Here is a 121,896-nt window from a genome sequence, read left to right as displayed (position 1 = left end):
ACTAGTGGTGTCCCACAAGGATCAGTTCTGGGACCTCTACTTTTTGTGATATTTATTAATTACTTAGATGGAAGGGGTGGAAGGGTGGGTTAGCAAGTTTGCAGATGACACAAAGATCAGTGGTGTTGTGGATAGTGTGGAGGGCTGTTGACAGGATGCAGAGCTGGGCAGATGGAGTTCAGTCTGGAGAAGTGTGAGGTGGAACACTTTGGAAGGACAAACTCCAAGGCAGAATACAAGGTAAATGGCAGGATTCTGGGCAGTGTAGAGGAGCAAAAGAATCTGGGGGTTCACATCCACAGATCACTGAAAGTTGCCACACAGGTGGATAGGGTAGTTAAGAAATCTTATGGGATGTTAGCTTTCATAAGTCGTGGGATCGAGTTTAAGAGCCGTGAAGTAATGACGCAGCTTTACAAAACTCTGGTTAGGCCACACTTAGAGTACTGTGTCCAGTTCTGGTCACCTCATTATAGGAAGGATGTGGAGGCATTGGAAAGGGTGCAGAGGAGATTTACCAGGATGCTGCCTGGATTAGAGAGTATGGGTTATGAGGAAAGACTAAAGGAGCTAGGGCTTTACTCATTGGAGAGGAGGAGGATGAGGGGAGACATGATAGAGGTATACAAAATATTGAGGAATAGATAGTGGACAGCCAGCACCTCTTTCCCAGGGCACCAATGCTCAATACAAGAGGGCGTGGTGCTTTAAGGTAATGGGTGGGAAGTTCAAGGGAGATGTCAGAGGGAGGTTTTTTCACCCAGAGTGTGGTTGGTGCATGGAATGCGCTGCCTGGGGTGGTGGTGCAGGCGGATACAAAGTTCAGGAATTTGTTAGATAAGCATATGGAGGAATTTAAGATAGAGGGATATGTGGGAGGAAGGGGTTAGATAGCCCTAGGTGTGGTCTGAAGGTCGGCACAACATGGTGGGCCAAAGGGCCTGTATTATGCTGTATTGTTCTATAGTTAATGTGGGGAAAAGTTATGTAGTTTACCCTATCCCCCATTTATTTTGTATACCTCAGTCAGGTCCCCTCTTCATCTCCTCTCCAGGAAACACTACCCAGTCTCTCCTCATAAATGAACTGCTCTATCCTGGCAACATCCTGGTGAATCTCCTCTGCACCCAATCCAGCACTGCCACATCATTCCTGTAGTGGTGACCGAAACTGTATGCAGTACTTCAGCTGGATTCTGACTGATGGGTTTTGTGGTGGGGAATTCCACTGGTTCACCACCCAGACTGAAGAAATGCCTTGCCATATATTCCACACCTCCCACCCCCAGCCAGGGGAAACATCAGCCCTAGATATGTTTATTCATCACATGTGCATTGAAACATGTGTCTTTTGTGTGGTGTGTTCTGGGGGCAACCCGCAAGTGTCACCACCATAGCATGCCCACAACTTCCTAATCTGTACGCCTTTGGTATGTGGGAGGAAACCCACACAGACACAGGGAGAACATACAAACTCCTTAGACAGAACCCAGAATTGATCCTGAGTCGCTGGTGCTGTAGTAGTGTTACGCTAACCACACCCATCAGAATTGTGTACCTTTCATTGACGTCTTCTCTCACCCTTCTAAAATAAGAATAAAGATTCAGCCTATTCAATCTTGACACAAAATAGTCTCATCATTTCTCAGGAGTCAATCTGGTTGCACTTCATTGCTCTCCTTTGTGGCTGGTATATCCATTCTTAGGTGAGGGACCAAACCTATTGTGGTCTAACTAAGGCCTTGTGTAATTGTAGTAAATTGGTGTTGAGGTGGAGAGTCAGCCATATCTTGTTGAATGGCAGAGAAGGATTGGTATTGTGTATTATTGTCACTTGTACCAAGGTACAGTGAAAAACATGTCTTGATTGAGGGACCTCCTGGCCTTCCTCCTGCTTCTATTCAACTTGTGTAGGGGCTTTCGAAATGTCATGCTAACCCAATGTGTCACAGCCAATTTACAACAGGGACTATGCATTTGAAGCAGTTATTTAGGAAACACAGCACTGAATGCAATAGCAAAGATAGTGTTCAATCTGTTTTAGTCATTACTGGAAAACAAGTGGAACAATGTTTAATTGGATCACAAGATTTGCAGACACACACAAACCATGGTTTAACAGACAAACCTCTGGTTATCAATACAGGAGAGTGCTGCTCAGTCAGCCCAGATTTTGAGCCCAAACGTAGACTGAATCCATAGCCTCCTGGAATTCAAATACAAGTGTGCCCCACTTGAGACACAACCAACACAAGTCTGAGACCCTCTCACTGCTCCCCTTCTGTGATCTCCGCTGCTCTCCAACCACATGCTTACTTCCTTCTTCAGCCCTTTGCCTCTTCTACCCATTGCCCCCTCCCCCACCCATCTACCTACCTTCCCCCTATCACCTGCCTGCATGTGCTCCTCCCCCTCCTCCCACCTTCTTATTCTGGCTTCTGCCCTCTTTTCAGTCCTGATGAAGGGTCTCAGCCCAAAAGGTTGACTGGTTATTTCCCTCCATGGATGCTGCCTGACCTGCTGAGTTCCTCCAGCACTTTTTATGTATTGCTCCAGATTCCAGCATCTCTGATCTAGACCAAGTTGCTTTTACAGCAGAGAAAACAGTGAGACTAATTAATGAGAAACAAAGGACTGCAGATGCTGAATCTAGATGAAAAACACTACGATGCTGGAGGACTGTCCTGAAGAAGGGTCCTGACCCAAAATGTTGACCACCTGCTTTTCTCCACAGATGCTGCCTGGCCTGCTGAGTTCCTCCAGCATCAGTGTTTTTCATTCACACTAATTAATGATTTGTTTCAGTGTAATTGGCAGGTGAAGGTGACAAGCATTGGGCAGCACTGTGCTTTAAAATGTTTTTCTCAGAATCAGAAGGGTATATCAGAAGGGCCAACTGATGCCAGGCTACGCCAGTCCCATTTGCCCACACTAACTCTGCATGCCTCCATCACCTCCTCTGGAAGCTCATTCCAAATATTCACTGCCCTGTTTGAAAAAAACTTAGACATCACATCTCCTTTACATTTCTCCACTCTGACCTTAAACCTGTGCTGTGTAGTTGTAGACTCCTCCCCTGGAAAAAGCCCACCTACCCTGTTTAATGGCCCTCAATGTTTAAAAACCTCTAAGATCACCTCATCCAGTGGGAATAAACCCAGCCAATCCAATTTCTCATTACAAGTAAAGGCCTCCAGATAACATGCTGGTGAATCTCTTCAGCACTGTCTAACGCCACCACATCCTTCTCGTACTGCGGTGACCAGAACTGTACACAATATCTCCTAAACCTTTTCTCTTCCCTACATTCAAGCAACTCAGCTTCTTAAATGGAAGTGGCTCTTAGCATAGTTGATTAGAAACTGATCACTTCCCACAGAAGCCCCCAGCAGCAACAATCTAACAGAGTGGCTTGTTGTACACCTATGAAGTTCACACTATTCAAACCGCAAGGAGAATGATCTGGCTCCAGATTAAGAGGAAGCTTGTTATGGCATATTTTGTGAAATATCAGACATGGGCACAATTAGAGATATGGGGGATGGGATCAGAGGGAGCAGTTAGAGGCCCATCACCATCAGTGCTTAATATATTTAACGGCAAACCTCTGGTCTGTAGAATTTAAAACTCTGTAGAGGGCAAAACTCAAGGTGAGTAGCAAAATAATAGAAGTGGCAGATAGGAATTTATGTTCCAGAATCTACCACTTAAGGAACTTTCAAAAGGGAACTGGATAAACACTTGTAAAGGTACAAGTAATAGGATTCTTGGGAAAGAGCAGAGCAGAGGGCATAATTGGAGATCTGATAGGCATGATGAATTGTCGTGTGCAGTACAATTCTCATCACCTTGGGAGAGAGTGTCTCCTGGTCACAACTATCCAATGGTTGCATTCACTAGAAGACATTCCTTGCAAGTCTGCACTAAAAGAGACATGAATTCAAACCTAGCTTCTCTCATACTTTCAGGAGTAATGTCCTGGCTCATGTTCTGTTTCAGGGACTGATTTTCCTATCCAAATATGGACACAAAATTCCCTTCCCCCCCCCCCCCCCCCCCAAACAAGAAAATTTCAATAGCAAGGGTGAGAAGCTTGAAAGACCTCCATTTCAAAGGACCTCAAACTTTAGGACATATTAAAATGTTTCGCTGGCAATGCTGGCCAACGATTCTGAAGTGATTACTACTCTGACATAGGATGTGTAGGCACATTAAGGTCCCACAAACATGACCAATAATAAAAGTAAAGCTCTTCGTCCTTGACTGATAAGAATATAAAGGTGATATACAAAGCATCAGGTTGACAGAGGCACAAGAGAATCTGGAGCAAAAAAAAATGGGGAAACTCAAGTCAGGCAGCATCTGTAGATGAAACGTAGAGATCTTCATGAACAAAGAGTAGAGGGAAGATAGCTAGTATAGAGGTGAGGGGTGGGGCAAGAGCTGGGAAAGCGATAGGTGGATGCAGGTGAGGAGGGGTTGACTGACAGATGGAGTCAAGGTGGGGGAGGGAAAGGTGGAGATAGCAAGAGGCTGGGAGGTGATGAGGGCTGCAGATTATGGAAAGGAAGGTGAAGAGTGGAACCAAATCAGGGATGGTGGGCAGCTGGGAACAGTGGGTTGGAGGGGATAGGGGACTGAGTGGGAGGAATGTGGATGATGGGGTGGAGTAGGGGAAAGAAATTGTTTGATAGGGGGCTGGGGGGGTTGGAAAGAGGGTATGTTAGAGGACATGGATAGATCAAGGGAGAAAGGGACAGGAGGAGAAGGTACCTGAAATTGGAGAATTCAAACTTCATGCAGATACGAGACTACAGATGCTGGAATCTGGGGCAACAGTCTCCCGGAGGAACTCAGTGGGTCAAACAGCATTGGGGGGGGGGGGGGGGGGGGGGGGGGGGGGGGGGGGGGTGGGGGGAGCAGAAGGAATTATCAACCCCGATCATCAATTCCTTTCTCCCCACAGATGCTGCTCAACTTGCTGAGTTTCTTCAGCAGACTTTGTTGCTCAATGTTCATGCTGTTAGGTTGTAGGCGAGAGTACTGTTCTAGTCTGTGTTTAGCCTCACCCTAGCAGTGGAGGAAGCCAAGGATAGACAGGTTGGTGTGGGAATGAGAAGGGGAATTAAAATAACTTGCAACTGGGAGTTTCAGGATAATAACTAATACTTTATTATTGTTTTTACCCTGTACTACCTCAATACACTGTGTAATGAATTGATCTGTACAAACAAAACAAGTTTTCCACTGTACCTTAGTACAAGTGACAATAATAAACCAATATTTCAGAGGAAAATGAGAAATTGGAAACATGTACAAAGATTACAAGAGTAGATAGCACCACAGAAAGGAGAACCAGAGTATTCCACAGGCATAGGAGGGTGTAAGGAGGGATGAGAGTGATCAGAGGTCAGATGACACAGTTTACAAGTGTGGGAAACAGTAACAATAGGAAGACATAGGCTGATGGAGCAGGCAGCAACTTGGCAGATGAGTTAATAGTGAAAAGTCATTTACTTTGGAAGGAAAATTCAAGAAAAAAAACTAAACAGTACAATTTTAGAGAACGTGTAGGAACAGTAACTTGGGTGTATAGGTGCATACATCTCTGCAAGTGAAAGGACACACAGATGCATTGAGTCCCAAGTTTCATTAATGCAAGGCAGATGTGTACCGATTAAACCACAAGCAGAGGTCAACACATTGTAGGAAAGGTGTGAAAGACCATGCAGATGCAGAGATGATGTACAAGAATAACTAAGGAAGAGGGATTTCATTTTCAAAAGATTAGGGAAAAATCTCCTTGAGATTTGATGGTGTACAAAATTAGATAAGGAAACATTTTTTTCTATTGCCATGAGAAGAGTTGGGGGCCAGACAATGATATAGAATGACTGGCTAAATAAATCCAGGGTGAAATGAATTTGTTTCAGTGAATGGAGCATACAATTATGCTCTTGTACTCGTTGAAAGACATCCTGTTTTAGAGAGACTATTTGAAAAGACCCTTATGCAATACCATATACACTGCACCCAAATTTGACTGATTTACATGTTCATTGATTTTGGATCAGGGCTAGATAGAGTAAATAGGAAGGACACTTATCCTTTAGTAAATGCGTCAAAGAGGACAAGTGATTACAGGAGAAATGAGCAAAGTAATTTTACAAATAAAACCACCCAGAGAATGACAAGGTCAAGAACTCACAGAATGTATGATAGAGGCAGAAACCCTAATCACATTTTAGTAGTACTTGGGTGTTCAATTTGAAAAGCCAATGATCTGCAGGACTGTGGAGCTGGGAAGTTATTCTTTTAAGTCGACCAGAGCAGACCATGGGTCAAATGGCTTCCTGTGTCATGAATTTCACGATTTGCACCCTAATCTATGCAGTGTTTAAGACACAAGTACTGAACATGGTTATAAGAACACCATAAAATATAGGAGCAAAATTAGGCCATTCAGCCCATTAAGTCTGCTCCACCATTTAGTCACAGATGATATTTTTCCCCAACCCTATTCTCCTGCCTTAAACTGAAGTCCTTTGATATTTAATACTAGTTTCCATATTATGCAAAAATACCGTAGTAAACTGCAATCAATTGCCTTGCATTTTCAGCCTATGATCGAGAAGGCTCTTTATTTTCAGCTCATTAATCTCAATCTACACTGTACTATATCCATGATGCAGAAACAGACTCGTACCCATCAGTGAACTATCCTGGTATTATAAAGCTCAAAGCATTCTTTAAGAACACAAGTTTGAAACAGTTTATTGTTTTGCTGGAATTACAGTCAGTGTAAATCACCAACATGACTTCATTTTGAGTAAGAGCCAGCATACTGCCATTTGTTAAGCCACTTGTCAATGTAAATGGGGATCAGTGAATCTGAATCATAAACCCAGTGATAAAACATACTCAGTCCAGCCCATGTCACCTCGAACAGGTCTACAGCAAAACTGTAACCCTGTGAACCTTACTGACAGTGAATTCTAGTAACGGATACATTCAGTCAAAGCAAGGGGGGGGAAGGGGGGAAGAAGAGGGAAAAAGGAAGGAGAGAAATTTACAATTTGCATTGTGCTATGACAGATTGCTATCGCACATGACATTCCCTTTGCTTCCAAAATGCATTTCAAGACAGAGTTCAACCAATGGTCACAATGAGATTGTAGCAGGGATTGTACTGGCTCCTTTCTTGCTCTGGGTCAGTGGTTAAACAGCACAACTGTTCAGTTATAAGTGGTGTCCATTCACAGAGCTAGTATTTTACAGGAGCTAAAACCACAAAAGAAATTTTCAATTGCTAATGCAACTTGCCAATCTATACAATCTAGCCTGAGATTCCCGGGGAGAAGGTCTTTGAGAAATACTCTTGGGGGTGGGGGCACACACCAAACCAAGGGGTGTATTGAAACAAGACTGAGAGGGCTTCACAAGATGAATGCCAAGGACATATCCCCTAGTGGAGAAATTTAGAACCAGGAACATTTTCCAGCTAACACGCAGAATAGTAAAGGTAGAGTACAGTATGCTCACCTTCATCGATTCAGGTGTTGAGTATAAAAGTTAGAAGTCCTGTTGTAGCTGTACAAAACCTCAAGTTTAAGAGGCATTTAGAAAGGCACTTGAAAATGCAGGGAATGGAGGGATATGGATCCTGTGCAGATGGAATTAGTTTAATTTGGTATCACAGTTGGCACAGACACGGTGGGCCAAAGGGCCTGTTCGTGTATTCTACTGCTCTGTTCTAAAGGGATCGCCCACCTAGAACAAAGATACAGTGGAATATCTGCTGAGGACAATGAATCTTTGGAATTCTGTATCCAAGCTGATTCAGGGATTTTTGGACTGTGGGTGTACACTATTCTGGAGAAACAGGCAACTGAGGCCAAGATCAGCTCAGTTGTTATCTGACAGGATGGCAGAAATTTATCTCACAAAAAATATTCCTGATGCCGAGTCAGAATCAGGTTATCACTGACATATGTCATGAAATGTGTTTTGTGGCAGCCGTACAGTGCAAGACAAAGACATAAAAATTACTATGTTACAAAAAATAAATAGTGCAAAAGAGGAAATAACGAGGTAGTGTTCATGGACCGTTCAGAAATCTGACGACGTAGGGGAAGAAGCTGTTCCTGAAACATTCAATGTTTTCAGGCTCCCATACCTCCTCCCTGATGGTAGTAACGAGAAGAGGGCATGTCCCTGTGGTGAGGGTCCTTAATGATGGATGCCACCTGAGTCACCACCTCTTGAAGATGTCCTCAATTGTGAGGAGGGTTGTGCCCATGGAGCTGGTTAAGTCTACAACCCTCTGCAGCCTCTTTTGATCCTGCACATTGGAGCTTCCATACCAGGCAGCGATGCAACCAGTCACAATGCTCTCCACTGTACATTTGTGGAAATGTGCAAGAGTCCTCAGTGGCATACCAAGTCTCCTCAAACTCCTAAGAAAGGAGAGCCGCTGGAGTGCCTTCTTTGCGATTGCATCAATGTGTTGGGCCCAAGATAGATCCCCTGAGATGCTGACACCCAGGAACTCGAAGCTGCTCACCCCTTCCACCGCTGTCTTGTATGAATTGACTACAAGAGTTTTCTTCAAGTGACTACACCCTATAGTAATACAAACCTGTGACACATGCTTCAAAAATGCAAGTGGCCTTTGCTCTGTTGGATTGCATGGCTATCATCACAAGCTGGCCAGTGTCAGAATTCCAATCTAATTTGAGAGTTACATGGCTTTGCAGCTAGAGTATTCTAGATTACTCCAGCTGCAAAGCCATGTAACTCTCAAATTATTATTCATTTCTAATTAGGAGCTCCATGCCATGAATAATAATTTGAGAAATTAAATTCAGCTTAAAAACAAACATGGACAAAAGCAGACAGCAGGGGTTGTTAAACAATTTGATAGACACAACAATGTAACAGGTTTACAATTTAGCAAGTGTCCCAGAGGGTGATGGGGGCCATCTGCAGCAAGGACCACCAAGGAACAGCAGGTCCAGCACATCGAGTTCCAGCAGCAGCTTCAGAGGGGAGCAACAAGTAACCCGCTGAAATAACTCAGCTGGTCAAGAAGCATGTCTGGGGGCAGGGGAAAAAAAGAATGGTCAATGATTTGGGTCAAAACCCTACATCAGACCCTTTTGTATCTGCAGCTTCAGAGGGGAACTGGGGAGGGCAATAACGCCGGTCACACCAGCGCCAACTGCAAGCATCCTTGGGCATTCGCATAGCAGTAGGGAGAGAGGTGAACACAGATTTAACCCTGACGGACGGTCCAGACCCAAAACCTCGCCCATCCCTCCGCCTCCACAGACGCTGCCTGACCCGCTGAGGTCCTCCAGCAGTTGCTAACGTTACCGGAACTGTCGGCTCCGGTTGTGCGCGGAGGGCGGCGGCTGTGGGAAGGGGAACCACGGGAACTGGAGACTGTTGCGGAGAGACAGCACGGGGCTCGAAGGGCCGAATGGCCTGCCGCGACCTGCGTTTCCGGGCGGGAACGGGCTCAGCGGCCCCTCCCCCGTCATCCGCCCGGAGCACGGGAAGATCCCACCGCCCAATGACGGTGCGAGGGTGACGGGCTGTGGCTGAGAGCGCGTCACCCCGCCGCGATCCCCAGGCCGCCCAACTTCCCTCAGCCTGCCGGCCGGGCCTACCCGCAGGTCGAAGTTCAGCCGAAGCCGCGATGTTTTGACTGGGTAGCGAGCTAACGAAGAGCCGGTGGGAATTCGAGGCCCGCGGCTCCTCCTCTGTGGTGAGAGAGCCCCATGAGGGGTTTCCACCACCAGCAGCAGCAGCAACCCACCCTACCACTATCCCCGAGCGCCTGGCTCGGACTGAGGCGCCCGGCGCGCCGCCGCGCTATTTATAGAACGCGGGCAGAAACGAGGCTGGAACGTCGGGAGAATGGATGATACCAACTGACAATCACTCAACCCGCCGCTGCAAGGGGTGGCGATGGAAGTATAGGAAATACATTCAGCCTTAATTCCGTCCACAACAACTACATATCCTCAGAGTCTAATTTTATATCAAATAAAATCGTTTGTTGGTGCTTTGTGAGGTGATTTGTGGTGGTTTTACTCACATCTGTGTCTCCGCCGCGCTGCGTCACCCCCTCCCCATGGGCGGTGGCGCGGCCGGGGGGCCTGGTGACGTCATTGAGGGGCGGAACTGGCTGGTTGAGTTTGGCCGAGGGTCGGATCGGGGTGTCGGCAGCGCCGCGCTCCCTCCGCCCCACAGCGTGCGGGGCTGCCCTTTGTCGGTGCAATCGGCGGCGCGGCGCGGAGAGCGGCGGGCCCCGGCCGCAGGCATGACATCCCAGATCGGCAGCCAAGTCTGTGCAGGTGAGGGGCGGGTGAGGGAGCGTGTGCTGGCCGGAGAGGCTTTGTAGCTGGTAATGGAGAGTGAGTGTGGGACTGGGCGCGTCCCGTCCCACCCGCCCCCTCTCCCCGCCCGGCTTCACTTTTAGCCTCTCGATAAACAAGGGCAGGATTTAATCCGAATCTGCACACAAAGACCGCGCTGGGAGCGGGGAGCTTGACTTTCAGACTCCAGGTTGACTTTTGAGTGGATCTGTGGGTCTATAAGTTGTATTGGGCACTCAGTGTATTCTTTCGCAACTCTGTGTGTGTGTGAGAGAGCGTGAGGCTGCTTGTCTCTGCCTCACTCCGTGTGCATTTTGTTGTAATTAATCTCCAGTTCTCTTACATCTCTTACAGAGCCAGCCCCCGGAGCAGCGGTGATGTCTGAGGTGAGTTTCCTGGGTTTTCTGCTCCACGGTTCCTTGCAGGAGACGTCGGGCAGGCGGTGTTTGTGTGCTCGGTTGGTGTGACATCGTGGGCTGCTGCCGCACTGGGAGGGAAGCCCCCTTGTTGTTGGGGAGGCAGCCTCGGAGGAATTGGTGCAGGGAGTTGTTTGCACCGGGTTTGTACCAGAGTACTGATGCATTTTTTTTGGGGGGGGGGTGTTGTGTGTGGTTGAAGTCTGGCAAATGTGTGACAAGTCGGCGGGTTTGTCCCACACTCCCCGTGGCCGCTCGGTATTCCCTCACCGTGTCCTGTTGCATGAGACAGGAGCCAGAGTGGGCGGTCTGAGCACTTTGGGTACAGGCACTGCCTCTGCCGTCGCCATCTTGCTGGTGGATGTCAAAAAAAAGTGAGTCTGGATTCAGACAAAAGGCTGCAAAGAGTGACTGAAGTGTGGCTGCGAGGCGGGGGCAGCGTGCACAGACCCTGAGCCGGGGGTGGAGGGAGACGGGGAGAGCTGGGCTCCCCCATCCCCCCATCCCCTCCCATCCCCCCACCCAGAGGCTCCAGGACCCCTCTCTCCAGCTCCCTCCTACATTCCGGCAGCGCGCAGCCCGCCTGCTCCCCATTGTGCTTCCTTTAGTTTTATTTTATTATTTTTGTCGTGCTCTGCTTCGGATTTCCTCACTGTTTTAAACGAGGCTGCATCCCCTCCCCAACATGTGCAGGAATGAGTCTCCCTCTCTCCTCCCCTCCCTCCCTCCCTCCCTCCCTCATGTGGGGCTGGGGTGGTTTACGGTGCCTCCACCGGGAACCTTGGGCTGGTCCCGGTGCGAAACCAGCTTAGGGTTGGCTCGCTGTCGGCCGGAGCGGGCTCCGTCGGATGTCTGGGCGGCAGGTTTTGCTACCCCGGGCCGCTCTGATGTTGCAAATCCTCCGGCGCCCTCTGAATGTTGCCTATCTGTGCTCTCGGCATAATTCGGTGTAAAAATATATATAAAGTTAATGATCTAAATAAACGGCTCCGGGGTGCTTGTGAACTAATGTCAGCAAATGCGAGACTTCAGCCGCTCCTGGATTGTGGAAACTTGCAGATTGCAATCGATGGTTGTGTTAACGTTGTCGTTTCCTCTTTGCGGGCGGTGTAACGTCGGGAGGGTGGGAGCGGGGAGCGGCTCCTCTGGCGACTCGGTGTGTGTTGATGGGCGGGGGTTGATCATCGCTATTTCTGCAGTCGATCGCTTGGGATCGGGCGCTGCCTCGGCTGGCTCTTCGCTGGGGTCCCAGCCGCCTGCCACCCCCCGCCACCACCTCTCTCGCCCCCCTGCCCCGACCGGGACTGGGTGCTCGGGTTCCCAGACACCGGCGGAGCTCCGGGGGGAGGAAGCCCCCGACGCTCGGTGCCTCACCATCGCTGGCGACGCCTGTGTCGCTGTGTGTGTGTGTGTCTGCCCCCGTCTCCCTCTCCGTGTGACACGCTCCCTCTTTTGTTTCCCCGCCTCCCTTGTGCTGGGTCTCCCGGGCTTCTCTCTTCTCCTCCTCTTTCCTCCCCCCCCCCCCAGTCTACGCCCCCCCACCCGTCTCTCTCTCTCTGATTGCTCTCCCCGCCCCCCCCCCACCCGTCTCTCTGAATTCTCTTCTCCACCCCCACCCCCCACCCCCGCCCGGTCTGTCTCCCTCTGATTTCTACCCCCCCCCCCCGCTCTTTCCTCTGATTTCCTCCCCCTCCCGTCTCTCTCCCCACCTCCCTCTCTCTCTCGCTCTCTCCTTCCCCCCTCCACCCCTATCTCTCCCTCTGCTCCCTCTCTCTCGCTCTCTCCTTCCCCCCTCCACCCCTATCTCTCCCTCTGTGTCTCTCCGTCCCGCCACACCTCCCCCTCCCTCGCGATGTCGGTTGTTGTACAGGATTCGCCTCTGTGCAATCAGCGGGTTACAGGGCTGTGAAAGCAGCGGCGACCGGTTGGACAGTTGGGACAGGCGCGGCACTTTGTTCACGGGGCGCTCTCAAACTCTGCCGGCAGCCTGGCCCCTCCTGTCCCCATGTTCGCTGTTGTGTCTGGGAGGGTGATGTGGGGATTCTGGGTGTTTCCCGGTGACCGGAGGTGGATGCGGGGCGTAGGATCGACACGGGGACGGCTGAGATGGGCCGGCGATGTGTGTTTTTAAGATGTTTATGTTGCGCATTTTTTTAACCTCCTGTTTCCATGGGTCCAGGATTTTGTTGACTTTGTCCTTGTATTCAAATCCGTCCATCACTCCTCCCTGTCTCGGTGACTCCACCCAGCACTGTTCAACCCTCTTGGCCAGTGAAGCTTTCATTGCTTCCATAATGCTGTACCCTGGGGTTATACAGCGACAGACCCATCCCCACCGGTGCCGTACCCTGGGGTTATACAGCGACAGACCCGTCCCCGCCGGTGCCGTACCCCGGGGTTATACAGCGACAGACCCGTCCCCGCCGGTGCCGGGCCCCGGTGTTATACAGCGACAGACCCGTCCCCGCCGGTACCGGGCCCCGGTGTTATACAGCGACAGACCCGTCCCCGCCGGTACCGGGCCCCGGGGTTATACAGCGACAGACCCGTCCCCGCCGGTACCGGGCCCCGGTGTTATACAGCGACAGACCCGTCCCCGCCGGTGCCGTGCCCCGGTGTTATACAGCGACAGACCCGTCCCCGCCGGTGCCGTGCCCCGGGGTTATACAGCGACAGACCCGTCCCCGCCGGTGCCGTGCCCCGGGGTTATACAGCGACAGACCCGTCCCCGCCGGTGCCGTGCCCCGGGGTTATACAGCGACAGACCCGTCCCCGCCGGTGCCGTGCCCCGGGGTTATACAGCGACAGACCCGTCCCCGCCGGTGCCGTGCCCCGGGGTTATACAGCGACAGACCCGTCCCCGCCGGTGCCGTGCCCCGGGGTTATACAGCGACAGATTGTCCCCACCAGTCCTGTACCACAGTGTTATACAACGACAGACTCGTCCCCATCAATACGAGGTACAGTACCATTGGGAACGGGTCTGTCGCTGTATAATACTGGGGTACAATAATGGTGGGGACGGGTCTGTCACTGTATAACACTGGGGTACAGTACCGGTGGGGACTGGTCTGTCACTGTATAACACTGGTACAGTTCCGGTGGGGACTGGTCTGGCACTATATAACACTGGGGTACAGTACCGACGAGGATGGGTCTGGCACTGTATACTGGGGTATAGTACCGGTGGGGATGGGTTTAGCACTGTTACACTGGGGTACGGTACCGGTGGGGACTGGTCTGTAACTGTATAACACTAGGATACAATAATGGTGGGGATGGGTCTGTCACTGTATAACACTGGGGTACAGTACCGGTGGGGACTGGTCTGTCTCTGTATAACACTGGTACAGTACCGGTGGGGACTGGTCTGGCACTGTATAACACTGGGGTACAGTACCGACGAGGATGGGTTTGGCACTGTTATACTGGGGTATAGTACCGGTGGGGATGGGTTTAGCACTGTTACACTGGGGTACGGTACCGGTGGGGACTGGTCTGTCACTGTATAACACTAGGATACAATAATGGTGGGGATGGGTCTGTCACTGTATAACACTGGGGTGCAGTACTGGTGGGGACGGGTCTGTCACTGTATAACACCAGGGTACAGTACCGGTGGGGACGGGTCTGGCGCTGTATAATACCGGAGTACAGTACCGGTGGGGACGGGTCTGGCGCTGTATAATACTGGAGTACAGTAGCAGTGGGGACGGTTCTGTCACTGTATAATATGGGTACAATGCCAGTGGGGACTGGTCTGTCACTATATAACATTGGAGTACAGTACTGGTGGGGACTGGTCTGTCACTGTATAACACGGGTGCAGTACTGGTGGGGACGGGTCTGTCACTGTATAACACGGGTGCAGTACTGGTGGGGACGGGTCTGTCACTGTATAACACGGGTGCAGTACTGGTGGGGACGGGTCTGTCACTGTATAACACCGGGATACGGTACTGGTGGGGCCGGGTCTGTCATTGTAACGCTGGCGGGTCAGAAGTGGTCATGGGCACTGGATTACTGAGGTGGGTGAATTAAGGGTGCTCCATTGTGTGTCTTGGAATAGTAAATTGTCTAAATTGAGTTGATAGTTTCTGCTTGGGATATTTTGGGGAAAGGTGCAATGTGATTGTCATCATGGATTAATAAATATTTGCAGTGCAGGACCATGCAGTTCATTGTGTGCAGGGTTGAGTCTCCCATTTTCGACTTGGCTGCAGCTTTGTAGGTTGCTGGTCAGCCTCTTGTTACTGAAGTCTCCAGCTTGGGCATGATCCTGGTAAATCTCTTCCCTCGTGCTATTGCACCCTTCCTGTAATGTGGTGACCAGAACTGTATGCAATTGCCAGCTCTGCTCTGACTAGTTTCTTTTTTATTGTCCAATAACACATACTTCGTCTGCCTTAGCCAGCCCTCGCTGTCTTGCTCTGTGCTCCTGTACATTACTTTCCTGTACATTTTTTGATACTGTGCATCCCCTCATCTGTAGAACATCATTACAGTAGCTTCAGTGGTGGGTGCAGTGGGATAACAAACTAGAATGTAGCCTGCAAATCCCAGCTTCAGGCCAGAGTCATTTGAACTTGCCCCAGTATATTTTCCATTTGTCTTGGATGACTGACATATCAATTTTCTAATAGTTAATTAAGGATGTTCAATGCCTTTAAAACACTAATAAATCACAACCAGCTGATGATCTGACCTTTCTCGATCTGTAGGGTTTAATTGTATATTGATGGCTAGCAACTTGTTGCAGTGGCTTGGCAATGGCGTCAAGTTTATCAGCAGCCTTTGAATCGTTGCTTCCATGCTCATACATCGAACAGCACAGGAACAGGCCCTTTGGCCCACCATGTTTGTGCTAACCATGATGCCAATCTAACTCATCCCACCTGACTAAAAATGCCTCTGTTCCCTGCCTGTTCCGGTGTCTAAATGACCCTTAAACAATGTTATCATTACCTGCTTCCATCACCTCCCCTGGCAACACGTCCCAGGCACCTAACACTCTGTGTTTTTAAATAAAGAACTTGCCTCACAGATCTCCTTTAAACTTTCATCTTACACCGATGCCCTCTAGTATTTGACATTTCCACCCTGGGAAGAAGACCCTGACTATCTAATCTATGCCTCTCATAATTGTTTTATGTACAGTTTACATCAGGTCAACCCTCAGCCTCCAATGCTTCAGAGAAAACAAGTTTGACCAACTTCTCTTTATAGCTAATATTCTTCAAACCAGGCAGCATCCTGGTAAATCTCCTCTGCATCCTTTCCAATGCTTCCACACCCTTCCTATAATGAGGCGACCAGAACTGGACACAGTACTCCAAGTGTGGTCTAACCAGAGTCTTGTAAAGCTGCGTCATTACCTCGCGGCTCTTAAACTCGATCCCACGACTTATGAAAGCTAACATCCCTATCCACCTGTGTGGCAACTTTCAGGGATCTGTGGATATAAACCCCCAGATCCCTCTGCTCCTCTACACTGCCCAGAATCCTGCCATTTACCTTGTACTCCGCCTTGGAGTTTGTCCTTCCAAAGTGTATCACCATGTTTGTGCTAACCATGATGCCAATTGAACTGGATTGAACGCCATCTGCCTCTTCTCAGCCCAGTAGTGTGAGGTGATCTAGGCACCACACCACAGTGTGCATCGACGTTTGAATTTGGACAGATTTACCAGGGCAGTACCTTGACTTCAGAAGAGAGAGCCCAAAACTGGGTATCTTTTAAGTAAAGTGTTCAAAATGACAAGGGTAGATAGGCCAAAAAATTAGTGACAAATGAGTCTATTGCAAATGGATCAAAAGGTTCTGGTAGGGGTATATGAGCAACTCCATAATTATTTGTGTCAGGCACATTCTCCTGTGGCAGGATTAGTTCAGGCATCAAGTACTGTTGACGTACAGGAAGCTATACAAACCCTGTTTCCTCATTTAAAGCTCTTAGCTGGTCCATAGCCATTAAGTCTGTATTATCTCTTGTTATATTACTCTTAATACTTTTTCCTAATGCAAATTTCTTAATTTCAGTTTTGACCTTTCCATTTGGCGTTGAGCCTTGATAGTTTTCATGGAGTGTTCCAAATGTTCAGTGTTCCCTTCATGTGTGTTTTCTGTTGCTGTTTTCCTCATCTCACCTGGGGCACGAAGGTGGATGAGATTGAGGTACAGTCCAGCGTGGTCTAATGGAAGAGCAATGGTTTTGAGGAGCTGAATGGCCTCCCCCAGAGCAATTCTACAGATGCCATTGGCCCTTGGCTCCCTTCCCCAGTGACCATACCTTAGAGCTGGTTGCTGAAATGTAAGGTAGTTGAGATCATCAGTAGCAGCAGGAATTAGCTGTGTGAAACCTTGTAATGCAGCACAATGTAATGTCGTGGCTGGTCATTGTCCACCATTCCACTCCCCTATTCTGTCCTTCAATCCACAAATCTATTGATCTCAGTCTTCAATATGCTCGGTTACAGTTCTCTGGGTGGAGTATTCCAAAGGTTCACAGCCTCCATCTCCATGCCTGATGGCTGACCCATTATTGCTGTCTTTAGATTCTTCTCACCAGTGAAATAACCCCTTGGCATCCACCCTGTCAATTCCTCTCATGGCAACTGCTCTGCCCAAGACGGCAAGAAACTGCAGAGAGCTGGGAACACAGCCCAGCATCGCGAAACCCACCCTCCCCTTCGTGACTCTGTCTGCACTTCCCACTGCCTCGGGAAAGCAGCCAACATAATCAAGGACCCCGCTCATCCCCTCCATTCTCTCTTCTTCCCCCACCTATTTCTATCGGGCAGAAGATACAAAAGCTTGAGAACAGGTACTACCAGGCTCAAGGACAGCTTCTATTCCGCTGTTACAAGACTCTTGAATGGACCTCTTGTATGATAAAGATGAATCCTTGATATCTCTATCTACCTCATTGTTGCCCTTGTGCCTTATTTATCCACCTGCTCTGTATGTTCTCTGTAACTGTAACTCTGTATTCCTTTTGTATTACCTTGATGTACTTGCGTACGATCTGTCTGGATGGCGCACAAACGAAAGCTTTCACTGTATCTCAGTACATGTGCCAATAATAAACCAATTACCCTCAATATGTAGGATAACATTGTAACCAAGACACCTCCCCCACAATGTCCAACAAGCAGGACTCTGGCGGTTTACAGGGCTGGAGAGGGTGAGGAAGGGTGGAAGGGTTTGGTGGTATGTTGGTTAGAGGGCTAAAATGGTGGGGATCATAACTTGGAGCTTTAGCAGGACTAGGTGATCACTGGGATCATCGATTATAAGTGGCTTTTTCAAGTCTCTGAAACATCGTTCTGTTTTATTTTTAGCCGCCAAAGAAGAGACAAAGAACAGTGGAGGATTTCAACCAGTTCTGTACATTTGTGTTGGCTTACGCTGGCTATATCCCGTATCCTAAGGAGGTAAGGTTCCTCTGCCTGTTTCAGCTTGGATCAACTGTAGCTTCTCCTGCTTTTTACCAATCTATTTCTCTGAGTTCTTAGACATTGGTGATTCCTCAATGAATCTTTAAAGGAAGCGGAGGATGAAAGGGAATAGTATGGCCAAGGGAAAGTCCTTAACATGAGCTCTTGGTAAATCTGAGACCGATATCAGGAAACTCTTCCATATTAAACTTTAATAGATCAGTGGTTTGGTCCCAGCTGCAGGATTGTGTTCCACTCTGGGGTCTGCATGTTATGGAGGATATTAAGACATTGGAGAGGGTGGCAGGTGGGATTCAGCAGAATGGTCCTGGGATTGAAGGACTTAGTTGGAGAGACTGAAGGAAAGGGTTGCTCTCACTAGAGCAGAGGCGGTTAAGAGTTCAAAATTGTGAGGGACTCTGACAAGTAACTCAGGAGAAAGTGTTCCGGTGACAGGAGGGTTGGAGCCAGAGGGTACGGATTGCAGGGAGCAGCAGAGGAGTTGCAGGAGAATTTCTTGTAGGCAGTGAATTATGATGTGAGAGGTGCTGCCTGAGAGAGTGAAAGCAGATTCAATGGAACTGGATTATTACTCCAAAAGGAAATTTGCAAAAGAATGGGGCAGATTGGAGAGCTCCTTCCAAGGGTCAACATAGGCCCGATGAGCTCATGGCCTCCCTGAAAAATTCAATGATTTATTTAAAAACAAAATGAGGAACACGGTTTGGATCTTGCCAAGCTGAAGGAGGCAAAACGTGGTTGGAACCATTTCAAGGGGCTAGATGCTTCAAAGAGGGGTCAGGGGTTTGGTTAGCTGGTGTCTGAGCGGGATGATCCTGGGTTTGTCCTTTCACATGGTCCAGTACAATGGGAGTATCGCCCTGTCATAGGTTTCACTTATCGGATATGATTTTACATCAGTGCTTCCACATGGGTTAAAGATGTATCTGGTTAAAAATACTACACCCCCTGTAAGCTGGCTAATGTTCTTCCTCCGGCCACCCTGCCTAAACCCGACTAACTTTTCATTCCCTCCATTGTACACAAATCACCCACCATGCATCTTTGCAACAAGTGCTTATACCATCCTCCAGGGAGCTCAAACACACAGGACAGGCCTGAATCCACACTGAACCCCAGCTGGGGAGTAGCCTTTTGTCAGGACCCTCCTGCAGACATCGACAGGGGTCAGGGCTGTGCTTGGCCAAGCACAACCCCCATTGTCCTGCTTGAGGTGTGGGCCTAAACTTGACCAGTGGTTGGAGAACATTCCAGTGCTTGAAGAACAGTTACTCACCTAATGCTTGTGCCTGAAGTCTTGTGAAAGAGTAAGGGTTTAAAATGTATTTACAGAGCAGAAAAAGGCTACTTGGTCCATCGTTGTGTCCTATACTTCATATATTTCAGCAGCTTCCTTCCCTCTTCATCTCCTGTTTCCTTCTCCCTCATGAATTATCTAACTTCCTCTTGCATGCATCTTCTGTTCTGCTCAACCAACATTACTTGTTGCTCTCGTTTTTTTTTCTTCTGCTGATTCCCTGTTGGTAACCACCTTGTATTTTTAACCCCTAAATGTCCACCATATTGAAGGTCTTCAGCATCCTGAAGATCTGCTCATTCACCAGCCCACCCTGCCCGCATCTTTCTTCCTTCTATGAAAAGGGGAATCCATTGTAGCCCTTTCAGTCCTTTCCTGATGGGGAGAACCTTAACGTTCTGGTGTAATAGCTGTAGACATGCAGCTTCTTCAGAGTGAGTTGGGCTAAGCCTGTGGGCCGTGGTTTGGGCACCTGTGGTGATGGTCTGAGCCAGCTGTGTGGGCCCAGTTCCAGAGTGCAGAAGAGAGAGAGAGAGCCACAGGCACCTTCCTGGTTGCTGACCTTGTGCTTGGTCTGTCTGCTTGCCCCTGCTGTGGGCAGATGCAATTAAGGCTGAGAATAGTCAGGCACATATGGTTATTCTGTTGATGATCGAGGATCATCACAGCCAACTGAGAACATCGATGATTCAGATTGCTGAGGACAAATCGCAGAAGTGATTGGGCTGGATTTTAGTCTTAACTATTGCATATCTGTCCAATGAGTGGCTGGGATTTTTGAGGTGGTGCATGATGGGAAATGCTGCAGTGTTGAAGGAGGACCCAATCTCTGAAGATCTGCTGATTAGCCTGGTGCAGCCTGACCAAGCAGTGACCACACTGCTCCGGTTGTACCCGTGAGGGCAGATACACATCAGTCCAGTAGAGGCATTGAGTTGTACAGCACATGAACAGGCCCTTCGGCCCATCGTCCATGCCGACCTTGAGGACCATCTACACTAATGCCATTTGCCCGCATTAGCAGCGTATAGCTAAAGGCCTTGCCCATTCACGTGTCGGTCTAAATACCTCTTAAATGTTGTGATTGTATCCGACTCCTCCTCCTCCTCTGGCAGAGTGTTCCTGGTATCAACCACTGTGTGTGTGTGTGTGTGTATACTGTACATATTAAAAAATGCCCCTCAGAGCTCCTTTAAAACTCCTTCCACTCACTGTAAGCCTGTGCCCTCTTGTTTTTGATGCCGGGGTGGGGGGGGTGGTTAAAAGACTTGACTGACTCTGCCTCGGATAACATCTACCTCTATCGGGCACCCCTGAGCCTCCTTTGCTTCGGGAAGAACAAGCCCAGACTGTCCAATATCTCCCCATAACTGAAGTTCTCCAATCCAGGCTACATTCTGGTGAACCTCCTCTGCACCCTCTCTGGCGTGTGTGTCTGGAATGAGTTCTGACGTTGGACTGAACTCAAAGAAGTATCTGAAGGGACTTGCAGATGGACGTCATATTGCTGTAAAAGGTTGGCATGTATGATTAGTCTGTGGCATGTAGTCCTTGATCTACTTATGTACCAGGGACATTTAAGAGACTCTTAGCCACATGAATGATAGTGAAATGGGGGCTATGTGGGAGGGAAGGGTCAGATAGATCTTAGAGCAGGATAAAGTGTCAGCGCAACGTTGTGGGCCGAAGGGCCTGTGCTGTGCTGTAATATTCTATGTTCTTCTACTTGTTATCTATACCGCATTAAGTACTCCGACCACACTCTGGCAAATAGCTAAAAATACATTTAAGTGAAAAGCTCCTTGTTTTTCTTTCCAGCTGCTTTCTCCCTGCCCTGCATCTTAACTTTCTTTCCTCCTCGTTCACAGCACGACCCCTGGGCACATGCAAGTCTGAGTCCTCGAAACAGCACGGGCAGCACGTTGGACAGTGACAGCTGGGAGTCCTCGAGATCCTCGGACTCCCACATCCTGCACTGTGGCAAGAAGATAAAATGCACGGGGACTAAAGAAGGGACGAAGCGGGGGAGGTCGGACAGCTTCTTACTGGAGCGGCCGAGTTTCGCTGGTTCCCTGTTCAACAGCCCCGAGAAGCTCAAGTCTGAGAAGATCAAGAAGAAGAAGGTCTCTGTGAAGAAAGTCGGCCTGGATGGGGCGAGGAGGAGGAAGAGTCCTGAAGGAGGGAAGAGAATCAGCTTGGAAACTGTCAGGAAGGTGATGGAAGTGTCCCGACCACCAGCCGAACTCCCCAGGCCTGTTGAGGTCTACCAGGCCATCGAGAAGGCACCACAGAGCGAAACAGAGTCCGATGAGGAAACACTCAAAATCGCTCTGGAAGCTGAGGAGATCTGCAAACCAATCCCAGTGCAGGAAGAGCTTGAGAAGGAGCCAGCAGATGCTGGAAGAAGCTTGGTGAGCGAGCCAGTGAAAGAGGCTCGGGGGGATCAGGAGAAAGACGACGAGCCAGATGGAAAGAGGGAGGTAGAAGATGGGAAGGAAGTGAAGGAAGAAGAGAAACCCAGCAAAGAGCTGGACACTGGAGCGGTGGATGGGACCACCGTCAGTTCGGGTAAGGACATCAACCGAGCTGGAACGTAAACATTTGCTGAATACAGCTGACCCCTGAGCTACACTCCTTGCACTCCTCTGAAGCTGTGTCATCTGCACGTGCGTCAAGACATGTGTTGGAAAGAAAAAAAAAAGTTTATTTATTTATTTATTTTCAGATAAAAATCCATAGAGCAAATTTTATTTCCAATCTCAAATTTTTGGCCAGTGATTTGTGAATTCTGTAAGGGCAAATTTCCGTTACCTGAACAGCCGTTACACGGGCTGGCCTGTATGAAGCAGGTGACTCGTTGCAGTGGACGAGAGTGGGATTTGGCATCACCAGAATCGTGGAAAGGAATGTTCTATTGACTTCATTCTGTTGAGTTTAGACAGCTGAAGTAGTAATCTGAATTATTCATGCAGTTTTAAGGAACTGATTGTGTGTTTAACACACTAAAGCACAGGATGAGGGATCTCTGTACCGTGCTTGGGTGTGTTGTTCAGAGAGATGTTCGGGGGCAGTATTAAAGTTCTGAAGTGAAGGATTTTGCAAACAAGCAATTGGCGTTTTTTTCTATGGCAGAAGAGTGGGAAACTAGTGGAGAGGTGAGAATGTGTTTTTGGTGTAGACCTGGATTTGAAAAGCTGGTGGAAGGAATATCAATGGCCATTTTCGAAGGGAATTGGGTTTGAAGGGGAAAGTTGCGGTATATTTGAAAAGAGCAGGCCCAGGACTTAGAGCTTGCTCAAAGAGTTGACCGGGCCTCTGCACTGTGTGAGAATTTGGTTTTGACAACTGGTTTTGAAAGCATTAACTTTAAAGGACTGGCTCTCAGCATCTTTTGGTGGGGTGTGGCTCTTGTTGGTCAGGGCAGTAATTATTTCCTGTTCCCAGTTGTCCTGAGATGGGTCCACCAGCCTGCCTCTACTGGCCATTGTTTACAGTTGAAAGCTGCATTGGCCCAATGAGAGGTCATTAAGTATCAGCTATTTCCTCCCAGCCCAGAGGACTGAGCAGACGGCTCAAACCAACACTTAATTGTGTTGCTGGGAGATGCCACAATGCCTCTCGACTGCCACAAGGGGGACTGGGAACTTTCGGGAGTTTAGGTTTATAGATCACCATGCAATCTGACATTCAGTGCATTTTCTGTTGCTGTAGGCGACCCTTCACATGCTCCCTGAAAGTGAAAAGCCGGTGAAGGGTATGTTTCTTCACCAACCAAGTTATTTTTGGACAAGTTCTCAAACTGTGTTCTGTTGTTAACCTCTTTCTCGGTTTGGAGACAGTAGTCCCAGTATGTCACCCATTTTTATTTATTTATTTTTTTAAAAAAAGCATGTGTGTGTCTGGCTAAGTGAATGCCATTGGGCCAGTGAACTGTGGGGACTCCCAACCTCTTGTGCTTTCTCAGTGAGGCACCTGGGCTATGATCTGGGGCAACAAATTTTTTCAACTTCTTTATTGTTTGAGGATGGGAGACTGGATTTGACCATAGAGAACCATAGAACAATACAGCACAATACAGGCCCTTCGGCCCACCATGTTGTGCCGCCCTTCAAACCACACCTAAGACTATCTAACCCCTTCCTCCCACATATCCCTCTATCTTAAATTCCTCCATATGCTTATCTAACAATCTCTTGAACTTGACCAACGTATCAGCCTCCACCACCAACCCAGGCAGTGCATTCCATGCACCAACCACTCTCTGGGTGAAAAATCTCCCTTGAATTTCCCACCCATTACCTTAAAGCCATGTCCTCTTGTATTGAGCATTGGTGCCCTGGGAAAGAGGCGCTGGCTGTCCACTCTATCTATTCCTCTTAATATCTTGTATACCTCTATCATGTCTCCCCTCATCCTCCTCCTGTCCAGTGAGAACAGCCCTAGCTCCTTTAGTCTCTCCTCATAATCCATACTCTCTAATTCAGGCAGCATCCTGGTAAATCTCCTCTGCACCCTTTCCAACGCCTCCACATCCTTCCTATAATGAGGTGACCAGAACTGGACACAGTACTCTGTGATCTGACCAGAGTTTTGTAAAGCTGCATCATTACTTTGTGGCTGTTAAACTCGATCCCACAATTTATGAAAGCTAACATCCCGTAAGCTTTCTTAACTACCCTATCTACCTGTGAGGTGACTTTCAGTGATCCGTGGATATGAACCCCAGATCCCTCTGCTCCTCTACACTGCCCAGTATCCTGCCATTTACCTTGTACTCTGCCTTGGAGTTTGTCCTTCCAAAGTGTACTACCTCATACTTCTCTGGATTGAACTCCATCTGCCACTTGTCAGCCCAGCTCTGTATCCTATCAATATCCCTCCTGTAAGCTTCGACAGCCCTCCACACTATCCACAACACCACCAATCTTTGTGTCATCTGCAAACTTGCTAACCCACCCTTCCATCCCCTCATCTAAGTCATTAATAAATATCACGAAAAGTAGAGGTCCCAGAACCGATCCCTGTGGGACACCACTAGTCACAGCCCTCCAATCCGAATTCACTCCCTCCACCACAACCCTCTGCTTTCTACAGGCAAGCCAATTCTGAATCCACACTGTCAAGCCTCCCTGGATCCCTTGGCATACCTTATAGAGAAGAGCTCCTGTGAAATAAAACAGTGATGAGAGTCCAAGTCAAGGTAACAATGTCAACTTGTCTTAAAGGACCTAATATCCTTTGGACCAAAATCCACAGTCCTGGACTTCTCTGGCACTTTGTCACTCAACTGCTACATCCAGCTTGTCTTTATCCAGCCCCTTTAACTTGGGGCAGGGGGAAATTGACATATTTTTGCAAGTAAAAATCACATGTAATGAAAGGTTTGAGGGAGGGAGTGAGGCCGACAGACAGAGCTGGAAGACTTGCTGCCCCATTAGGCTGGTTGACTTTTAACTGCTCTGTGAGGTGGTCTTGCAAATCATTTAATTCTGTCAAAAGTCTCCCAGGTTTCCAAGGATGCTACCCTAGGGTAGGGAATAGTCAACAATTGCCAACCTTGCCAGCCTCACCTGCTACCTGCTGATGAATGAAAGTGGCCAAGCAGAAAGGAGCAGGGCAGGAGGCTGGGTGAAGGATGTACCAGTTCTGCTCCGTTGGGGGAGTGCTGTCTGCTCAGTCCCTCCAGCTGAGTGAAGTCTCTGGTGGTCTTCTGTGGTTCCTCTTTGTGTGGCCACGGCGGTGAGGGAGCAGCAGCTATCTCAGGTGGTGTCAGGGGGTTGAAAGTGCCCACCTGGAACCATGTCCTCATTGGTAGACATCTGCTTAAGTAGTCATGGCAATGTGGGTTGGGAGAAATGAGGCACCTCGTTTAGGTGATCAAAATCTTTTTGCCAGGGTGGAAATGTCAAGTACTAGAGGGCATGCATTTAAGGTGAGAGGGGGAAAGTTCAAAGGAGATGTGCGGGGCAGGTTTTCTGTACACAGTGGTGGTGCCTGGAATGGGCTGCCGGGAGAGGGGATAGAAGCAGTTATGATAGCAGAGTTTGAGGCTGTTAGACAGACACATGAACGTGCAGGGAATGGAGGGATGTGGATCACGTGCAGGCAGAAGGGATTTAGTTTAATTTGGCAGCGTGTTCGGTACATTGTGAGCCGAAGGGCCTGCTGTAGTGTTCTACCTTATGATAACAGGCCTTTCTATTTGTACGTGAACTGGATAGTTCTGAAGGTCATCAGCCTGTGACATGGACTCCTTTTCTCTCCCTCAGCAGATGCTGCCTGATCTGCTAAGTGTTTTATTTCAGATCTCCAGTAGCTGTCGTGTTGTATCCTACTGTTCCCACTCATCTCCCTCTATTTACATTTGCTTCAGGCAGTTAACGAGCCCTCGCCGCCCTCTCTCAGCTGGCACCACGATCTGTTTGTCTCTCTCTCTCTCTCGGTCTTCAGCCTGTTACAAGCCTTCCCTCATTCTCTCTCACCTGCACCCCTTCCCTGCAACGCAGAATGTATGGGATAGTTGAATTCTGCCGCCTTGTGGTGGAAGGTCATTGGTCTGAGACGTTGACCCTGCTTCTCTCTCCACAGATGCTGCCCGACCCACTGACAATTTCCAGCAATTTTCTTCTAGTTTTGCTTTTGAAATCTGTCGATTTGCTCATTATCATTGAGTTTGGTTATATTCAGAGCTGCTGGGCACAGATTGAGAAGAGGGAGCATACAAACAGGCCAAACGACCCAGTCACACTGTGACGTGTCTGTGTTCCACTTGAGCTTTCCCATTTCCTTGTTTAAATCTATCAGCACGATGTCCTGTTCCTTTCTCCTTTGTCGAGCCTTTGCCTAACTGCATCTGTACCATTTGTCTCGACCAGTCTCTGAGAGTGAGCTCCAGTTCCCCGCTGCTCTTTGCTCTGAAGTGTCTTTTTCTGAATTCGCCTTTGGATTTCATGGCGACTACCTTATAGTTTGTTCTGCTCTTCAACATAGACACTGGCAAAGAGTGGCTCTGCTGCTTAGAGTCATAGAGCAATACAGTACGGATACAGGCCCTTTGGCCCAACCAGTCCATGCCAACCAAGGTGCCTGCCCAGCTAGTCCCAATTCCCTCGGTTCGGCCCATATCCCTCCAAGCCCCGCCCCTCCATGTACCTATCCAAGTGCTTCTTAAATGACACTGTTGTACCTGCCTCACCCACTCCCTCTGGCAGCTTGTTCCACACACTCTCCAGACTCCAAGTGAAAAACTTGCCCTTCGGGTTTCTTCTAAATCTTACCCCCCTCACCCTTTTGGACTCCCCTACCCTGGGGAAAAGACTGTTACCATCCACCTTATGTATGCGCCTCATAATTTTAAACACTTCTGTAAAGTTTCCCCTCATTCACTGACGTTCCAAGGAATGCAGACCTAGTCTGGCCAACCTCTCCCTATAACTCAGGCCTTCTAGTCCTGGCAACATCCTCGTAAATCTTTGATAAGATAAGATTTCTTTATTAGTCACATGTACCTCGAAACACAGTGAAATGCATCTTTTTGTGTAGAGTGTTCTGGGGGCAGCCCGCAAGTGTTGCCACTCTTCTGGCGCCAACATAGCATGCCCACAACTTCCTAACCCGTACGTCTTTGGAATGTGGGAGGAAACCAGAGCACCCGGAGGAAACCCACGCAGACACGGGCAGAACGTACAAACTCCTTACAGCAGCCGGATTTGAACCTGGTTCGCTGGCACTGTAAAGCGTTACGCTAACTGCTGCACTACCATGGCTGCCCTCTTGCTGCACTCTTTCAAGTTTAACCACATCTTTCCTATAACGGGGCGATCAAAACTGTACACAGTACTCCAAGTGCGGCCTCACCAACGACTTACAACTGTAAAATAGTGTCCCAACTCTTACCCTCAATGCCTTGACTGATGAAGGCTGGTGTGCTGAATGCCTTTTTCACCACCCTGTCTACCTGTGATGCCACTTTCAACAAACTCTGCACTTGTACTCCTAGGTCCCTCTGTTCCATTACACTCCCCAGGGCCCGACCATTCACTATACAAGTCCTACTCTGGTTTGACTTGCTCCTTTATAATTTACAACTGCAACCTCCCCCAAAAACTCTACATGATGAGCTGGTCAAGACAAAAGATACTTAATACACTCAGTAAATCAGACGGCATCTGTGGGGAGAGAAACCATTAATGTTTCAGGGGAGTGACCTTTCATCAGAACTAAGAAGAGCTGTAAAAGGAAATTAGCCGTTCAACCCCTTGAGATTGCCCCACCTTTCAACCATGCCACAGCTATTCCCAGCTGCAACAATATCACTTGAATCCATTAATGTCCTTAGAGCTGTCAGTCGCACCAAGCCTCCCCAGTCTTCCGGAACAGAGAATTCCAAACATTTGCCACCCTCTGAGTGAAGAAATTTATCCTCATTTCAGTCTTAAATGGCTTTTTTGTTATTTTGAGATTGTCACCTCTGGTAGACACCTCAGCCATGGCAAATTTCCTTCCTGTATCTATGAAGGCACCTCTTATTCTTCTAACTCTAGAGCAGGCTGTACTTGGTGTCTCTTCAGATGACAGACCCATTATCCCAGGAGCCAGCCTTCATTTCCCTCCCTCATTGTGCTCCTGCACCAATGTACCATTGGCGTTCCAACTGTCTGCTATATCTGCATTTAGTTTTCCGTGACTTCTGTGTAAAGATGCCCCTATCTCTTTGAGGAACAATATCTCCCAATCTTTCTAGATTTAGAAATACTCGGCATTTGTTTTTTCTACCAAAGTGAAGTTTTTGCTTGTTGTCCTCCATCCAGCATGTTGTCCACTCACTCCGATTGGTTGCAGCCTTTTTTTAACCTCTGTATGTTCTCATCACTACATCCACTCCCCCTCTGTGTCATCAGCAAAGTTGGAGTTGCAACAGTTAGATGATGGTGGGTGGAAGAGTGTTTGGGGACCAGGACAGGTTAAGGTACAGTTCACCATGACCCTGTGCTCGAGTGCTGAATGGCCTTTCCTTTACATGCCGAGTGCTGTTTGGGAAGAGGTGGCTAACTTTCCTCTACTTTACCTTGCAGGTCCTCCTGATGCAGCTCCAACAGAGAACCTCAAGATTGAAGGTAAGTTTGTGAGTGACCAGCTTGCCGTGTGTATGAGATTGAATGAGACACAGTCTATATCACTGCTCCTGTGAGTTTCCTCCCCCCACGCTGGGAATGTTGTCAGTTTTCCCATGGCCTTAAGGAGCTGAGTTAGCTGTCACTCCTAACAGTTTATCCTCTTCGCTTCCCTTCTCCCGATCTTGAGCTTCAGTCCTGTTCTGCGCGGGGAGCAGGAACACCACACTTCCTTGGTGTGCACCCTATGAGCACTGAAAGTACTATGGGGATGATGCTGGGTTGACTGTCAGGTAGAAGAGTGTGAGCCTAGTTTAAAGACTAACCGATGGGTTTGTTGAGCGAGGGTGAAGGACCAGACCCGGTTAAGGTACAGGTTGGCCATGATCCCATTGGATGGTGGAATGTGTTCAAGGCGCTAAATGGCCTCCTCTTTACATGAGACACATAGCCCAACTTCTCAGCCTCGAGCCCTGCTCGGTATTTGCTGGAGGAAGCAGGATGGTGGTGTCCTTGATCCAGATCTGTCTCGCTGTGTATCCATTATCCCTCATAATGCAACCAAATTTTCCAGCATGTGGCATGTTGTCCTCCACCTTCAGCGAACTCTGTGTTGTAACCTCCACTACCCTGTGCCCAATCTTGCAGGATCTCTTCCATTGTCATCCCTGGTGCTCAGTGACCTACACGGTCCCTTGATGGAGCAATGCCTCAGCTTAAACCTTCTTGTCCCTGTGTTCAAATCCCTTCATATCCCCACTCCTCTCTCTGTGTGACCTCCTCCAGCCCCACCATCAAAATCTCAGGTCCCCTCCAACCTGGCCTCCTGCTCATTAGGTTTCTGTTGGCCCACTGGTGGAGGCTGTGTTCAGGTGCCTGGGTTATAGGAGCCCCTCAGGAAACCGTTCAGCCACCTCCACAAGATCCTGCCAGGCACCTACATTGACTGAGCTGTTGGTCACCTGTCCTGACATGTCCGTGTGCCCTGGTAGTGCTCTTGTGGAAAGCCTTCAGACATTTCGCCACACATAGTGTTGTAGAAACTTCAAATGGTTTAATGTTTCCAACACTTTCATAGAAGGCTTAGTGTAGTGGGTCGTATCTCAAATAACGATGATTCAGAGTACAGGAAGGAGATAGGGAGCTTAGTGACATGGTGTCATGACAACAACCTTTCCCTTTGGCATTTCCCCTTTGACACTCACCAGATTTTATCTATTCACCACAGAAAGCGTCCTATCTGGATGCATCACGGCTTGGTATGGCAACTGCTCTGCCCGGGACCGCAAGAAACTGCAGAGATTTGTGGGCACAGCCCAGCACATCACAGAAACCAACCTCCCCTCCATGGACTCTGTCTACACTTCCCGCTGCCTCCGTAAAGCAGCAACACCTTATTCTGCATTCTGTTATTGTCTTACCTTATACTACCTGTGCAATGAATTGATCTGTATGGATGGTGCAAGACAAGTTTTTCACTGTACCCCGGTACGTGAGACAATAATAAACCAACTCCACAAGGCTGGATATGAAAATTGCATTATTTTATCCAAACCAGGAAGAGCTTAGTGGCAGAATTCTTAAAAACAAGTGCTGAGAGGGGCAAAGAATTACCTTATAGGAAAGATACTGATTGAAGAGAGGTGAGTTCTACGCTGCCAATGAATGTCTTAGCCCCTCTGGAAGGGTGCTGTACTGTAATTGATCAGCCGATATTTTTATGTTCCAGTCTATGGAGGGTCTGTATCCACAGCCTTCAGACTGCAGGGTCACCATGTCCCCTCTGAGGCATCTTCTGAGATAGCTGGATGTTTGTTGTGGGAGTATCCCTGTTCAGCTCCGAGAATGCCCTGCTGGTTCCCTGTGCTTTCCCTCCGGATACAGTCGCTTAGCATCTTCATGCTTATGGAGTGATGTACAAGTGTTGTAGGTCTCTTTGATGAGAGAGTTGATATATTAGTAGGAGTTTTCATGATCCGAGTACAGTCAGGACAAGAACTGCCCCTGTCCCTCTGGAGGCAGGTTTATACCTTCCCTCCACTTCGTGAATCTTCCACAGGTCCACACAATCTTCCGATCAGTGCTCCATTTCTAACCTTGCTCCCATTTTATTTCTGCCCATTCCATTTCCAATGTTTCCCGGCTGTTTGGAGCACAACCTTTGTGCTCAGGTATTGGGGTGGTTTGGGGCCGTGCAGATGTTTGACTTGAGGATGCTGATGAAGAGATTGGCCTGTGACTGAGAAGCTTTGAGCTACCCTCTCCTCTTCCTGATTTAACCTTCAGTGGATCATGTTTTTGTCAGCATTTGTCACCCTGAGAAGGTGGTGAGGGGGGCTCCCTTCTGAAACTGCTTGTGAGACCACCCGAGGTTTGTTAATGGCAGCAAGTTGGTGTGGGATTGGAGTCACGAGCCAGGCCCTGACTGTGGGAGGATGTCAAACCAACGACAGAGGTGTCCATGAGGCAGTAGGCAGTTCAAGTGGCAGTGGAATAGGAATTAATTGGTTTATTATTGTCACAGGTACAGAGATACAGTAAAGCTTTTGTGTGTGTGTCATCCAGACAGCTCATTCCAAACGCAAGTACATCGCGATAGTATAAAAGAAAAATAAAACAATGCAGAATATGTTGTTACAGAGAAAGTGTATCATGGGTTACATCACAGAAACCAGCCTCCCCTCTTCACTTCCCAATGCCCCAGTAAAGCAGCCAACATAAAGACCCCACCCACCCTGGACATTCTCTCTTCTCCCCCCTCCCATCGGGCAGAAGATACAAAAGCCTGAAAGCACGCACCAGCAGGTTCAAGGACACTACCCACTGTTACAAGACTATTGAATGGTCCCGACTCGACCTCTCAATCTACCTCGTTATGACTTGCACCTTACTGCCTACCTGAACTGCGCTCTCTCTGTAACTGTAACACTTTATTCTGCATTCTATTATTGTTTTCCCTTGTACTACCTCAATGCACTGATGTCATGAAATGATCTTTATGGCATACAAACCAAAGTTTTTCACTGTGCCTCGGTACATGTGACAATAATAAACCAATTTCCCAAAGCATAGTGCGGGTAGACAAAGCACAAGGGCCATGGTGAGGTAGACTGGGAGACGAAGAGTTCATCTTTAACGTATGAGCATGTGGACAGGTTTCCGTGAGAAGTTGAAGAGGACAGTGTGGCCTGTCATCTCCACGACCTTGGCGATGCTCTGCGTAAACAGAGGGAGGGGTTGAAAGTTGCATCAAAGCTGGGCTTGGGGCTGTGTTCTCATTGGGCAGCGAGCGACTCCTACATTCACTGTTCGTTTCCTTTCAGAAGACGATTCCTGGGATCTAATCACGTGTTTCTGTATGAAGCCTTTTGCGGGCAGGCCAATGATTGAGTGCAACGAGTGTGGAACTTGGATCCACCTCTCCTGCGCTAAAATCAGGAAATCAAACGTTCCCGAAGTCTTCATCTGCCAGAAGTGCAAAGACTCCAAGCAAGACATCAGGAGGTCAAACCGGGCTCGGACTGGGCCCAAGAAACGGTTCAGCGAATAGCTGGGCACAGGCCTGGCGATTGTGGCTGGCCTTGTGGACAATCAGGAACACTGGGAACTGAGAAACACTTTGGTTCTGGTCCCACATTGAAGAGATGCCTTTCTGATGAGGCACAAATGGTGCAGGATTCACCGTGCATTGAATGTGTATATAATCCAAGCCCAGGAACTGAGGCACACCATTCAGTCCAACTGTTCCGTCGTCCCTTGTTTCTTCGATGGGATTCTTATTAAAATCTGGGGCTTGGAGGATGGACCAAGGCGGCGATATCTTCTGCGCTGCCCTATTTGACTCTGATCTGTGGTTTCACTGACTATGAAGCAGGACTTCTATGTAAAGAGATGCCATAGATTATTTGTTACTGTAAGTGTGGTCTCTGCCCATTGTCAATGGAAGAGTTCGGGGGTGATCGTGGTTTGGGGAGGGGCTGACGGTGAGGGGCAGGGGTACTTTGTAGTGCAGAGGACTCTTCTTGAGTTGGCTTGGAGGGAGAGCGGGTGGCATCTGAGCATCCTTGTCAGAGCAGTGTTGATTTGCACATTGCCTGTCAAGATGGAAAAAAACACAATACAGACCTCTCCTGAGCCCCAGTTATAGCCCACCAAAGATCAAAGGGCACGTGAGTCACCCTGGGTCCCGAGCTTGGCGAGGCTGAGGTTTCCATGACTGAGTCCTGCACACATTTAACTTTGGAAGCTGGGCTGTGTTCCACAAGCCCCACTTGGTTTCTCCCCACGCCCTGCCGTTGTTATACAAAGAAGTGCAATTAAAGCTTGAGATATGTTGCCCGTCAGACAATGGGGACGAGAAGTTAGTGATGGCCGTGTTTCTGGGCCATGGTTCGTGTCACTTGCTGAGTCTTTAATCCAACACGTGTAATTGGCCTGTGGAGGGTAGTCAGGGGTGCCCTCACCTTGGGGAATTTCCCACACTCTGTCCCTCTGATGTTACCTGGGGCCCGTGAGCAAGGTGTCGGAGGGTGTAACACTAAGTGGCCTGCAGTGATGCAGGGGCAGGTCACCACCAGGAATCCGCAGCCTGGTTGTGGGAGCAGGAGTGGCTGGCGAATTCTGAGCTCGGTTGCGTGGCCGGGATACTTCCAGCCGTGCACTGCCTTAATTGAATCTTTGGCCACGCAATAACACACACAGCCAGTTTCCTGCTTTGCTCCCCCCCCTTGACCTTCTCCCTGCCCCCGTCACTGAAGGCACTGACTGGCACTGTATTCCCAGATAACCACGTTGACACAAGGCAGGGCAGGGGGAGTTGGCTGTTTGTCAGTACGGCCATTTCTGGAGGCACATTTAACAATACAGACCGGGAGAAGTTGCTACAGCCCAGAGGGTGGGGTCTGATCCAACACTCGAGGCACAACCCTCTCACTTCCTGGCATCTTGGAAGGGTTTTAACGTCACTGAGCAGGAATTTCAGGTACAGAAACGTGCTGGGAGTGCTTCGTGATCCACAGAGCCTTCTATCCCCCGCTGCTTTGTTTAGCTGAAGCTGTATTGTTCTCCAGTATCAGGTTAGTGGAGTTTTATAGCACAAGCCTACTGTTGGAATTTCACTCGCTTGAGTTAAACCGATCTGGTTTTAGTTCTAAGTGCACTTTCCACTCCAACCTGATGGGAGCTTCTGATATTTTTGGGGGGAAAATCGGACATGACGTTACTTTTCCTCGGGCAGAGTTTTAAACACCGATGGATGTTTCTTTCCTATTTTGAGGAACTTGTGTTTTCAGGAGAGGTGTTGGTGGATGGACTGCCCCTGGTGGCGTAGCAAGTTGCTGCTCTGCACTGAGGTCATGGGGGTTGGTCTCCAACACCCCTCCAGCCCACGTCACCAGACAGTGCACTCATGGTGGCTTTAGCCCAGGAAAAAGTTGTGTTCCGCCTCTGCAGTTGAATAGCCAGCCGATGATACCTGGGAGAAGAGTAGAGGAGTGAGCCCAGTGACTGCAGCCCCTCAGTGGGAGCCAGAATCACCCAGGAGGAGGCAGTGGTGGGGGGAGGAGTGGAGGGGCTGATGGTGATGGAGTAGGACGTGGTCATCTCTGCAGGTACCTGCCCTTGTAAAGTAGCCCAGAGAGTTTTTAAACTGCAAGTAATGTTACATCTGGGTCTTGTAATTTAGTCCAGTGTTAAACTTTGCCATTTAACGGTCCATTTGTAAATAGCTTTGAAATTCTTCTGTAAATAATGTTCTGAAAAGGAACAGAAGGTATTATGGGGTAGAAGTGAAGTTTTGGGATTGTGGTTTGAATTGCACTAAACCTTTAACCACAAGATCCATGGAGGGATAGTGCTCAGCGTGGGTTGTCCTGTACAAATGTAAGATACGTGAAGCCTCCAGTTGTAAAGTGCAGGCTGTTTAAGATGTTCCCATTTTATTCTGTAAGGCCTGCTTCTGTGGAAAGGATTTGTATTGCTGTAAGGTTTGGATGAAGGAGGAGACTCGAGAGATGGAAAGGGGGAGAAAATTCATTTTTAAAGTCTCTTGCTGACCCTTCCCCCACATTCATCTTACCCCTCCTTTCCTCTTTACCCCTTCCCCTCCCTTCCCCCATATCACCATGGTTACTGGTTTTTCTACTCTTGGGAGGCAAAATAAATCTACATGGAATATACCTGCTGGTGTTTGGTGTTAATGTGTAGGTGGGTACATGATTTACAGGTGGGAGTTGGGACCATCCGGTGTGGCAGAGAAGGTGGGTGCGGGAGCTGTGGTCAGCCTGGAGCTGTCTGTCTGAGGCATGAATGGGGGGTGTGGAATCCAGGAGAGTTCTTTAGTCTGAGTAAGCCACTTTACACTGTCCGTCACCTGACCAACGGGGCAGACTTTGGATCTTACGTACCGACTGCCTCGGATCCCGTTACATCTCCCACTCTGGTTGTGTTGGCCTTGTTTTCCCCCCCTCATTGTGTGGCTGATTCGCTGACTCTCTGAATCTGACAACTCGGGGGGGGGGGGGGGGGTGGCGGGGAGGGGGTTGCAGTGCAGGAAGGGAGGCCATTCAGCCCCTTGAGCCATTCTGCTGTTCAGTGAAATAATGGCTGACCTGTGTCACCTGTCGAGGGTTACTAGAGGGTCAGTAGGGTGCTGCGCCCATGGCTGGCCACAGTCCCGTGGGATAGGGAAGAGCGAGCTCTCGGACTCTCTGTAGAGTTCGGATTGGGTGCTCACTGGCAGGTTGGCAGTGTGGTCTCACTCACCGTTTGGTGAAGGACAGCTGAGAGAGTGGGAGTGACCGCTTTCCTGTGGGCCAGTCCTGCTCATCCCACAGTTTTCATTATCTTCAGGATCTCCCACAGTCCTTCAAAGATGGGAATTGATGACCTGTGGATAAGCCTGTTATACCAGCTTGTTAACTGCACCGTAATGATCGACTGGGACCAGGGACCACTCCAGTCAGACTGTGACAGATATCAGAAGTTGGTGCTTCTCATGCTGTTCCCTCCTAGAGGCAAGAGAAGCAGTTTTGTTGAGTAGGCTTTTACAAAGGGAGCCCTTGCTGCCAGTAACGCATTGACGTTAGTGGGCTCCACTTAAATCTCATTCACACAGCCATAGGCTTGTGTTGGCAGTTCTGAGAGGGCTGCCCGCCCCCTCAGGTGGACTAAAAGACGCTGTGGGGCTGTTTTGTATCATGGGCATTAGCAGATAAATATTTGATCTAATCACTTTGCTAGTTGTGTGCACATAGGGTGCTGAGTTTCTGACAAGACAATGGTTCAGAAACTGCTTCACTGGGACACTGAGATGGGGAAAAGTTGAAGTATTCTCTGTAGGGACAAGGCTGTGGGACAAGTGTTGTTGAATTCTGCTCCAACCACCTTGGGTGTAATACAAAGGACTGCAGAGGCTGGAATCTTGATGAAAAACACGGTGATGCTGGAGGAACTCAGCAGGCCAGGCAGCATCCGTGGAGAAAAGCAGGCGGTCAATGTTTTGGGATGCCCCTCCCCCCCCCCACACCTGCCTCTCACTGTCTCTTACCTGCATTTACCTATCACCACCCTGTGCCCACCCCGCCTCCACCCTTCTGTCCACCTATCACTGCTCTGCTTTTCCCTCCTATATATTGGGCTTCCCCTTTTCCTATCTTCAGTCCTGAAGAAGGGTCCTGACCCGAAACGTTGACCACCTACTTTTCTCCACGGATGCTGCCTGGCCTGCTGAGTTCCTCCAGCATCACCCTGTTTTTCACCTTGGGTGTAATGTCCCATTCCACCACATGAGGGCAGTTCTAAGCTTCGGTCTGCAACTGGCCAGCTCCTGGCACCGTGCAGAAGACACACAGAACGAGAAGCTTTCTCCCTCAAAATAACGCAAGACACTTCCTTTGGCTACTCTTTACTGATGCAGAGAATATTCTGTTGCTGCAGGGAGTTTGGAACTTGTACTGAGAACGTAGCTGTGCAGGGCTGATTAAGGAAGGTATCTTTGGGTAGTGCGGAACACAAAGCAAGGTCCACAGACACAACAAATGAAGCTGTATGGGTAGAACTTAGAGATGAGAAAGGAGCATTCACTTTGGGATTATTCTAAAAGTCTCCCGATAGTGGGATTTGGAAGAACAAATATATTGACAAATAGAAGTAGGATGTGAACCAATACGATTGTAGTGGTCACTTTCCCAATAGTTATGAGGAGTGTCTCAGTGTCAGGGACTTAGAAGGGGTGGAATTTGTTAATTATGTTCGGGAAGGGTTTTTAAGGCAGGAAGTGGGGAGTCTCACTGGGGAGGGAGCTGTACTTGACCTTGTATTAGGGAACAAGGGTGGGTAAGTGGTGGCAGTGTCTGCAGAGGACCTTTGGGAACAGTGACCACAGCTTTAAGGTAGTCAGGGTAAAAGGTTAAGGTTGGACCTGGATTGGAGGTCTTGTACTGGGGAAGGGCTGACCGATTGTATAAGACAGGACGTGGTGAAGGTTGATTGGGAGCAGCTGCTAGAGGGAGAAACACCATGTGGGACGTGTTCAGAAGTGAAACAGGAAGGGTTCAGAGTCGGTGTGTCCCTGCAAGGGTGAGAGGCAAAGATGGTAAGATTGGGAACCGTGGTTAACAAAGGAAATTGTTATCGAGTGAGTCCTTTGAGGTTTATGGAGGATATTGGTGCGATCTTAATGCTGACCCTGGCCAACAGAATCAAAAAAGAATTTCAAAACCTTTTATAAATGGGGAGCAGATGGAAAGAGTCGGTCCCCCAGGGGCCAAACGGGAAGTGTGTGTGTGGTGTCCTGAATGAATAATTTGCATCAATATTCACCAGGGAGGGTGGGGAGTTAGGGGAGGTGCATGCTGACTGTCTGAATCCTGTGTATCAGGGAAGAGAAAGTGTTTGAAGATTGACACACATCAAGGTGGACAAGTCCCCAGACCTGCTGAAATCTAGCACCTTGGTCAGCAGGGATGTCAGGCTGAATGGCCTGTTTCTGTACTGTGAGAGTCTCATTGTTCAGGCATGAGGGCCTGAGTCGCCTTTACGTAGAGTTGGACAGCACAGCCACTCAGCCTAGCAGGTCCATGGGAGCTGGTCTGCAGCTGATAACTTGGTGCTTCAAATGTTCAGCTCGGTGCATCCTTTACATTGTGAGAGGATCTCCCTTAGGCAGAGTTCCAGATTCTAACCACCTCCATCCCCACCACCGAGTGAAAAAGTATTCCTCAAATCCCTGCCTTTTGCCCTAGACCTGTCACTAGTTTTAGACACCTCTGCTAAGGAAAAGTTTCTTGCTATCTAACCTATCAATGCCTCTCATAGCTTTGTGCACCTCTGTCAGGTACCCCACCCTCCCCTCAACCATCCAGTCCAAAGAAAACAAGCCCACCCTACCTGGTCCCTCACTCTGGATAAACTCCATCCCAGGTGGATTCCTTCCTGCCTTCATAGGTCAGGACATAGAATTTCAGAGTTGGGACTTTACAAAACACTGGTTAGACTGCATTTGGAGGACTGTCTGCAGTTCTGGTCACCACACGACAGGAAGGACGTGACTGCACTGGAGAGAATGCAGAGGAGGTTCACCAGGATGTGGCCTGGATTGGAGGGCTGTAGTTATGGGGAGAGATTGGATAGGCTTGGCTCATTTTCCCTGAAGGAGGCTGAGGGATGTCCTATTAGTGGCACAGAGTAGATAGTGCTCTACCCATGGTAGAGGTATCAAATGCAAGAGGGCATTGGTTTAAGGTGAAAGGAAGGAGTTTTAAAGGCCATCTGAGAGCAAGTTTTTTTTTACAAGGAATTAGATACAATTACCATGTTTAAGAGCCATTTTGGTGTACACGTCTCGGCAAGGCATAAACGACATGGTTCTGGGAGCAATAGGTGGAACTGTATTTTGGGGGAGGGGGTGCAATGATGAGCAGGTGGAACTGGGGGGGGGGGGGAGGAGGGGTTAGGGAAGGTGAATCAAGGGAGAAGAAACCCAGGTGGATACGTATGTGGGTGATGGGCAGATGGAACCAGGTGGGGGGAGTGTTGCCCAGGTAATGAGCTTGAGGGGGGTTGGCATGGAAAAGGGGGACAAAGGAAGACAACAAGAGTGGCTTAGCTGAAGTTGGAAAATTCAGTGTTCATACTATTGAGTTGTAGGCTACCCTGTGGAATACAAGGGGCTGTTCTAGATTGTGTTTGGCCTCACCCTGGCGGTGGGGAAGGCCGAGGACAGACAGGTTGGTGCGGGAAGGGGAGTTGAAATGATATACAACCAGAAGCTCGGGATGGCCAGTGTGGGCATGAGCACAGGTGCTCTGCAAAACGGTCACCTAGTCTACACATGGTCTCACCAATCCCAGGGCAGGAACAGGATGCACGTGCTTCTCTGCAAACCTTAGACTAATTAGATCCAACCTCCAGCAACACTGGTCTGGATCCGAACCCTGGCTGCTGTGTGAACAACATCACTTTGTACGGGAGCAGAGGTTTTTCAGTGGACAACACAAACTGCAAGATTGTTATACTCAGGCCATGTGGATTTATTGGAGGCAAAATCATAATACAGAAACACAAAATCACAGCAAGGCAGTTAGAGTTCTTCCCTCCAATTAAAGAGTAGTTCAGTGACAGAGTGCCAGCTGGTTTAATGCGATAGGTGACCCAAGCTCCCCTCTAGTTAACAGCGTGGGGCAGGGATCTGTTCCTTGGGTACATGAATAGTAGGGCAGTCCACATTGACAAAAATCAATTTAATGTTCAGGCAATGAAGACACAGACCACTTCCTGCACCTCCGTTAGTTGGACATAGAAATGTAACTTTCCTTTCACTTTTCACACCCGACCTCTTAAAATGGAGGTGGTTTCACCTGCGGGTCATTCTGTTCACCAAGGCAAGGCTGCAGTAACAATCTCACAGGGGTACACCACGCACTATTCCTTGCTGGCTTCCATTTGACACAAGCCCGCTGCTATTGTAATTACTGCTCTAATATACCAGGTCCTGCAGGAGAAACTGTGACTGCAGTTCAGGGAAGTACGCCTCTTTCAATCTTATTGGGCAAGTTTACAGCACAGGATACTTAAAATGAAACATAAGAAACTGGAATTACTCAGCAGGACAGGCAGCATTTGTGGAGAGAGAAACAGTAAACATTTCAGATTAATGAAGCTCTTGCCAGTTAAAAAGGTCACCTTTACCTCTGGAAATAATTTTTTTTTAAAAGAACTGTCTCAAAAGTCTGAATGTCAGGAAGATGAAATATGTTGCGACACCAGAAGTTTCCCCGGAATTATTCCTCTCTCGCCAAGACTGGGTTTTCTTGCCGTATTTCTGGCAAGACAGCTCTGGTGTAGAAATCTTCCAGCTTCTCCACAGTTTCCTTCCAGAATTTTCCATCAAACTCCACAGGGACCACAGCAACATCACGGTCAGTGTAGACCACCAGGTCGGCCTTGCTGATGCCTATGACTGCCATCTGGCACTGGATCTGGGTGAAGTAGGGGTGATTCCTCTTCAGTTTGTCCCTGCTCTCCAAGCAGAAGTCCCTGTCTTCACAAGCCTTGGTGATGGTGTGGTTCCGGTGTTTGTACGGGCATTTCACCTCCAGTAGGCCCACGACATTCTTCGTTGCCTTGTCAACCACCACCCCGTCGGGACTCGCTGCCAGCCAGTTCTTTGCCGGGTCAATGAACAGGCCACAGGGCTGGACTTCAACTTCTCGCTGCCTGCCCTCCGACTTCAGCTTCTCATACTTCTTGACAGCAACTGGTTCGTGGTCAATGCCCCATTTCATGGCAGAGGTCATCACGTTGGAGCCCTGGCCCAGGATGGGCTTCAGATAGGACTGTGGGATCTCGTTGCTCTTCCCATTCACAAACTTGCAGTGGGAGATCTTGTGGGCGACGGAGGCTGTGATCCGGTTAGTGCGCCACCTAAACCATTCCTGGTTCTCCCTTTGCCCACGGGTCTCCCTTTCGATTTGCGCTGCCCTCTGCTTGTTGATCTTCTGCAGGCTGGGGCTGCTCCCCTGGCCAGGCTGCTTCACCGAAGCTTTGCCCACTGCCCTGGAATCGGCGCTGGCCCCTCCAGTGGGTGACAGGGCAGTCTTGCTCTGGCTCCTTGCTCCTCTGCTGGTTGAGCCAGTAGATTTCTGTGTTCCAGGGGCTCTGGGGCTAGTGCGGGGGTTCGGAGAACTTCCTGCACTCGATGGTTTAGGGGTGCTGCCGCGCCCAGGTCGTGCTCCCACTGTTTGGGTCCTGGATCCCGAGATCCTGGGGCTGGCTGCTTCATTGACTGGAGGCAGTGCTCCCTGCCGAGGCTCAGGTTGGTTCGGGTCACCTCCCGGCTTCCTCCGGTTGCTGGAAGGTTTCGCTGCCATTTGGAAAACTATCCAAAGCTCTGTCAGCAGAAAGATCAATTAAACCAGCGATCTGCACTGGAGGGGTCAGCGAGAGGAGGTAGTGTAGGCACTGGAGGGGTCAGCGAGAGGAGGCAGTGTAGGCGCAGGAGGGGTCGGCAAGGAGGAGGCAGTGTAGGCGCAGGAGGGGTCGGCAAGGAGGAGGCAGTGTAGGCGCAGGAGGGGTCGGCAAGGAGGAGGCAGTGTAGGCGCAGGAGGGGTCGGCAAGGAGGAGGCAGTGTAGGCACCGGAGGGGTCGGCGAGAGGAGGCAGTGTAGGCGCCGGAGGGGTCGGCGGGAGGAGGCAGTGTAAGCACCGGAGGGGTCGGCGAGAGGAGGCAGTGTAAGCACCGGAGGGGTCGGCGAGAGGAGGCAGTGTAAACCCCCTCCCCCCCCCCCCCCCCCCCCCCCTAAAACCAGCAAGGACAGGTACAGAAATACAGCAACTGTCCAGTCAAGGGGAACAGGGAGCACGAGATACAATGTCCCAACACCAGCTCAGCTCCAAGTGCCTGGTTTCATCAGAGCCTCGGAAGGTTCTAAGTCACCTCTGTCCACATCAGTTCCATAATTCCTCACAACACAGAAGGCCATTCAGCCCATTGTCTACACCGGCTCACAGCACAATCCCAATTCCCAACTAAATTTTCCTGTAACCCAAACTCTCCACGGCTCACCCAGGTTTACCCCTCACCTACACATGGGGACAACTTGCAGTGGCCAGTTGCCCACAACCTGCACGTCTTTGGGATGTGGAGGAAATGGTACATGGAGGAGACCCACGTGGTCAGAGGGAGACATGCAAACACACTGACAGCACCAGAGGTTAGAATCAAACCTGGTCTCTGGAACTGTGGGGGCAGCAGCTCTGCCAGCTGACATGGTAAATGACCAGTCCCAAACAGCTGAGACCCACTTCAGCAGCAAGCAGCAGACTACACAACTCCTTCTCCAGTCTGGCTGCTGCTCTGTTTAGGCCCTTACTGAGACCAGCTCATGGTCTTTGTACTGTGCCTGTCAATGAAGGACCCAGAGCTACCATCTAGTGATGTGATGGCTTTTTACTGGAAGTTAAAGCGGTGGTTTGAGATAGGTTGAAGGTGAGAGGGGAAAGGTTTAAAACAGAACTGAGGGGCAACTTCTTCACACAAGAGGGTGGTCGGTATATGGAACGAGCTGCCAGAGGAAGTGGCTGAGGCAGGTACATTACAATATTTCAAAGATACTTGGGCAGGTACATGGGTACGAAAGGTTTAGAGGGATATGGGCCAAACACAGGCAAATGGGACTAGCTTAGAAGGGTATGTTGGTTGGCAGAGACCAGTTGGTCTGAAGGGCCTGTTTCTGTGCTGTGTGACTCTACAGCTGGACTAGTTACAAACAAGAAATGCTGAAAATACTCAACAGATTAGGCATCACCTGTGGAGAGAAAGAATTAATATAAAGTACATCGACCTTAAACATTCATTTAGGCTCTAAGGTAACTGTGAGGAGTTGAATTTTGGAAAGTTAAATCCAGCAGGAATTTTCACAGGGAGTGTTGTAGAACGAAGGACTTGGAGTACAAGTACATGGTTCTCTGAAAGTGGGTCACAGGTAGACAGGACGGTGAAGAAGGCATTTGGCACGCTGACCTTCATCAGTCAGGCACTGAGTATAAATGGGAGTCAAGTGCAGTTGTACAGGACACTGGTGAGGCCGCACTTGGAGTATGGTGTTCAGTTTTGGTTGCCTCTGCTGTAGGAAAGATGTTATTGAACTGGAAGAGTGCAGAAAGATTTACAATGATGTTGCCAACATTTGAGGGATTGAGTTGCAGGGAGAGGTTGGACAGGCTAGGGCTTTATTCCTTAGAGTGTAGGAGACAGAGGTGATCGGGTAGAGGTGTATAAAATCATGAGGGGCATAGCTAGGGTGAATGCACACAAGTCTTTTCCCCAGGGCTGGGGAATCAAGAACTGTAGGTCATAGGTTTAAGGTGAGGGGGAAAGATTTAAGAGGAACCTGAGGGACAACCTTGTTTCCCCCCCACATAGGGTTAGTGTATATGGAACGAGCTGCCAGGTGAAGTGGTTGAGGCAGGTACAAAACAACTTTTAAAAGACAGTTGGACAGGTACATGGATGGGAAGGTTTAGAAGCTGATGGGCCAAACGCTGGCAAATGGGACATCTTGGTCAGCATGAACCAGTTGGGCTGAAGGGCCTGTATCCCTGCTATTAGCTGCTGCCTGACCTATTGAAAATTTTCCAGCATTTGATCATTTTATTTCAGAGTTCCCACACCCACAGCTGTTTTGCCTTCATTTCTGGACATGGTCCAGTATGACACAAGTCCAGAACACACTGAGAATTAGGTGGAAATCAAAAAGCTGGTGTCAGTAAAAATGAATGTGGAACTGTTAGGTTGTGTGTGATTCATTGTCCAATCTGCTTGCAGTAGCCTCTCAGACAACATATTCCACATCACTGCTGCTTACGATGATACTGCAATGAGTCAGAGTTGTACAGAACAGAAACCTGCCCTTACTGACTACACAAATCCGTTTGCCTGCATTAGGACTATGCCTCCCAGCAGCTCTCTCCAACTTCACCCTCCCCTCGCCACACCATTATCCACCTGCCTCTGTCTCCCAACTCCACCCCTCCCCTACCGAGCCTTCCTCCATCCTTCACCCCTCCTCACCACTCCCCTTCCCCTCTCTATGCCGGCCATCTCCCCTCAGTCCTGATTCAGGGTTTCGACCCAAAATGCTGACAATGCCTCCCCCCACCCCACCCCACCCCACAGATGCTGCTCGACCTGCTGAGTTCCTCCAGCAGATTGTCTGTTGCTCCAGATGCCAGCATCTGGCCATCTCTGCTGTCTCCTTCCATGCCCTGCCTCTGCCTGTGTAAAAGCATCTTAAACGTAGTGATGGTATCTGACTGCACCACCTCCTCTGGCAGCGAGTTCCAGATATCAACCACTCGGTGTGAAAAAAACTTTCCCCTCAGATCCCCTTTCACCCAAACTCTTTCCTCTCACCTTGTGCCCTCTTGTTTTTGATACCTCTAACCCCCACCCCCCACCACCTCTGGTTCCTCTGCCAACTGCTTTCACACCATGGTTCTGGTCACCAACCCTCCTGTGCCTGGAGGCACCTCCTGACACACTCTACCAAAACCCTTCCAAGATTCTGAGACCCCATCAAATATTTCCCTAACTTTCTCTGCTCTTAGGGGAACAATTCCAGTTTCTCCTGTCTGCCCGTTAACTGAAGTCTCTAATCCCTGGAATCATTTTACTGAATGTCTGTGCTCTCTCCAGGATGCAGACCTGTAGTGTGGGGCTCAGAGTTGGACACAACACTCCTGGATTGGGCCTAGCCAATGTTTCAGACAGTCTCAGGAGGTGCTTGTTTCTGTATTCAATAATGTCTGTATATAAATACTGGGATCCCATGTTTTTTTTTAAAAAGCCTTCAACTTGTCTTGCCAACCTCAAACCTACACAGCCAAGACTCTCTGTTCCTCTGCCCTCTCCTACAATTATGGCACTTAACCCCTCTACAGTGTCGAGAGCCAGTACAGACATGATAGGCAGAATGGCCTATGCTGCAACCACTCTATGATCATGTGACTGCAAGCCTCGGGCTGTAACTTCACAATCAATTTACCCTTCGTTCTCCACAGGCAGAATGTGCTGGAGGTGGGTGCTTGGTTGCTTGGTTCACTTCCCACCACACAACTGCAAATTTAAATTGGTTCATTACTGTCACTTGTACCGAGGTTCAGGGGAAAACCTTGTTTTGCCTGCCGTCCATACAGATCGTTTCCATTACATCAGTGCATTGAGGTAGCACAGGAAAAAACCATAACAGAATGCAGAATAAAGTTTTACAGTGACAGAGGAAGTGCAGTGCAGGCAGACAATAACGAGATAGATTGAGAGGTGAAGAGTACCATGTACTAGAGAGGGATTGGAACCACTGATCTGCCTGTGCACCCCACTACCCCAACCCCAGGGTGAAGAGCCAGTGCATGCCCCTGTTAGGATTTTGCGAGGATGGTGCACTGTGTGGGCCAATTCCCCACCAATAGTGGGATTGACCTGATTCAGTGTGCCAGAACTTGCACGATGGGCTGAATAGCCTTTGCCCTGTGTGACTGTATCAGCTGCCCTATCTTGTGGGGCCTGTAACACACCAGAGAGGGGCGAACCATGACAGGCATGGATCAGTGATAGCAGTGGTCTCTGGGGCAGTGAGGAATGGGTGCAGCACTGAGCGAGGGGTTTGGGAGTCCGGCAGGTTTATAAATAGGTCGGTGTAGGGTCACATGGTGCTGCTCTAATTCATTGCTGAGCTTTGTTTAAAGTCTCTTCCTGACTAAGCAGATGGAGGCAAAGCTACTTCCTAAATTAATGGGTTGTGCAAAACATGTGATTCTTTTGAAGCCCTTCTGTTTACAGTCAGCGATCACCTCGCCCCTGCCGTAACTCATCCCAGGAGCCGATTCCTCTCCCACCGATCCCCACCCCAGTGTTCACAGAGAGGGGACCGAGTCTTTTCCCTCCAGTGTCCAACTCCACTTCCTCCTGGTCCCCTACCAATCCCAGCTACACCACCCTCACAAGTTCCAGAATCGCCTCCCCCATCCCAACTTCTGGGAAACTTCCAGTTGGGGCAGGAGCTGACCCAGTGGTACAATGGGGGGGGGGGGGGAGACGATGGGGGTGGGGATGTGGGGAGGAGGGGGGGGAGGTGTGGGGGTTTGAGGAGAGGGAGTGGGGAAGGTGTGTGGGTTGAGGGGAGGGGGAAGGAGTGTGGGGCAGGGGAGAGGAGAAAGCAAGGACCTGTTGTGGGCAGGGGGAGAGGGGAGGGGGAGGGAGGTAGGGGGAGGGAGGTAGGTGGTGGGGGAGGGGGGGAGGGGGTGGGAGGAGGTGGGGTGCGGAGGGGGAGGGTGGGCGGGGAGAGAGACCCCTCCCCGAAGGGAGGACCTGTTGAGGACGGGGGGGAGGGGGATCTGCGGTAGCAGGATGTCCGCCTCAGCCCCGGCTGAAGCCGGGGACGGATCCCCCGGTGTAACCCGCGGACCCCGGGATCCTGCTCCTCACCTGTGACCCAGCAGCGGGACCGCTCGCACCCCTCAGTCCGGTGCCTCCTCGCCACCAGCTGCGAACCGACCCACTGCCACCCTCTGCACACAGGCTCCTCCTCGCTCCTGATGCAATCACGGGAGCAGGACTTAAAAGGGCAATGCAAGAGGCAGCGTGGACCCCACTCCACACCTTCGAGCCGTCAGTACCCACAAGCAGGCACCTGTGGGGAGAGTGTCTGAAATAAAAGCAAGAAGTGCAGTGGGCAGGGGGCGGGGGACATCAGAACAGGTCGAGCCTGCCTCTATCTGTGCCTCAAATTATGTTAATTTAAATTTATCTTAACTGATGTCTGTCATGTTTACACTACTGTGCTGCTGCTGCAAAGAGCTAATTTTCATGGCATTTATACCCTGGGTATTGATTTTTTAATTCCAAAATAAACTTTATTTATGAATTAAAAAACAAACTATATACAACAATAAAACAGTGCAAATCTTTACATTCGTGTTCGGATCAATCATTAGTGTTACCTTTTTATATAAAATAACACAGCACCCATGCCACACAGTGTGGCTCCCTGGGGTGCTACCCCAGTTCCGTATTTACAATATTTAAGGGGCTTTCTCGTCTGACCCCCCCCCCCTCCTGTGGCAGAAGAACCCTAAACTGTAGTCCTTCCCCACTGAGCCCTTGCGTTGGCTGCACCCAGCTTCAGTGCATCCCTCAGCACGTACTCCTGCAGCCTGGAATGTGCCAGCCGGCAGCATTCCCCTACGGACATCTCACAGTGCTGGGAGACCAGCAAGTTTTGGGCAGACCAAAGGGCGTCTTTCACCAGGTATTGATGCCGATAACAATAGATGTGAATACTCCTCGCTGGATGAAAATCTCTGTGCAGAAACCTCCAACTGCCTCCCAGCTTCACCACCTTTAGGAGAAGGTTCCACTGCTCTGCTCGGCACACCCCTACATGGCCCTGGCTCCAGAGGAGACTCGGGAGGTTGCAGATGCTGGAATATGAAGTAAAAACACACTGCTGGAGGAACTCAGCAGGTCAGGCAGCATCTGGGGTGGTCGGGGTTTCAGCTGAGACCCTGCCTCAGGACCTCTTGGTCTGGTCTCCCCTTGTTAATTCCTCCCTCTCTATTCCTGCAATTTGTTTTTGAACAATTTAAGTTCATCATTCTGCTCAATGTCCTACAGCAAATTCAGGCTAAACAGGTTGGGTGTCTATTCCTTGGAAGGCGATCTTATTGAAAACATTAAAATGCTAAGAGGGCATGACAGAGTAGATGTTGAGATGTTTTCACTGGTGGGAGAATCTCGAATAAAAGGACATACTTAGGGTAGATAGTCACAATCCTTTCCCACAGGGGAGGGGAGTCCAAAACTAGAGGGCACAGGTTTAAGGTGAGAGGGGAGAGATTTAAAGGGGACCTGAGGAACAAGCTCTTCAGAGGGTGGTCAGCATATGGAACGAGTTGCCGGAGGAGGTGGTTGAGGAGGGGACAAGTACAACATTTGAAAGTCAAATCACGTAGATGCCACGGCCAAGAAAGCTCACCAGCGCCTCTACTTCCTCAGGAGGCTAAAGAAATTCGGTTTGTCCCCTTCGACAGTCACCAACTTTTATCGATGCACCATAGAAAGCATCCTATCTGGATGTATCACAGCTTGGTACGGCAACTGCTCTGCCCAGGACTGCAAGAAGCTGCAGAGAGCTGTGGACCCAGCCCAGTGCATCACGGACACTAGTCTCCCCTCCTTGGACTCAGTCTTTACCTCTCGCTGTCTTGGCAAAGCAGCCAGCATAATCAAAGACCCCACCCACCCGGGACATTCTCTCTTCTCTCCTCTTCCATACAGGATACAGGAGCCTGAGGGCACATACCACCAGATTTAAGGACACCTTCAATCCCACTGTGATAAGACTATTGAATGGTTCCCTTATATGATCTACCTTGTTGTGACCTTGCACCTTATTGCACTGCACTTTCTCTGTAGCTGTGACACTTTACTCTGTACTGTTATTATTTTTACCTGTACTACGTCAACGTACTCTGTACTAACCCAATGTAACTGCACTGTGTAATGAATTGACCTGTACGATCGGTATGCAAGACAAGTTTTTCACTGGATCTCGGTACAAGTGATGATAATAAACCAATACCAAAAAACACTTGGACAGGTACATGGATAGGAAAAGTTTAGAGGGATATGGTCCAAATGCAAACACATGGGACTGGTTTAGATGGGCGTCTTGGTCAGCATGGACCAGTTGGGCCGAAGGGCCTGTTTCTGTGCTGTATAACTCTATGACTTTCAAGATAAGGACCCAGCCATTTGAAACTAAGGTACATAAAATTCTCCTCTTGCACAGAAAGGCAAATCTCTGGAATTCTGTGCGCCAGGGAGCTGTGGAGGCTGGATCGTTGAGGGTGTCTGGCATGGAGACAGAGCTGAGACCTGGGGCAGATCATCCATGGTCCTACTGAATAGTAGGGTAGCCTTGAGGGACCAAGTGGCCTACTCTTACCCTGATTTTCTTGTCTTCTTTTGGATGATGTCCAGGAATGAAAGCAAAACAGCTGCTGGTGTGGGAACTCTGAAATAAAAAGACTAAGTGCTGGAGATTTTCAGCAGGTCAGACAGCACTTAATTGAGTCATACAGCATGGAAACAGGCCCTTCGGCCCAACTGGTCCATGCCGACCAAGATTCCCATCTAAACTTTTCCCATTTGCCCACATATGGCTCATATCCCTCTAAGCCTTTCCCATCCATGTACCTTTTAACACCTCAAATGTATAAACCAACAGTAAACCATAGAACAATACAACCATACAGCACAAAACAGGCCCTTCGGCCCACCATTTTGTGCCGTCCATCAAACCACCCTCACACTATCTAACCCTTTCCTCCTGCATATCCCTCTATCTCACATTCCTCCATGTGCCTATCCAACAAACTCTTGAACCTGTCCAATGTATCTGCCTCCACCACCACCCCAGGCAGTGCATTCCATGCACCAACCACTCTCTGGGTGAAAAACCTCCCTCTGACATCTTCCCTGAACCTCCCACCCATAACCTTAAAGCCATGCCTTCTCGCCTTGAGCATTGGTGCCCTGGGAAGGAGGCACTGACTGTCTACTATCTATTCCTCTCAATATTTTATATACCTCTATCACGTCTCCTCTCATCCTCCTCCTTTCCAGTGAATAAAGCCCTAGCACCTTAAGCCTCTCCTCATATTCCATATGCTCTAATCCAGGCAGCATCCTGGTAAATCTCCTCTGCACCCTTTCCAACGCCTCCACATCCTTCCTATAATGCAGCGACCAAAACTGAACACAGTACACTAAGTGTGGCCTAACTAGAGTTTTGTAAAGCTGCATCATCACTTCGCGGCTCTTAAACTCAATCCCACGATTTATGAAAGCTAACATGCCAGAGGCCTTCTTAACTGCTCTATCCACCTGTGAGGCAACTTTCAGTGAACTGTGAATATGAACCCCCAGATCCCTCTGCTCCTCTACACTGCCAAGTACCTTGTACTCTGCCCTAGAGTTTGTCCTTCCAAAGTGTACCACCTCACACTTCTCCGGATTGAACTCCATCTGCCACTTGTCAGCCCAGCTCTGCATCCTATCAATATCCCTCTGTAAGCTCCGACAGCCCTCCACACTATCCACAACACCGCCGATCTTAGTGTCATCCGCAAACTTACTAACCCAGCCCACCCCCTCATCTAAGTCATCTATAAGTATCACAAAAAGTAGAGGTCCCGGAACCGATCCCTGCGGGACACCACTAGTCACTGCCCTCCAATCCGAGGGCACTCCTTCCACCACAACCCTCTGCTTTCTACAAAATACTTGGGGATGTCTTAGAAGGATTTAAAAGATGCTTTGCCAATGCATGTTTTTTTCTGTTTAATTGGTGGTGTTGGCCTCAGCGACGTTGTGCTTTGTGGGGAAGAAGAGGGTGAGACAGCAGGGAGATCCGGCCAGACTCTCCCCTTCCTTCTGCCAACAGCCCAGGTGGCAAAGTGAGAAAGTCAGGCAAGAGCAGGACTGGTCTCACTTGTGACACCCCTGCACCTTGCAGCCTTCTGGCACTCACTTCTCCTGATCACAGCAATCAAGCAGGGCTGCCACCTGTGTTCAAGTGTGAGCCTACAAAAACTGGTCGAAACATCCATTCCACCCGTATTTATAAATCAGCTCTGCCCACTCAGCTCAAGAGGACTCAGATACTTGTGATGTCAGAAGGTAAGATGTGTTTAAAACATTTACAACCGCAAATCTTCCTGACCTGGTGTGATGTCTCTCTGCACTTGGAATTATATGATCCTAAAGAACAGACATTTGTGATGTATCATGCAAATTCAAATTACTGGCAATAAAAATCTGTAGTAATTTAACCTTGTTTAAATTACTTTTGGATTGATTTCATTCATAACTGTGTAGACCGGTTCATTGTGACCTTATGCTGCCTTCCTGGGCTCACCGCAGAGTCTGGGACAGAGCACAAGTGTCCTGAGCTCTGGCCCCTCAGCTGGAGTCAGTGGGATGGGGCCGTTCATTTTAATGGGGCTGCTGACCTTGAGTGAAAAGGTAAATATAGGTACGTTTGTTTGTTTTTTTTATAGTTTTAAACTATTTTTGTTAATTATGCATTTTTTCTCCAGTTATTTAAATCTATTTGAATGATTTTTAAATACTTAAAGGCCGTTTAAGATTAAAAATCTTCGAACATGCCACCAGGGAGGCCTTGGATCCGCCGTCAGAGACTGGGTTGTCATGTGGTCTGCAGGGTTTTACAGGCAGCCTCATACCCCATGTGTAGACATTCTCTGGCCAGTCAGATAATGTGCTCGTGATCAGAAGCTGCTGACATTATCGGCCACGCGGAATCACCCTGCGCCTTGTGGCCCCGTCCTCCACCAGATACTGGGGTCTCCATATGTTCCCACACAAGGGGTTTCTGAACAAGCTCAGGCCTTATTATTCACCATGGTGAGGTTTTGACCCCACTCACCTCGTTGCATCCCCCAGGAACCAGGCTATCCGTGGATCCATCCTTATCGTCCTCCCTTTCTCTAACTTACCAGCCTTTTTAATGTTACTACTGACCCTCAAAGTTTAACTCCTTAACTAAGAACAGCAAGCACATGTCACTGCTACCCTATGCATAAATGAACCCTCGGTTAACGAAGTTAGGTTGGGCAATACAATATAAAAGTTGCAGCATGATGTTGCAACTGTACAAAGCACTGGTTGGCCACACCTGGAGCACTGGGTGCAGTTCTGGTCACCACACTACAGGAAAGATGTGGTTGCGCTGGAGAGAGTGCAGGGGGAGTCACCGGATGTTGTCTGGGTTGGAGGACATTATTTATGGGGAGAGATTGGACAGGCTGGGACTGTTTCCCCTGGAGAGAGAGCGGCTGAGGGGTGACGTGACAGAAGTGCACAAGATTGAGAGAGGCAGAGATGGGGTAGATAGTCAGAGCCTTTTTCCCAGGGTAAGGCTATGAAACACGAAGGTACAGGTCTAAAGTGAGAGTAAACGGAATCTGAGGGGAAAATCTTTGCATAGAGGGTGGTTAATAGAAACATAGAAAGAAACATAGAAAACCTACAGCACAATTCAGGCCCTTCGGCCCACAAAGCTGTGCCGAACACGTCCCTACCCTAGAAATTACTAGGCTTACCCATAGCCCTCTATTTTTCTCAGCTCCATGTACCTATCCAACAGTCTTTTAAAAGACCCTATCGTATCCGCCTCCACCACCGTTGCCAGCAGCCCATTCCACACACTCACCACTCTCTGAGTAAAAAACTTACCCCTGACATCTCCTCTGTACCTACTCCCCAGCACCTTAAAACTACGTCCTCTTGTGGCCACCATTTCAGCCCTAGGGAAAAGCCTATCCACCCGAACAATGCCTCTCATCACCTTATACACCTCTATCAGGTCCCCCCTCATCCTCCGTCGCTCCAAGGAGAAAAGGCCGAGTTCCCTCAACCTACTTTCATAAGGCAGGCTCCGCATTCCAGGCAGCATCCTTGTAAATCTCCTCTGCACCCTTTCTATGGCTTCCACATCCTTCCTGTAGTGAGGCGGCCAGAACTGAACATAGTCTGACCAGGGACCTATATAGCTGCAACAATACCTCTCGGCTCCTAAATTGAATTCCACAATTGATAAAGGACAATACACCGTATGCCTTCTTAACCACAAAGTCAACCTGCGCAGCTGCTTTGAGCGTCCTATGGACTCGGACCCCAAGATCCTTCTGATCCTCCACACTGCCAAGAGTCCTACCATTAATACTATATTCTGCCATCATATTTGACCTACCAAAATGAAGCACTTCACACTTATCTGTGTTGAACTGCATCTGCCACTTCTCAGCCCAACTCTGCATCCTATCTATGTCCCACTGTAACCTCTGACAGCCCTCTATACTATCCACAACACATCCAACCTTTGTGTCATCCGCAAACTTACTAACCCATCCCTCCACTTCCTCATCCAGGTCGTTTATAAAATCTCTGGAAGATATCAGAGGAGGTGGTGAAATCAGATGCAATCATTATGTTTAAGAGTCATTTAGACCAGCACTTTAATAGGCAAGGCATTCGGTGCTAATGCGGGCGTGGGATTAGTGTAGATGGCAAAAGGTCAGCATGGGCGTTGTGGGCCAGTTTCTGTGTTGTACAACTCCATGAGTCTACACCTCTCTCTATTGCCTGGATATTTTCCCAGGGATTAGGCCCAGTACCACCCTTCTCTCAGACTGTCAACGTCCTGGCTCAAAAATCTCTCCTGGAGACACAACCATTCTGTGCTTTTCACGAGACTTGTCAGACCCAAAGCACAGAACACACACAGGCCATCTGATGTAGTGCAGAAGTTCCACCTAAACAGTGAAGTCCTGGGGAAGTCCTGGTGAAGCCATGCCCAACATTGCCCAGGGAATAACAGCTGATGCCCGGTGATATCCCGAGTAAGCAGTTAACTGAAGTTCTCATTTGGCTTCATGTTGGGCAGACTCCACAAACGCTTCATCACCTCTGCACCTGGCCTGCTGATGGGAACTATCTCTTCCCACGTGCAAAGTGCAAGGGCTGTCCCGGTGAAGGATGTGGCAAAGTTCAGTTGGCATAACTGTAGACACTGACATCAAAATTAAAACAGCTCCTGGTGCTGTTAAATGCATTGCCAAACTCAGCATTCAGTGGGACATTGTCCGTTATTTATAAAATGTCACAACATCAATAACTCGGGGACAGGGGAACCAGTGTGTTGTACAGAATTGGCAGAGGTCCCATCTGCCCTCTCAGGGAGACATAAGAGGTCCCCTGATCTTTACTTCAAAGAAGATCTCCCCCTGCCCCGTGGCAGTGTTTACACCACAGCCGACATCACTGAAAACAGTGATCTAGGAGCTTGCTGTGCCTAAGCTTGCGGGCCACATTTCCCATATTATAACTGAAGAAGTTCGGACAGTGTGGTAAAGCATTTCTGGAGATCCTGAGGCTTTCGAAGGTGCTTTGGGATGCAGCATCATGGCTATTTATGAGAGGTGCAGAGTTTACAGAGCTTATGGCGTAAAGCCAGTTCTGGGCCCACAGCTGCTACAGTGACAGGAGATGCCCAGAGTTTCCATTCGGTGTGACTGACAGCAGAGGAGAACACACAGCAGTCACACTCGCAGCACTTGCCCAGACACAGCAGCCTCCATTCTTGTACCCCGCCCAATCCATTCCAGTCAACAAGCTATTCCACTGTGGGGGGCATGTGTTCAGCCAATGTCCTGTTTCCACAGTTCCAATTGGAACTGTACCCCCATCCTGCCCTCCCTGACCCCAGGACTTCCAAGGTAAGAGGCAGACCAACAGAAGGACTGTTGGATCAGAGCAAGAGCTGGGCCAAACTTGCCGATGTGACACTTTGGTGGTTTATAATGAACGGAGGGTGGGGTTGGAGGGAGGCTGAGTCAGGCTGCATTGTGAAGGTTCTGCTCCTGGCTATTTGTAACAGGCATGTTGTAACTTGGGAATGGGTGTGTTAGCCAGATAACCACAGCAACATATGTGATGTAGGATCAAAAGTATTCAGGGCAGAAAGCAGAAGGAAAATAACTTTGAAACTTCATAGTCTCTCTCCCACAGTGTGACCCTCCCTCAGTACTGCCCTCCACAGTGTGACCCTCCCTCAGTACTGCCCTCCACAGTGTGACCCTCCCTCAGTACTGCCCTCCACAGTGTGACCCTCCCTCAGTACCGCCCCTTTATTTTAATAATAAACGTTTATTCACTAAAAGCACTACAAAAGACAACCAGTGTCAATACACCACATCTAATACAGAAAAGAAGAAACTACGCAACGACAGAGCTACAGTAGAGAATGCAAACTAATACTAATGAAACACACACGCAACACTACACCCGCTCACGCGACACGCAACACTTTAAATAAGGATTGCATTTGTACCGTCCACGACACACGCGATCCCCTGAGGGGCCCACCGAGCGTGGAACTCAGCTAGGGTACCCGCGGAAACTGTGTGCTCCCTCTCTAAACACACCCACCGCGCACGTAAGCTCGGAAGATGGGCAGGCAGGCAGACCTGCTGGTACCCTCGCCGCCGCCGCGTCCTGTGGATGGCCAGCTTGGCCAGGCCCAGCAGGAGACCCACTAGGAGATCCACCGCATGCCCCTCCCCACGCCGCACTGGGTGCCCGTAAACCAAGAGTGTCGGGCTGAAGTGCAATCAGAACTTAAGCAGCAGCCCCCACAGATACTCAAAGAGGGGCTCAGTACTGCCCCTCACACAGTGTGACCCTCCCTCAGTACTGCCCCGCCCACAGTGTGACCCTCCACTGTAGACACCAGACACGGCAGATGCTGGAATCTGGAAAAACAAACAATCTGCTAGAAGAACTCAATGGGTCGAGCAGCGTCTGCGGAGAGAAATGGACAGTCGACATTTCAGTTTGAGACCTGTCCAGATGAAAGGTCTTGTCCCGAAGTGTCAGCTGTCCATTTCCTTTCACAGATGCTGCCTGACCTGCTGAGTTCCTCCAGCAGCTCGTTCGTTCCTCCCTCAGTACTGCCCTCTCCTACCGAATAAAAGTCATTACAGTGCCTGTAACAAGTATTGTATTTTAGAAGTTGTGTAACTAGAGATGCAAGACTTGTTAAAGCTCATCGTACTTACTGAAGAAATATAGTTAATGGACAAAGTTATTGTCTGGTGTGTTTTGTTGTGTTCCTGCATTGAATTAGCAATAGCAAACTGAATCCAAAACAAGTTTGGTGATAGGATTCAAAGGTTAGTGGTGGTGGGGCGTTTTTCTCTCTGGAAGCCTGTGGCAATTGGTGCACCTCAAGGATTGGCACTGGGTCCTTGTCATGTACATAAATGACTTGGATGAGAATGTTGTGCATAGAGAGTCTGTTTAATAAGTCTGCAAACAACATGAAAGTTGGTGCAGACGTAGATAGCAAAGAATGTTGCTTAAAGATACAGCGGGACGTAGATTAGCTGCAAAGTTGGGCCGAGCGGTGGCAGGTGGAATTTAATCCCGATACATGTGAGGTACTGCACTTTGGGAAGTCAAGTTCTGGTAGGACATCTGGCGTAAATGTAATTAAGAGCATCAATGTACAAAGAGACCTTGGGGAGTAAGTCCATAGCTCCCTGAAAGTGGTGACACAGGCGGATAGAGTAGTGAAGAAGGCATTTGATACGCTTGCCTTCACAGGCCAAGACATTATTAGAGTCGGGATGTCAAGTTGCAGTTGGTCAGACTGCACTTGGACTATCATGTTCAGTTCTGGTCACCACGCTACAGGAAGGTTGTGGTAGCAATGGAGAGAGTGCTGAAGAGACTCACTGGGACATTGCTTGGAATGGAGGGCTGTAGATATAAGGAGGGATTGGAGAAGTTTGGTTTATTCTCACTGGAATAAAGGAGGTTGATGGTGACCTTATAGAGGTGTAGCAGCCAGAGAGGTGTCCAGTATCCCAACAGGCTCTAAGTGGAGGGGGTTGTTGGGGGGTGGGGGGGGGAGACAATGCACGTGGTGAGTGAGTGAATGAATGAAAAGCTGCTTCTGTGAAATGTGTATTGGAAGATGTTTGAATTAATCCTGTGCTCCAGAGGAAATAGATGTCACTGACTGAAAAATATGCAGGATCTCTTATGTTTTAAGAGACAATGTCACTTTAAGAAGCTGTGTAAATGTATAACCACCTTTTCTTTTCTTTTTTTCACAGCAAAAATTAATTTTTTACTCTATATTTTCAGTTATTTGTGAAGGTTCTGAAGAAAGAAAAATGCAGGCATGGATTTTATCTAAACCATGTTTTAAGTTTGGAATTGATATGAGAGAGAGAAAGCGAGAGAGACCCAGGTTCCACACTGGTCACCTGGAATCCAGGTTCTGGTATCCGAGATGTGAGGGTCTGTATTACGGATATGAGACCCCCCTATTTGTGAGAAATTGGCATTGGGGAAACTGGTGATTCATGGAAACCTAAATTGGACATTTGAAATAGGTATTTTGGGAAATGGGAACAACTGAGAGCAATAGTGAATGCTGCTCTTGCTAACAAGAATGTTTTTTTTCCCAAAAGATTAAATGATTTTGCTCAAGACTTTTTGACGCACTGATTTTGAGTTTTAGCGTTCTTTTGAAAAACTTGATATTGATGAAATCACAGTGTTTGTCTTGTAAAATGCTTGAGTTCAGTTTAAATCATTGACTGGACCAAATTGCAGTTCAATATTTTACTTGCAGAGAAACAAAGGACTGCAGATACTGGAATCCAGATAAAACACACGATGATGCTGGAGGAACTCAGCAGGCCAGGCAGCATCCGTGGAGAAAAGCAGGCGGTCAACGTTTCTGGTCAGGACCCTTCTTCAGGACTGAAGATAGGAAAAGGGGAAGCCCAATATATAGGAGGGAAGAGCAGAGCAGTGATAGGTGGACAAAAGAGGGGAGGTGGGGTGGGCACAGGGAGGTGATAGGTAGATGCAGGTAAGAGATCGTGATGGGCAGGTGCGGGGGAGGAGGGGAGAGCAGATCCACTGGGAGATGGGTCAAAGGTCAGGAGAGAAAGGGGGAAAAAGGGTAGAAAAAAGAGAGAGGCTAGGACAGGGAAGAAGAGAAGAAGCATTGGGGGGGGGGCAGGTGGGGGGGGGGGGGGGTTACCTAAAGTGGGAGAATTCAATGTTCATGCCATTAGGCTGCAAGGTTTCAAGATGCAAAATGAGGTGCTGTTCCTCCAGTTTGCACCTGGAATTCTCCTGGCAGTGGAGGAGGCCTCCACGGAAATACATTTTCCAAATGCTCAGCACTGACAATAGGAAGTTCTTAAGTTCAAAGCACATTGTCAGACGTCTCCTCCTGGGAATGTTTGGGATAATGAATTGGCTCAATTGGTTGCTGGAGCAGTTAACCCCGGGCGCAACAGTTAACTGAATCAGTGCATGCCATTATGGTTAATTAAACTAACATTACAGATCTTGTTCAGGCACAATGACAGGACAAAGATTTAAAGCTTTTGCAACAAGGTACTACTTCAGACACCTATTGCTGGTGGGTTAATAAATCACATATTCAGGGTTGTCTCGTTTTAAAGAGTCAGTACATTGTGCTGGCTCAAGATTGTAATCTGACGATGTACCAGTGTCACAAAGTCCAGGGCATTCGAGCCACATACAAAAAGTTTATAAGCTTGAGCTGACAGCACCATTATGTACAGAACAGGTTCATTTGTGCTCAGGATAACCCCACACAGTGGACAAATGAAGGAAAGCTGTGGTACACACGATCTGATGGTATTGGACCCCTCCTGCCTTGTCAAGGAGAATGGGGATAAGTATATTCTAATTGTTGTGGATATCTTCACTAAGTGGGTTGAGGCTTTCCCCACAAGAACTAACACACCTGAAGTCACAGCACAAATTTTTACTTTTTGGGGTTTACCCTGTCCTATTGTCTCTGACCATGGCGCCATTTTATAGGCAAAGTTATGAAACACACTGGCACTTTAATTGATATCAACCAGAAATTTCTTGTTGCTTATCGTCCTGAAGGCACGTCCCACCAGGCTCAGGGACAGCTTCTATCCTGCTGTTATAAGACTATTGAACGTTTCCCTAGTACGATAAGATGTACCTCGTTATGACCTTGCACCTTATTGTCTCTGCCTGGACTGCACTTTCTCTAAACAATTTATTCTGCACTCTGTTATTGTTTTCCCTTGTACTGCCTCAATGCACTGATGTGATGAAATGATCTGTACCTTGGTACATGTAACAATAATAACCCAATTCCAATTCCAATCCCCCAGTCTAGCAGTATTGTTGAATGTAAGAAGATCTCTTTATCATTCACATGTAGATCAAAACACACAGTGAAATACATCTTTTGCGTAGAGTGTTCTGGGGGCAGCCCACAAAGTGTCGCCACGTTTCCGGCGCCAACATAGCATGCCCACAACTTCCTAACCCGCACGTCTTTGGAATGTGGGAGGAAACCGGAGCACCCGGAGGAAACCCACGCAGACACGGAGAGCACGTACAAACTCCTTACAGACAGCGGCCGGAATTAAACCCAGGTCATTGATGGCGTAATAGCGTTACGCTAACCGCTACACTACTGTGTGTTTTTAAATGTTTAAAAAAATTGCTAGGTAAGACAGTTCAACAGCACAATTCTAGTTGGGCAGCTATGTTGCCTTTTGTATCAATGATTATTTGCAATACCGTCTCCACTTCTCTGGGATATACAAAGTCAAAGTTGAGTTTGTTGTCATCTGCAGAAGTCCATGTGTGCACAGGTGCAGTGAAAAACTTATCTGCAGCAGCATCACAGGCACAGAGCATCAGATAAGCAGCATTCACAAGAAAAACATAGATTAAACATAAATTATACCCCACACAAACTCATGACTGGGTGCATCATGAAAGGCCTTGAGACTCTTCCAGGTTTTGACAACAAGAGAGGTTCAGTCACTGATGGAACAGCAGTTCAAATTTTATTGGAGAATATCTCAGCAGCACATAAATTGGCTGCTATCCAAATGGAGGTGAAAACAGACAGACAAGGTTTACTTTGATGGAAAGGTTAGACCAGTGGAGTATGATATTGGACCAGACCCGGGCTCTTTCGTCTCCCTGGATATGGGGAACCACACACTATTGTTGATGAACGTAGCCCTTCTGTGCACAAACTTATGTTAGACACCAGAAGGACTGGCTGGTGTCATGTTAACCAGCTAAAAGGTTTCAGCTGTCAACATATTCGTTATCAGTAGCTTGTCCTTCTTCATGCCCTGACAGAGCCTGTGCTTCATTCAGAGCCAGAGTGGGGAAGTTGTGGGCACAGATGTAGATGCTGGCAATATTACAGGGCAGCTGACCGACTGTCCTGTGTTCCCTCAACTTCATAACATAGAACACAGAACAGTACAGCACAGGACGGGCCCTTCAGCCCACAATGTTGTGTCGAACTATATGAGCACCTCCTCCATGATCAATCCAAACTTTCCCTCCTGCACAGCCCACAACCCTCCACTTTTCTTACATCCATGTGCCTATCTAACAGCCTTTTAAATGTCCCTACTGTACCAGCCTCTACCACCACCCCCAGCAGTGTGTTCCAGGCACCCACCACTCTGTGTGTAAGGAACCACCTCTGACATCTCCCGTAAACATTCCTCCTCTGACCTTAAACTGATGTCCTCTGGTATTGGCTATTGCCGCCCTGGGAAAAGCTGCTGGCTGTCCACTCTGTCTATGCCCCTCATAATCTTGTACACCTTGATCAAGTCACCTCACATCCTGTGTCGCTCCAAAGAGAAAAGCCCTAGCTCGCTCATCCTTTCCTCATAAGACATGTTCTCTAATCCAGGCAACTTCCTGGTAAATCTCTGCATCCTGTCTAAAGCTTCCACATCCTTTCTATAATGAGGCAACCAGAATTGAACCCAATGCTCCAAGTGTGGTCTAACCAGAGTATTACAGAGCTGCAACATTAACTTGCAGTTCTTGAACTCAATACCCTGACTAATGAAGGCCAACACACCATACGCATTCTTCACAACCCTATTGACCTGCGTGGCAACCTTGAGCGATCTATGGACTTGGATCCAAGATCCCTCTGTTCCTCCACACTGCTAAGAGTCCTGCCGTTAACCTTGTATTCTGCCTTCAAATTCAATCTCCCGAAGTGTATCACTTCACACTTATCCAGGTTGAACTCCATCTGCCACTTCTCAGCCCGGCTCTGCATCCTGTCTATATCCCATTGTAACCTATAGCAACCTTCTACACTATCCACAACACCACCAACCTTTGTATCATCAGCAAACTTACTAACCCACCCTTCCACATCCTCATCCAAGTCATTTATAAAAATCACAAAGAGCAGGGGGCCCCAGAACAGATCTCTGTGGAACACCACTGGTCACTGACCTCCAGGCAGAATATTCTCCATCTACCACCACCCTCTGTCTTCTGTGAACAAGCCAATTCTGAATCCACACAGCCAAGTGTCCATGGATCCCATGCCTCATGACTTTCTGGATGAACCTACCATGGGGAACCTTGTCAATCATTTTACTAAAGTCCATATACACCACATCCACCACGCTACCTTCATCTATTTGTTTTGTCACCTCTTCAAAAAACTCAGTTAGGCTCATGAGGCATGACCTGCCCCTCACAAAGCCATGCTGACTATTCCTGATAAGACTACGCTTCTCCAAATGCTTGTAAATCCTGTCCCTAAGGATCCTCTCCAATAGCTTGCCCACTACTGATGTAAGACTCACTGGTCTATAATTCCCAGGATTATCCCTATTACCTTTCGTGTACAAGGGAACAACATTTGCCATCCTCCAATCCTCTGGTACCACCCCCTGTGGCCAAGGAGGATGAAAATATCATCATCAATGTCCCAGCAATCTCTACCCTTGCCTCCAGTAGTATCTGTGGTATATCCCATCTGGCCCTGGGGACTTATCTATCCTAATGTTTTTCAGAAGCTCCAACACTGCCACTTTCTTAACCTCAACATGCTTCAGCACATTAGCCTGTTCTACATTGACCTCACATTCGTCAAAGTCCCCCTCCCTAGTGAACACTGAAGCAAAGTATTCATTAAGGACCTCCCGTCCCTCCTCCGCCTCCAGGCACATTATCCCTCAACAAGTATATCGTTTTGGATATTGCTGTGGGGGAGCGACCGACCAGGGGATTAGTGTAGGTAGACATCATGGTCAGCATGGACGAGCTGGGCTGAAGGGCCAATGTAGAGGTGAAATAAGTCAAGGAGCAGGGAGAAGCTTTATTGCACAGTACTGATTAATCAGGAGAAGAGCCCGGTAAGTCTCTGAGACTGAGGGATGAGACTAGAACCAGGGGACATAGCCTCAAGATTTGAGGGAATAGATTTAGGACGGAGATGAGGAGAAACTGCTTTTCCCAGAGACTAGTGAATCTGTGGAATTCTCTGCCCAGGGAAGCAGTAGAGGCCACCTCATTAAATATATTTAAGACACAGTTAGATAGATTTTGGCATAGTCGGGGAATGAAGGGTTCTGGGGAAAAGGCAGGGAGGTGGATCTGAGTCCATGGCCAGATCAGCCATGATCTTATTGAATGGTGGAGCAGGCTCAATGGGCCGGATGGCCTCGTCCTGCTCCTATTTTGCCCAAGCACAGCAGTTTCCCCCATTTATAGACTTTTAATGTATATACAGGATCAAACAAAATAGATATCTTGAGATGTAAACAGATATCTTCAATTGTTTCCCCATGTCTTTGCGCCAGAGGTGTTAATTTAATCAACGTCTCTGCTCTTCTTCCATGATTATATTGGTTGGTCTAGCCGTCGTCTCATCCTGCCTTTGGTGTCACAAGGTCAGTTTTAATCAGGTTAATTTTACAATACTTCATCAAATATTCCGCAATGGTTTTCAGAGTCATTTCAGATTTAATTAACAGAGGTTCTTGCAAGCCTCCCTTCCTGCAGTTGTACCCAAGGACAAAGGGTGGCAAGGTAGCGTAGCGGTTAGCGCGACACTATTACAGCGCCAGCGATCGGGGTTCGATTCCCATCACTGTCTGTAAGGAGTTTGCACGTTCTCCCCGTGTCTGCGCGGTTTTCCTCCGGGTGCTCCGGTTTCCTCCCACATTGCAAAGACGGACGGGTAGGTTAATATGGGTTTAAAATGGGCGGCGCGGACTCGTTGGGCCGGAAGGGCCTGTTACCACGCTGTAAATAAAATTAAAAAAAAATTTAAATAGAAATCGCTTCTGCTTCCACCCTTGGATCAAACTATTAGTCTTGCTAATTCCTGCTTCCCTTCATTCCCTTCTCCAGCTCGTTTCTGAGCTGTGCAACTCCGACAAGGAGATTCTGGAGCAGAAAGCAAGCTGTTGCAGGTACTCAGTGAGTCAGGCAGCCTCTGTGAAGGGAAGTGGAAGGGTCTCGACCAAAGTGATGACTGTGCATTTTCCCCCCACAGATGCTGCCCGACCCACTGCCAGCAGATTCCGGCCTCCGGGAGACCCCTGCCGACCGGCTGTGGTACAGCAGCGGGATTCCGGCCTCCGGGAGACCCCTGCCGACCGGCTGTGGTACAGCAGCGGGATTCCGGCCTCCGGGAGACCCCTGCCGACCGGCTGTGGTATTACAGATTCCAGCCTATGGCTCCCTCTTCTGACCAGCCGCGGTATAACAGCAGGATGCCGTCCTCTGGCCCCACCTGGTGGCCAGCTTTGAAATGACGGCAGGATGCCGGTCTCTGGAGCCCCCTGCTGACAGTCCCCGGTATAATCACTGAACTGACTGAAACACAGAATCAGAATCCGGTTTATTATCACTGTCTGACGTGATGTGAAATTTGTTGTTTTGCACCAGCTGCAAAGACATGAATAAAACTATAAATTAAAAAATAAATAAATAATGCAAGAAAAGGAACAATGAGGTAGTGTTCATGGTTTCAGGGACAGTTCAGAAATCTGATGGCGGAGGGGAAGAAGCTGTTGCTGAATCGTTGAGTGTGGGTCTTCAGGCTCCTGTACCTCCTCCCTGGTGTTAGTCATGAGAAGAGGACATGTCCTGGATGGTGAAGGTCCTCAGTGACGGATGCTGCCTTCTCGAGTTTTCCCAAACCGGAAACCCTGGATGAACCAGGAGATTCGCAGTCTGCTGAGGGCTAGAGCTGTGGCTGTGGAAGGTGATTAATGTTGTTTGGGAAGGGTAGCAAGGACAAGCTGGGGAACTACAGTTTGGTCAGCCTGACATCAATGGTGGGGAAGTTACTGGAGGGAATTCTAGTGGCAGGATCTACCAGCATTTGGAGAGACAATGTCTGATTGGAAGGAGTCAGCATGGTTTTGTGTGTGGGAGGTCATGTTTGATGAATCTTTTAGGGTTCTTTGAAGAGGTAACCAAAAAGGTAGATGAGGGTACGGCAGTGGATGTTGTCTCTATGGACTTTAGCAAGACCTTTGACAAGGTCGCACATGGCAGTCTGGTCTGGAAGGTTAGGTCCCATGGAATCCAGGGAGGGCTAGTTGGGTGGATTCAAAATTGGCTCGGAGGTAGGAAGCAGAGGGTGGTGGTAGAAGGTTGTTTCTCGGGATGGAGGCCAGTGACTAGTGGTGTTCTGCAGGGTCGGTGTCAGGACCCTTGTTATTCGTTATTTATATAAATGCACAAGGCTCGATCAGTAAGTTTGTGGATGACACAAAATTAGCCCATGTTGTTGATAGTGAAGAAGGCTATTGTAGATCACAGGGATATGGATCAGTTCAGGAAGTGGGCTGAGGAGTGGCAAATGGATTTCAATACAGGTAAGTGTGAGGTGATGCATTTTTTGGAAAGTCAAACCAGTGTAGGACTTGTACTGTAAATGGTAGCGCACTGGGGAGTGTAATGCAACAGAGGGACCCAGGGGTACAAGTGCATAGTTCATTGAAAGCGGTGTCACAGGTAGACAGGTTGGTGAAAAAGGTGTTTGGCGCGCTGGCCTTCATCGGTTAGGGTACTGAATATAGGAGTTGGGACATTAAGTTGCAGTTGTATAAGTCATTGGTGAGGCCGCACTTGGAGCACTGTGTACAGTTGGTCGCCCTGTTATAGGAAAGACGTGGTTAAACTGGAAAGAGTGCAGAAAAGATTTTCGAGGATGTTGCCAGGACTCAAGGGCCTGAGTTACAGGGAGAGGTTGGCCAGGCTGGGTCTTTATTCCTTGGAATGTAGGAGAATGAGGGGCGACATTATAGAAGTGTTTAAAATTATGAAAGGCATAGATAAGGTGGATGGTAACAGACTTTTCCCCAGGGTAGGAGAGTCCAAAACTAGGGGGCATAGCTTTAGGGTGAAAGGGGAAAGATTTAAAAGGGATGAGGGACGTTTTCATGCAGAGGGTGGTGAGTGTATGGAACGAGCTGCCAGAGGGAGTGGGTGAGGCAGGTACAACAGCATCATTTAAGAAGCACTTGGATCGGTACATGGAGGGGCGGGGCTTGGAGGGATATGGGCCGAATGTAGGAAATTGCGACTAGCTGGGTGGTCACCATGGTCGGCACGGACTGGTTGGGCTGAAGGCCTGTATCCATGCTGTATTGCTCTGTGACTCTATGACAGCAGTGAATTCCTAAGGTTCACCACTCTGTGCCTGAAAAAAATGTATCCTTATATCTGTCCTAAACGGCCAAGCTCTTATTTTGAGAGCATGACCCCTGGCCATGTTCCTTCCTTAGCCAGTGGAAACATCCCCCTTGCATCAACATTGTTAAGTTTTCTCACTATAGTCTATCTTTCATCAAGGTCTCTTATTCTTCTAAATACCGGAGAATATTCTCAATCATATGCTCTTATCAGTCATGAGAAAGTTACTGGAGGGCATTCTGAGAGACAGGATCGATCTGCATTTGGAAAGGCAAGGACTGATTTGGGAGAGTCAGCGTGGCTTTGTGTGTGGGGAATTGTGTCTCACGAATTCAGTTGTGTTTCTTGAAGAGGTGACCAAACAGATTGGTGAGTACAGGCTGGCAGACATTGTCTACATAGACTTTAGCAAGACTTTTGACAAGGTCCTGCATTGTAGGCTGATCTGGAAGGTTAGATCACGTGGAGTCTAAGGTGAGCAAGCCAAAATTGGCTTGGGGTAGGAGTCAGAGCGAGGTAGGGAGGGAAGCAGGGAGGGAGGGAGGGAGGGAGGGTTGTTTTTCAGACAGGAGGTCTGTGCCCAGTGGAGGACTGTAGGGATCAGTGCTGGGTGCACTTCTGTTTGTCATCTGTATTAACAGTTTGGATGAGAACGCAGGTGGCATAGACAGTACGCTTGAAGATGACACCAACATTGGTGGTGTGGTGGACAGTGAAGAAGGTTGTCTAAGATTACAATGAGATCTCAATCAACTGGGAAAGGGGGAAAGGAACGGCAGGTGAAATGTAACTTGGACAAGTGTGAGGTGTTGCATTTTGGAAAGTTAAACCAGGGCAGAACTTACACCGTAAATGGTAAGGCCCTGGTGAGTGTTGTAGAACAGAGAGACCCGGGGTATAAGTACATGGTTCCCTGAAAGTGGTGACACAGGTAGACAGGGTGGTGAAGAAGGTATTTGGCACACTGGCCTTCCTCAGTTCGAATACTGAGTACAAGAGTTAGGACGTCATTTTACAGCTGTATAGAATTGCAATTGGAAGTAGTTTATTATTGTCACTTGTACTGAGGTACAGAGAAAACTTGTCTTACATACCGTTCATACATCAATTCATTACACAGAGCATTGAGATAGTACAAGGTAAAACAATACAGAATGCAGAATAAAGTGTCACAGCTTCAGAGAGAGTGCAGTGCAGGCAGACAATAAGGTGCAAGGTCAGAATGAGGTAAATTGTGACGTCAAGAGTCCATCTTATCATACTAGGGAACTGTTCAATATTCTTAGTGGGATAGAAGCTGTCCTTGAGCCCGGGTGGTGTGTGCTTTCAGGCTTTTGTATCTTCTGCCTGATGTGAGGGGGGAGAAGAGAGAATGTCCGGGGTGGGTGGGGTCTTTGATTATGTCGGCTGCTTTACCGAGGCAGCGAGAAGTGTAGACAAGAGTCCATGGAGGGGAGGCTGGTTTCTGTGATGTGCTCGGCCGTGTCCACAACTTTCTGCAGTTTCTTGCAGTCCTGGGCGGAGCAGTTGACAGACCAAGCATCCATATTGGATGCTTTCTATGGTATATCAATAAAAATAGGTGAGGGTCGATGGGGACATGCCAAATTTCTTTAGCCTCCTGAGGAAGTAGAGGTGCTGGTGAGCTTCCTTGGCAGTGGTGGCTATGTGGTTGGACCAGGCCAGGTTATTGGTGATGTTCACTCTGAGGAACTTGAACCTTTCAACCCTCTCGACCTCAGCACTGTTGATGCAGACAGGAGAATGTACACCACCCCCTTTCCTGAAGTCAAAGTCAATGACCAGCTCTTTCGTTTTGCTGACATTGAGGGAAAGGCTGTTATTATGACACCTTGTACTACCTCAATGCACTGCGTAATGAATTGATCTGTATGGATGGTATGCAAGACAAGTTTTTCACTGTACCTCAGTACATGTGACAATAATAAACCAATTTCAATTCCAATTTTTTTTCCCAGGGTCATGGAATCTAATCCCAGAGGACACTGGTTTAAGGTGAGAGGGGAAAGATTTAAAGCAAACCTGAGGTGCAAACTTTTCACAGGGTGGTGGGTATATGGAACGAGCTGCTAGACCAAATGGTAAAGACACTTAGACAGACACAGATAGGAGAAGTTTAGAGGGATATGCACCAAATGTAATCATATGAGACAAACTCAGATTAACCATTTGGTCAGCATGGACGTTGGGCTGAAGGGCCTACTTCCATGCCGTCTAACTCTATGACTCTGTAATTCGAGGACAACCTCTGTAATTTCCAGAAAGAGCCTTTGCCATCCCTTGAGCATAAGTTTTCTGGGCTTGAAGTGTTGCTTCAGATTCCTGAAGCCCATGATCTATGGGACAGTCAAATGGCAGGATTCAGGATGTTCTAAAATAAATGTTCTTTATAACTCTAGTGTTGTCTCATTTAATAGACATGCCATCCTAGGAACCAGTCCTGTAAATTGGCCCCATATCTAAAGAAGGATGTGCTGGCATTGGAGAGGGTCCAGAGGAGGTTTACGAGAATGATCCCAGGGACGAAAGGGTTAATGCATGAGGAACATTTGATGGCTCTGGGCCTGTACTCGCTGGAGTTTAGAAAGATCTCATTGAAGCCCACCGGATATTGAAAGGCCTGGATAGAGTGGACCTGGAGAGGATGTTTCCAGTAGTAGGAGAGTCTATGACCATAGGGCACTGCCTCAGAATAAAAGGGTGTCCCTTTAGAACTGAGATGAGGAGGAGTTTCTTTAGCCAGAGGGTGGTGAATCTGTGGAATTCATTGCCACAGACGGCTGTGGAGGCCAAGTCATTGGGTGTATTTAAAACAGAGATTGACAGGTTCTTGACTAGTGAGGGTGTCAAAGGTTACGGGGAGAAGGCAGGAGAATGGGATTGAGAGGGGAAAATTAATCAGCTATGATTGAATGGCAGAGCAGACTCGATGGGCTGAATGGCGTAACTCCGCTCCTATGTCTCATGAATCATCACTGCAGTCTCACTATGGCAATTATATCCTTCATCAGGTCTGGAGTCCAAAACTGTACACAACTTTCCACTGTGATGCATTAGTTGAACAACACTATTCTTGTACCCAAAGGCCTTTGCAATAAAGGACAGCACATCATTTGCCTTCCTAATTGCATGCTACACCTGCATGTTGAAGGCTACCTGTCTCGATAAACATTGACATTTTTGAAACTTACATGATTTAAAATAAAATCCACATTTCTGCTTTTCCCTAACCTCAGAACGATGAAGAAACTTGGAAGTCCTCAGTGCCTTCCCCAGTGCTCATTATCCATGTTGATTGCTCACACGGCATGGATTCCCATGCTGTGAGTGTTACACATTTCCAAGGAGGTTTTGAAATGAAACATCTTTCAAATGTTTCTGTGCCTCCTGATAATCTTTTGCCTTGGTGGAGTTTGGAACCACAAGAGGAGATAGAAGTGGGAAGGGTGGGGTTGAGGGACCGTCAGGTTAGAGGCTGTAGCGGGGCTGTGGAGTTTGGTGTGTCTGATATCGATGTCAGGAGCTCCTGCTGAACTTGGTTGTATGACAGGTACAACAGATGCTTGACAATACAGCCCTCATGACCTCTTTTCAAGGCTGTGGTATTATCGCAGGCTAGCCACTGCCTAAACAGTTCCATGGACATTGGTTCAATCCTGACCTCTTGCACTGTCTATGTGGAGTTTGCTCATTCTCCCAATGATGCGCTGGTTGATAGGTTAATTGGCAACTGTAAGTCGCCCCTTGTATATAGTCGAGTGGTAGGATCAGCAGGAGAGTTGATGGGAATGTGGGGAACCGAGGATGTGGGTGAAATTAGTGGGGAATGGGATGGTTCTGTGATCTGCCATAAATTCAGTGGGCTAAAATGGCCGCCTTCTATGCCACAAGGATATATGGTATTTTGGGCATCCGGTCACCCAGCTGACAGGGTGTGGCGTCTTCTTTTCAAAAATATACTTTGTACGTTATAATATAAAGGAAATACAATTTGCACATGTCTTCCTCTATGTTCATTGTCAGTGAAATCAATACATTGCCATTCATACTTGCCCTCAATGTCAACAAAACTAAAGAGCTGGTCATTGACTTCAGGAAAGGGGGCGGTGTACATACACCTGTCTACATCAATGGTGCTGAGGTCGAGAGGGTTGAGAGCTTCAAGTTCCTAAGAATGAACATCACCAACAACCTGTCCTGGTCAAATGACATAGATGCCATGGCCAAGAAAGCTCACCAGCGCCTCTACTTCCTCAGGAGGCGAAAGAAATTTGGTTTGTCCCCTTTGACTCTCACTAACTTTTACTGATGCACCACAGAAAGCATCCTATCTGGATGTATCATGGCTTGGTACGGCAACTGCTGTGCCCAGGATCGCAAAAAGCTGCAGAGAGTTGTGGACACAGCCCAGCGCATTACGGACACCAGCCTCCCCTCCTTGGACTCTGTCTTTACCTCTCGTTGTCTTGGTGAAGCAGCCGGCATAATCAAAGACCCCACCCACCCAGGACATTCTCTCTTCTCTCTTCCATCGGGTAGCAGAAACAGGGGCCTGAGGGCATGTACCACCAGACTTAAGGACAGCTTCTACCCCACTGTGATAAGACTATTGAACGGTTCCCTTATACAAAGAGATGGACTACGACCTCATGATCTACCTTGTTGTGACCTTGCACCTTATTGCACTGCACTTTCTCTGTAGCTGTGACACTTTACTCTGTACTGTTACTGTTTTTACCTGTACTACATCAATGCCCTCTGTACTAACTCAATATAACTGCACTATGTAATGAAATGATCGGTTTGTAAGACAAGCTTTTTACTGTACCTCAGTTCAAGTGACAATAATAAACCAATACCAATACCATGAATCCTCCTGAGACAATATACCCATGTGTAACATAGGACGCAGCCCCTCAGTGTCCAATGACAGCAGGAGTCTAGACTGTAGTCCTCCCTCACAGAATCTTTGCAGTGGCTGCACCAAGATTCAGTGCATCCCTCAGACCTACCCCTGCACTATTGAATGTGCAGTCGGCAACATTCACTTGTGGACATCTCCTGGCACTAGAAGTCCAAAGGTTTGATCTTCCAGCAGTAGATGATGTTTGAGCTGGTATGAACAACATAGAACACAGAACAGTACAGCACAGGAACAGACCCTTCAGCCCACCATGTCTGCACTGACTGTGATACCAACCCAAACTCATCCATCTGCCTGAATGTGGTGTGTATCTCTCTGTTCCTTGTCTCCTTATGTGTTGTCTGAATGCATCTTAAACATTGCTATTGTATCTGCTTCCACCACCTCTCCCGGCAGTGGGTTCCAAGCACCTACTCCTTCCTGTTGATAAAAAACCTTGCCTCACAAATCTCCTTTAAAAGCTCCCCCTCACACTGGAAATCTCAGCCCTCTGGCATTTGAGAAAGAATCTGACTATCCACCCCTTCCATGCCTTTCATAGTTTCACACACTTCTATCAAGTTGCCCTCTCAGCTTCCGACTCTCCAGTGAAGACAATCCAAATTTCTCCAACCTTATAGCTAATCCAGACAACATCCTGGTGAACCTGTTCTGCACCCTCTGCAAAGCATCCCTAGGAACTCCCTGCAGATCACAGAGTCCTCTGCTACATAGCTGGTCGTGGCAAATCTCAACAAAGATCCTTGCATCCATTTCCAGATCTTAGTAAATGCAGACTCCACGGAGAAGTGTATGATTGCCTCAGCCACACTGCAGCCATATCAAGGAAGAACATGGACAAGTTGGGCTGAAGGGCCTGTTTTTGTGCTATCTAATTCTATGGTTCTTTGACTCTTTGATGGGGAAGGTCCTTTCTCACTGTCAGCCGAGTAAGATCTTTCTGCTTGTTTGTTCTGGTGATGAGGCATTTTGCAAGTGACTTTGACGGTCTTCCCTTTATCGTCTGCCTGCACTGTGCTTTCTCTGTAACTGTGACACGTTATTCTGCATTCTGTTATTGTTTTCCCTCGTACTACCTCAATGTACTGATGTGATGAAATGACCTGTATGGATGGCATGCAAGAAGAAAGGTTTTCACTGCACCTCGGTACCTGTGACAATAATAAACCATAAATAATAATTTCCCAATTTCCCAATCTACTCAAGAAACCACTCCACAGGATCCATCACGTTCTTCTCCAACAGAACCTGCAGGACGTTCTGTGCTGACCAATGCCTGATGAACTTGTGGTCAAAGATATTTTTCTGCAGCGAATTTTCTACATAGGACAGGTAGTGTGGCAAGGTCCAACTGATTGGAATATTGCACCTTCTGGCCATCTGGCTGCTCTAATTACAACAAGAATCAAGTTGCCCTGCAGCTTAAACCCCGTGACTGTTGCTATTCATGTCATACAACTTCTCACTGTGTTTTTGGAATATTTTTGACCTAACCTTTCTTAAAAAAATAGAATTTCCTTGATGTAACAATGGCATATCTGGATCAGGCTGCTTGATGTAAAATCTGCCAATTTATCTTGCGGCTTTCAGTCACTGATTGTGTATCCTGCAGTGTGCTGAATTTCAACCCGTCAACCTCTCTCAGCTTTGGAGGAAAACTATGGCAAAGAAGAACTTACAGCAATAAACTATCAAAGAGGAAATAATGGAGGACTCAGGTGAATCATATCAGGAAGGTCCCCTGGATGGCTGACAGCACCATGGTGAAGCTAGTAGAGTTGGTAGTGCTAGTTAAGGTCGTGAACCTGGTCATGTTATTCTTTGATATCACTCAGAGCGGTGCTGGACCACTCCTGAGATCAAGTACTGTTGGTGTGAACCTTGTGACTTGTTCCTGTGTAGACAAAGAAGGAGGGGACATTTGGTCCTGTTGCGTTTTTAATTACAATCCAGAAATTCCAAAATCATTTAACAGAATCCCAGGTTTCAAACCCCAGGATTTATTCTAAACCAAAATTGAGCTGTCAAATTTATCAGAGGAGTCTGAAATCATGTTCCACCACTCGTCCTGCACACATCTGGATAATTCGTCTGGTAACTGACACCTTCCTCCCCCACCCTCTGGATCACTGGGACATTAACCGAATCCCTTCCTCCCTCACCCTCTGGACTACTGATACAGTATTGGAGGAACTGCTGCACTGTATTTGAGGAGATCTGGAGGAATCCAGGACAAATGACAGTAATGTTTTCCCAAATGAGATTGTGAAAGTTCAGGGCGAAAATTAATGAAAGCTTGTGCTAAAATTGTGATCACACTGCTGGGAAGGGGGTTTCTAATTTGTAAATAAATTCTTAATGGCACCTGAAACTCAAGCATGATTTCCCGAGGTGGCAGTGCCTAATATATTGTCTAATTGAAGCAAAACTCTCCTCACGGTATTTTTTTTAAATTTTAAATTTCCTCATGCTATTAAAGTAATGATTATAGATTGTTGCAGCTGATGGCTTTATAGCAGGCACCAGTGGAAGGTAGTTCATGTGTAATGAATGATTCCAACGGAGTATCTGGTTATATCTCAGGCCTGGATGCAGCTTAAGGGTTGAGACTGGGAGCATCAAGAGAACAAGAGCCTCTTAATGATGAACAAGTAAGAAATGAGTTGGGATTTGGGAAACATCCAAAGACATTAGAGTCACAAGAGGCTGATTACTCCATTATTTTTCGTGATAAGAAAAACCAATTACTGTATATTTTTTAATTAATATGTGATCTCAGTGCATATTACTGCTTTGTCAATGAAGGCCATGTTTGAACCATTGTTTAGTGAGACCACTTGTAAAGTGTCGCTGATGTTGTTTATTTGTGGTGAGGAAGATTTGCTTTTCTTCAGCACCTTCCAATATCTCAGAATGTCCTGGATTACCAGAGCTGCGATGAAATGCAATCATTGTTGTAACTAAGTAAATGCTGCAGCAGAACTGTCTGCAGCAGGCTCCAAAAAACTGTATTTTAGTGACATTGTTTGAGTAATAAGTACTGGTGAGAATTCTGGGCACATGTCCCCTGCTCTGGTTCCGATCGTGTTACGGGCAGGCACGGTAGTGTAGAGGTTAGCGTAACACTATTACAGTACCAGCGACCTGGGTTCAATTCCAGCCGCTGTCTGTGAGGAGTTTGTACGTTCTCCCCGTGACTGCGTGGGTTTCCTCCGGGTGCTCCGGTGTCCTCCCACATTCCAAAGACGTAGGGGTTAGGAAGTTGTGGGCATGCTATGTTGGCACTGGAAGCGTGGCGACACTTGTGGGCTGCCCCCAGAACACTCTACAGAAAGATGCATTTCACTGTGTGTTTCGATGTACATGTGACTAATGAAGATATCTTATCTTATCTTATGTCCAGCTGAGAGGGTGGACTGGACTGCAGTGCAGTGCAACACTCCTCTGACAGACACTGGGTGGTCACCTGGGTTTAAAAGAGCGACTGAATGCAGGGCTCTGTGATCGGAGGTGTGAGTGCTACCACAAAGCAAGTCTGTACAGAGGTTGGAGAAGGTCAGGTATCTGGGCACCCAGAGAGCTGCTGTATGAAGGAAAGGTTCAGATCTGTGGTGCACAGTGCCCAGTGCAGGAGTGGTCTGTGCAGGTGGGACAGGGGCTGTATAGATGAAATGGAAGGGAATAGTTCAGGTTCTTAGGATACTGGAGTCAGTTCTGGGTAGAACTGACTGGCATGTTTGAAACACCTGAGGCCAGTATATCCACTGGAGATGATGTTAACCTCCCCTTTGTTTCTCCCCACCTGTCAGTACTGCAAGAGTGTTGAAACCATTAGTTTCAGACAAGAAGCACATTAAGAGTTTCTGCTTCAATTTGCTGGCGAATTTGGGAATGATGCCTCTGGAAAACTTGGTGAACTTTCAGAGTGATTAATCATTTATTTCCAAATTGCAGCAGTTTTTTCTCTTTTCTACTGGTTGAGACAGATTCCTATCCCAGTTTTTTGTTGTTTGTTGTTTGTATGTGGGCTGAAGGTATCACTGCAAGGTCAGCATTTATTGCCCATCCTTAATTCCCCGTCAAAAGTGGCAGTGATTCACGTTCTTGAACTGCTGCGGTGTTTGTGATGAAGGTGCTCCCACGATGCTGTTCAAGTTCCAGAATTTTAGACAGCATCGTGTGCAGTTTTGGTCACCCTGATATCGGAACGATGTCATTAAACTGGAGAGAGTACAGAAAAGATCCACAAGGATGTTGCCAGGACTTGAGGGACTGAGTTATAGGGAGAGGTTGGACTCTATTCCTTAGGGCACAGGAGACTGAGAGGTGATCTTATAGAGGTGTACAAAGTCATGAAGGGTATGGATAGGGTTAATGCACTCAGTCTTTTCCCCAGGGTTGGGGAATCAAGAACTAGAAGGCACAGGTTTAAGGTGAGAGGGGAAAAAATTTAATAGGAACTTGAGGGGAAATTTTTTATACAGAGGGTGGCATCTATATGGAATGAGCTGTCAGAGGAAGTGGTTGAGGCAGGTACAATAACAACTTTTAAAAGACAGTTGGACAGGTACATGGATGGGAAAGGTTTAGAAGGTTATGAGCCAAATGCTGGCAAATGGGACTGGCTTGGATGGAGCATCTTGGTCAGCATGGACCAGTTGGGCTGAAGGGCCTGTTTCCCCGCTGTGTGACTCTGTGATCTATTACAATTAAAGAATAAGAATATTTTTGAACATGGGAATAGCATGTAAGTTGACTTGGTGGGGAATCTGTAAGAAGCAGCATCTCCAGTTACCTGGGTTTCATGGTGATGGAGGTGTGGGTTTAAGTGGTGCCGTCAGGTTGTGCTTGGAATGCACTCACCAGCGATTTTACCCATTGCTGGTCCAGTGCAGCAGGGGTTAAGTGAGTGAATGTTTGTGGTGGGGAAGGAGAATGATCAATAGGCTGCATTATCCTGGATGGTGTTGAATCCTTGAGATTGCGTTCATCTGTTAAAATGTAGAGCATTCAATTACACTCGAAGAACTCTCTTACAGACAGTGGAAAGATTTTCGGATGTTGGCTGATGAGTCATTTACCACAAGATACCCAGCCTCTTATTCTCTCTTGTGCTGACAGTATTTATGTGGCTGTTCCACTTAGCTCTCCAGTCAATAGTCACTCAAGGGTGTTGATGTGGATGGCTCAGTAAAAGTGATATTATTGAACATCAAGTGGAAATGGTTATTGTTCTCCTGTTAGCGCTGGTTTCACAGACATTGCTTGTCTCTCACACACCCACCCCCTTTTTCATCATCATCATAAATGTGAAAGTGCAAGGTGAGGATTAGATAACAAGCAAAATGCTCAGGGATAAGGAGAAAAGGAAAGGTATGTATGTAGTGAATAGTGTTCAAATGGACAAAATTGCAAAAATTTAAATTGTTTGGTATGTGATGTAATGATACATTGAAAATATATTTTCAGCTTTACAATCACTACAAACTCTAGATTTTGTGACAGTTTGGAAATGACCAGGTCCTGATCACCCTGAGAAGTCTAAAGACTGGGGTGCTGAGTTTAGTCTTTGGAACATACTGATGAATCTATTCTGTACTCTCTCTAACACCTTCATGTCCTTTGTGAAATGTAGTGTCCAGAGCTGAACAAAATATTCCAGCTGGGGTTGAATTAGTGTGATGAACAACATAATTACTTGCCTTTTGTATCCCTTCTCTGGTCCCCATTCACTATATTAATGGCTCTACTCTTGAATGTTCTGCCCCATTCAAAGACTTGGCACGAACACCCCACGTCTCCTTATTCTTGCATCCTTTTAAAACTGCCCAATTTTAGCTTGCATTGTCCCTCCTCATTTTCCTCCCACAGCATATCACAACATTTGTTCTGCTTGAATTTTAGCTGTCATGTGACATCAGTCTGCCCACGTCCCCCTGAGTTTGTTCACTATTCATCCAACACTTCTAAGTTGCCTGTAAAATCTGCAAGTGTCGACATTGTGACTTTTCTGTTCCTCCCCACCACCCCAAACTCTAGATGATGAATGCTGAAAAATATTCCTGTACTCAACCCTGGAGAACACAACCATACACCTCCATTCTGCTACACCATCAACCCTTTCCAGTACCTCACTGAAAAACCTCAATTACATCAAACATGATTTACCTATGAACCTTTCCTAGCTCTCATCATCAGTCCACGAGTAGGTACTTTTCAACCTTCTAAGACTCAATTGTTTTGAAAATCATCCACACCAAACATGTTAAATTGACTGTCCTGTAACTGCCGGTTTTATCCTTCAATGCCTTTTGTAACAGGCTGTACAATTGATAATCATCTCACCCTCTGAGGCCACCTCTGTAAAGGAGAATTGGGAGTTTGAGGACTGTGCCGTGCTTCCTTCCATCAGCAGCCTGAGAGGTGCTGCATCCCAGCTGGGTGGCTTGCACCTATTCACTGCCAGCTTTCTATTATATCTTTTCCCAATTTTATCTCATCCTGTATCCTAGCAACTTCCTTACTTATTATTGCTTTGGTGAAATTCTTGCCTTGTAAACAACAAAGTACTCATTTGGTGCCTCAATTATCCTTCTGGGTTCACCAATGGATCACCATTTAGTCCATAATTTCTTCCACTGACAATTCTTTAATTAGAAGGAGCACCATCAGGAAGTCTATCTGCTCATCTGCACAGCATCACTCACAATTCAGTTCACCTGTTGCTGAAACCTTCATTCATGCTTTTGTTCCTTTAAGCTTGACTATTGTAGTGTAGTCCTGGCAGGCCTACCTTGTTCTACTCTTCAAAACCTCTGGTCATCCAAAGATCTGCTATCCACATACTAACCTTCACCATGGTTATCAATGCTCCAATGTTCCTTCACCATGTTCCATTCATCCATCACTTCCATGTTTGTTGACCCTCACTGGTTCCGTATTAAGCAAAGCTTTAATTTAAAACAATTTATCCTTGTTCTGAAATCCTTTCACAGTCTCACCTCTTCATTATCTAGACCTACAGTCTGCTAGATATGCACCTTTGAACAATTGCCATGCCATTGTCGGTGATGCTTTCATCAAGACCCTAAACTGCCGAATACCCACATCAAAACTCTTTGCATCTCCACTCCCTGTCTTCCTAATGAAGACAGGGCTCACTTAAAAAAAATAGTTAACACTCCCTTGGAACATGTCTTGGGTCATCGATGCTGTGTTAAAAGACACTTTCTAAATGGAAATAGCAGTTGCTAATCATATGCTTACAGAAAACCTTTGCATTCCTTGTTATGTTTTTGAATCTAAATGATATATATTTCCTTAAGAAATAAAAACTTAATGAGAGAGATGGTGTATTCGAGTAAAGGCTTTACCAAAGTGATTGTCAATCTGCAGAATGGGAAGTTTACAGAATTCATCAAAGATTGCTTGATATTTAGTAAAATGCAAGTATAATATTGGAATAACTAGGATGAGACATAAAAAAGATTTCTGTATCTTCTATAACGTAAGTATATTTTGATTGATTAGGGGCAGAGAGGGGGAGAGTGTAACAAAGAATCACTGGGCTATGACCAGTTGCAGTATGTGGCAGCTGATAGAAACCATTGCGACCCGTGGCAACAACATCTGCAGTAACTATCCACAGCTCCAGCACCTTCGGCTCAAAGGTGATGAGTAGGAATCTGAGAGTTGGTCACTGTAATGCTCTGGGACAGTGTAAGTTACCTGTGTAAGCAGGCAGTCACAGATTAAGTTGTATAGAATTGGTCAGTCCAGAGGGACAGGAGGATGTGAATACAAATGAGACAGTTATGGGATCAAGCACATAGTAATGCAGGAGCATCAGCTCTTACACTTGTCCAGCAAGTATGAAGATTTTTTTGGTCGAGAGCAGAGGGTGGATGGGCAAAATGACCATAGCACCAGGGGTATAGAGGGCCATTGAAGTCGATTGAGTGAAGGGGATATACTGATGACGGGGACAGTATAGTTAGAATGATGAAATTTTTTCTCTGCTGCTGTGAGTGTGAGTCCTGAAGGGTGTGTTGCCTGCCTAGTGCCAAGGTTAAGGACATATCCTCGGGACTGAGAGGAACATGGATTAGCAGGGAAAGATTCATTTGTCGTGGTTCACGTGGAAACCAGAATCAATCAGTCGGGAAAATCTAAGACCATATCCTCAATTAGAGGCAGAGCAGGGAACACTGATAAAAAGGACAAGTCTGAATGCATTGGGACATGCACAACGTGGGAGGAGAATTAATGCCACAAGTAGAAATAAATGACTGACGTGGTTGCAAAATGACCAAAGTTGAGAGTTATATATTCCAAGATACTCAAGTTTCAAAAGAGATAGGAAAACTGGGAGAGGAGGTGAGACAGCCATGGGATAATGGTAGAAGAGAGAAAATCAGCCTGGGTACAGTGAAGAAAGAGCAAGGGGTAGACAATATTGGTGGGAGCTTCAAACAGGCCACCCCACAGTCATGGTAATGCAGGGCACAGCAACATCAGGAAAGAAGATGTGTCTGTAACATAATCATGGGAAATGTTAATCTGGATTAAGAACAGCTACTTTCCTTCAACCATTCAGTTCTTGAACCAACTGCCACAACCTTGATTACTATGGTTTAGCAACAATGTGACTGATTTGATAACTTTGCACTAAAATGTACCTTGTATTTTTGTTCTAATTGTGTTTTTTCTTGAAAAAATTGTGTTTATATTTTTCTTGTGAATGCTGCTTATCTGATGCTCTGTGCCTGTGATGCTGCTGCAGGTAAGTTTTTCATTGCACCTGTGCACACATGGACCTGTGCAGATGACAATAAACTCGACATTGACTTTGACATTTGACTTTGACTTTGGCTGTTTATTGAACAGGTAAACCAAATGAGCAGTAGTGGTCTGGAGGACAAATTCAGAGAATGTATGAAATTTGCTTTTCTGAATCAGTACGTGGAGGAACTAACAAGAGAACAGACTACTTTAGATGCAGAATTGTGTGATGAAAAAGAGGTTAATTGATGACCTGGTGGTTAAGAGGCCTTTTGGGGAATGGAGATCATAGTATGTTAGAGTTTTGTATTAAAATTGCAACTAATTTCGTTCAATAATATTTCCTGTTCTGTTCTATTGCTCAAAGCCAAAGATATATTGGAAAGACTGTGGGCATCAGACTGCATACTACATTGGGGATGTAACAGGGCACCCAAAGGAAGACACCATGGAATGAGCAGGTAACTTGCAGCGAATCTGGTGTCTTCAGGTTTGCATGGGTTGTTTACTTGTCCGAATGAAGACAGGTGAAAATTTTTAAAGAATGATGAATCCAACATTCTTATGCCTTTTGAACAAAAATAATTTACTGGAATTGCTGGAGTAGAACTAATACTTCATGTGATTACTTCACAAACATGTATGGAATGGGGTACAAGAAGCACAGGCAAAGAGGGACTGTGGAGCTTTCTGTTTCTTGCGGTTGAGGGGCCAGGTTTAAGGTGGAGGGAGTTGCCATGGTCTCTGGGATCTATTGGGACATATAAGGGCTAAAGATACAAGGCCAGTAGTCCTTCCCATGGTGTCCTTGCTTCCATGGGTCACGCAGTGTCCTGGACATTCTGTTTATTGGTTCTGCACTCTCTGCTCGGGCAACAGGCCAAAGCAGCTCGTGTATGCCTGCTGCAAGAACTGGTTGTTTCACCTGGCGTTGCTGGTTTGTGACATGTATTATAGCCCTCAGGACACAAGGACAGTAGTTCTGGATTACCTTTATCTTCTACACCTGATAAGCCATTTTAATGATCTATGTACATGTGGTCAGCCCGAGTTTCTTCGGAACTCCATTGTTCCCAGTGGACCAAAGTTCAAATATATCCCAGTCTTCAGGTCTGCCACTGATTTTTTCTGCTCGAATGTATTCCTCTCCTTGTTAGCCATGGTTGGTTCCTCCCCTCCTTTGATTTTTTTTTCTCCTGTCACGAACAAGCAACAAAAGAAACACACTGAGCATGATTCAGTGTAAAAACTATTTTATTAATCACTACTTATGATAATACGTAAAATAAAAGTAAAAATGTTAGTATGTTAGAATTCAAAAATGTTAAACCTCGAACGTTAACCCCAAAACTAAACTAGTCGTGTGTGTGTGTGTGACAAAGTCCAAAACTCCCAGTTCCGGAATGGTTCTTAAAGTTCAGTTCCGCAAGCCATAAGGTGAAACATGAGCAAGGGCTTCTTCAACAACCACCGTTGTCTGAAGATAAGATGTAGATGTAGAAAAACATAGAGAGAGTACATACGAAATCCAAATGTTCCACGATGGAACCCAAACGACACTTCAGTGTTTACTCGGTAGTGACTTCCTCACCCCGAAAGCATCCAAACCGTGGTCGTCCACACACAAATACCTGTTTCCTTCTACAGGTCAGCAACAAAGTGAACTCCACTGGATTACTTCCAACTTCCATACACGGATTTCAGTGGCAAACACAGTTATTGTTTCTCATCCATCGATAGAGAAAACAAGCAGGCTGGTGTCTCTCTCCCTTCTCTCTCTCTCTCCTTCTTCTAACTTCTTCAAGAACGTCATTACGTCCTTTATCTTCTATTGACGTAAGCACGCCCCACACACACATACACACACACTCTCTATCTTAAAGGGACTTTCACTGAGTCCGTAACACCTCCCACCTAAAAAAAAATTTTTCCCAAGAAAAATTTACCCGCGCATACAGTTAGTAATGTTAATAATTATCATGCTACACAACTACAGACTATCAGATTAGTACAGATACATGTTTCCCATTTAACATCGAGAAAGACAGTCAGCAATCACATTATCTTTGCCTTTAATGTGAGTTATCATGAGATCAAACTCTTGCAAAATTAAACTCCAGTTTAACAGCCTTCTGTTCTTGTTTTTGACTCGGCTCAGAAACACTAATGGGTTATGATCTGTATACACAGTCAATGGTTTCTGAGCGGTGCAAACATATACACTGAAATGTTGCAAGGCTAAAACAAGCGACAGTAATTCTTTCTCTATGGTGGAATAATTCTTTTGATGCTCATTAAATTTCTTTGAAAAGTAAGCTACAGGATGGTCAATATCATCAAGGTCACCCTTCTGCAACAACACAGCTCCTTCAGCTTCATCACTGGCATCCACTGCTAATGAAAATGGCTTTTCAAAGTCAGGTGTTTTGAGCACAGGATGGTAGCATAAAATGGCTTTCAGCTTCTCAAATGCTTCTTGACAAGAATCTGTCCAAACAAACTTTACTCCCTTCTTCAGAAGATTAGTTAGGGGAAGAGCAATATCAGCAAAATTTTTACAAAATTTTCGGTAATATCCAACAATTCACAAAAATCTTCTAACAGTCCTCCTACCTGTGGGAATAGGGAACTCAGATTTTGCTTGAACTTTTGCCTGAACAGGAGCTTGCTTGCCTTGACCTACAACATAACCAAGATACGTCACAGTGGCATGGCCAAATTCACTTTTAGCCAAGTTAACTGTAAGGTTAGCCTTGGAAAGTCTTTCAAACAACCTTTCTAACGCAGAGATGTGATCCTCCCATGTATCATTCCCAGTCACTAAGTCGTCAATGTAGGCATCTGTATGTTTTAACCCATGAATCACTGAATTAATCATTCTTTGAAATGTTGCCGGAGCATTTTTCATTCCAAATGGCAAAACATTGTATTCATACAATCCAGAAGGGGTTACAAAGGCTGAAATCTCCCGTCCTCTATCTGTTAATGGAACACACCAGTACCCTTTTAACAGGTCAATCTTTGTAAGAAATTTTGCCTTTCCCACTCGATCTATGCAATCATCCACCCTCGGAATAGGGTAAGCATCTGACTTTGTTACAGCATTCACTTTCCTGTAATCTGTGCAAAATCTAACAGTTCCATCAGGTTTAGGTACAATAACACAGGGCGAACTCCAATTTGAAGTTGAATGTCTAATAATATCATTTTCCAACATGTATTTTATTTCCTGATCAACAAGTTTACTTCTTTCCACATTCATTCGATATGGGTGTTGTTTGATTGGTTTTGCATCCCCAACATCAACATCATGGGTAATTATCGATGTTCTGTTTGGAACATCTGGGAACAGATTTTTAAATTTTAAAATTAATTCTCTCATCTGTTGTTTTTGTGAAACTTGTAAATGGTCCAACTTTGTTTCAAGGTTCTCCAGGATATTTTGGTTTTTTAGTTTCGATGGAACAATATTTGGTCTAAATTGGCCTTCCTCAACATCAACATCAGGCATTCTAGAAACAACCTTTACATCATCCACCAAGGCCACAACTGAATCCCTCTCATACTGTTTTAGCATGTTTGCATGACAGAGTTGTGTTTTCTTGCGTCTATCTGGTGTTTTGATTATATACGTTAAATCAGTCACTCGAGATTCAATAACATACGGTCCAGAAAAACGAGATTGCAAGGGATTATTTTGGCTAGGGAAAAATACCAACACCTTTTGCCCCACTGCGAATGTCCTAGGCCGAGCACGTCTATCAAAATATGTCTTCATTCTTATCTGGCTGGTTTTCAAATTCTCTCTCGCTAGCTGGCAGACTCTCTCCAACCGAGTTTTAAATTTTTGGACATAGTCCAACAGACTCAAGTGCACCTCCTCATTAACCGATTGCTCTCTTAACAACTCCAAAGATCCTCTCACCCTATGTCCAAATACAAGCTCAAATGGACTAAATCCTATTGACTCCTGAATTGATTCTCTAACGGCAAACAAAAGTAAATGGATACCTTCGTCCCAATCCTTGGTGTTTTCAAAGCAATAAGTCTTCAGCATATTTTTGAGAGTAGAATGAAATCTCTCCAGAGCTCCTTGAGATTCTGGGTGATATGCAGATGATACAATCTGCTTTGCTCCCAGCTCATAGACTATTTGTTGAAAAATTTTTGACATAAAATTACTACCTTGATCAGATTGGATTTCTTTTGGCAAACCAAACAAGGTAAAAAATTTTACAAGAGCCTTTGACACCGTCTTGGCCTTAATATTTCTAAGGGGTATTGCCTCTGGAAATCTAGAAGTGGCACACATGATGGTTAACAAATACTGATTTCCAGTCTTAGACTTTGGTAATGGACCAACACAGTCCACAATCACCTTCGAAAAGGGTTCACCAAAAGCAGGAATTGGTTTCAACGGAGCCACAGGGGGTTTTTGATTTGGTTTACCTACCATCTGACATGTGTGGCAGGTTCGACAAAACATCACCACATCTTTTCTCAAACCAGGCCAATAGAATTGTTTCAAGATCTTCCCTACAGTTTTATTCACACCAAAATGACCACCCAAAGGCATACTATGGGCCAGGTTTAAAATCTCATCCCTATAAACTTTTGGAACAACAACCTGATGAATAACTTCCCATTCCTCAGTAACAGGAACATGAGGAGGTCTCCATTTCCTCATTAACACTCCATTTTTGACATAGTATCGAGTTGGCACTTTTTCAATCTCCTCACATGAGAGTGCTTTTTCTTTCAATTCTGTCAACTCAGGGTCCTTTGTCTGTTCCACCATAAAATCCTTCCTCGACAAAGACAAATCTTTAAATTCAGGCTCCCTACAAGGATGTTGATCCTCCAGTGAAGACAGAAAAGTCTCAGATAAGGCATCATAATTTTCTTCCTGTTTAGGACTGTCACAAGGAACCACATCAGACTGCACCGGACTGTCTGTCTTGGCTAATTCTTTAGCTCTAGCTCGAGTCACCGCACATGATGGGTAAACATCTGGATCATTCTCAGACTCATCAATCCTTGGTTTGGTTGTTAACCGTACCACAGGATCACTTTCTCCATCTGCAAGGTCATTTCCCAATAACAAAGAAACTCCTTCCACTGGCAAACTAGGTCTTATCCCTATCTCGACTGGTCCTTCTACGAACTTTGACTTTAAAATCACCCTGTGAAAAGGGACAGACATGGTCTCACCTGTAACGCCTCGTACTAGATTTACCTCACCAGTGTCACTTTCTTCACCAAAATTTAAAACACTGTCTAGCAAGAGAGATTGACTAGCCCCAGTATCTCTAAGAATTTTCACTGGCACCTGGGGTGACTCATCATTCAGTGAAACAAAACCCTCTGATACATACGAACGGAATTCTTTTCTCACCTCCTCCAACTTTTCCGCTTTTACCTCTTGTAATGACTGATCTTTAACAACGTCTCCTAAACCTTTTTGATTTTTAATTGCCTGAAAGCAAGCATTGGGCACAGCTTCCTTCCTTTTCTTCAAAAGGGCACAATTAGATATCACATGGCCAGGTTTCCTACAGTAATAACAAGTACGCTCAACAGGTTTCTCCAGCCCTGGCTTCTTTTCATCTTTTCCTTTTTGATTACCTCCCAATTTAATCTCCGGTTTACCTGGATTGTCTTTGTAACTCTTTTGAAAGGTTTTAGGTTGTCCCCATTTGGATTTATGGGTTAAAGCATAATCATCTGCCAACCTAGCAGTTTCTTGTAAAGTTTCCACTGCCTTTTCATTTAAATATGTTGTTAATTCAGCTGGAACACATCTTTTAAAGTCTTCCACTAGTATCAATTCTTTAAATTTATCAAAATCCCCATCTACATTTTTAGCCAGGCACCATCGTTCAAAACACATTCTCTTTCCATTGGCAAATTCCATATAAGTCTGATCTGCAGATTTCCTCAAGTCTCTGAATTTTTGTCTATAAGCCTCAGGGACCAATTCATAGGCCTTCAAAATAGCTTGTTTTACCTTGGTATAATCAGCTGCATCCTCAGCAGACAAAGCAGAATAAGCTTTTTGAGCTTTACCTTTAATCACACTCTGTACCATAAGAGCCCATCCTTTCCTTGGCCAGTTTGAACTCACAGCAACCTTCTCAAAATGTTGGAAATACTGATCAACCTGATCTTCCTCAAACGGAGGGACTAATCGAACCTCCCTGCTGGCTGAAAAACCATCTTCAGAATCAGATTCCAAACTCCTATACTTCATTTGTAACTCATGCTGCCTCTGTTTCTCCTTCTCCTCACTATCCAGCTCCATCCTCTTCAATTCCATCTGCTTCATTGCTAGATCAGCCTCTATCTTCATCTGAGTTATCTTTTGTTCGGCCTCTAATTTCTTTTGCTCTCGTTTGGCCTCTAATTTCTTTTGTTCTCGTTCAGCCTCTATCTTTAACTGGGTTTGTTCTCGTTCGGCCTCTATCTTTAACTGGGTCTGTTCTCGTTCAGCCTCTAATCTCTAATTTCTTTTGCTCTCGTTCAGCTTCTAATTTATTTTGCTCTCGTTCAGCCTCTATCTTTGCCAGCTGCACCTGTGCCTCAGAAATTGCTATTTCACTGCCAGGAAACTGTTTTAACACTTCCTTCTCGAACACCTTCTTTTCCACATAATGGCCAGCTATCAGTCTCTGAATATCTGCCTTTCTCATAGACTGCTTTACTTCTGTAAGGTTTAGCCTTGTAGCAATCTTTATCAGATCATCCTTTTTCGCCATCTCCAATCCCTGTAGGGTGACTCCAAAAATGCCTTAATATCCATTGTTGCTGGTTTCCACACACACAAGCCAATTAAAAAAGAATTTATCAGACCTCCCTCAAAAATCTTTGGATTGAATCCCGAACAAATCTCGTCAATCTGGGGAACGATCCCAGACGACACTCGTTAATGTTTGGATTGGATCCCGGACGAATCTCGTTAACCTTGGGAACTATCCCGGATGAATCCCCCAATTTTGTCACGAACCAGCAACAAAAGAAACACACTGAGCATGATTCAGTGTTAAAAACTATTTTATTAATCACTACTTATGATAATACGTAAAATAAAAGTAAAAATGTTAGTATGTTAGAATTCAAAAATGTTAAACCTCGAACGTTAACCTCAAAACTAAACTTGTCGTGTGTGTGTGTGACAAAGTCCAAAACTCCCAGTTCCGGAATGGTTCTTAAGGTTCAGTTCCGCAAGCCATAAGGTGAAACATGAGCAAGGGCTTCTTCAACAACCACCGTTGTCTGAAGATAAGATGTAGATGTAGAAAAACATAGAGAGAGTACATACGAAATCCAAATGTTCCACGATGGAACCCAAACGACACTTCAGTGTTTACTCGGTAGTGACTTCCTCACCCCGAAAAGCATCCGAACCGTGGTCGTCCACACACAAATACCTGTTTCCTTCTACAGGTCAGCAACAAAGTGAACTCCACCGGATTACTTCCAACTTCCATACATGGATTTCAGTGGCAAACACAGTTATTGTTTCTCATCCATCAATAGAGAAAACAAGCAGGCTGGTGTCTCTCTCTCTTCTCTCTCTCTCTCCTTCTTCTAACCTTCAACAACGTCATTATGTCCTTTATCTTCTATTGACGTAAGCACGCCCCACACACACATACACACACACTCTCTATCTTAAAGGGACTTTCACTGAGTCCATAACACTCCTCACAGGGAAATACTTTTGCTGTGAATCATGAATTATCCCATTAAGTGTCTTCCACTGCTTGTCTGCTGTCTTACCAGTGATTCTACTTTGCCCAGTTCACTTTTGCCAACTTTCTCTTCATTCCTCTGTCATCTCCTTATTTAAGTATAGTAGTTGTTTCAGGCCTTTGTTTTCATTCTCAGACTGAAATTGACCTCTACTTCCTGGGAATATTTTAATCTGAGGTCATTTATTAAACTTTTTTTTATACTTCCAGATGCAAAGTAATCTGTTTCAATCTGGTTCTATAATATATTGCTCTAGGAAACTATCCTGAATGCACTCTATCATTTTATTTTTGTGGCTACCATTTCCAATTTGATGATCCCAATCTACATGATAACTAAATGCACATGATCAGAGCACAGCTTCTTTCCTGCTGCTCTCTTGGGGCCCATAAACTACTCTTACCACTGTCCTCTTTTCCTTGAATTTTTTAACCTCCTCCCAGGTTGAAGTTTGACCTCCAGTGCTACCTACAACATGTTTACTCATTTTCCCTGTGTCTGCACTGGTTTCCCCAAGTGCTTCAGTTTTTTCCTACCTCCCAAAAATGTGTTGGTTGGTTAATTGACTACTGTAAATGACTGCCGAGTATAAATCGGTGGTAAGAAAATCAGGGGGAAGTTAATGGAGATGCAAGAGATAATATGTTACAGACAACATAGGTGGGATTGATGGGATTGCTCTGAGAACTGGCATATACTTTACTGGGCCACATGATCTCCTTCGATGTCATAATGAAATATGAATATGGAATGCACTCTACATCTTCTTTGCCTGGATCATCTCTCTCAGTTGCACTTATTTCATCTCTTATTAGCCAAACTACTCCACCACACGCTGCTTCCTGCCCATCTTCCCTGAATACAAATATCCCTGAACATTGTTGTCAGCTTTGATCTCCTTGTAACTATGTTCCAGTAATGGGTAGCAGATCAAACCCATTTATCTCTATTTTTCTGTTAGTTCACTGATTTTGTTTGGGATACTGCTTGTACTTAGGTATCACGCTCTTAATCTTGTCTTTTCGCCAACTTTCCTTACATTAACTCCATTTGTTCAGTGTTTTGTTGCTCTATTGGTTTCTCACCCTTCTTTCCCCTGCCTTCTTCTTCTGTTTTCTACTTTTCTGTTTTTAATTTCTATCATTCTTGCCCTGTTTAAATTTCTGCCAATGCATCCAATATATATCTGGGAGAAGTTGGAATTGAGAATACAATTTCCAAACTTGTGGATGACATCAATTTGGGATCATTGGCAATGGGGAATGGGGAAGACAGTCATTACTCAGAGGAATGCCACAAATCATATGACAATAAACTTGTACAGTGGACAAATGATTGGTACACGAGATTCAACACAAATAAAATCAAGATTATACATTTTGGTAGGAAGAAAAGGAAAGTCACCCATTACTTGGCAGCTACAACTATAGGTAGAGGAGAAGAACAGGGGTCTCAGAGACAAATATGAATAGAGGCTACACCATAGGTTATATAGTCATAAAAAATCAAAAGCAAGTAATGATTAGTTTCTGGAGAGATAGAATTGAAAACCAGGGAATTTATGTTATTCTTGAATCAAAACTTGCTTATACTGCACTCGTGCTCTGCTGCGTAGAGTTCTTGTTGCCATTTTAGGAAAAAACGGAAGGGAGGCAAAGGAGAGGATGTAGAAAAGATTTACAAGGGATTTAGCAGAAATGCCCAGGATTATCAGGATAGAAGGAACAGACAGATTTCATTTGCTTTGAGAAAAGCTGGTGCTTAATTCCACAGTTACGTCCTGTGTGATCAGTATCATTTCATGTTCACTCAGTAAAAATAAGGGTCCATCTTAAGTTCATTGAAAGAATAAGAAAGAGATCAATGCGTGTTTAATCAGTTACAAGTATTATAAATGAAATAAGAAACATATGGAAAAATAAAGGTACAAAAAACTTTGCTTTGGTATTTGCTGCAATAAGATGTGATTAAGCTAGAGATAGTGCAGAAAAGATTTACAAGGATGTTGCCTGGACTGTAGAGACAGGATAGGCCAGGCCTGTTTTCCCTGGAGCAAAGGAGGCTGACAAGTAACATGACAGAAGTATATAACATCATGAGAGGTACAGATAGGATAGATAGCCAGACTCGGTTTCCCCTGCTAGAGGTGTCTAAAACTAGAGGGTATAGGTGAGAGGGAGGAGGTTTAAAGGGGATCTGAGGGGCAATTTTTTCACACACCGAGTAGTTGGTATCTAGAATGAGCTCCCAGAACGAGTGGCGGAGGCAAGAACAGTAACAACATTCAAGAGGCATCTGGACGGGTACTTGAATGAACAGGGCGTAGATGGATATTGAACTATAAATAGGCATGATGGTCGGCATGGGCACGGTGGGCCGAAGGGCCCGTTTCTATGCTTTACAACTCGATGATTCTAATTTTAGAGTCATGATCCACGAAATGACCAGGACAACAAATGTTGTCCTACAATGGGGAAATTACAATTATAATACCCCACGTTCCTTCTAAAAAAGAAACTGCTTTAAAATCCAGTGAAGAGCATTATCCCAGGATGGGTCAGATCACCTACTGCTGTGCTGTGTCAATGTATCATTCTATAATCTCTCTGCTCGACCCATCAGCTGTTTCTTTGTGTTCTCTTCCGGTTTGATTAAAATAATGTAACATTTTGGAACAAAGATGCAGCTCAACAGCCCGAAGCTCGATGCTAAGATAGCAAAGGTTTCCACGGCGACCGTGTACTTCCCGGGAGTGCTTACATAAACTGGAATAAATGTTAACCAGACTGCAAAAAAAAATGAGCATGCTGAATGTTATAAATTTAGCCTCATTGAACTTGTCCGGTAACCCTCGGCCCAAGAAGGCGAAAAGCAAACACATGCACGCAAGGAGCCCAGCGTAACCGAACCCACAGCAGAAAGCGACCGTGGAACCTACAGCACATTCAAGAATAATCTTTGCACTCTGATACTTGGTGTTTTTCGCCGGGAATGGAGGGGAAGTTACCAACCGGGTCACACATACAATAACTTGAATCGGTATAGAGAGACAGACAATTGATCTTTGTTGTGTCAGTTCAAACCATTTCATCACATTGCTGGGTGGCAACGTAGCTTTGAAGGCCATCAGGACTACCAAGGATTTGCTCACGATGCAGGAACTGCACAGAACGAAGCTAATCCCGAAGACAGTGTGACGCATCGCACATAACCATGCCGACGGCTGTCCCGTAAACGCAATGGAACACAGGAAGCAGAGCATCAATGACATCAACATGACCTATCGGACATTTGATACATACTGTAGAATCTGCGGAAAGAAAACATGAGTTGGTCAGTAAGGCTGGTGCTTCCTGTTCGCCCTGACCGTGCATGCTGTCCGAAGTGGATCAGTGCTATTTACCTGTTTGATTGCTGATCTCTGTCAGAACATGGTAAGCAATCAAAGCAGCAGATTGGCTGCCCTTGTGGAGCCCCCTTTTTCGTCCCCTTAGCGCAGGGTTGACTGCAGACAGATTCTGGAACCTGTGGAGACAGAACATCCTTCACTGATTCAGACCATAGAATGAACAATCTCTTGAGACATCAGATTGTTTTTGCGAGATTTATTTCAAATCAAGAACCAGAGGGAATGGGTTTAAACTGAGAAGGGAAAGATTTAATAGGAGCCTGAGGGGCAAATTTTCCCACAGAAGTGGTACGGAGCTGGAAAGAGCTGCCAGAGGAAGTGGTTGAGGCAGGTACAATAACAGCATTTAAAAGACACTCGGGCAGGTACATGGGTAGGGAAGATTTCGAGGGATATGGGTCAAATGCGGCAAATGGGGCTAGCTTGGATGGCATCTTGGTCCGCATGGGCGAGATTGGCCGAAGGGGCCTGTTTCCGTGCTGTATAAATTTACGACTCTGTTGATTACATAGAACATAGAACAAAAAGCACAGAACAAGGCCCTTCGGTCCACAATGTGGGTGCCGACATTTGCTACTCCCTCTTACCTACAGAATGCCCTCTATTTTCCTCTCATTCATGTGCTCGTCTAAATCCCTCTGAAAAGCCTCCACCACCCTATCAGCAACGCATACCAGGCATCCACGACTCTCTGAGTAAAATGTACCCCTCCCATCTATTCTGAACCTATCTCCTCTCACCTTGTGCATGCCCTCTAGTATTGGATCACTCAATAATGGGAAAAAAGATATTGCTTGTCCACCCTAGCTATGCCCATTAATTTATACACTTCCAAAAGATCACCCCTCCGCCTCCGTCGCTCCAGAGAATAGAGCCTAAGTTTGTCCAGCCTCTCCTGATAGCACATGCCCTCTAATCCAGGCAGCATCCTAGTAAAACTCCTCTGCACCCTCTCTAAAGTCTGGACATCCTTCCTATAGTGAGGTGACCAGAATTGCATGTAATACTCTAAATTCAGCCTAACCAAAGTTCTATAGAGATGCATCATAACTTCTTGGCTCCCGCACTCAATACTTCGATTAATAAATGCAAGCATTCCATAAGCCTTCTTAACCACCCTGTCTACCTGTGTAGCCACTTTCAATGAGTCATGGACGCACCCCAAGATCTCTCCGATTGTTTCAAGTGCTTTTTTTGCAGCTAACGATCACTGTAGTTTGCCTTTTGCACTGTAGTGATGAAATCTCTGTCCAAGCCCTGGTACATTGCTGGTTTGTATTTTCACATGTGTCCCGCGGTTGCAGTGTAACTTGTGATTCTTTATTCCCGCCGGTGAGATGTGAATAAATGGCTTGCTTTGTTGTAAATAGACATAAACTTGTGAAAAGAATTAAAAACTACAACCCACTATAAAATTATGTGCTTCTATCATTATTAAAATTGTTCCTTACACTGTGTTGAGATTCATGCCAAACAATTCCATCTTCATCCAAGACAAATTCATTGCCTGAAGGCAGGGCAGAGTCGTAATATCCAACTTTAACAAACTCTACTGAACCGTCAACGCGCCTTTGCCAGTTTATCAGGTCATAGGAAGCGACGGGATCTCCATTTTCATGAAAGCTTATTTGCTCTCCGAACTGATTGGTGAACTGCCCCCCCCCCCCAAGGTAGAGCAAAAGCTGCAAACACAACAATATTCATTTAGTTAAAGTCCTTATCTATACCTGACATACATTATTCTGACTTTTGTGGGACTGTTTATGCTCCTTTTGCCTGCCGGGGGGAAGCGGCTCGTTCCTCACCTGCCAAGGTAGAATGTTTGACTTTTGGCCACATGTTTTGTTGACAAAAGGTTCTTGTCCGTTTTTACACGATTGTGAATTGTGAAGAATGTGTGCTACAGAGTACACCGCTTTGTACACATTGTAGGAGATTGTTAACTATGACACATCAGTATAGGTGCTCTCAGCCGTGTCCAAACTCTCTGACCCGGTGCATGGCTTGTATGGAGACGATGACGTGTTTGCTTTCAGGGTCTGATTTGGAGTTGTTGGGCTGCAGCTAAAAACATCCTGCCACAGTTCTTCCACAAACGGTGCTGAGGACGGATGAAGTTTGACCAGAAACTCTCTCAGACCAGGAATATCCTCTTTCCTGATTCCGAACCCAGTTGTTCCAGAAAATATTTCCCGGGTTTCCTCTGTCCACAATCGGGCTGATGTTATCCATCCTTCGCTTGCTATGAGTTGAATATCAGTAATGTTCTGCAGCCACATTTCTTTTAGCAAAGACATGGTATCGCTTTCAAATGTAAAAGCAGTTACCACTTTAGCAGAGGACTTTTGCATCGTCGCTGTCACTTGAATCAATTTAAATCTGGTGCTTGCAGGAGAGATAAATTCAATGAAGGCGATACATGTGTCATATTTAGAAACTTCTTCGATAAACGACAATATCGCGAATCGACCATATTCACTGTCTTCAGCTACATTCCCAACCCAAAGCCACTGGAAGCGCTGTACAAGTCTGCCCAAGGCTTTGATCTGAGAGGCGTCACTAGGAACAGTCCTGTACAATGTTGGGAACTCGCTCTTATCACTTAGGCAGGTGCAGGAAGAAGAATAGTTAACCTGGAAGTTAATGCACATTGTACACAACAGATCGAGCACGTATTTGAGATTCCTTGACTAATAACACACGTCTGATTGAGGGGTAAAGATTGTCCGATTGAGCATAATCCCTCACTATTCTGTTGGAAGGCAAAATGTGTATCGAATGGGGATTCAAGACCTGCGCCTCCGTAAGCCGGCATTCATCACTAAGGACCCTCACCACCCGGGACGTGCCCTCTTCTCGTTACTACCATCGGGGAGGGGGTACAGGAGCCTGAAGACCCCGCACTCGACGATTCAGGAACAGCTTCTTCCCCTCCGCCATCAGATTTCTGAACGGTCCATGAAGCCATGAACACTACCTCGTTATTCTCTTTTTTTTCCCCACTATTTATTTATTTTGTAATTTATGGTGATGTTAACGTCTTTGCACTGTACTGCTGCCGCAAAACAACACATTTCATGACATATAAGTCAATGATAATAAATATGATTCTGATTCTAGATTGCGAGAAAGTGCTATATTCTCAAAAAGAAGTTATGTTATTGTGTTTGAATTTGTGATTAAATTATTTGTGAACTTTAATGCAGCGGGGGAATTGAATGGGTGGCGTGGGAGGATGCTGGACGAGGTCATTCTGGATAGTTTTCGAAAGGGTGAAACTAATGGACCCGGAATCTCACACTTCACACTCAAGTTCTCAGAGGAGTACTTCACATTCATTTCGTTATAAATCCAACATTTAAGATACAACAACATTTTTAGATAACACCTTTAATATTGTAAAACATCTGAATGTTTTTCACTGGGTGTCAGAGTCGGACTGAATGTGACAACCAGTCGTATTAGAGATATCATGACAGACGGAGGTAGGTTTAAGGCGAGTCACAATCAGGAAAGACTGGGAGAGGAATGGAGAGGTTTAAGACAGAATCTACAATGCGAAAATTCGTGCGGTTAAAATCATGCTTACTTGGGGTCCATAACTGGAAAAGAACGGAGATCTCGGAGTCCTGTGGATCCGGAGGAAGAAATATTGGGGAGGGATGAGAGCCAGCGTCAGTGAGCAGCACAGTGATGTTAGATTAGAGCATCCAGTGTGAGTCAGGACATTGTCAGCTGTGGAAGAATGACAGAAATGCTAGGAAAACCCACCAGGTCAGGCATCGTTGGTGGAAAGAGAAATAGTGAAGGTTTCGGATCCGGGATTCCTCATCTTAACTCTTTCTGCCTGCTCCCTGAGATTTTCAAGCATTTTCAGTGTTAAATGACAAAGATGAACTCTTGATCTCCCAATCTACCACGCCATGGCCCTTGTACTTTATTCATCTGCCTGCCCTGCACTTTCTCTGTAACGGTAACACTGTATTCTGCATTCCCTTTTCCTTTTCTACCACCTCGATGTACTGATGCAGAATGTTCTGTCTGCATGATATCCAAACAGAAGGTTTTTTCACTATGTCTCGGTATATGTGACAACAATAAACCAATTACCTTTTTTTCAGATTTCCAACATCTGCATTTTTATTTATTTTCGAGTATTGAATGGCATGGCCTATTGAAGGGCTCGAGTTGGTAAAGTGTAGAGATAACAAAGAATGGATGGAAGTTTCAGCAGCAGTTGAGGTGACATAGTGGGCTTTTAGGGCTTTTTACCGAGAACAATTGAGGCGGCCAGAGAGATGGTGTGAACTTAAGGCTAGAAACTCATCTCGGGATCAGATAGAACGCCAAATTTGCATAGACTGATTAAGCAAAAGAGTTTCTATGGAATGGAATGGTGGTCAGATAAACGGGAGTGATGTGCATCAAAGGCAATGGATTCAGACTTCCCAAGTTGCAGAAGTTCGACATGTTTGCTGTTGTACGTCGGACAAACTGATGATTTAGTAATACGAAAGGTGCAGAGAAAGGCCACCATGAAGTTAACCCGGGCATCATCAGTGCATTTGCGGAAACGGATGCTGTATATTTGTATAATGTGAGGAGGCGCAGCATTAAGATGAGGGCGAGGAGGGGACACGGGGGGGGGGGGGGGGGGGGGGGGGGGAGGGGTGGGTGGGAGGAGAGGTTGGCAGTAAATAATGGCATTGGAACTATTTGCCGCTGATCTCTGGTTGTGACCGGATAACTGAATTGCACCAGGCCAGTGCTGCCGTATCATATGGCGACAGCAGAGAGGCGTTGGACGTAGATGCGTGATCCATCTGGTGAACGACAGACTATCTGAGAGAAACAAGAAGACAATGTATATATTTATCGCAGCCACTTCAGGTGTCAGTAATGACCAGCCATAAGCAAATGTGATGTTATATAGATATTAAGACTTATTTATTAGTCACATGTACATCGAAGCCCACAGTGAAATGCATCTTTTTGCGTTTCTGAGAATGTGCTGGATAAATCTACCTGAAACAATGAAACGGATATTAGCTAACTGATCATGTTACCCTGTTCTGTTATATTCTGTTCTTTCTGGCATCGGAAGTTGTAGCTTGTGGTTAAGTGTTAGGAAAATGACCCACGGCAGTAAAAAAGTTACCAAATAATTCTACAATCAGCAATGCAGACAACTACGACTTTCCTTCATTGAACTTTTCCTACTTCTGCCTCTTGTGGTGACATTCAATAAACGTCAGTTAATTGATGAATCCTACCAGGCCAATATGGAAAGGAGCCAAGATGCGGGAAAAGGCGATCGATTCTGAAGATGCTGCGTCTCCCACAACGATGGACACCGATGGGAGTGCCGCGCACGTGTAGCTGGACTCAGGCCCATCACCCTTGTTCAGTAACTTGAGGACTCCCTTGAGAATGTGCATGGCAGCTATCAAAGATCTTATAGCTGAGAGTTACATTGGGAAGCAGCTCGGGATTCCTGTTGATTTCATCTATTGCAAAGATCAGCGTTTGTGCCCAACGGAGCTCCCTTTAAGTAAACGTATAGGAGTTGTGACATCATGTTATCGAAGCACAGAACATTGACTAGACCGCACTTCTACAGCAGTGTGCACAGTTCTGGTCGCCACACTACAGGAAGGATGTGGTAGTAATGGAAAGTGTGCAGAAGAGATTCAATGGGATGCTGCTTGGGATGGAGCGTAGTAGTTATAGTGTGAGATTGGATGAGCTGGATTTATTCTCACAAGACATAAGAGTCTAAGGGGTGACCTTACAGAACTTTATAAAATTATGAAGGGCATAGATAGGGTAGATAGTCTTCTTCTCAGGACAGGGGAGTCCAGTACTAGATGGAACAGGTTTGAGGTGAGAGGGTAGAAATGTAAAGGAGATCTGAGGGGCGAGCTTTTCATAGAAGATGGTGAATATTTGGACAGAGCTGCCAGAGGAGATCATAGAGGCAGATGCAGTGAGGCATTTGGCATTGGGAAGATGCAGAAGGATACAGGCCTAATGCGGGCAAATTGGATTAGTGCAGATAGACATTTCGGTCAGCATGGACAAGATGGGCCGAAAGGGCCAGTTTCTGTGCTGTAAGTTTCTACAGTTCTATGACTCTTTGAAGTGAATATCAACATTAATGTTGAAGGATGCTATCAGAATGAAAAACGTTTCGACGGCTCTTTTCTGGGACGTAGTCACTGTAGTTTAATAAGCTGTTTCCAACGAAACTGCGACAAACACGTGTTAATAGAAAGTCCAAGCTCACTCAACCTATCCTCATAAGACATGTTCTCCAATCCAGGCAACATCCTGGTAAATCTCCTCTGCACCCTCTCTAAAGCTTCCACATCCTTCCTCTTATGAGGCGACCAAACTGAACACAATACTCTAAGCATAGTCTGACCATAGTTCTATAGAGCTGCAACATCACCTCGCGGCTCTTGAGCTCCATACCCCGACTAATGAAGGCCAAAACTCCATACGCCTTCTTAACAATCCTATAGACCTGCGCAACCTATAGTATAAGTTAACTGTCTGAGCTGGAGCTCCCAGCGTGATTCAACTTCTGTGATGCTGTTAATAATTTTTCTAACATTTTGCAACAATTGTAATCTAGTACTCGCCTTCAGCTGTTAGCCTCGCTCTCTATTGTAATAGGCGCTGCTTTAAATATAAAACACATATTTTACCATATTCAGGGAAACAATCCTATCGTGTGTGTGGTAGGTCAGGTGAACTGATAAATATACTTACTGAAGGCAGCGAACTAGTTGAGGTTTGAAGCGAAACGTGTTATACACCGGAGCAGTTCTAAAATGTAATGGGAATAAACCTCCCAAGATGACATCTCCGGGTTGCGAAACACCAGGATTAAACTTTTCTCGCAGTTTGCACGCAGGTTGAGTTTCCGAAGCCATCCCTTTGATTGCGAAAAGGAATAATAGTCTCCAAATAGAAAGGGACTGCATTATAAAGCTCAAAACACTTTTCGAAGGCCACTGAAAAATATAATACAGGCCTTCGGCTAGGTGTCTATTTATATATTCACTGGTAAATATGCACTGCCGGTGTGCTTTAATAACTGACAGATAAAATCATCCCATTGGAATAACATAAAGTGACTTCCGCCTTCTTGGTACGCAGGTGTGCAGTGAAATGGTAATCAGTACGTTTTGTGGATTCTGAGGCAACGCTGTCTGTAAAGAGTTTGAACATTGATGCTTCTTCTCCTTCCCTTTCCTGGCCTATCTCTTTTTTTTCTATCTATTTTTCCTTTCTCTCCTTACGATTGACCCATCCCCCGGTGAATCTGCTCTCCCCTCCTCCCACGCACCTGCCTGTCACTATCTCTTACCTGTATCTACCTATCACACCTTGTGCCCACTCCGCCTCCCCTCTTTTGTCCACCTATCACTGCTCTGTTTTTCCCTCCGAAATATTGGGCTTCCCCTTTTCCTATCTTCAGTCCTGAAGAAGGGTCCTGACCAGAAACGTTGACCGCCTGCTGTTCTCCACGGATGCTGCCTGGCCTGCTGAGTTCCTCCAGCATCATCGTGTTTTCCATTTAGATGGCAGCACCTGCAGTCCTTTGTTTCTCTAGTTAAACAACCATGACGTTGGTGTTACTAATTAGATTATGGAAGATTGACATTAACATCAAATATCACACAGGAGTGAGATACTCAGATGAATACACACGTAACCTAATACATCGACCTATAAGCATAAAGATGGGACAACTGCAACCCCCAATGTCACGTTGGAACTTCAGAACTATGGGTTGAGAGGATACTTAATGAGGAGCGTTGGAGTGAAGCTGAGCATTGTTCACTAACATTTACAGTAGTAATCTTTTCTAAATACATAAAGCTTTTAGAAGGTTTAGAAGAGCAGGTACTGAAAGAATCTCCTCAAACAAGATAAGTTGGAACGAGGGATAGGTCTTCCGATATTTAACGTTTACATTAAGACAATTGTCTTCATTCAGCGGCTTGTCAACCTCTTCGCCATAGAGCGCTTCAATAGTTATTGAAGCCTAAGACCATCTGCTTCTGATGCAGTGGAAGAAGAGGAAGGCTATGAGAAGTGTGAGAGCTGAAAAAGAAATCGTGATTCTTTTACAAGTCGAAGGAAATACGTGGCTGAGCGGGGACCTATTCCTACTTCTTATGTTACCACTAAGATAAAAGTTACAAATCAACCAGCTCGTTTTCAACCCTCAGAAGTATAGGGAGGAGATGGTGTATTTAGTACACGAGCAACACATTTGTACTGCTATAGCTACAAATAAAATTGAAGCTCCAAGGTTAGACCGTGAACAAGATGTGGCACACAACGTTCTGCGAGATTGGATACAAACGAGGTCCTAGTCACTTCCAGTTAACAGCTGAAAACAGAGTACACAATTCAAAGATTAATTTTGTTACTGGTGTCTTTCTTTCCTTCAATTGCAGCACCGCAATGGTCTTCTGGTGCTTTGGATTATTTCATCCATGCAAATCCCACGTTCTGGCTCCGTGTGGGATTTTGTTTTCATGCTTCACTTGGAATGTCAGTGATTGTTCGAGGTGATGCGGCCTTTCGCACTTGGAACGTTAACCCTCTGCTGGCCCCGGATCTATAGTTTGGCTGTATCTCAATACGTTAATTAATTAATCACTCAAAGCTTGTCGCAGACAGATCAGAGAGTTGATAATGTCATCAATATTTGCATCCTCGTGTACTTGAAAAACAAAGCAATTGACTGAAAAAATAACATTTGGAATTATTTTGCATTTTGATTTATTTCAAAGCCGATATAAACTGGAATATCCTTCAAATCTAAATGAGTCTAGCAATCTACTGTAATATTTAACATGTCAGTTTATAAGTATTGGGAGAACAACAAACAGGTATATCCTTTTCACAAAAACAGGACAAATGCGATCTGGCTACAGGTGTTTCTCAATCATCAGCAAGATGAGAGAGGGAGTCGTCGACAATCAAATGCTACTTACTCTTTGGTGTGGGAAAACTGCGGTGCGACACCCCAGAGTTTTTCTATCATCTGTGAAGCATGTCAGGAATGATATGGAATAATATCGACTTGCCTGCATTGATTCAGCTTCAACAGAAGCTCGACACTATCCACAAGGATACTTCCTCAGGAGGCTAAAGAAATTTGGTTTATCCCCTTTGACTCTCACGAACTTTTACAGATGCACCATAGAAAGCATCCTATCAGGATGTACCACGGCTTGGTGCGGCAACTGCTCTGCCCAGGACCGCAAGCAACTGCAGAGAGTTGTGGACACAGCTCAGCGCATTACGGACACCAGCCTCCCCTCCTTGGACTCTGTCTTTACCTCTCGTTGTCTTTTGGTGAAGGAGCCAGCATAATAAAAGACCCCACCCACCCGGGACATTCTCTCTTCTCTCCTCTTCCATCGGGTAGCAGATACAGGAGCCTGAGGGCACGTACCACCAGACTTAAGGACAGCTTCTACCCCATAGTGATAAGACTATTGAACAGCTCCCTTATACAATGATATGGACTATGACATGATCCACCTTATTGCACTGCACTTTCTCTGTAGCTGTGACACTTTACTCTCTGCTGTTATTGTTTTTACCTGTACTACATCAATGCACTCTGTATTAATTCAATGTAACTGCACTGTGTAATGAATTGACCTGTACGATCGGTTTGTAAGACAAGCTTCTCACTGTACCTCTGTACAAGTGACAATAATAAACCAATACCAATACCAAGGAAGCGATCCATTTGATGATGCCCTATGACCCATCCTTTACATCCATTCCCCGCCACCAGTGGATTCAATGTATGCTATCTATTACCTGTTCTTCAGTTACTCACCTGTTTCGGGAACATCTTCCAAACCGGCAACCTTAACGTCCAAGACAAACAAGGACTTGAGGCGCACCACCAACTGAACACTTCCTTCAAGTTGCTTATTATTTTCACCTTGAATTTCAGCACCATTCCTTCATTGTCGCTGGGTCTGAATCCCGGATCTCCCTACCCAAAAGTAATTTGGAAGTACCTTCATCAGAAACACAGCAGTGGTTCAAGAGGGTAACTCACCATCACTAGCGTCTGGGGGCAATGAGAAAAGGGCAACAAATGCTGACCTTACCAGCGAGCTCAGACCTGGAAACCGAATTAAAAATAAATAAAACGCAGCTACCTTGGTGAATCACAGAGATTGCAAAGACTGTGAGTCACAAGGCATGGAGAGATTTCAACTCCACATTGAGAATATTAATATCGAGGCGTGGTTAACCCAAATAACAAGTGTATCGCGAACACACGGGTGCTGAATCTGCACAGGACGTCCAAATCTCCAACCCTCGATAGACAATGAGTTTCTCAAAGTCTCCCATGGTCAAGGTTTTCAAAATGTCAATTTTGTATTCCCTGGGTGACACAATTCTTGGAATCGATACATACTTTTAAAGTTTTCACATACTTTGCCGAACAGTGATTAAAAATTGTGCATAATTTTAACAATATATTGCAATTAAGAGTCATGTGATGCTGTTCGGGTTATCCCCTGCTTTACTTAGGAATTGCGAAGCGCTGTTCACAATGGTGCACTTCAGAGACCCCGACATTTTTCTTACGACTAAATAGCCCTTTATTTTTCCGTAATTTCCAGTGTCTTTACGACCCCTGGAGCAATATTGAGAATTTTAACACTTCCAAGTGTAATTGACATACAACCTTTTTCCATAGGAGCAAACAAAATGGAGCGGCGAGCGGCTACTCCCTGCATAATGCACACATTCCACATATTATTCTCGGATAGAATTATTTTTTTTTCGAGTGGCCATCCCTTATCAGCAGCAAGCACGACGCTTCACGGAAAGATGTAAAACATCACTTGGAGAACTTCTTGGAGACTGATGAGCCTTAACCCGATCTGTCACTTTGGAGGGAGAATCCCATCTTTCCTGCGTTGAGACTGAAAACGTGTCTCTCATGTTAATACGACTGTGACTTTCCCACATGTAACCTTAATCTATTTCTGATGGAGAATACATTTGGTCCTTAGTTCCTTTCTCTAAATCGCGAACATTGAACTATTCCCTCAATATTCATGCATTTCTTGAGCGGCATTCTAAGTTGGAGCATTTCAGTGCATTTCCTTAAAGTCTGTAGAATATTGATTAATGGTACCACGTGCAATTTGACCCTTGCATTTGCAATAATATAAACAGAGGCGACTAATAATTTGCAACCTATCTTACAATTGATGACATTCTTGTTAACTAAACACATTGAAGATGTTTTTGTTTCCGTTTAGAAAGAATCGTGAGTGTCATTATTACTTTTGTCGATAGGACTTTTACCCTCAGTCACGGATTATGCCCCTTTATGCATTTCAGTTTCTTTTGAGCCACATTGGGGTCGTTCCCAATCAAATTGTTAGATTAAAATGTGTGCTGCTTCTTCTCACCATTCAGAACCTATGAACTAAATTGAAAAAGAGAGAGAGAAACCAGGAAGCTTCAGTTTGACAGGTGAACTTAGTTTACTGGGGTTCAGGCTACATTAACGAAATGAAAACCTGTTGAGGTTTCCAGTGTCAAAATGAAAATAAAAAACAAACGAAAAGATCTCACGAATCATCCGAAAACGTCAGAGCTCCTGGCAAAGGTCAAAAGTCTGTATTGGTCTCAGACAAGAAGTCAGACTGCAAGTCCCACCACCGATTTAAATAAACTGAGCAAAGCAAGGCGTATTTTCGGGATAGGGATAATTGACAGAATCTGGCCACGGAAGAGGACTGTTTTTAGCTGGAGAAAGAGGCGTCCAATTGATAGACTTCCACGTTAAATAAATGAATTATTCCAAACAGAATTTAATTTTGCCTCCCCCACTCCTCTGTCCTCATCACCCCCATCCACCAATGACCAAGCCTTCAACTGATTCTTCTCCAAAACTACCAAAGAGAAATACTCAACATTGAACACGGGGACCTAAGTAATGGTTCATCTAAATTGCAGAGAAGACTATATTTTCCAAATTACCCAACTGGCAAACAATTTTACACACCACGCGGATTCATTCTGCTGTCTAATTTAGTTGTTCGTGTTCAAAGATCTATTATTCCTAAAGTTTCACTGTGAGATGAGGCACGATGTCATGATTTGGATTGTCACTCGTCATCTTAATATCCTGAATTGATTTCTGTCTCACAGCGGCAGGTATCTCGAGGGCATCCCCAGGATTCTTCAAACGAAGTCATTAGCTCCTCTGTTACTTTACCAGCTACGGCCTCGAATCTTCTCGCCCTCCAAAACACGTGGCTAATCCGCACTTTACCTTCATGTACCATTCTTTACCGGAGCCATTTATGTCCAGACCGGATAGAAATATATGGAGCTCACTGTTGAAGAATACATTTGCTTCACAGCGCCAACATCGTTCTGAATGAGAGGCCCAAAGAGCGCTATTGCCCTCTAGATGAAAAATTTTGATTACCAGCATAATTTTATGCTCTAATTTTATTCCTTATTTTTTATTAATGACCCAACCGTCGGCAGTAATTTTCACAGTATGCAACTAACGAAGCCTTTTAACATTTTAATCATTGCTGTCTTCTCTCATGGTGGTGTCAGCACGGTTCGAAACAGGTTGTTGAAATTCTATGCACTTGCGTGTGTCCTCAGATGTTCTCCCCAGATTCTTGGTGTGGTGGGGATTCTTGGTCTGTGGTAGTTTCTGTGGTGCTGCGGAAGTGGCAACAAACTTGCTGCAATCTTTTAGAAATGCAAGTGATTTTCTCCTCCCATTCACCCATCTTCTCAGCCACACGCAGGAGAGCTGCCTCTGCTGCCTCGACGTGACATAGATATTCCATGGAAGGCGGGCTCTCTGTACTTTGGGTCCTTGGATGCTCAGCAAAACGCGATGGCTTCTCCATTTTCTGTCGATGTATTGTCCTCTCCCTTTCTTCTATCACCAGCTCCTCGCGGTTAGTTACGTTGACCGACCCGCCCACTGCCACCTCCGACAGATTTGCAACGTCCTGTAAACCTGCCTCATTATCCTGGGGCTTTTCTATGGAAGATGCCATCATTGGGAAGGCTTGGATGTGGCTCAAGAAAAAAATACCGAAATTATTTATACGATCATTATCGTGGCAATCCGCTTCTTCAAGGTATTCCCAATGATTTGAAAAGCAGAATCTTCTTCAGCTACACCCGCGAAGACATTTCGCCTGAACAAAATAAAAGTTGTGTGTAAGTAATACTGAAGTGACTTAAACATCACATTAACCCGACACGGTTTGGAATTATTGTGAGCCGTAAGAAGCATCTGAATTATGAGAGACTTCCTAACTGACGGCACTCTTCTCAGTTCAAGCTTCTTCAGACACTGCTAGCTTTACCTTGTTGTGGAGAAAGTCGCGTTACCCTGTAATTGGTTGGGGCATTTATTTCTTATCTGTCTACTGGCGGTAGAGCTAAAGGCATCGACATTACTTTTCTTAATCACGCAGGTGTTATCTCCAACAAGCAAACCGCAGCAGATGTTAGTTCCCAGGTAAACCCACAACAGGTGGCGAATTCGACATCAGTAGTTAATGTCTCGGGACCTGCGTAATATAGTACTCACCCAGAGTTAATCGCCTGAGATGTAATCAGTTCCCCCCTCTTAATAGATAGATTTGGCGTTGAATGAATCTTCAGGTTTTCGGTTAGTAGAAAATTGAGCGGACAACAGCATAACTTCTCAGTATTCGATCGTGTTAATCAACGATTTCTAGCCCCGTCTCACGCTTCGTTGAATAACTAGAATACTTGTAACATTGTAGTGGTTGAGGGACATCACATTACTCTCTTACAGAGCGTGCGTTCGTCAGGGAATGCCTTATTTGTAGCTATTCCAAGGCTGGATAATATGATAACAAAACATCCTCGTGCTTCTTTGCACATTGGACAAAAAAAGTCTTTATCACTTCACCGTAGAAGCCTAGTGGACGAGAAATTCTTCTTTCGTCGCTAACGCTGGATTGTGCAATAAATGGAACAGAGCACTGTGGGCAGCAGCTGCCAGTTAAGAGTTAAAACACCTAGCTCTAGCAACTAAGGAGGAATTTCTATCACACTCCAGGGGACAGTGAGCATTTCAACACACTAAAATGCGTCAATTATTCATGCATACATTTGCACGTGTGCAAGTGGTACTACAAGTGTGAAATGATGCATTTTGGAAAGTTAAACCAGGGTAGGACTTACACAGTAAATAACATGCCCCTAGAGAGGGTTATGGAACAGAGACACCCCGGGGTACATGTTTCCCTGAAAGTGGAGACACAGGTAGACGGGGTGGTGAAGGAGGCGCTTGGCATGTTTGCCTTCATTGCTAAGGGTACTGAGTTCAAGAGTTGGAACGTTATGTTACAACTGTTAACTACATTGGTGAGGGCATACTTGAAATACTGTGTGCAGTTCTTAGCGAAAGGATGTCATTACGCTGGAAATGAGGCGGAAAAGATTCACAGAGATGCTGCTGGGACAGGAGGGCTTGAGTTATAAGGAGAGACTGGATAGGCTGGATAGGAGAGACTAGGGAGGCTGAGGGGTGATATTATAGAGGTATGCAAAACGATGAAATGCACAGATAAAATTAATGGTCACAGTTTTTTTTCCACAGTCTGTCATAGGTTTAAGGCGAGAGGGGAAAGGTTTAAAGGGGACCTGAGGGGCAACTTTTTCCATATAGAGGGAGATGGGTACGTGAAACAAGATGCCAGAAGAAATGGTAGAGGCGGGTACAATTACAATGTTTAGTAGACGCTTAGACAGGTACATGGAGAGGAAAGGTTCAGAGGGACATGGGCCAAACGTAAGCAGGTGGGACTAACTCAAGTAGTCAGCATGGATGATCTGGGCCTAAGGGCCTGTTTACGTGCTGTATAACTCGATGAGTCTATGACCTTGCCAGCAAAATCCACATCCTGAAAAAAAAACCCAAATGAAACGAAAAAATAGGATATCCGTACATTGTAGTTCTGTTTTATTCAAGATTTAACAAATTATATCCAAGCACCGTGCATAACCTGTGTGGCGGATGCTCCGAGCGGCAATTGAACGAACATCAGTTTCCGTCATTGAACCACCTTACATAGGACTGGATAAGAAATACCGCAAAAGTCACGGGGCCTTTATCTCGGGACTCCTGCCCACCCACTGAGCTTTTGTTTACCTTGGCTTTTCTTCCCTATATTACTTTTAACCCTTTCTTGCAGGATATGTGTTGCTGTCTTCCTGAATTAAAATCTACCTGTTACCCCCACCACCAACTATTGGCACTTTCCCCCCAAGATTGATTTTGAGTCGACATTCCAGGATTTCGTTTCTGTCCTGTTGCCATCTCTCTGGTCAAGTTACTCCTTGCTTTACAACTTGTTCCTGCTATTTAGCGGCGAAATGGTCTTCTAGCCATCTGTGGAATAGCCTGAATTTCCTGACGCTCCCAACTCGACATCCGGATTAATTGATATGCCATTGAAAGCACTATGTTCAGATGCAACAAATTACTTTCAATCCCCTTCCCGCACAACACACACACACACACACACACACACACACACACACACACACACACACACACACACACACACACACACACACACACACACACACACACACACACACACCGATTCTCGCTCAATTCTCTTGCTGGCCAATAGTTTATTTCAGCTGGCTATTGATGATCCCATAATATTATCGAAAATCTTTCATTATCAGTGTGTGGTGTTAAATATCTTACCACAGCCATGGGCTATTGACTTGCATAAGTTTGAACAGAAAATGTGTAAATTCTGCAATTTATTTCTCTTTTAAAGATAATAAATCGGAAGTCCACATCACATTTGCAGCTATTGTCGGCAATCATTTTAGTGGGAGGGAAATATATTTAATGGAAAATCAAAACGATGTTCCTCAATTACACCATTTTCTGGCGATATTTATGTCTTGCCATGTCTTATTTAATTCCATATTCGTTTAAAAAGCAACTTTACCTTCCTTTCTCATATTTAATTTCCTTGCTTCGTTGGACATCCTTCCACATCCGAAACGCAGCCCATTAGCACTCCCGAGATTTGGTTATAAATGGCCAACTGGTCATGTTGAATTTCTTTCGGATTTTCCGGCTGTCCTGCCAGGAAAAATTAGCAGTGGAGTCCTTTGCAATTCTAAAACAAATTGAACAATGAACATTGGATTTTAAATGTTGCATGATAGTACAGCTAGTTTATTATTGGGAGATATATTTGATTTCTATAGTATCGTATTGTTATCGAAAAACATCATGTTCTGTTTGGACAGAAGCATTACATTCCTTTTGTTATTATGTACTTTCCACAACTTTCATTGCCCACCAATGCCACGTCGATGTCCGTATCAGTTTGCTGAAGGTTTAATTTGTAACTTAATGTTAATTTTCAAACTCAAGTCCAAACTAAACCAGCAAACGAGGCAGAAAGGAAACGGAAGATAAGCTGACGTGGTGTGAGGCAGTGGTAGGAGACAAAAGAGACCGCAGATGTTGGAATCTGGACCAAAGAGAACGACTGCTGGAGGAACTCAGCGGTTCAGGCAGCATCCGTGGAGGGAAATGCACAATCAACGTTTCGGGTTGAAACCCTTCATCTGGATCTAAAACGTCAACTTTCCATTTCCCTCCACAGATGCTGTCTGACCCACTGAGTTCCTCCAGCAGTTGGTTTTGTGGGCAGTAGCAAGTTCGTGCTGCGCCCAAGCACTGAAGCGGATTAATTGCTGTAGGCCAGCCTGCTTCTGTGCTGTGAAACGAGCAAGGCAGAAGAGGATGAGAGTGCAGATGAAACAAAAGGCAACCTACATTTCAAAGAAGAGGTGCGCAACCTAACTCAGACTAACCTAGAGCCACCAGAGACAGTCACCTATCACTCACCAGCTTCTGTCTCTAAACATCTCCTCTCCCTTCCTCATCTGGCTCCATCTGTCCATTATCCCCTATCTTCTGGTCCCACCTATCACCTACCAGCCCCTGTCTCACCCTCCCTCTCAGCTCTTTATACTGTTTATCTCCCCTCTACACTCAGTCCTGATGCAGGGTCACGACCCCAAACGTCCACCATTCCTTTACCTCCACGGATGTTGTTCGACACGCTGAGTTCCTTCAGCAGTTTGCTTTCTGTTTCAGACTAGCTTAGGTTCTGATGGACTGGGAATATTCCAAGGTTAAGTAATTTATGACCAACCAGTATGAATGGAATTAGTGCACTGAGCAATATTATTTTCCAGAAAATGAGCAAGATTGTTTTTCTTAAACCAGAGAAAAGCACCGAGCACGAGCACAGAATGGCGTGCAACTTCATATTCACTTAACAATCTTCTAAAGGAATGTCGGACCGTATATGAGTAGCATTAAGCGGTTAGTTCGGTAATAGGGACGGCTGCTTTGACTTGTCCGGTCGTGAGGGCAGTACTGGCTGTGACAGTTTCAATCACGTTTGATCTGAACCACGCAGTTCAACAAAAGTTGCTTTCACCATTTGAGGGGACAACCTGTAGAATGGTATTGGGGAGTTAGTCCCAATGGCGCAGAACTCCCATCTGTGCTGATCGCAAAATCGCCTTATTTAAAAAAATATTTGGATATGCAGCAAGAGTGTCTAACCTGAAGTCTGCGGAAAGGCAGATGGCAAGTGCGATTAGGCTGGATACCTCCGGCAGCAAAGGACACAGTGCAACAAACGGCCTGGGAAAGTAAAGTCCGATGTGTTTATAAAGGTTTCAGAGTTTGTCATCAAAGTTCCGCGATATTTGGCGCAGTTAAACGAGGAAATCTGGAAGTTGTTCCCAGTGACGTAATGCTCTTCCACAGGGTGCACTGTTAAGGTCATCGACGATTCTAACACCCACACTGCCAGCAATCACCGGACCAAATGTTTCCGATGAATGGTCGTCGAACTTAAAAGTTGATCCTATTTCTCTATCCACAGATGCTGCCTACCCTCCACTTTCTTCCAGAGGTTTGTTTCCCAGCTTTTTTTCTCTCTCTCTGGAAGTGGAGGACATACTCAGCCTGACCTGCCTGCTAGGTTAATTCCACCCCCACTCACCTCCCTTCCCTGGCACTACCTGCCTGTCATCTCACACCACTCCTCAGTCGATATAAGAGAAAAGAAAATGTTGATGTACCAACTGACCAAAGCTTGTGAAAAAGTCGCTGAAAGCTAACACACAGGTGCAGCAAGAGATTGGAAAGGAAGTTGGCATATTGACAGGAACAAGGAGAAGGTTTGAACGCAAGATCTTGGTGAGATTTGCAACTGAAGTATTCTGTATATTGTGTAAGGTTTGGTCTCCTTACCTGAGGAAATATGTACTTCCTATCCTGGGAAGTATAGATTAATTTGGTGTCAGGGACATGTGGGTGGAACTAAGGAATTTCTTCAATACAGTTAAGACGTGGAAGAAGGTTGTGGAAAAGGGGGGGGGGTGGTGGTGGTGGTGGTGATGGGGGTGGGGGACAGGTTAAGCTACTGTGGCGATGGTTGTGTAATATTTGCTGATGTTGTTCCAACATACTAAGACTATGCACAGGGAGGAAAGATAGATGTAAGTTAGACGTACAGACAAGCAGAAAGGGCATGCTATCCAAGTCTGATAACTCGATATTTAGTTCAGAAGACTTCAAATTCCCAGCTGGAATATGAGGTGTTGTTGCTCCTGTTGGGTCTCATTGTAACAATGCAAGTGGCCACAGACAGAGAGTGCAACGTGGGAGTGGGATGGTGAATTAAAATGGCAGACAACTGGAAGCTCAGAGTCATTCCTGGGGCTGAGCGATTGTGATCTTCAAAGCGATTACCCAATCTGCTTTTGGTTTCTGCGGTGCAGAGAAGGTCACATTGTGAACACCGAATGAAGTACACCAGATTAGAAGTGCGAGTGAATCGCTGATCCATCTGCAAAGAAAGTTTGTGCCCCTGGTTGGAGAGAGGGAAGAGAAGAGGTAAGGGACAGCTGTTGCACCTCCTGTGGTTACACAGGTTAGTGCCATACCACGGCGAGCGGTAGATCCTCTCTTCTAACCCCGCCTACATTTTTGAATCAGATTTTCGGCATCTGCAGTTTTCCAGAACTGAAACATAAACAAGGAATATACCAAAAACTGAAAAGGTACAAAGGGTCATTTAGAAACAGCGAATTTAAAAGAGGTTTAAGAACAGCAGTCCAAATACAATAAAAAATAGACTATTAATGCCACCAGAAGAGGGTATAGTCGTGTGCGGAAACGTCAAGATGATAGTTGATCTTCTATCTCAGTACCATTTTCTTGCACGATCCCTTTATCTACTAACTCCCTTCATATCCCGCAATCTGTCCATCACTGTTTTGAATGAGCTGAAAACCGAGCTGCCACAGTCCTCCAGGTTTGAGAATTGAAATGCCTTCCCTAATTTTCAGATCTAATGGAAGGTCTCTCATCTGAAGAATTAAATGTTTCTATTTCCACAGGTGCTGCCCGACCTGATTGGCTTTCCAGCCTTATTTATTTTCTGTTTTGTTATCACATTGGCTCAGTTTTTCTTACCTTACTCGTTAACGGTGTCCTACCGGGAAAGTCCCAGCAACTTACCATTAACAACTGATTTCACAGACCAGGTTGCGTTGCAAAAAACAAACTACTGGAAGAATTCAGTGGGTAAAGAAGCATCTTTGGAGGGAAAGGGATGGTCGATATTCCTGCTCGAGAACGTGGATCTGGACTGAGAGTGTCGGGGAAGATAGCCAGGATATGGAAGTGAGACGGAGGGGTGAGACGAAGGTATTGGAATTGGTATTGGTATCGGTTTATTATTGTCACATGTACCCAAGTACAGTCAAAATCTTGTCTTGCATACGTTCATACAGATCAAGTCATTACACACTGCATCGAGGTAGTATAAGGTAAAACAACAGAATGCAGAATAAAGGGTAACAGCTACAAAAGGAGAAGAAATCCAGGTAGATAGGTATGTGGGTGACCGGCAGATGGAAACAGATGGGGGAGGGCGATGAGTCTTGGTAATGGAGACGTGGGGTGGGGGGGGGGGAGCTAATAGAAAAGGTGAACAAGGGGAGGTGGCGTCGTCGCGGTGGGAAAGGAACACAACAGGGGAGTGGGCTACCTGAAATTGGAAGAATCAATGTATACAGCCCCGGGTGGAGGCTACCCAGATGGAATATGATCTGCAGTTCTTCTAGTCTCACCGCAGCAGTGGAGAAGGCCAAGGACAGACAAATTAGTGTAGGAATGGGAAGGGGAGTTGAATTAACATGAAACTGGAAACTCAAGATGGCCTCTGCGGACATAGAGCAGGCGCTCTTCAAAATGGTTACTTAATCAATGTTTGCCAGTATAGAGGAGGCCACGTCGTGGGTACCGAATCGATTTTGAGGAGGTGCATGAGAATCTCTTTCTCACCTGGAAGTTCCGGGATGGTGCTGAGGGAGGAGGTAAAGGGTCAAGTGGTCAAGTGGAGCACCTCCTGCAGTTGCTGGAGAATGTGCCGGGGAAGGGTAGATGGACAGGGTAGTGCGTACCCGTGAATCACAGAGAGCGTGGTCCCTGCAGAATGCAGAAGGAGGTTCATGGGGAGAGGAGATGATGTGGCTGGCGGTGGGATCCTGTTGGAGCTGGAAAAAGTGGCTGAGGATAATTTGCTTGATGGGAGGCTTGTGGGTGTAAGGACCAGGGAACTCTTATCCCCGTTCTCTCTGGGGAGAGATGGGGGCGGGTTAAGAACAGATGTGTGGTAAATGGAGCAAACGCATGAGAGGTCTGCATAAACTCTGCCAGAGAGCAAACCAAGTTTCCTGAAGGAGGAGAGCATTCGGGACGTCCCATTGTGCAAAAGCCTCATCTTAAGAACAGACGTAGAACAGGGAGAAGATGGCATCCTTATGGGAGACAGGGTGGAGGAGGTGTAGTGAAGGCGATTATGGACGTCCGTAGGTTCAGAGAAGGTATCGGTGGAAGCTTGTCTTCCGACTCCTGTTTGTATCTGCAGCAGCTGATTGACCCGTTGAGTTCTTCGAGCAGCTTCTTTTTGCTCCAAATTCCAGTATCTGTCTCTTGCATATTCAACAGAATGTCCTGGTTTCTGCTGCCATTAAACCATTTCGACTCATCCTATCACAGACATGTCTCTGGAGGCTGGTTATGGCACGCATTAACTCCAGCCTCCCAAACAACCTCGACCCACTGCAATTCGCCTACCACCGAAACAGGTCAATGGCGGACGCCATCTCCCTGGCCTGACGCACATCTCTGGAGCATTTGGGCAGTAAAGACACTTACGTTAGACTATTGTTTATTGACTTCAGCTCCACCTTCAATACTATAATTCCAAGCACAGTGATCACCAAACTCCGAGACCTGAGACTCAACACCTCCCTCTGCAACTGGATCCCTGACTCCCTGACCAACAGACCGCAGCCAGTAAGGATAGGCAGCAACATCTTTGGCACTATTATTCTCAACACTGGTGCTCCACAGCTCCAAGCTGTGTCTTCAGCCCCCTAATCTGCTCCCTATATACTCATGACTGTGTGTCCAGATTCTGCTCTAACTCCATCTACATGTTTGCAGATGATACCACTGTAGTGAGCCGTATCTCACATAATGATGTGTTGTCGTACAGGAAGGACATAGAGAGCTAAGTAACATAATGTCATGATAACAACCTTTCCCTCAATGTTAGAAAAACAAAGGAGCTGGTAATTGACTGCAGGAAAAGGGGTGGAGTGGTGCACATGCTCCTGTCTACATCAACGGTGCTGAGGTCAAGAGAGTTGAGAGCTTCACGTTCCTTGGACTGGGCATCACCAATAGCCTGTCCTGGTGCAATCATGTACACACCACGGCCAGGAAAGCTCACCAGCCCATCTACTTCCTCAGGAGGCTAAAGAAATTTGGTACGTCCCCGTGGACCTGCACCAATTTTTATTGATGCACAACAGAGCGCATCCTATCTGGATGCATCACAGCTTGGTATGGCAACTGCTCTGCCCGTGACGGCAAAACACTGCAGAGAGTTGTGGACACAGCTCAGCACATCAAGCAAAGCAGCCTCCCCTCCATGGACTCCGTCTAAACTTCTGGCTGCCTCGGTAAAGCAGCCAGCATAATCAAAGAACATACCCAACCCGGACATTCTCTCTTTTCCCCTCTGACATCGGGCAGAAGGTACAAAAGTCTGAAAGCACGTACCACCAGGCTCAAGGACACCTTCTATCCCGCTGTCATAAGACTATTGAACGGATCCCTAGTACAATAAGATGGACTCACAATCAGAATCAGGTTTATTACCACTGACATACGTCGTGAAATTTGTTCTTTTGCGGCAGCAGTACAGTGCAAGACATAAAAATTACTACGTTACCAAAAATAAATAAATAGTGCAAAAGAGGAATAACAAGGTAGAGTTCATGGGTTCATGGACCGTTCAGAAATCTGATGGCAGATGGGAAGAAACTGTTCCTCAACCGTTGAGTGTGGGTTTTCAGGCTCCTGTACCTCCTCCCTGATCGTAGTAATGAGAAGAGTGCATGTCCCAGATGGTGAGGCTCCTTAATGATGGATGTTGACTTCTTGGGGCATCACCTGTTGAACATGTCCTCGATGGTGGGGAGGGTTGTGCCCGAGATGGAGCTGTCTGAGTCTACAACCCTCTGCAACCTCTTGATCCCATATCAGGCGATGATACAACCAGTCAGAAAGCTCTCCACTGTACATTTATAGAAATTCACAAGAGTCTTCGGTGTCAGGCCAAATCTCCTCAAACTCCCAATGAAGTAGAGTTGTTGGCATGCCTTCTTCATAATTGCATCAATGTGTTGGGCCCAGGATAGATCCTTGGAGATGTTGACGCCCAGGAACTTGAAGCTGCTCACCCTTTCCACCGCTGACCCCTCAATGAGGACTGGTGTGTGTTCTCATCCTCCCCTTCCTGAAGTCCACAATCAATTCCTTGGTCTTCCTGACATTGTGAGAGGTTGTTTTTGTGACACCACTCAACCAGCCGATCTATCTCACTCCTGTCTCCAGCTGATATTCTGCCAACAACAGTGGTGTCATCGGCGTATTGACAGACAGCGTTTGAGCTGTGCCTTGCTACACAGTCATGTGTCGAGAGAGAATAGATTAGTGGGCTACTTATGCATCCTTGAGGTGCACCTGTGTTGATTGTCAGTGAGGAGCAGGTGTTACTACCGATCTGCTCTGACTGCGGTCTCCCGATGTGGAAGGCGCAGAGGGAGGTACGGAGGCCCAGGTTTTGAAGCTTGGTGAGTAATACAGAAGTGATGGTGTTGAATTGATGGGGTTGAACAGTCTGATGTACGTTTTAATTTTGTCTAGGTGCTCTAAAGCCGGGTGAAGAACCAGTGAGATTGCACCCACAATAAATGTTGTACAGGCAAAAGCTGTGAAACGCAAGTTGGCGCGGTTCCTGAACCCGAACGCAGAAGAAGAATGCGGACAGAAGAGACAGCAGATGCTGGAATCTGAAGCAACAAACAATCTGCTGGAGGAATTCAGTGGGTCGAACAGCATTTGTGGGAGGAAAGGAATTGATGTAGGTTTTCGATCGGAAACATTGACAATTATTTTCCTCCCACAGATGCCCCTGGACCCATTGTTCCTCCGGCAGATTGTTTTTTTTGCTGCAGAAGGACAATGCCGGAAATGCCCAGAAGAAGAGGATTGTCTGTGGAGAGGCAAAAACGACAGACGAGGACTGGCCCATAATGACACACACAGTTGTTTACCTGAAATGCTTCCTATTCCATACTGAATCTCATAGCCTTCAAGATGCCCAGAGTGAAGATTTGGTGCTGTTCCTCAGTGCTATGTTGTTCCTTATTGACAATGATAATTCAGGGAAGGCGTGGAATGAAGAATTAAAGTGCAGGAAGCTGGCAGCTCAGTGAAACCCTGTCAACTGAGTGAACGTGTTCCACAAGGAGGTCACCTATTCTGCGATTGGTTTCTCCAATGTAAAGGAGACCACATTGTCATCACTGAATGCAATGCACAAGATGGGAAGAGATGAAAATGATGAGCTGCTTCATCTGGATTGTGTCCCTGGATAGTGAGAATGGGTAAGTTAAATGCACAGGTCTTTGTATTCCTGTGTTTGCGCGGGGAACTCAACCTTTTAGAGGAACTGGTTGAGGGCGATGCAGGTGTGGACTGCAGAGTCACAAATGAAATGGACGGTGCAGAATTCTGAAAGTGGGTTGGAGGAGAAGATACGCATAGTGCTGAAATCTCATTGCAGGATGATCCGTTGGAATGTATATGCTAGTTAGGTCGAAGAGGAGGCCCCATTCTGTCCAGTTGGAGGAGAGAGATCGAGGTGAGGCAAAAGATGAGACTTGCTCATAAACTATGTCAACGATCGCAGAGAGAAAGGCAAGGTTATGGAAAAAAGGAACCATGTGAGATTCATCTTTGCGGAAGGTCTCGACAGCAGAGACAGATATCAGAGACGGAGTAGCTGGGATAATGAAATAGTGTCAAAGCGGGAAGCATTCTTGGTAGAAGTAATTGGATTCACGGAAACACATTTTGGAGCTGATTCATAGTAAGCACAAAAGAAGGTCGTTCTGATCCTTGAAGTGAAATCAATTCTGCTCCGATATTTCGCTGCCGCAGTTCCTAAGACTAAATGCTGTGGTCATGAGTTATGTCTGTTCATAAACTTCACAGGCCTTAGTTTTATTCTTCTGTCTGATATGATAATCACTGATAAGCTGGAAGTTTATGTTTGATTGCAATTTCTATTGGCGAGCTGTTGACGATCGAACTTGGAGAAATGGTGAACACGTATGTTAAAGGGACAAAATGCACTTCGGGATAGGGTTTCTTCGGACGGGACACTGAATACAAGAGTCGGGACGTCTTGTTACAGTTGAACAAGATGTTGATGAGACTGCACCTGGAATACTGTGTGCATTTACTATTGGAAAGATGTGATACAGGACAGGTTCATGGATAGGAAAGGTTAGAGGGATATGCGTCAAATTCCGTCAAATAGTACCAGCCTAGGAAGGCACATGGGTCGGCATGGGCGAATTGGGCCAAAAGGCCTGTTTCCCTGCCGTATGTATCCGTGTCTTTAAAAGTTTCTCATGGATGATGCCGGAACGGGAGGGATTGAGTGATAAATAGACACTAGATAGGCTGAGACCTAGGCTGAGGTGCGACCTGATAAAGGTTTAGAAAATGCTGAGTGTATAGATAATGTGAATGGTCACAGTCTTTTCCAGGGCAGAGGAGTCTAAAAGTAGTGGACGTAGAATTAAGATGAGAGGGGAAAGATTTAAAGGGAATCTGAGGGTCAAGTCTTTCACACAGAGGGATCTGCAAGAGGAAGTAGTGAAGGTGGTTACAATTACGATGTTCAAATGACGTTTGGACAGAATCATTGATAGGGAAGATACAGTGAGATATGGGGCAAATGCAGGCAAATGAAGTCACCTTGGTCAGCACGGGATTGGGCCGAAGGTTCTGTTTCCTTTCTTTATCACTCTATGGTTCTCTGTCTAACACTTCAATTGAGGCATAATCTGCGCTCTATACAACTGTAACATGACATCCCAGCTCTTGTACTCAAGTCCCTCGAATGATGAAGGTCAGCAAGCCATATGCCTCCCTCACCACACTGTCTACCCGTGTCGCCACTTTCAGGGAACAATATACTTATATCCTTAGGCCTCTGTTCAGCAACACTCCTCAGGGCCTGACAGTCATTTCATGTAACTTTCCAAAATGTATCACTTCACACTTTGCTGAGTTAAATTCCACCTGTCATCCCTTGTCCCACTTTCCCAGTTGATCAATATCCTATTGTAACCTTATACAACCTTCTTCACTGTCCACCACACTAGCAATTTGGTATCATGCGCAAATTTACTGATCATTGTATTTACTAATGATCCAAATCATTAACATGCATGTCAAGCAACAGATGAAGCAGCACTGATCCCTATGAGACGCCACTGGCCACATACCTCCAATCTGAAAAGAAAGAACCCTTTACTTCCACCCTCCACTTCCTACCATCAATCCGTTTTGTATCCTATTGGAAGCTCACCCTGGTTCCATGTGCTCTTACCTTCTGGACCAGGTTATATGCGAGACTGTCAAAGACCTCGCTAATGTCCTATTTTCGTATCATTGGCAAATTTGGAACTTTACGTTTCGCTCCCTCCTGCAGTTATTAATATACACAGTAAACAGTTCAGGGCCAATAACCGACCCCTGTGGTACGCCACTTGTTACATCCCTCTAACCTGAAAAGGGCCCATTTATTTCAATTCTTTTTTTCTTTGTGACAGCCGGTTTTCAATCAAGTGCTAACATACTTCCTCCAATACCCTCGGCCCTTAGTTTATTCTCCAGCCTCTTATATGCACGTTTTCACACTTACTTTTGATATCCATTTCATCTACAAACTTCCCTCTATCAATTCTCCCTGTCACATCATCAAAGAGTTCTAGTAAATGTGTGAAACATGACTTACATTTCATAACACCATGTTGACGACGTTTGATTATTTTCAACTTTCCGATATGATTACTAATTTCCTCTGATTATTGACTCTAGCATCTTTCCAAACAATATATGTTAAACTAACCGGCCTTCAGCTTCCGACCTTCTGTCTTTTCGTTTTAAAGAAGATTAGTTATTTTCTCGTTTTCTGATTTTATGTCATTGCCTCCTAGGGGACATTTAGCACAAGATTTCTCATTATTCCTACCTGATTACTTATGACCCTGTTACCGAGTAAGGTCAGAAACATATTGTTCTAAGAAGCAATCCATGACGTACTCCACAAATTCTTACTCTTGCCACTTTGGATAATCTGATCAGTATGTAGATTAAAGTATCTCATGATAATTGCAGTTCCCTTCAAATATGCCCTAAATATTTCCACATTTATAGTCCGCCTGTCGGGCGTTCAAATTTTGGGGGTCCACAAACTGCTCCCAATCCCTGCTGATCATCATATAAAACCAAACCTAATGTGCATTACTCCCCACTGCTGCTACGTCATGACTGAACACTGCTCTGACATCTTCCTTGAAAAACAACGCCATCCCGTCTCCATTTCCTTTTGGCCTGTTCGTTTGGAATATTTGGTGTCCCTGCAACTACATCTCAATAATAGCTGTACAGTACAGTCGATATGTTGCTCTATGTGCTCTCAACTAATCTACCTTATTACAACGTCCACTGGATCCACTTGAGCTTTGATTATTTTAGATGTGTCCACGAGAGGACGGAAATTTATTTCATGAGGGTGTTTTTAATAAAGAGGCGTAAATTTCAGTGAATTGTCTTAGAGAAGCTGAGAAAAGGATATTTCAGTCAATGCGGGTGGTGTTTTAATTCAGATAACTATTTTGAACGATGTTTTGAACATGTTGATCCGTTAAGTAATGTTAAGAACCTGCTTAAATAAGTGGATCGGGTATACGATATAGAAACAAGAGGTCTATCCTCTCATCACATCCTTTTCCCTTCACCTTCCGCCATTTCATATGATATTTTAAATCACATATAATTTAAAGTGAAACCGCGAAATGAGCTGGGCGTTGGGAGAAATAAATACTTTATGCACATTCCCCGTGGATACCTGGTGGACAGACTGCAGCGTTCAGGATTCATAACATGGTGGCGGGACTATTATGTGTAACTCACACAGGCGTCTGCTCCGAACGGCCTCCTGCTGTTCTACCAAGTTCACTGACAACATAACTAAGTATTTCCCAGTGACATACTTACTGATCTGATAAAGGATCGGCGTTGACACGATGGATTTTAACCACTTTATGATTGGATGTCTTTTTCTGTCCAGAATATTCTTTATGCTATTTTGTAATTCATCTTAAACATTTCCATTTAAAGCGGAACTCCATTTATTTGCTTTGTTCGGTGTTTTTGTTTTGCACGGTACGATTGTTGCAATCCCAGGCATAAATCAGATGAAGAGATGATCTGTAATCTAACAGGTTATTCTGCAACCATTCCTACCAGGTGCAATTTACACAGCTGTTCCAAGTCTAACTGAAGAAAGATCTGTAGATCTGTCGATAATGATGTTACTTTTCAAGATCGCAATGGATGCAGAATAAATTCAGATGATTCAGTAAGATAACCACACATAAACAAGGGGGGGGAGGGAGAGAGAGAGAGAGAGAGAGAGAGAGAGAGAGAGAGAGAGAGAGAGAGAGAGAGAGAGAGAGAGAGAGAGAGAGAGAGAGAGAGAGAGAGAGAGAGAGAGAGAAGAGAGCCTGTAATGCGTAGCGAACTTCAGGAAAACTCTGCTTTAAGTGTGGAATGTATGCGTGTGAGCAAGACCAATATAGGGCCGGGGAGGATGGGTTTTCACAGCTTTCAAAATTACCACTGAGCAAATCAATGATCTCCATATGTCAGTAATCGAATAAAAGAGAATTGTCCTCACAACACAAAAAAGTGATGTCTTGCCTCCAATTTACGTGTTTGTTTCACAACTGCAGAAAAACCAGTGCGCTTCCCAAGAATCTCTGTCATTTGCAGTCTGTCCATTTCATTAGGTGGGGTGGGAGGTGTCGGTCGAAATATTGCTACAAATTTCCTGCAGCCCATATTGCACGAAATAGTCAAATGGCATCTGCGGAAGATCCAAGAGGCTGTTGACCGGCTGAGTGAACGGATGCAGGCTGGTAGCCCCCCCCCCCCCACACACACACACGATGATTTCTGCCGCAACTGACCCTGAAGGTATCCAAATACTGGCGTGGGTTATGCTGGTGATAACCTGGTGTTTACGACCTCAAACTTGATTGTTGATTTCAGCATTGATTTCCTAAAGTCAGGGGGTAAGACGGATTTGAAAATATGGAGAATGAGAGCAATCAGAGTTCCTAACCACGCGGGACAAAATAATAGAAAGTAAGGCACTGGAGGTCTTCAGATATTCAGCAGAGAGGGAGGCGAGTAAGATGTTAACATTCAAAGGTAGATGTCCTAGAATTCATCGCATTGACATATGTTCTTGATTGTATGAGTAGGATCATAGCGTTATAGAGATAGTTGAAATGCACAAGTTTACGCGTGGCTGGTCCAAGGTTGCAGGGATATGATCCGAGAATGTGAATGTCGCTCTGGGAATGGAGCAACCATTTGAAGCCAAATGTCCGCGGTACTGGGAGTCGGAGAATTTAAGTACTCGGGATGTTTACTTCTTGGCTATTAGGATAAATTAACAGGGTATACATTGTGCACAGAAGACTTCAAATACTAATAACATTAATGTAAAGAATAGAAAATATTTAAGTGAATCGGAGGGTGCAATGAGAATTAAATATAACATCCTTTAGAGGTCAGGCATTGGTCAGGGCTCATTTGGAATATTGTGAACAATTCTGGGCCCCATATCTAAGGAAGGATGTGCTGGCCCTGGAGATGGTCCAGATGACCTTCTCAAGAATGATCCCAGGAATGAAAAGTTGAACATATTTGGAGTGTTTGATGGCTCTGGGCCTATACTGGAGGGAGTTCAGAAGGATGAGGGGGGAACTCATTGAAAGCTAGCGGACACTGAAAGGCCTGGACAGAATGTACGTGGAGAGGACGTTTGCATTACCAGGAGAGTCTAGAATCCGAGGACACGTCCTTTTAAAACTGAGATGAGGAGGGATTTCTTCAACCAGAGGGTGGTTAATCTATGGAATTCAAAACCCCACTGGGCTTTGGAGACCAAGTGATTCATAGGTTCTTGATTGGTAAGGGGCTCAAGGGTTACGGGGAGAAGGTGGGACAATGGGGTTGAAAAAAAAAGCCATGATTGTATGGTGGAGCAGACTCGATGGGCTGAATGGACTAATTCTGCTCCTATATCTTATGCTCTTTGGAAAGCACATGCACGAGGAGTCGTAAATCCACTTCGACTTGTTAAACTCACAGAGTCACACGAAGAAGGAAAACGTTGGAGAGGGGTGCAAAAGCCTTGAGATCAAAGGCAGATTTTTTTTCGAATTGGTGGACAATACAATTTTATTTCAACAGATGGATATTACTGAGTATCAAATACGAATGAAAGTGGAGGAGCAAATTTTCGAAAAGAGGCATAAAGCTGTGGGAGTTGTAGTGTAGCAATCCCGGGATATTTAATTACAGAATCTGAAACGGATAGTGGAGAAAACGAAGAGGACGTGCGGAAAGTGTGCAAAGTTTTGTTTTGATGAGTAGCTGAAGATCACAAGTGAGCTGGGCTCCGTTGGACAACATTGTTGATACTATGAACTCGGCATACTTTCAGTTATGAGTTACTTGTCGAGAGGGAGAATTGCAGTTAAGAGGAAGATTATCTTCAACAAGCATAACGAAGAAAGACCACGGTGAATAGGATAATTTGATGGCTTAATTCGTTAAGGAGTCCAATCGCCATAGAGTTGTACAGCATAGACAAGGCAACCTCTTCACCATGCCTATCTATACTAATCCACTTGCCTGCATTAATTTCCCATACCCAAAATGCCTGATCATTCAAGTATCTGTCAAGATGCGTGTTAAATGTTGTTAACGTTTCTGCCTCCAGCATCTCCCCTGGCAGCTGCTTCCAGATACCAATTACACTTTGTGCGAGAGAAATTACCACCCAGATTATCTTTGATTCTCATCCCTCTTACCTTAAACCGATGCCCTCTAGTTTGAGATACCCCTTCCATGGGAAACAGACACTGGCTGCCTACCTGTCTATGCCGCTCATAATTTTATATACCTCCATCATGTCTTCGCTCACCCTATTTCGCTCGTGTGAATGAAGACTAAAACTATCCAATCCCTCCTTATCATTTAAGCCCTCCAATAAAGGCAACATCCTTGTGAATCTTTTCTGCACCCTCTCTATCTTAATCATGTCCTTCCAATAGTGTGGTGACCAGAACTGCACACAATACTCAAGTGCGGCCTAACCAACGTTTCCTACAACTGTAACATCACGTCCCAACTCTTGTACTCAGTGCCTCGGCCGATGAAGGGAAGCATGCCATACGCCTTCCTCGTCACCCTGTCCACCTGTGTTTCAGTTTTCAGGGAAATATGTACTTGCACCTGAAGATATCACTGTTCAGAGCAAATTATAGAGATGGAGGAAGCTGGCGGTTGTTTTATACGCTGAACATAAAAAGTACACGAGAACGACATGAAATTGAATACGAGCGGCAAAGTGTAGCAGAACATATCAGCGGCAAAATTAAAAGTTAACCCAGACGTTTTTACTCGGAGAGGAGCCAATTTGAACAAACGTACAAAGTGAAGAGCAGAAGGGAAACAGATGCGGAATGTTAAACACCACCTTTGGCAAAGAGATGGACAACTGGTGGACTACAGTTGATTTAACCATTTATTGTGCGATATTTTTGGATAATTTTGTTGCAAATTTGTTATATCTACAGAAGGAGTTTTCTGTAAACACTAACGGAATTAAATGTTTTGTACCGAGCTCACAGATGATTGCTAAGATGATGCTGCAAAGATTTTAATCTTCTATCCACAGCAGGAACACCTGCCTCCCCCCCAAACTCTCCTCCACCTTCCTTCGCTTCTTGTTGCAAACGTTTTGCCTAAAATGGCAACAATGACTGCTATTGGTTTATCGATTCCATGAATCTGCAGCAAAACCTGCTGAACTCACTGCCGGGCCCCTTTTAAGAGTATTTTTCTTGGTGACCTGATTAAACTGTTTTCCAATTAATCTATCACCGGGCTGAACTGTTCCTTCTCCAGAAATCTGCCAATCAAGTTCTCCCTTATGTACATCCAACGCAGTCAAATGCAGTGGCTGAGGATATTCGTGATATTTCTGCAAATTCCAATGTGTAAGTTACTCATATCTGTCCCTTTCTTCGAAATAGATACAATTCTGCAATTTAGATTCTCAGAATGGTGGATTGTTTAAAATATTTCTTATATAAAAAACCTATCTGCATTCATTGGATTACTTTATTTTATTTTTCATATTTATGGTTGTCTCTCTGGTGATAACAGTGTCAACAAGTTCGCAGGTCCGCATAGTTCGGAAAAAAAACAGGCT

At 46.1% G+C, this 121,896-nt stretch overlaps 2 protein-coding genes across 3 annotated transcripts; one reads left to right on the top strand and one right to left on the bottom strand.

The window, feature by feature from the left end:
- The first annotated feature begins 10,085 nt into the window (after positions 1–10,085).
- On the top strand, positions 10,086–34,834 carry LOC127571509 (PHD finger protein 13-like). Of its 2 annotated transcripts, none has more exons than XM_052017933.1 (6): positions 10,086–10,360; positions 10,736–10,767; positions 18,138–18,230; positions 21,420–22,119; positions 28,626–28,667; positions 31,988–34,834. In XM_052017933.1, exons 1-6 carry the CDS (start codon positions 10,138–10,140, stop codon positions 32,212–32,214), a joined length of 1,317 nt encoding a protein of 438 aa, XP_051873893.1. In that variant the 5' UTR covers positions 10,086–10,137; the 3' UTR covers positions 32,215–34,834. The 2 variants fall into 2 exon arrangements, with proteins under 2 accessions (XP_051873893.1, XP_051873894.1); XM_052017934.1 differs by having other exon boundaries at positions 10,200–10,360; positions 31,991–34,834.
- Positions 34,835–39,169: 4,335 nt separating this feature from the next.
- Positions 39,170–46,327, bottom strand: LOC127571607 (uncharacterized). Its single transcript, XM_052018144.1, has 2 exons — positions 46,146–46,327; positions 39,170–41,052 (listed from the first exon to the last, which is right to left on the bottom strand). Exon 2 carries the CDS (start codon positions 41,030–41,032, stop codon positions 39,944–39,946), a length of 1,089 nt encoding a protein of 362 aa, XP_051874104.1. The 5' UTR covers positions 41,033–41,052; positions 46,146–46,327; the 3' UTR covers positions 39,170–39,943.
- Between the last annotated feature and the right edge of the window lie 75,569 nt (positions 46,328–121,896).

Source organism: Pristis pectinata, chromosome 6, assembly GCF_009764475.1.
Source record: "Pristis pectinata isolate sPriPec2 chromosome 6, sPriPec2.1.pri, whole genome shotgun sequence".
Taxonomy (NCBI): Eukaryota; Metazoa; Chordata; class Chondrichthyes; order Rhinopristiformes; family Pristidae; genus Pristis; species Pristis pectinata.
The sequence above is the reverse complement of the archived record's forward strand: the minus strand, read 5'-3'. Positions and strand labels throughout refer to the sequence as shown.

Excerpts from the sequence above, each read along its gene's own strand:
- LOC127571509 (XM_052017933.1), top strand. The coding sequence starts at position 10,138 with ATGGGCGGTGGCGCGGCCGGGGGGCCTGGTGACGTCATTGAGGGGCGG. Across the intron at positions 10,361-10,735 it reads CGGCAGCCAAGTCTGTGCAG|AGCCAGCCCCCGGAGCAGCG; the intron begins GTGAGGGGCGGG and ends CATCTCTTACAG. Across the intron at positions 18,231-21,419 it reads ATATCCCGTATCCTAAGGAG|CACGACCCCTGGGCACATGC; the intron begins GTAAGGTTCCTC and ends CCTCGTTCACAG.
- LOC127571607 (XM_052018144.1), bottom strand. The coding sequence starts at position 41,032 with ATGGCAGCGAAACCTTCCAGCAACCGGAGGAAGCCGGGAGGTGACCCG.